This window comes from Talpa occidentalis, unplaced genomic scaffold (genome assembly GCF_014898055.3).
Source record: "Talpa occidentalis isolate TD23 unplaced genomic scaffold, MPIMG_talOcc4v2.1 talOcc4.2, whole genome shotgun sequence".
Lineage (NCBI taxonomy): Eukaryota > Metazoa > Chordata > Mammalia > Eulipotyphla > Talpidae > Talpa > Talpa occidentalis.
Window position 1 is genome coordinate 23,318,835 of NW_023602073.1, and position 142,036 is coordinate 23,460,870.

At 47.0% G+C, this 142,036-nt stretch overlaps 4 protein-coding genes, 2 long non-coding RNA genes and 1 pseudogene across 8 annotated transcripts; 1 reads left to right on the plus strand and 6 right to left on the minus strand.

Annotated features, from left to right (window-relative positions):
- Positions 1-14,603: 14,603 nt before the first annotated feature.
- Positions 14,604-17,514, plus strand: LOC119251903 (uncharacterized). Its single transcript, XR_005126645.2, has 3 exons — positions 14,604-14,860; positions 16,400-16,936; positions 17,180-17,514. It is a non-coding gene; the product is annotated as an uncharacterized LOC119251903 (long non-coding RNA).
- Positions 16,576-22,504, minus strand: LOC119251901 (leukocyte elastase inhibitor-like). Of its 2 annotated transcripts, none has more exons than XM_037519171.1 (7): positions 22,479-22,504; positions 21,962-22,136; positions 20,041-20,178; positions 19,414-19,531; positions 18,311-18,453; positions 18,043-18,210; positions 16,576-17,062 (listed from the first exon to the last, which is right to left on the minus strand). In XM_037519171.1, exons 2-7 carry the CDS (start codon positions 22,127-22,129, stop codon positions 16,658-16,660), a joined length of 1,140 nt encoding a protein of 379 aa, XP_037375068.1. In that variant the 5' UTR covers positions 22,130-22,136; positions 22,479-22,504; the 3' UTR covers positions 16,576-16,657. The 2 variants fall into 2 exon arrangements, with proteins under 2 accessions (XP_037375068.1, XP_054554396.1); XM_054698421.1 differs by having other exon boundaries at positions 21,962-22,159; positions 22,479-22,498.
- A 7,879-nt stretch (positions 22,505-30,383) lies between these two features.
- Positions 30,384-39,142, minus strand: LOC119251904 (leukocyte elastase inhibitor A-like). 2 transcript variants are annotated; one of them, XM_054698423.1, is made up of 7 exons: positions 38,853-39,142; positions 36,212-36,386; positions 34,242-34,379; positions 33,746-33,863; positions 32,384-32,526; positions 32,120-32,287; positions 30,384-30,802 (listed from the first exon to the last, which is right to left on the minus strand). In XM_054698423.1, exons 2-7 carry the CDS (start codon positions 36,377-36,379, stop codon positions 30,398-30,400), a joined length of 1,140 nt encoding a protein of 379 aa, XP_054554398.1. In that variant the 5' UTR covers positions 36,380-36,386; positions 38,853-39,142; the 3' UTR covers positions 30,384-30,397. The 2 variants fall into 2 exon arrangements, with proteins under 2 accessions (XP_054554398.1, XP_037375070.1); XM_037519173.2 differs by lacking the exon at positions 38,853-39,142 and adding an exon at positions 37,384-37,524.
- Positions 39,143-42,054: 2,912 nt separating this feature from the next.
- LOC119251058 (leukocyte elastase inhibitor-like) lies at positions 42,055-69,170 on the minus strand. The gene is made up of 4 exons (XM_037518563.1): positions 69,164-69,170; positions 67,920-68,055; positions 67,652-67,814; positions 42,055-42,438 (listed from the first exon to the last, which is right to left on the minus strand). Exons 1-4 carry the CDS (start codon positions 69,168-69,170, stop codon positions 42,055-42,057), a joined length of 690 nt encoding a protein of 229 aa, XP_037374460.1.
- LOC129146383 (uncharacterized) lies at positions 48,393-56,422 on the minus strand. Its single transcript, XR_008553034.1, has 3 exons — positions 56,106-56,422; positions 53,522-53,659; positions 48,393-50,223 (listed from the first exon to the last, which is right to left on the minus strand). It is a non-coding gene; the product is annotated as an uncharacterized LOC129146383 (long non-coding RNA).
- An 11,222-nt stretch (positions 69,171-80,392) lies between the features above and the next one.
- On the minus strand, positions 80,393-90,134 carry LOC119251059 (leukocyte elastase inhibitor-like; annotated as a pseudogene).
- A 37,263-nt stretch (positions 90,135-127,397) lies between these two features.
- On the minus strand, positions 127,398-134,420 carry LOC119253114 (leukocyte elastase inhibitor-like). Its single transcript, XM_037520766.1, has 7 exons — positions 134,360-134,420; positions 133,832-134,006; positions 131,631-131,768; positions 131,042-131,159; positions 129,646-129,788; positions 129,404-129,571; positions 127,398-127,889 (listed from the first exon to the last, which is right to left on the minus strand). Exons 2-7 carry the CDS (start codon positions 133,997-133,999, stop codon positions 127,482-127,484), a joined length of 1,143 nt encoding a protein of 380 aa, XP_037376663.1. The 5' UTR covers positions 134,000-134,006; positions 134,360-134,420; the 3' UTR covers positions 127,398-127,481.
- Positions 134,421-142,036: the final 7,616 nt, after the last annotated feature.

The following is a 142,036-nucleotide window of genomic DNA, read 5'->3' on the forward strand; positions in this document are numbered from 1 at the left end:
GAAATATCTAACAATGGCTATGTATGTGCATGTGAGTCTCCTCCTCAGCTATCACTCCTTCCACAAGCTCATGAAGATATCCTCTTACATTATCTTCTAAAAATGCTGGCTTGGGCCTCCCCGGTGGCGCAGCGGTTGAGCGCTGGGTTGCGAAGCTGCCCGCGGCCTCTGCAGCTCCGGTTCGATCTCCGGCTGCTCCCCGGCCACAGGAAGAGGGTCCCACATGGTGCTCCATGCTCTGTCTCTGGTGAATTCTCTTAACCTTCGGGGCCTCTGACCTGTACCCCAGTTTTTGTATAAATAAATAAATAAATCTTTTTTAAAAAAATTGTACAAAATAAAGTTCTATTAACTGAACCACAGTGTGTTCATGTTTCTCTGCACAGATGACAGCTTTGTCAAGAATCTACACATCTGGGAGATCTGTTTTAACTTCATTCTTTCAAAAACGGTCCTGGAGCTTCACACTGTAAAGAGAGGAAATATCACACCTGTGGCAGCAGGCTTGGATGTCAAGACCCAGCAAAGTTGCACTTACAAAAGAAATGGTTTTGGACAGTAGTTTTATTGGTGACGTTATAGCTGCATTAAAAGTCAGATGATTAAACTCTATTTGACCATATATTTCTACAGCGTCTAAGGGGAACACAGTCTGCCTAAGAACAGGATGCTGCCAGAGGGGTTGTGGCAAATCATGAAGATGAATGGATAGTTGGCAATGAAATCTTCATCTGGCTTTGCCAGTAACCTCGTGACTATGACAGCTGTGGCAGCTGCTGACTCTGTGCCCTCCTCACTCACCTCCATAAAGACTTGTGGATAATTTTTTATTCCAAAATATCTCTGGCTGCTGTCATGCCGGACAAGTCAGCACCATTTATTGAACAAACTTTCTTTGCTCCAGTGCATATTCTTTGCTCCTTTGTCAAAGATTAGTTGACCATAAATCTGTAGGTTTATTTCTGGATTTTCTATTTGGTTCCATTGGTTCGTGTGTCTGGTCTTGTTCCAATACCATGCAGTTTTGATGATTATGGCTTTGTAGTAGAGTTTGAAGTTTGGGAGAGTGATGCCTCCATTCCCTTCTTTTTTTTTTCAGGAGATCTTTGGCTGTTTGGGGTTTTTGGTTCTTCCATATTGTGTTACCTCTTAAAAGGCAAGCTAGCCAGACCTATATAGAGAATCCACACTATATATATATATATATACCAAACTCTCTCTCCCTAAGGAAATTTAGCACCTCTTTCAAAGTGGAAAGAAAGTCCTGCCAGAACAGCAAGAAACAGAATCAGCTCCAAACAGCACCCTTGATGGCACTTAGTGAAGATGTCCTTGCTACCTTTCAGGTGCCAAATGGAGTTCAGATCCCAAATCCCCCACAAGGCTGAGTGGACTCACCAAACATCTTGATGATTCACAACTGTGTGAATGAAATATTTCTTGACCATTGTCCTAAACCCTAGGCTTTCCCCATTTTTACCCCCTGTATGCTAAAATAGAATGTCTAAGCTTGAACATTAATGTAACTGGTGGGGAGATGATGTTGGCTTGCGTCATCTCGTCTGAACTGCTGGGTTTACATTTCACAGAACTCATAGGACTTGAGGTGTGAAGTAATTCTGCATCCATCAAAACTTCCTCCCTGCTCTCATGCAAGTTTCAGTTTGAAAAGGGAAAGAGAAGACCTTTATAAATGCAAAAGGGCAAAGAAAACCACAGTAATGAGGTGTACAAATGCTCTCCACAGGTAAAAAAAAGAGTTTATACCTGAGACTGTAGCTGCCTGTGAGTTTGTGGGAAGAAAGAACCAACATGTGTGGGAAGCCTGTCGTGGTTACGTGGAAGTCCCTGGAGGAAATCTGTTCCTTGTCCAGCATGTCTCACAGCACTAGAGGCCCATGTACGGGCTTCCCTAGGAGGCTAAAATGACAAAGTCAGGAGCTGCCTGGAAAACTTGTTGAATGTTGATCTGCATGAACCAAAGTCACAGTGTTCTGCGTTTTTTAAAGATTTATTTATCTATGCATACAAGAGCTGGGGTGCAGGCCAGAGGTGTGGGGGGTGAGAGGATTCACAGGAGACAGAGTGGGGAGCAGAACAGGCAGACTGATTGAAACACACGCTGAGGGGAGCAGTGGGCAAGACAGGAAGTTGTTGCACCATGTGGGTAGCTCCCTGGCAGAGAATCAACTCATTATGCGGTATCTGCAGATTTCTTCATAGGTTGCATCTTAACCTCTTGCAGCAGGGAGCCCTGTTCTGCATTTTTATTTCGCCCTGACATGAGTGTTTGTGCTCCAATGACGTAGGAATCTGGGTCCTAGGCCATTCTATTTTGTAGGACAGCTTTGCTCATTTCATTGTTGGTGACAGCAGGCCCGCTGCAGAGCTGGGAGGCAAAGATGACTCTCCTGCCCGTGGCTGGTGGAGGGAGCTACTGGAAAGGCAGTGACCATTTTCTGTCCAGCCCCAAAAGCTGTTTGCGGCAATGCAAGCATTTCACTGCCCGCCACTAGTGACCACACTGGCACTGAGGCTGCAGGCAGAGGTCAGAAGTGATTGTGGGCGACCCTGGTTCAGGGACACGGGGAGGAATATGCGGCCCCATGGGGACAGCTGCAGCACTGAGGCTCCTCCAGCTACAGGCAATGAAAGTGCCCAAGCCCCAGATTGCTACAAAAGTCTCACTCTTTTGAAGTTCTTATGTCCTCTCCTGCCCCCTACTTTCCCTGACACATTCCTGCCCCCTTCACAGTAAAGCTGGGGCTCGGCTGCCCTGGCCCAGAGAGAGGGGCTTCTTTGAAAGGAAAGGCTGGAGCCAAGTCTGCGTCTTATGTGTTACAGGATATACCTGGATCCCTGTGGATGCAGGGACATGGATTAGAGGTCCGGCAATTGTGTTCTTAAACTTATTGGAATGAGATCTAGAACAGGGCTCTTATTGGCACAATACACCATGAGAGTTAGAATGTGGACATTTTAGCACCTTAGGAGCCTGGAGATCTTCCTCTGTGATGCCCCTGCCGGTGGGGCAGACAGATCAGTCCTTTGCATGTGAATTTATCCAATTTCCCTCTTATGGAATGTGCTTTTGGGGTCAGACCTAAGAACTCTTCACCTAGTGCTGGTCCTGACCATGTTCCCTTGGGTTACTCTAAGAGTTTAGGGTTCTACATCCTTCACATAAAGCCACCATCCACTTGCAGTTTCCCTTTGTGTGAGAGGCCAGGGGATCAGTCCCAGTCCTCAGGGTGGGACTGGGGTGGAGCTGCAGGAGCTGGCAGGGCCCTCACTAGGGAGATGCAGCTGTACCCGAAATAACAGAATGAAGTGAGAATGAAGACTATAAATGAGGTCACTGGGGACTCTCTCACTGGTGTGGACTGCAGACATGAAGTTCTATCTATTAACTAAATCATAGTATCTCATGTTTCCCTGCACAGTTGACTTCTTTGTCAAGAATCTACACATGTGGGGTATTTGTTTGAACTTGATGCTTTCAGAAACAACCTCTGGAATTTTTCAATGTAAAAGGAGTAATATCAATACCCTGCCAAAGTAAATGGATGTGTAGACCCTACAGGGTTGCACTTACAAGGAAATTAAACATTTGGTTTTGGATAGTAGCTTAATTAGTTACGTTATTATCTGCATTATCAGTCAGATATAAAACTCTAAGAATGACCTTATATTTCTGCAGCCTCTAGGGGAACACAATCTGCCTGAGAAGAGAATGCTGCCAGAGGAGTTGTGATGAATCATGAAGATGAACAGACGGTCAGCAGCAAAATCTTCCTCTGGCCCCCGACTGCAGGTCTTGGAAACAAGTGCTATGGCCTCTGTGCCCTCCTCACTCACCTCCACAAAGGACTTGTGGATAATTTTTATACAAAAATATCTCTGGTTTCTGTCATGCCAGACAGATCAGCCTTGCTCCTGCTAAAGAGATCTTCCAACCCATGTGAGACAGGTGAGATCATAGGTCTCTTCCAGCTTGAATTTGGACAAGTGGACAAGGACATCCCTATGACCCATATTCTCAGGTGTTGTCCACTCACACAGGTTTTCCAGAGTCAACTGCTGCTCGATCTGGAATTAGAATGTGCAAAGAGAAAACAATTTTATATAGGCAAAATACTAAAGTATTATTTAAATAACAGACTCAGACCCTCATTGCTAATTTGTTTAGTTCATATTGTGTGCCAGTGCTTTCCAGCATTTGCGATAATGAGAGAGTGCTGTATTCCAAGTTATCAAGAGCCTAAGTAAGAGAGTTCATACATCACATCCATCAACCACCCACCCACCAGTCTCTCCATCCACTCACCTGTCCATTGATAGACGGGCACACCATTCATACATGCACCCAGCCTTACAAACACCCTCAAAACTACCCCTTCTCTACCTACTCGTCCATGACTCAATAACACCCTGCCATACTGGATCACTCTGATGGACCCTGATGGCTATAATTACCATGAATGTGATATTACATATTAGCTAATAGGTCAAGTGGTACAAGGGAAAAAAAATAAATGTTTTCTTCTACTACTTCTATAAAATTTATTCTGAACCCCACTAATTATTGTGGTGATCTGTGAACCACACAGAACTGAAATCATCTCTAATATGTTCAGCTCTGAGGTAAAAATAGAAAAGATCCTAATCCTCATCTAAAATGGGGTTCATGGAGGACGTCATCAACATGGTGGCAAGGAAATGCGCGAGTAAGACCTCCACAAAAAAAAAAGTTAATAGGCAGGAAAAGCAGCAGGTCCCTGAGAGAACTGGGACACGGAAGATAAACGGGCGACTCTGGCAAACTGCCCGAAGAAGAACGTTGCCATAAAGAGGACTAGAAGAGAGGAAAGTTCAGAACCCTGCTACCCTCCCCCACCCACAAAGTCGGCACTCTCCAACCAACAGAAAGGAAGAAAAAAAAAAAAACACTAAAACAACCAACAAGAACAAACTACACATCAAGAGGGACTGTGAGTGGAAAGGAACTACTTCGGCCACCGCACCCTGTGAACTGGAACTTTGGAGAACCATTCAGGATTCACCACGGAGGTGAGTGAACAGCTCCGGGCACCACTGGAGAAAAATAAAGACTGCCAGGAGACCTACATACAGCCCAAGGCCAGCCAGTAAGCTTGTGCGGAAAGCAGCACGCCTGAAAAGCATATGCGGATCGGGGCTGCCCAGGTCCCCTCGCCTGCGACCTAGGCCTGCGGGGAGACGCGCACGGGGGCCCTCATTGAGGTGAATGTCCCTCACTGAGTAATCAGAAACCAGGCGCCTGGACATGGGAGCGGGGTGCAAAAGGCGCCATTTCTGCGGACACTGAACTGGGCTACAGTCCGCGTCCTAAACCTGAGGGCTTTGGGAACTGAGACCCGGGGCACGAAATTCGGGGTGTGGGATCCCCACGACTGTGGGGTACAAGGCAGACACAGCACCCCCACGCTGTTGAGGCTCTCCATGCCACTCCCACTCTGTTCCCCCGGACCCACAGGATTAAAAATAGTTCCTGAAGGACACTAGGAAAGATCTCTGGCACCACCTAGCAACCAGAAAAACATCACCAACACCCTATAGTTGGAAACAAAAACACCCTCAGGCGCTGAGAGAGGGTGGGCCATGCAAACAGAGGGGGGAGGAGGGGTGTAAGGAGGGAAATAAGGCGTGGAGCAAGACCCCATCCTGGAACTGAGAGCTAGGCACAGGATCCAGGGCGTGGGACATGCCATAGCAGTGGGCACTGCCAGGGTGACAGCCAGTGTTTTGGATCTGATAACCCTGGAACTGAGACCTAGAGTACAGACTTCAGGGCATGGGATCCATACAGCTGCAGGCACAACACTTGGTGAACACAGGGCAGACACAGAATCTAAGAGCTTGAATAAGAGCCCCTGGCTTGAATAAGAGCCCCTGTGTTGACGTGCTCCCCTGTGCCCCCATTCCACTACTCAGAGAACCACTGGAAAAAAGCACAGGTCAGCAAGTACAGGTCTCTGGTGCCACCTCGTGACCAGAACTAAATCACCAACTAGCTGATTCCCTGTTGGAACTGAGTAAATACAGAGGGAGGGAACTGTAAGGGACAGAGCCCAGCAACACAGCATCAACACCCTGGTGGAGTTTTGGCTTACCAGTGCTGGTTTCAGTCTGGTAAACAGTTTCCAGCACCCCTAAAGGAGCACTCCAAAGAGATGCCCACCAACACCAGTGGCACAGCGTCCCAATGCATAAAACTAATTAGAACGCAAACAACAGGGAGAAGAAAAAATATAAATACCCAAGCAAGCCAGCAGGAGGACACACCACAAAAAGAAACACAGTCACCAGAGCTCAATGATGACATGGAAGAACTTCTCAGTCTATCAGATAGAGACTTAATAATCATCCTGATTAAAAAGCAGAAAGAAAATGAAAAGGAAAAAAATGAGTTGAGACAAATAATAACTGAACGAAGAATGAAATTGAGACCTTAAGAAAGGAAAGAAAAGAAATGTAGAGATAAAAAGATTACTAGAAGAGATAAAGAACTCTGGGAAAAGCAATGAAAACAGGATTGATGAAATGGAAGAACGGATCAGTACTATAGAAGATACAGAAATAAAAAGAGCCAAAAGAGAAAAGGAGAGAGAAGTGTAAATGAAGCAGTATGAGGCAACTCTTAGACAATTATTAGACTCCATGAAGAGAGGAAATGTAAGAGTTATAGGCATTCCAGAAGGTGAGGAGAGAGACAAAGGAACTGAGAAATTATTCAAGGAGATAATTGAAGAAAACTTCCCAAGCACAAAAAAAGGAGAAGAATATAGACATACAGGAAGCGAGAAGAACTCCCAATTACCATAATGAAAAGAAAACTACAGCAAGACACCTATTAGTAAAGCTTGCAAGAGTCCAAGACAAGGAAAAAATAATGAAACTGACAAGGGGGAAGAAACAGATAACTTATAAGGGAAAACCAATCAGGTTAACTTCTGACTTCTCTGAAGAAATATTACGGGCAAGAAGAGAATGGAGGAACATATTCAGCAGACTTCAAGACAGCAAATGCCAACCAAGAATACTTTACCCTGCAAAGCTCTCCTTCCTCTACGAAGAAAAAATATGGACCTTCTCAGACAAACAGAAACTCCAGAAATTCTTTACAACTAAACCCCCACTCCAAAAAATTCTACAGGAGGTCCTAAAGCCAAAACCAACAGAGGAATGAACAAGAAGAACAGAATAAAGTGAGGAATAAAATCACAAAAAAGACAAACAAAATGGCAAACACAGATGCCAACATATCAATATTAACTCTAAATGTAAATGGATTAAACTCATCAGTAAAAAGACACAGAGTAGCATGCTGGACTAAAAAACAAAATCCAGAGGCGGAGCAACATGGCAGTGAGGAGACGCTGTGAGTAAGATCTCCCATTAAAAAAAAAGTTAATAGGGAGGAAAAGCGGCAGGTCCCAGTGAGAACTGGGACACGGAAGATAAAAGGACAACTCCAGCAAACTACCCGAAGAAGAAAGTTGCCATAAAAGAGGACTAGAGGGAGGAAAGCGCAGATCCCTGCTCCCCTCCCCCACCCACAAAGTCGGCACTCTCCGACCAACAGAAAGGAGGAAAAAAACAAACCAAAACAACCAACAAGAACAAACTACGCATCAAGCAGGACTGTGAGTGGAAAGGAACTATTTCAGCCACCACACCCCTGAACTGGAGCTGTGGAGAACCCTGCAGGATTAGCCGCAGAGGTGAGCGAACGGCTCCGGGCGCCATTAGAGAACAACAGAGATCCCCAGAGACCTGCACACAGCCCCGGGCCGGCCGGTAAGCTTGAGCGGAAAAGCGGCGCGCTGGAAAAGCAAACACGGATCGCGGCTGCCCAGGTACCCGTGCCTGCGACTTAGGCTTGCAGGGAGACGCGCGGGGGCCCTCACTGAGGTGAAAGTCCCTCACTGAGTAATCAGGAACCAGGCACCCAGGCACGGGAGCGGGGTGCAAAAGGTGCCATTTCTGCCGTCATTGAACTGGGCTACAGCCCGCGTCCTGGACCTGAGGGCTTTGGAACTGAGACCCGGGGCACAAAATTCGGGGTGTGGGTCCTCCACGTAGGTGGGGCACAAGGCAGACACAGCACCCCAAAGCCATTGAGGTTTTCCCTACCATTCCCACTCTGTTACCCATCCCACGGGGTGAAAAAAACAGCTCCCCAAGAATAATGAGAGATCTCTGGCGCCACCTAGCTTGAAACCAGCAGAAGGCTCCTGGAGGAGCCTGTAGCCAGCTGGGAAGTTAGCCCACCCCAGGCCCCTTCAGACCAGCAGTCTGAGCCCACAGGGGGAGTGGGCACCCACGGCCGGGGCAGACCGGGCGCGCAGAAGAGTGTGCCTGAGACAGGACACGCAGGGAGTGCGTCCCGCATTGCCATTTTAGAACAGGGACATTTCTTCAGTAAAGACTGCCTGCAGAAGGCTCCCTCAGGAGCCAGAGGTGAGCTGGGAAGCTCGCCCACGCCAGGCCCCTTCTGGCCTGCAGTCCAAACCCAGAGTGGGAGCGGGAACCCACCACCAGGGCAGACCAAGCACACAGGGGAGAGTGTCCCCACATCAACGTTTTAGAACAGGGAACTTTCTTCAGTAAAGACTGCTTGAAAACGACAGATGGCTCCTGGAGGAGCCAGAGGGGAGCGGAGAAGCTCACCCAAGATGCTGGCCAGTCCCAGCAACACAGTGTCCCAATGCATACGACAAATTAGAAAATAGACAGTAGGGAGTAGAAGAACCACACACAAACTAACAACTCCTCAGGAAAAAAGCACACCACAAAAAGAAAACCACCCCCCAGATTGCAACGACAGTAACTTGGAAGAACTTCTGAGCCTTCCAGAAAGAGAATTTAAAATTGCCATGATTAAAAAAATGACAGAACTCATAAAGGAAAATATTGATCAGAAGAAGGAAATTGAGTCCCTAAAGAGGGACAACAATGGTCAGAAGAATAAAATTGAGTCCCAAAAGAGGGAAGCAAAAGAAACACAGGAGATCAAAAAATTAATGGAGGAACTAAAGAACTCTGGGAAAAGCAATGAAAGCAGAATAGATGAAATGGAAGAACGAATAAGTACTTTTAAAGACACAGAAATAAAAAGAACCAAAACAGAAAAGGAAAGAGAAGTACGAAGGAAAAAGAACGAAGAAAGACTTCGGGAACTATCTGACTCCATGAGGAAAGGAAATATAAGAGTTATAGGAATACCAGAAGGAGAGGAGAGACATGAAGGAACAGAGAAAATATTCAAAGAGATAATTGAAGAGAACTTCCCAAATGTGAAGAAGGACCTGAAAATTGATATACAAGAAGCAAGAAGAACAACAAACTTCCACGACGAAAGGAAAACTACAGCAAGACACATAATAGTAAAGCTCCCAAGAATCCAGGACAAGGAAAAAATAATGAAGCTGACAAGAGGGAAGAAACAGATAACATTCAAAGGAAAACCAATCAGGCTGACTGATCAGACTTCTCCGAAGAAACACTACGGGCAAGGAGAGAGTGGAGGGACATAGTCAACAGACTCCAAGAAAACAGATGCCAACCAAGAATACTCTATCCCGCAAAGCTCTCCTTCCTCTATGAAGAAAAAATAAGGACCTTCCCAGACAAACAGAAACTCTGGAATTTCATTACGACTAAACCCCCACTCCAAAAAATACTACAAGGAGTCCTAAAGCCAGAACCTCAGAAGGACGCATAACAACGAAAGAAGCCCCAAAAAAAAAAGTTATTCAAAGAATAAATAAATAAAATCAAACGAAAGACAAACACAATAGCAAATACAGATGCTAACATATCAATATTAACTCTAAATGTAAATGGACTAAACTCTTCAATAAAAAGACACAGAGTTGCAGCCTGGATTAAGAAACAAAACCCAACCTTTTGCTGTCTCCAGTAAACACATTTAGCTACAAAAGATAAAAATAGACTCAAAGTTAAAGGATGGAAAACAATCCTACAAGCAAATGGACCAAAAAAGAAAGCAGGAACCGCTATACTTATATCAGATAAAACAGATTTCAAACTCAAAAAAATAAAAAGAGACCCCAGTGGTCACTATATTATGATCAAGGGGACAACACTTCAAGAAGAAATAACACTCATTAACATATACTCACCAAAAGAAGGAGCACCAAAATATATCAGACAACTGTTGTCATCTCTGAAAACAGACATCAGAGAAAGCACATACGTAGTGGGAGACTTCAGCACACCACTATCAACAACGGATAGATCAACAAGACAAAAAATAAGTAAAGAAACTAAAGCTCTAAATAAGGACCTAGAGCATTTGGGTTTAACAGACATCTATAGAACACTAAACTCCAAAAAAACAGAGTACACATTTTTCTGAAGCGCACATGGATCATTCTCCAGGATCGATCACATACTGGGGCACAAGACAAACATCAACAGATACACCAAGATTGAAATCATACCAACCATCTTTTCTGACCATGAAGGCATCAAGCTAGAAATAAACCATAAAAAGAAGGCAAGGAACTTTCCTACCTCATGGAGATTAAAAACCACACTACTGGAAGACCACTGGACTAATGAGGAGATCAAAGAAGAAATTAAAAAATTCTTTGAATTGAATGACAAGGAGGACACCAATATCCTAAATGTATGGGATGCAGCAAAAGCAGTAATAAGTGGAAAATATATAGCAATAGAAGCTCACATCAAGAAACAAGAAAGAACTCAAAGAAACAACCTAATCTCGAAGCTCAAAGATCTAGAAAAAGAACAACAAAAAAAACCCAAAACCAGTAGAAGAAAAGAAATAATAAAAACCAAAGCAGAAATAAAATTTAAACTAAAAAAACATTCCAAAAGATCAATGAAACCAAGAGCTGGTTCTTCGAAAAAATAAATAAAATAGACAAACCCCTAGCCAGGCTCACAAAGGACAAAAGGGAGAAAGCACAAATAAACAGGATCATCAATGAAAGAGGAGAAATCACAACGGACACAGCAGAAATCAAAAGAATAATCAATAACTACTATGAACAGTTATATGGAAACAAGTTCAACAATCTAAAGGAGATGGACAAATTCCTACAACTCTACAATCACCCAAAGCTAGATAAAGAAGAAATAGAACACCTAAACAGACCAATTACAAGCAGCAAAATTGAAATGGTAATCAAAAACCTCCCCCAAAACAAAAGCCCAGAACCTGATGGATTTACAAATGAATTCTACCAAACATTCAGAGACGAATTAGTGCCTATCCTTCACAAACTCTTCCAAAAAATTGAGAAGGAAGGGATAATACCAAACACGTTCTATGAAGCCAACTAACACTAATACCAAAACCGAACAAGGACAACACAAAAAAGGAAAACTACAGGCCAATCTCCCTAATGAACACTGATGCAAAAATCCTCAATAAAATTTTAGCTATCAGAATCCAACAATGTATCCATAAGATAATTCACCACGACCAAGTAGGATTCATTCCAGGGACACAAGGATGGTTTAACATCCAAAAATCAATCAACGTTATCCAACACATCAACAAAAAGAAATATAAAAAACATATGATAATATCAATAGATGCCGAGAAAGCTTTTGACAAAGTGCAACACCCATTCATGATAAAAGCCCTTGAAATTCTTGGGATACAAGGAACATACCTCAACATCATAAAGGCCATATATGACAAGCCAACAGCCAGTAACATTCTCAATGGTGAAAAGCTGAAAGCATTCCCATTAAGATCTGGAACAAGACAAGGATGTCCACTCTCACCACTGCTTTTCAATATAATACTGGAAGTCCTAGCCAGAGCAATAAGACAAGAGAAAGACATACAAGGAATCCAAATAGGAAAAGAAGAAGTCAAACTATCACTATTTGCAGATGATATGATAATATACATAGAGAACCCCAAAAACTCCACAGAAAAACTAATTCAACTCATCAAGCAGTTCAGTAAAGTGGCAGGATACAAAATCAACACGCAAAAGTCAGTAGCCTTCCTATACACAAACAATAAATCTGAAGAAGAGGAAATAAAAAAACCATCCGTTTTATTATCGAAACAAAAAAATCAAATATTTGGGAATAAATCTAACAAAAGAGGTAAAGGACCTATACAAAGAAAACTATAAAACACTGTTAAAAGAAATAGAAGAAGACACAAAGAAATGGAAAGACATACCCTGCTCATGGATTGGAAGAATAAACATTATTAAAATGGCGATCCTACCAAAAGCAATATACAGATTCAATGCTATTCCAATCAAAATTTCAATGTCATTCTTCAAAGAAATAGAACAATTATTGATGAAATTCATATGGAATCACCAAAAACCCCAAATAGCCAAAGCTCTCCTGAAAAAAAAGAAAGGAATGAAGACATCACACTCCCAGACTTCAAACTATACTACAAAGCCATTATCATCAAAACTGCATGGTATTGGAACAAGAACAGACATACAGACCAATGGAATTGAATAGAAAATCCAGAAATAAACCCACAGATTTATGATCAACTAATCTTTGACAAAGGAGCAAAAACTATGCATTGGAGCAAAGAAAGTTTGTTCAACAAATGGTGCTGGGAAAACTGGGTCGCTACATGCAAAAGAATGAAGCTTGACTACTACCTCACACCATACACAAAAATCAACTCAAAATGGATTAAAGAACTAGACATAAGACCTGAAACCATAAAATACATAGAAGGAAATATAGGCGAAACACTACGTGATATTCACATCAAAGACATCTTTACAGACACATCACCCAAAGCAGTGATAGTGAAGGCAAAGATAAACAGCTGGGACTACATCAAATTAAAGAGCTTCTGCACAGCAAAAGAGACAATAACAAAAACAAAGAGAAACCCCACCAATGGGAGAACATTTTTGCACCCAACACTAATGATAAAGGACTGACCACAAAAATCTGCAAAGACCTGATGAGACTCAACAACAACAAAGAAAATAATCCAGTCCAAAAATGGGCAGAAGAGCTAAAAAGAAACTTCTCTGAAGAGGAAATGCAAATGGCCAACAGGCATATGAAAAAATGTTCAACATCACTTGTCATCAGGGAAATGCAAATCAAGACTACCATGAGATACCATCTTACACCAGTGAGAATGGCACATATTAAAAAAACTAGCAACAACAAATGTTGGCGAGGGTGTGGAGAAAAAGGATCTCTTCTGCACTGTTGGTGGGAGTGCAAACTGGTCCAACCACTATGGAGAGCTGTGTGGAGATTTCTGGACCTACTAAACATAGAGCTTCCATATGATCCAGCAATTCCACTGCTAGGTATTTACCCAAAGGACACAGAAACATCAATTCCAAAGAGCACCTGCACCCCTATGTTTATAGCAGCACTATTTACAATAGCTAAGCTTTGGAAACAACCCAAATGCCCAAAAATAGATGACTGGATCAAGAAGATGTGGTACATATATACCATGGAATATTACTCAGCATTCAAAAAAGATAAACACATGCAATTTGCAGCAACATGGATGGCGCTGGAAGGGATCATGCTCAGTGAAATAAGCCAAAAAGAAAAAGAAAAGTACTGGATGGTCTCACTCATAGCAGGAATCTAGAAAACTTAAATAAGGGACCAGGAAAATGAATAACTATAAGAAAGTGAAAATCAAAATCAACAAACAACCATGAACCAGAGACACACTTTGCCGGGGGGGGAAGGAGGGATTGGGGTCAAAATCAGGGGGTTGCAATTGTATGGGGAATATAAAAATAAAAAAATAAATTAAAAAAAAGTCTCCGCTCTTGAGCTTAAGGAATGTTTGTTTCCCTCATTTGTTAAATACACCCCATTGTTGTTGTTCCCTGAGCCTGAGTAGTCGTGCGATTGTGTGTGGGGGTGAGGAACCCACAGACACGGACCTGCTCCCTAAGGGCCCTGTCTTCTGTGCCTGCTGTAGCACCCACAGCACACCCTCCCATCAGTGAGGACTGGCCTGCCGGCTGTGGTTTAGGCTCCGGGGAGAATGTGCTAGAGGCTTGTATGGACCCCTGTGCTCCCCCCACCTAGAGGACAGCGACAGCGGTTAATGCCAGACCTTGGATACAGTCTGGAATACAATGCCAGACCTTGGGATACACCTCATCCATCGTGTCTCAGGGAGAGGCAGGTGCAGTTTTCTGACTATGAAGCAGAGTCTGCCCGGGCTCAGGGAAAGCAACGGTGCCACAGACCTGGGCTAATTTTAAATCAGCCACCAAGTGGGAGCCATGACCATGGATTTCTGCCACAGGAGCACTGGGTCCCGCTCTGGGCCACCCAGTGAGTACCAGAGTGGCCCACCAGCCATGACAACACAGTCACTGTCCTTTATTTGACAGGTGATGATGGTGACACCATCCCATAGCCCTGGGCTGCTGGGTGGGGCCTGTTGGGAGTGGTTTCGTCTGCTCCCAAATTGGGGTGCACAAGTGCTGGTAAGTCGATGATATTATATGACCCACAGGAGCCAAGTTTTCATGGAGCCTTCTCTGAGGAGGGCCCACTTCTGGGAACTGGAACCCCTTTTGTGCCTTAGAACCCCTTCTGTAAGGATTGCACCTGTGGACTGGTCCTGGCTGCAATTTGTTCAGGAAACACAGGACATTACCCCACTCAGGGTGTCTCAAGTGTAACCTGGCACCATGGGGACCCGCCACCCCACCGGGGGGCGGCAGAGGGCGCTCTTCTGTGCACCGACCTGCTGTGACTAGGACACCGCTTGCCAATGCCAGCAGAGAACAGGAGCCAAGGACAGCAAGGACCAGCTCAGAGTCTAGAGGTGAATCCATTTTCCACACCAGGGCCGATCCGGGTGACCGTCCACCCCTCTGTGTCCACACCTAAGACGAAAGAGCCAGTTCCCAAAGGGTTCACCAGCCTGAACTCAAGATCAGTAAGCACAGCCCGAGGGCGAGGGTTCCTTCCTGTTCCAGGCATACGGTGGCGCTGGCGAGCTGGGAGGGACTGTGGGCCCCACTAGACCCATCTACAGGGTAGGCATCGGGGTAACTTCCCCTGCCCCTCTCTAGGGGCACCCCAGGAATAGGGTGAAGCATTAGGAAGATGCCCACACAGGACAGGGCTCAGGAGCTCCTGATTTCTAGAAACTTGGGAGCAGGGTGCTCATTTATGCCAGGAGGCCTGATTCTTCGTGTCATGACGAACTTGCAGAGATGGGTGGAGAGAGCATCCACCCCTTGGACCCCAGGGAAGTTGTCCCCACACAGAGGCTCCACAGGGGTGAGCATGTCCTAGGGATGCTGTATGGAGCATCTCAGGTCTCTGCTCCTCCCAGAGCCCCAACAAAATCCCTGGGAAGAGGTGCTCTCCCCACCGGGTGTCTGCCACACCCATAGTCTCCACAGTCACAGACACCCCCAACTCAGAGTCTGGCCCACTAGGAGGTGCCCAGAGATGCCATCAATTTGCCCTCACAGGAGGCTGGTCCTGATCCCCGGGCCCATGGGGGCCCACCTCAGGGCGGTTTGTAAAGGAAGATGCTGTGCCAGGTGGCAATGAGTGCCCAAGCCCCAGATCCCTACAAAAGCTCTCACCCTTTCAGGTTCTTAGGCCCTCTACTGCCCCCTTCTCTCCTGGACCCTCTCCCGCCCCCACACAGTGAAGCTGGGGCTGCCCTAGCCTAGAGTGAGGGGCTTCTTTGCAAGGAAAGGATGGAGCCAAGTCTATGTCTCGTGTGTTACAAGGATAGGCCCAGGGGCCCTGTGGATGCAGGGGCAGGGCTAGGGGTTCTGGCAATTCTTTTCTTGATTTTATTGGAATTAGGTCAAAAATAGTTTCTGAGCGGGGCTCTTATTAGCAAAATTCACCGTGACAGTTAGAATGTGGACGTTTCAGCATCTTAGGGGCCTGGAGATCTTCCTCTGTGATTCCCCCTGCTGGTGGGGCAGACAGATCAGTCCTTTCCATGTGAATTTATCCAATTTCCCTCCCATGAATGTGCTTTTGGGGTCAGACCTAAGAACTCTTCACCTAGTGCTGGATCCTGACAATGTTCCTTTGGGTTACTCTAAGAGTTTATGGTTCTACATCTCCCATGTAAACCCATGATCCACTTGCAGTTTCCCTTTGTGTGAGAGGTGAGGGGGTCAGTCTCAGTCCCCAGGGTGGGGCTGGGGTGGAGCTGCAGGAGCTGGCAGGGCCCTCATTGGGGAGATGCAGCTGTACCTGAAATAACAGAATGAAATGGGGACAGCTGGAATATAAATGGGGTCATGGGGGACTCTCTCACTGGTGTGGACTGCAGACATGAAGTTCTGTCTATTAACTAATCACAGTATCTTCATGTTTCCCTGCACAGATGACTGTTCATCAAGAATCTGACTCATCTGGGATGTTTGTTTGAACCTGATGCTTTCAGAAACAACCACTGGAGTTTTTCAATAGAAAAGGAAGAAAATCAAAACCCCGCCAAGTTAATGGAAGTGAAGACCCAAAAGGGTTGCACTTACAAGGGAAATTATAAATTTAGTTTTGGATAGTAGTTTTATTAGTGAAGTTATTTCTGCACTATCAGTCAGACATAAACTCTAAGAATGACCTTGTATTTCTACAGCCTCTAAGGGGAACACAATCTGCCTAAGAACAGGATGCTGCCAGAGGAGTTGTGACGAATCATGAAGATGAATGGATGGTCGGCAACGAAATCTTCCACTGGCCCCAGACTGCTGGTCTTGGAAACAATTGCTGTGGCGGCTGCTGCCTCTGTGCCCTCCTCACTCACCTCCACAAAGGACTTGTGAATAATTTTTGATACGAAAATATCTCTGGTTTCTGTCATGCCAGACAGATCAGCCTTGCTCCTGCTAAAGAGATCTTCCACACCCATGCGAGCCAGGTGGGGCTTGAGATCATAGGTCTCTTCCAGCTTGAATTTGGGCAAGTGGATGCGGACATCCGTATGACCCATATTCTCAGGCTTGGTCCACTCACACAGTTTTTCCAGAGTCAACTGTTGCTCAATCTGGAATTAGAATGTGCAAAGAGAATACAATTTTATATAGGCAAAATACTAAAGCGTTATTTAAATAACAGACTCAGAACCTCATTGCTAATTTGTTTTGTTCATGTTTTGTGCCAGTACTTTCCAGCATTTGGGATAACGAGAGAGTGATGTGTTGCAAGTCATCAAAGGCCCAAATAAGAGGGTTTCATCACATCCATCAAACAACCATCCACCAGTCTCTCCATCCACTCACCTGTCCATTGATATATGGCACGCCATCCATACACACACCCAACCTTACATACCTACCCCCTCTCTACCTACTCGTCCATGACTTAACAACATCCTGCCATACTGGATCACTCTGATGGACCCTGAAGGCTATCATTACCATGAAGGTGATATTACATGTTAGTAATTGGTTAGTGGTGTAAGGGAAAAATATAAAAGTTTTCTTCTACTTATTCTGTTGTATTTATTCTGAACCCCATTAATCATTGTGGTGATCTGTGAACGACACAGAGGTGAAATAATCTCTAATATATTCAGCTCAGAGGTAAAAATAAATAAGGTCCTAATTCCTTATCTAAAGAGGGGTTCATTATGGCATTTACATTATAATGTGGTCATTAGCATTAAATGAGTTGGGACATAGTTAGGGCTATGTAAATGTGAGATGCCATTTAAAAAACAATTTAAAAAAACAATTTAATAATACAACCCTCAGTCTGTAAAACTCTTAAGAGAGCTTGCTGAGCTGCCACTGACCAGCATTACACTAGGGTTGGTCTTCACATGGTCCCCATCACGTTCACTGACATTCCCTGAAATTTTAAACATAGGACTCCCAGCTGGTAAATGTGATGGGCTAGATTACAAAAGATTGGGAAAGTGAGCAACATCAGTAAAGGCATAATAAGCACTGACCACTCAGCACACACAGGAGGACTCACACAGGAAAGGAAAGGAAAGAGAAGGACGAAATGCGGGAGCATCACCTTCTCCAGCCCTGTGGACTCGTCCTCCATGTCATCGGGCAGCAGGATGACCATGCTGAGCTCCTCACCCTTGTATGGCAGTTCCAGCACGCGGCTCTGGAGCTCCTGGATGTAGCCAAATGGAAGATATTTCTTCTGGTACATCATTTTCACTATCTTTGTGTCTTTCTGAAAGGTTGGAGGACAAATCGCTCATTATTATCTGCATTCTTGTAGAGCAAAGAGGACGTTTTCTCTTGTAGAGCAAAGAGACCGTGCATGGGCTCACCTTATTCAACCTGAATGGGGCATCCCTTGTTTCCTCTTTTCTGAATTCATCCTGCCAGGTGCCTTTGAAGTAGATGGCATTCACCAGCACAAGCTTAGTCATGCTATGCACCATACTTGCAGCCAACAGTTCTGGAATCTTCCCTAAAAAAGGTACAGCAATTTTTTTTTTTTCTAACTCCACATCTCCAAACTCCAACTCTGTACTGATTTTGTTCAGCACTGAAATGCAATTCAAATGTATCTTTTTCATTTCATTTCTATTTAACATGGTACTAAGGTAAGAACACCCTGGGCATGTTTGACTGCACCAACTCACTAGGGTGATAGAATGACGCAACCATCCCCCAGGGTCCACACTTCGATACGAGTCTAACGTGCTAACTGGTGGTAGACAAGAAAATGCCCCTTTTCTGGAGTGTGATCGCAAGGAGTCTTGTTAGTGAATGGCCATTCTGTTGCAGGACAAAAATATAAAGTCTTGCATGACAATGTTTTGAGTCACTAGTAAGCCAGTCCTTCTTCAAATCCGCTAGGTGGCAGCAACCTTCAAAATATGCAAAGGCAGGATGGTTCCTCCACTGAATTGCAGGCTCCATCAAGCAAACCCTCACACATGCCAGGTGTCTGTAGATGCCTGCTTTCATTCCATGACCGGGGGAGAGACAGATGCCCAGCTGGACGCCACATCCACCCGCCACGCCTACCCCTAAGCCAGAATGCAGGAAAGAGGTTCATGACCCAGAAGTGTGTGAGCCCCGATTCACAATCTCAGGTGTATTAAATCATTTGGACTTGGCTTGATTTCCCCTTCTATGCCCCCAATTTTTATTCCCTTTATTGTACAGGTAATATTAGCTTTAACTTTAAAATGTTGTGGGAGAAAATATTTAGCTGCTTTGGTAGAACCGTGTCCAAGTTTCCACTGCAAGGAATTTCTATGTTTGATATCTATTCAGCACTGGAAATGGGGGTACACCCCCTGAGTGAAGTCAGGAGCAGGAGGTAGGGAGAGGGTGTCGAGAGGGCACCCCATGCAGGTGGGAAGCTGAAGACACCGAGGCAGGACCCTGTGCTAGGACCACACTGACTCCACCCTCTTACCTTCCGTTTGTCCTTTGACCCAGGCATTGATCACCTTCCTGGCACCTTCAGAGTTGCCCTGGAAATCCACACTGGCCAGCTCAGCACCATACAGTTCCTGAGTTGACGCTAGGAACTCCTATTAAAAAAAAAAAAAGAAATGTTATGAATGACTCTTACTGTATACAGAAGTTGTTTTCTAAGATCTTTAGAAGCAATAGAAATTGACCTCAAAGGCATCCATTTCCTTATAATGTAAAGATTCTAACCATTTTTTTAATATGGGAAAAAATACATAACATGATATTATTCAACGTAACCATTTTTAAGTGTAAAGATCAGTAAGTTTAGCATTGTATAAAATACCCAATCTTTCCTAACACTCATAAATAATGAATACTGACTGCACTTGGAAGTGAATGATGGCTTGGAAGTCACTCTTGCTTTAACCAGTCAGGACTACAACTTCACCTGGAAGAACAGCATGAAATAACAGCCTTTAAAGAGAACATCGTCTGTTACCTATTTCCATTCTTTATTTTTTCTGAATATTTATAAAAATTAGAAGCGACTTCTAAGACTTCATTTTGCTGGGGGAAAACATGCATTGTCTTATGAATTTTATAACATGAGGCAGAAAGTACTTACAGGGAGGAAATTATAGGTTTTCTCTCCGTATAACCTATTAGCCAGTTTCAGCACATAGGAGGTGTCAGGCTTGTTGACAGCAGCCATCAGACTCTGAAATCTGGAATGAACCTTCTCAACCCCGTCAAAATGAAGAGTCTAAAATGAAGAAAACATTTTCTATAAACATTTACTTTGAAATTATAAAGTGATTTCCAGGTGTTTGCTTCCATCAGAGGAATGTGTTGTCATTACTAAGCACTGAGGACCCCAGGTAGCACCTTCTGAGTCTTTCATTGGAGAACAAATGATGGAGAACCCTAAACTGACAGCTTTGTGAGACCTAATCATCCCACATTAGACACTGTTTCTATATCACTTTCTTGGGTTATAATTCTAGTTCCACAAATATGAGTGTTTAGGTAAATAAATATTTCTACATGTCTTCCTTTTCCCCAAGAAAGTAATAAATGGTGTGTTCACATGTACATGCAACTCTAATTTTGCATCATTATATAATTTTATCAAATATAATTTTTCTAAAAGTTCTGAGAAATAAACAGTAAAAGCAGAAATCATCACCTCTGCAGGAACACAAAGATATTATGGGTTGAGGGGTTTTCTTTAACTACTCTTGAGCATCAGTAACTCACTTATATAAAAAACACTTCTTTAAACATGACATTTAGGAAATGTCTAATTCCCCATATATGAATTGCAAATCAAGAATTATTTTATAGTTCTATGAGGCCTGAGCTGTGCCTGGCTTTTAAGACAGAGAAGAGCAAACCCACACAGTGCACAAGCCCGGGTATTCACGGAGTGGGATGCTTGCCTAGTGCTGTGAGCCATCTGTTTTAATGGAAACGGAGCAGAAGGCTCTTAAGGCCATTTTTGCTGAGGTCAGACAGCCCCTGGGTAGCCTCAGAATTAGAGGCTGATGTGACCTTTTAAGAAGCAAATTCAAATTAGTACTAGTTCGCGCTGTGGAGTCTTGGAAACTTAAAAAGGCTTTTCTATCTGTGGTTCTGCAGATGCAGGTCTCATTCACTTAGAGATGTTTCCATTAAATGGGATCATAGAGGATACGCAAGTGGAAAGGTCCATAACCCTGACCCCAGGGCTGGCCGTCCTGGCTGCAGGTGAGTGTCAGGTGTGACTAGGGTGGCAGAAAGCCCTTCTCTGCGGCCATTCCTTTCCCTCGCTGTCAGGGCGAGCCAGAGACCCTCTCTCGGAAATAAGATACATCTGGCACAGGTGCCCCCCACACCTACAAGGGGAGCAGAAGGTAGGTATCACCCACCTTTCCTGCTGGAAGAGTCACCCAGGGCTTCTCCCTCCCCTGAAGCCACATGCCTCAGTCTCTCTGTTCTGAGGGCCTCCTGCCCACAGGGCCCAGGATATCAGAACCTACAGCCACACCTAGCACTGGGCACAGGTGGGGCCTCAGAATTCAGAATTCCCCTGTTTCCTTGTCCCCCTCAGCAAGCCAGTCCACCACTTTCACAGCAGTGCATTTCCGGTGTCATTCTGCTCAGAATTAATTTCCATGACAGGCATTCCCTGTTCCCAGCAGGTCTGCACATGCAAAACTGAACCAGGAAAGGCCGATTCCCGGAAAATAGGCTGAGGCCACAGAGCCAGGTCGGCAGCCAGAACAGCAGAAGCCTGCATTGCCCCAGGGGTCCTGGCCTGCTGCTCCCCCATCCTCAGCCAATCACACCACAGAGCTGGCACCTAGTAGGTGCTCATTAAACAGGGGACAAAGGGAAAGCCCACAGCAAATGGACTGTGCCCGGGGCTTGTCCTGAAAGTCTCCCCCACAGTGGGGATCTGAGCCCAGAAACAGATTTTACATGTGCAGGGAGAGCCCCAAGGCCGGCTCTCCACATCCTCAGCACAGACTCTGGCAGGGAAGGGGTCTCTCTCTGTGTCTGCTGACCTGGATCAGCTGGGCCGCAGTGTTGCCTCTGGTCCCCAGGAAGACCATGGCCATCGCTGAGGAGATGCTTAGGGGGGAGCAGAAGAGGTTCCCACGGGGGCTGTCTTCACTCAGGGTGCGGAACAGGTCCAGGGCGAAGGCGGAGTTGGCGGCGCTCAGCTGCTCCATGGCGAGGCTGCAACACAGACCCGAGCCTGCCTGGAAACTCGCAAGTAGTAAGGGGAAGGAGGGAGGCCCCGGGAGAAAATGAAGCAACCTGATCTCAGGCCTGCAGTCGCCAAGCCCAGCCTTCCTCCCCTCCCCACCCGCCTGGCCCAGAACTCCAGGGTGCAGAGGACCCCAGGCTGCACCGGGGTCCTGAGCTTGGTGCACAATGCAGGCAGCATGGGGAGCTCCCAGGGGAGCATCGAGTCTCCACCCAGCCAAGGCTATCCGGGCTTGGGCTGCTGGCAATCTCAGATGCTGGCCTCTGTTGCTCACCCCGACTGCATACAGCGCCTCTGTTTCCAGATCCTACCTGCTGCTGTGCTGGTTGGATCCTGAGGAAGGGCGAAATCTGTGCTGAAGATCCCCTTGCAGGGGATCTTATAGTTGTGCAAAGGGAGTGCCCTGGCAGCTGGCAGCCCTCCCCCAGGGGCATTTTTTAAATTTATGTATTTATGCATACAAGAACTGGGCTGCAGTCCAGAGGTGTGGAGGTGTGAGAGGACTCACCAGAGACAGAGTGGGGAGCAGAACAGGCGGATCTACTGAAATACACTTCTGAGGGGCCAGCGGGGAGACAGAAGAGGTCTGCTGCTCCATGCGGGTAGCTCCCTGCCCCGGGGATCAAACTCGTGCTGCAGGGGCTGCGGATAGCTTCATAGGTTGCGTTTTGTCCCCTTAAGCCACAAGGGAGGCCCTGTTCTGCATTTTTATTTCCACCTGAGATGAGTGTTTGTGCTCTAGTGACTAGGGAATCTGGGTACGAGACCATTCTGCTTTGGAGAACAGCTTTGCTCATTTCAGCGTTGGTAAAAGCGGGCCCCGCCACAGAGCTGGGAGGCAAAGACGGCTCTCCTGCCCCTGGCTGAGCAGTGGGAGCAACTGGAGAGGCAGTGACTATTTTCTGTCTGGCGCCAGAAGCTGTTTGCGGCAATGCAAGCAGCAGCGGGTGGGGGCATTTCACTGCCCGCCACTAGTGACCGCACTGGCGCTGAGGCTACAGGCTGAGGCCAGCAGTGTGGCAGGCGGCCCTGGCTCAGGGCTGCAGGGAGGAGCATGGGGCCCCATGGGGCCAGCCCCAGCGCTGAGGCTCCTCCAGCTGCAGGCAGTAGAGAGGCCCATGGAGGGTGCAGGGTGCTGGGTCAGGTGCCCGCTGTGAGCTGATTGGCAAATGGTCCAGTCAGCCAGTGGGTTGAGAAGGGTCCAATCAGCCTGGTAGGTGGGCGCCCTGACAGGAGACGAGGCGGGGCAGGCGCCAGCTTGGGACACGCACTCTGGGTCTGATGCTCTTCCTGGCCTCTCGGGAAAGAACACTACTATGCCCTCGACCTCCAAAGGGGAAGGAAAGAAAAGAAGCTAAAAAGGAAAGAAAAGAAGCTAAAAAGGTCCAGAGAAGCCAAAGAGCTTCTCAGAGGCTGGGGTGGGAGTCTGGAAGCCACTGCCCTCTGGCCTGCAGCCAGCCCGCGCCCAGTATCTCAGTGAGCTGCCTGGTGTTGGTGAGCCCACGACTCACAAACAGTTGTAGCGCTGGTGACGGGTGGTGACCGACACTCCGTCCGGGCCACCTCTGGGAGCTGGTAACTCCTCCTGCCCGTCCGGGACCACCTCTGGGTGCGGCTGCTGCATTGCTGTCTGGTCCAGCGTCGGGTATGTGGAGAGAGGCGCTGCCCACACACCGCCAGCTGGAGGCATCCCGGGGGCCCGTCTTGGGACTGGACAGAGGACTCCTTTCTCCAGGAATCCCTTTCGGTAAGGAGGACCCCTTCTGTGAGGGCTGCGTCTGGGGCCCTCGCGTGTCAACGTGGCCGCTGCTGGATGACCTTGACCTGGTTTCCACACCCTTCATGTTGACGGGGAGGCCACACTGTCTGGTGTGAAGGGAGAGTTGGGAGGGTGTTTCTGCCAGGCCAGGACCCCTATTTCATGGCCCGGCTCCACGCTAGGCTGGTGGCTTCAGCAGACCCAGCGTGCAGCAGAAGACGGGACCCTGTGCAGGTTGAGTGGTTCCCTGTTGCATCAGCTGCACAGCGCTGAAGGAGAAACGGATGTCATGGTGTGGGCAGCACAATGCAGGGGATGCTAAAAAGGCAGGAACCTGGTCTTTTTAGTGACAGAATAATCCTACAGCTTCAGTTACGTGGGGTGGGAGGACAAGCAGGAAGGGTGGGTCAAAATGGAAAATGTGAATATGTCATCTAGGGCTTCAGGGGGAGGTGAGTCTGCTGACCAGGTATTTTTTTATCAGTCTGACAATCAAGTGTTGTAATCAAAACCATCCCCAGGGCCTTCCGGTGGCGCAAGGGCTTAAGCGTCAGCACTATGAAGCAATCCTTAGCCACTGCAGCGCAACTTCAATCCCCAGCCAGGGAGCTATCCACATGGCAGAGCGGATTTCTGTCTCGCTGCTGTTGCCCTCAGCAGTGTGTTTCAGTAGATCTGCCTGTTCTGTTCCCGACTCTCTCTCTGGTCTCTACCTATACCTCTGGCCTGTACCCCAGCTCTTGTATACATAAATAAAGTAAGTCTTAAACAATAACAAAACTATCCCTCAGACTCTCACCCATGGTTCCAATCGTATCAACAAGGTGTTGCACTGATCAGTCTCTGGGATGCAAAGTCATACCTCAGTCAACAGTCCTGGCATCCCTGTCATACCTCTGATGTGTACACATTGTCTCAGGGCCATCCCTGCTCTTGTTTAATTTGAAAGGAGCCTCAAAGGGTCTGGTATTTTACATTCTGCTCTTCATATAACTGATGAACCAGGCTGTTCTGGCCTTGTATTGGAGGATGGACCACATGCAACCAGAATGGCAGCCAAGCAGGCCAGTCAAATAGTAGACCCACTAAACCTCCCACCCGGCAGTGCCAAGCAACCCCCCTAAGGGCTCATTGCCCACTGAGTAGATGACACCCCTATGTTTGGTGCTTTCATCACATGCAGTGAACCATGGAAGTGGGGGAAATGGCTATGTACCCCAAATTCATCCTTCCTAACATTGGGTATCTCCATGAGTTCCCCCTCTGGCAGGGGGGTCAGTGTAATTGTTATAGGACAGGGAGAGGGGCAGCCCAAACCCCGCAAACCTGCCTATTCTAAATGGGTTCTGCCATCCGCCACATCAACACAAAACATATGAGACTTTAATGGGAAGGAACTTTAATAAAACTGGGAAACAATACAGGTAAGGCAAAGAGTTTAGTTTCTAAATGAAGCACCCAAAGTTACCCGTCCCCTCGTGGGTAAAAGTCCATCCATATGGGATCGGCCCAGAGCAAGGCCCCAAAGCCTGCCACAAGTCTAAAGCATCTTCCAGTGGGGACCCACAGCAAAGGGTCAGAAATAACCAGACAAGCCCGGAAGGAAAAGAGCAACATCAACATCAAGATAAAAGCTGCCATTGTCACCTCCCCACGGGTCTCACCCACATCTGTGTCACCCAGTCCACGACCAAAAGACAAGCGCAGTTTCTTCACGTGTCTCTAGGCTCCACGTGCCTCCTCCAGGTCTCCTGGCTCCATCCTGCTTCCTTCCTCAGTCTCTTCTGCAGCTTCTCCTCTTCCTGCTCTGCTCCACCCTCCCTTGGGTGGGGCAGGGAACCTGGAACTTCCCCCTTTCCTGGGGACCACCCTGTTACATAATCACCCTCATTCCCCTGGTGATTATCCCGGCTACTGGTTGCTCAGAACACCCAGGACATGCTGATACCACATTACCCAAGTCAGTGTGCTTTAAGGGTGACCAGGCACCATGGGGACCCGCCATCCCACTTGGGGGCAGCAGAGGGCGCTCTTTGTGCACCGACCTGCTGTGGCTCCTGGGAGCTCACAACCAGGGCTCCCCACTGACTAGGACACCAGCTTCCAGATGCCAGGAGAGGACAGGAGCCAAGGACAACAGGGACCAGCTCAGACTCTTGCAGGTGAAACCCTTGTCCCCACCAGGACTTATCCGTGACCGTCCACCCCTCTCTGTCCACACCTCAGATAAAAGAGCCAAGTCCCAGTGCAAAGGGCTGACCAGCCAGGCCTCCATGGGCCCAGACCTGGCGAGGGCTCCTTCCTGTTCCAGCCACACGGTGGCGCTGGCGGGCAGGGGATGACTGTGAGGATCTTCCCCTCCCTGTCTCAGGGGCCACCCCAGGAATAGTGGGGAGTGTTAGGAAGATGTCCACTCTGGCAGGTAACGCGTGATTTCCAGATGCTGGGGGACAGGGTGCTCATCTGAGGGAACAGGCCTGATTCTTAGTTGTACCATCGAGCCAGCAGAGACTGGGTCTGTGAGCACCAAGCCCATATTCCTGGGGATGTGGGGAGGGCATCACCCCCCGGCATGGATTCACCTCTTATCCCCCAGGGATTTTTCCCCACGCAGAGGCTCCACCTGGGAGCCCTGAACTGGGCCAGCGACTACTGCTCTAGGGGTCATCTCGGGTCTCTGCCCTCCCAGAGTCTGGAACAAAATCCCTGGGAAGAGGTGGTCTCCCCAAGGGGCGTCTCTGCCTGTTCTGTAGCCTCCAGGGCCACATACACCCCCAACTCAGAGGCTGGCCCAGCTGGGAGTGCCCAGAGCTGCCATCGCTTCACTCCTAGATTTGCCTTCTCACAGGAGGCTGGTCCTGACTCCCGACCCATGGGAGGTTTGTACAGGGAGATGCTATACTAGGTGGGAATGAGTGCCCAAGTCCAAAATCCCTACAAAAGCTCTCACTCTTTCAGGTTCTTAGGTCGCTCCTCACCCCTGCCATCTCCTGCACCCCTGTTCTCCCTGACCCTCACCCGCCCCCTTCACAGTGAAGCTGGGGCTGCCCTGGCCTAGAGTGAGGGGCTTCTTTGAAAGGAAAGGCTGAGCCAAGTCTGTGTCTCGTGTGTTACAGGGATAGGCCCGGGGGCCCTGTGGACGCAGGAACAGGGATTAGGGGTTCTGACAATTGTGTTCTTGATCTTATTGGAATTAGGTCTAAAATAGGTTCTGAGCGGGGCTCTTACTGGCACAATACACCGTGACAGTTAGAATGTGGATGTTTCAGCGCCTCAGGGGCCTGGAGATCTTCCTCAGTTGGGGGGTGGGGGAGCAGACAGATCAGTCCTTTGCATGTGAATTTATCCAATTTCCCTCCTATGGACTGTGCTTTTGGGTCAGACCTGAGAACTCTTCATCTAGTGCTGGTCCTGACGATGTTCCCTTGGGTTACTCTAAGAGTTTATGGTTCTACATCTCCCATGTAAACCCATGATCCACTTTCAGTTCCCTTTGTGTGAGAGGCGAGGGCGTCAGTCCCAGTCCCCAGGGTGGGGCTGGGCTAGGGCTGCAGGAGCTGGCAGGGCCCTCACTTGGGGGATGCACCCTGTACCCGAAAGTAACAGAATGAAGTGGGGAGACCTGGAATATAAATCCAGTCATCGGGGACACACCTAGCTGTCACCTCTCCTTGGGACGTACCCCCCTCAACCTTCCCTCCGAGTCTCTTATAGTCTCGTTGGTGTGTGCTGCGGATGAAGTTCAACATTATTCTCTGCCACTGTCCTGGACACCCCCTTCCCTAATCCTCCCCTACAACCTCCCCCCTTGTTTATTAATGTCTCCCAGTGTTTGTTTTACTTGGTCTTATTGTCCACTAGCTAAATCCAGTATTTTTTTTTCATTGCTTTACTGTACCCTGGACTTGCTCCATTGCTCCATCACTGCCTGTCATGGCTCCTTGTGGTGAACATATTGCACAGTGTGGACCCTTGATCCGGTCCCCTACGGACAGGTATTCGGCTATTCCAGGGACCACGGGCTGCTGTTGTCATGGGGCTGGAACAAACATTGCACAACATATGGCTATTGGGACTGATATAAGGTCAGATGACCAAGAGTGGGAGGTTGGGTCATATGGTATTTCCATTGTTATTTCGTAAGGTCAGTGCAGCCCACTTTCTGTAATGAACACACCAGCTTTCATCTAGGGGAATGGGGTTCCTGGCTCTCCCCATCTTCCAACACTTCTTCTTGGGGGTCATTTTAATAGGGCCATTCTCACAGGTGTGAGATGGTATGGTTCACTGTATTTTGAACCTCAGAGAACTTAGCCCAATTTACCTTCAAAAATGTCCAAAAGACTAGAAATATTGAACAATGGCTGTGTGCATGTTAGTCTCCTGCTCAGCTGTGACTCCCTCCACAAGGTCATGAAGCTATCTATACTCATACATTATCCTTTAAAAATGGTGGCTTGGGGCCTCCCTGTGGTGCAAGGGCTTAAGTGTCAGACTGGGAAGCTGTCTGCAGCCACTGCAGCACGAGTTCCATTCCCGGCCAGAGAGCTACCGACATGGTGCAGCAGACCTCTCCTAACTCGCCCGCTGCTCCCCTCAGCAGTGTGTATCAGTCAGTCTGCCTGTTCTGTTCCCCACTCTTTCTATGTTAAACCCTCTTACCCCTAAAACCTCTGGCCTGTACCCCAGTTCTTGTATGCATAAATAAATAAATCTTTTTTAAAAGTCCTGTCTTGCTTTAGTTCTACTGTCCTTCTGATATTCATGTTTGCTTGGGTTTTAAGGCAGGAATCAACTTAATTTTTGTCCACGTATGAATCCAAAGGGCCCAGAAATATTCCTTGGGAATTTTCTCCTTTTATTCCCAGCCTTGAATAGCCACAGAGAGAGCCCCATCTTCCACCACAGCACATAAGCCAGCAACTGCCTGCCATAGCAACTGGTGTCATGATGGACATGGAGAGTCTTTATGAGAAAACACCCAAATAGTGGGGGGGAAGCTGAGATCGTTGCCCCCCAATTGCTTAACAGTCTCTCCTACTCCATTTTTCTTTTGGTCGTTTCTTGGCATCTTTATGGGAACCCCCACTTCTTGACTACCTGGGACCTCACGAGAGCAACACATGGGTCAGATAAAGGAGAACACAACATGGAGCACAGGGGATTGCCAGGCAGCTCTTTAATTAATGTTCTGAACAAAGCAAATTTCCAGTCAAAATTGGGCAGAAAGAGAAAAAGAGACTTCTCCGAAGAAGAAACGGAAATGGCCATAGACGTGTGAAAAAATGTTCAACATCACTAATAATCAGGGAAATGCAAATCAAAACCTCAAGAAGATACTACCTCACTCCAGTGAAAATTTTCCACATTAAAAAAAAAAAAACAGAAACAACAAATATGTTGCACTTCTGATGGAATAGTAAACTGCTCTAGCTTCTATGGAAAACTGAGTAGCGGGTAGAGAACCCTAAAACACTAAAACTGGATCTATCCTTTGATCCAGCAATTACGTTCCTAGGAATCTACCCAAAGGACATTAAAAAACTAAATCGAATGGAAACCTGCACTTCCATGTTTTTCCAAAACTATTTACAATAGCCCAGTTATGGAAATGCCCCAAAATAGACAAATGGAACAAGAAGATGTGGTACATTTATACAATGGAATATTACTAGGCAATCAAAAAGGCAAACTCTTACCACTTATGGTAACATGGATTGAGCTGGAGATCATTATGCCAGCCAAAGTAAGTCAGACAGAAAAAGATAAATAGTAGATCGTTTCTCTTATATGTGGAATATAGAGAAACCAAAAAAAAGGTCAAGAAAATGTCAAAACTAGCAAGCTGACCATAGCTCTGAGCCATACAGCGGAGGAGAAGGTGGGGGCAGAGCATATGAACACAAGGTAATATGATGATAGTTCATGGGTGATTTGGTAGTGGGAGAACATGGACTACAAAGATGAAAGAGAAATATATTAATAAAAAAAATTTAGTGGCCTGAAAACTAGTCCTATGGCACGTAACTCTTTAGGACAAAGATCAAGGTAAGGTTATCTTTGCTAAATGGGGGCTTAATCGGGATTCTTTCCTCTATTTCAACTGATTGTCTGATTTTAAGGTTCCCTGCAACTCCCAGAGTGTCTATGATGACATCTAAAGTTCTGCTAACTGAAGCACAGTGTGTTCATGTTTCCCTGCACAGATGACTGCTTTGTCATCATCAAGTATCTACACATCTGGGATGTCTGTTTTAACTTGACACTTTCAAAAACAGTCCTGGAGCTTCACACTGTAAAGAGAGGAAATATAACACCTGTGGCAGCAGACTTGGATGTGAAAACCCAGCAGAGCTGCACTTACAAAGGAAATTAAAGATTTGGATTTGGACAGTAGTTTTATTGATGAAGTTATATCTGCATTAAAAGTCAGATGATAAAACTCTATTTGACCGTATATTTCGATAGCCTCTAAGGGGAACACAATCTGCCTAAGAACAGGATGCTGCCAGAGGAGTTGTGACGAATCATGAAGATAAATGGATGGTCCGCAACAAAATTTTGCACTTGTATCTTCGAGCAACCCCAAGCTGTGACAGCTGTGGCGGCCGCTGCCTCTGTGCCCTCCTCACTCACCTCCACAAAGGACTTGTGGGTATATTTTGATACAAATATATCTCTGGCTTCTGTCATGCCAGACAGATCAGCCTTGCTGCTGCTAAAGAGATCTCCCACACCCATGCGAGCCAGGTTGGAGCTGAGATCATAGGTCTCCTCCAGCTTGAATTTGGGCAAGTGCACGTGGACATTCCTACGACACATATTCTCAGTCTTGGTCCACTCACGCAGCTTTTCCACAGTCAACTGCTGCTCGATCTGGAATTACAATGTGCAAAGAAATACAGTGCAGGGAGGTTGGACATCAGCTCATCAAACAACCATCCATCCATCTCTCCATCCACCCACCCAGAGTACAGCTTCATCCTACCCATCTGTCTACCCACTCTCCCAGGACACAGTAATACTCCACAGTATATACTGAATCACTGTGATGGGCCCTGAGGGTTGTTACTGTGAAGGCTACATTACATGTTAACTAATTGGTTGAGTGGTGTAAGGGAAAATGTAACAGTTTTCTTCTATCTATTCTATTCTATTTATTCTGACCACAATAATCAATATGGTGATCTGTGAACCACATAAAGTTGAAATAATCTCTAATAGATTTAGCTCCTAGGGAAAAATAGAAAAGATCCTACTTCCTCATCTGAAATGGGGTAATAACAGCACCTACCATATAACATTATCATTAGAATTAAAGGACTTGGGACACAGTAAGGACTATGTAAGTGTCCTCTGTTATCACTGCTGTTTTATTACCATGATGGGACTAGAACAGAACCATCATTATACTTGTTCTATTGCTGTGGGTCATCCCTTTCATGAGACTCTTTTTTATAATCAAAGAATAGATCAAGGTGGAAATACAATTGAAAGAAGGACATGCTGATTTTGACGTCCTGTGTATATGCAAATAGATACTACATTAGGATCTCTTCCAGAGAGCAAGTTTGATTAAGAAGAAACTGGCGATATAACACGGAAGGCTAGAGACACTGAGAAAAAAACACAATCTTCAGGTTTTGCCTGGTCCCAGTCCTGGAAAGAGATTCCATAGCCTTCAAGTCCTTATAGTAGAACTTCATACAAAGTTCACACTAGGAAGCAGGCTTAACCCTCAAGCTCATTTGTCTCAGAGCTTTCTTCTAAGATAAAGTTACTGGGAATTGAATTCACAATCTGTGTGCATTGTAAGGAGATCGGAGAGTGTCATAAAAGCAACTAAGAGCATAGGATGAAGCTATAAGCCATTTTGGGGGGCGGTTAATTTTGAAGAAATTCATTTCAATAGAACAACACTCAGTCTCTAAAGTTTAAGAGAGTTTGCATGAGCTGCCTGTGACCAGCATTACATCTAGGGTAGGTTTTTACATGGTGCCCACAACTGTTCATTGAGAGTCCCTGAAATTCTAGATGGAGGGCTCCCATGTACTAAATGCTGACGGGACAGATTATAAGAGAATTGGAACTTGCAGTGACATCAGTAAGTGCACATTGATCACTGGCCACTCAGCACACATGGGAGGACTCACACAGGAAAGGAGAGAGAAGGACAAAATGCAGGAGCATCACCTTCTCCAGCCCTGTGGACTCGTCCTCTATGTCATCGGGCAGCAGGATGACCATGCTGAGCTCCCCACCCTTGTACGGCAGTTGCAGCACGCGGCTCTGGAGCTCCTGGATGTAGCTGAATGGCAGATATTCCTTCTGGTACATCATTTTCACCATTTTTGTTTCTCGCTGAAAGGTTTAAAGGAAAATCACTATTACCTGCATTCTTATAGAGCAAAGAGGACGTTTGCTCTTGTAGAGCAAAGAGGCAGTACATGGACTCACCTTATTCAACCTGAATGGGGCATCGGTGGTTTCCTCTTTTCTGAATTTGTCCTCCCAGGTGCCTTTGAAGTAGATGGCACTCACCAGCTCAAGCACAGTCATGTGATCTCCCACATCTGCAGCCAACACTTCCAGAGTCTTCCCTAAAATGATAGAGTGAGCTGTTTTTTGTTAACCCACTTCACAGCACCCCAAATGTAAACTGACATTTGATCAACACTGAAATGCATTTCAAATGGACCTTTTCCATTTCATTTCGCTTGAACATGGTGTTGAGGTGAAAACCCCCGTGGTGTGTCTGACTGCACCAACTCACCAGGCTGATGAGTGACACCTCCACCCCCCCAGAGCCTGTACTTCAATATGAGTCTAATATGCTGAAGAGCAGAAAACAGGAAAATGCCCCTTTTATGGAGTGTGATCACAAGGAATCGTGTTTGTGATTGGCCATTCTTTTCAGGGTAACAATATATATAGTCTTGCATGACAGTGTTTTTGAGTCACTAGAGTCAGTCCTTCTTCAAATCCTCTCAGCAACCCTCAAAATATGCCAAGGCAGGATGGTTCCACCACTGAATTGTGGGCTCCCCTAAGCAAACCTGTACACACCCCAGGTGTCTGTAGAGGCCTCGTCTCATTCCAGACCGGGGGAGAGACAGATGCCCAGCTGGACAGCTGACCGTACCCGCCACACCCCAAGCCAGGATGCAGGAAAAAGGTCATAACCAGAAGTGGGTGAGCCCTGATACAAAATCTCAGGGTTTTTCCTGCCAGTGGTGTATTAAATAATTTGGACTGGCTGGATTTCTCCTCCCACTCCCCCAATTTTTATTCCTTTTATTCTACAGTCAATAGTAGCTTTAAATTTAAAATGTAGTTTGAGGGAACATGGGGGAAATATTTAGCACTTTGGATAAATCATGTCTGCTATTCCACTTGAAGGAATCTAATTTTTTTTTAAAGATTTATTTTGTTAATGCTTGCATGAGCTGGGGTGCAGGCCAGAGATTCAGCAGATGAAAAGATTCACCAGAAACAGAGTGGGGAGCAGGACAACTGTATCTACTGAAAAACACTGCTGAGGACAGCAGTGTGCAAGTCAGGAGAGGTCTGCTACGCCATGTGGGTCAGTTCCCTGGCTGGGGATAGCTTCATAGTGCTGCAACTCACTCCTTGCACCAGGAGGGATGCATGGAATTTCTATGTCTGATAGCTGTACAGCACTGTAATGGGGTACACGCCAGGGTGAAGGAGGGCAGAGGAGGTAGGGAGAGGTTGTGGAGAGGGCATCCCATGCAGATGGGAAGTGGAGATGCAGAGGCAGGATCCTTTGTGAGGACCACTCTCTGTCCACCCGCTTACCTTGCGTTTGCTCCATGACCCACTCATTGATCACCCTCCTGGCACCTTCAGAGGTGCCCTGAATATCCACACTGGCCAGCTTAGCGCCATACAGTTCCTGAGATGAATCTAAGAACTCCTATTTTAAAAAAGAAGACAATAAATGTTATGAATGACTCAGTATCCACAGAAGTCATTTTCTAAGATCTTTGAACAATAGAAATTGGGGCCTCCCTGGTGGCACAAGACAGAGTGGGGAGCAGAACAGGCAGACTGAATACCCTGCTGAGGGGAGACGCGGGCAAGACAGGAGAGGTCTGCCACGCCATGTGGGTCTTCTCCCTGGCCGGGGATCAAACTCGTGCTGCAGAGGCTGTGGACAGCTTCTCAGCGCTGTGCTTAACCCCTTTGCGCCACCAGGGAATTCCTGTCTATAAATATTTAAACTGCCTTGATTTTGCTGGGGAAAAGCACACATTGTCTAGTGAGCAATAGAACTGAAGCAGAAAGTACTTACCTGGAGAAAAACACAGGTTTTCTCTCTGAATAACCTATTAGCCAGTTTCAGCACATAGGAGGCGTCTGGCTTGGTGACAGCAGCGATCAGACTCTGAAATCTGGAATGAACCTTCTCAACCCCATCAAAATGAAGAGTCTAAAAGAAGAAAACATTTTCTAGAAACATTTACTTTGAAATTATAAAGTGATTCCCAGGCGTTTGCATCCATGAGGTGAATATGTTTTCATTCCTAAGCACTGATGACCCCAGACTATTACCTTATTAGTTTTTCTTTGGAGAACAAACAATGGAGAATCCAAACCTTACAGCTTTGTGAGACCTAATCATCCCACCTTAGAGCCAGCTTTTATGTCAGTTTTTTGAGTTATAATTCTAGTTCTGCAAATATGAGTGGTTAGTAAACTAAATATTTCTACAAGTCTTTCCTTTCCCCAAGAAAATCATAAAGGGTGTGTTTACATGAATACTCAAATCTAATTTTGTATCATCAAAAAATTTTATCCAATATTATTTGACTGAAATTTCTGGGAAATAATCCTGAAAACTAAGAATCATCATTTCTGCGGGAACAAAGATATTACAGAGAGGGTTTTTTTTTCCTAATTACACCGTGAGCAACAGTAACTCACTTATTTAAAATACTTCTTTAAACATAATATTTAGCAAAAGTTTAATTCCCCACATATCAGTTGCAAATCAAGAATGTTTTTATGGCTTTATGAGGCCTGAGCTGTTCCTGGCTTTGAAGACACAGAAGTGCAAACCCACGGAGTGCACAAGTGCAGGTTATCACAGATACAGGACATTTGCCTGGTGCTGTGATCCACCTGTTTTAATAGAAATGTCCAGAAGACTCTTAAGTTTATTCTTACTACAGTCACACAATCCCAGAAAGGCTCAGAATGGAGCTGAGGTGACCTTTTAAGAAGCAAATCCAAATTAGCACCAGTGGAATCCTGGAAACTTTAAAAGGCTTTTCTATCTGTGGTTCTGCAGATGCGGGTCTCATTCACTTAGAGATGTTTCCGTGAAGTGGAGTCATAGAGGCTTTGCAGCTGGAAGGTCCATCACCCTGACCCCAGGCCTGGCCGTCCTGGCTGCAGGTGAGTGTCAGGTATGACTGGGGTGGCAGAAAGCCCTTTTCTGCAGCCACTCCTTTCCCTCACTGTCAGGGACAGCCAAGGTCCCTCTCTCGGAAATAAGGCACACCGGCACAGGTGCCCCCCATACCTATAAGGGGAGCAGAAGGTGGGCATCACCTACCTTTCCAGTTGGAAGAGTCACCCAGGGTCTGCCCTGCAGATCCCCACATCACATCACGCTGCCTGTTCTCTGCAGGGCCTCCTGCCCGCAGCCCAGGACATTAGAACCTAGAGCCACACCCAGTATTGGGCACAGGCGGGGCCTCAGAATACAGATTCCCCTGTCTCCTTGTCCCCCTCAGCAAGCCAGTCCACCAACTTCCACAGCAGTGCATTTCCAGGAGTCCATCTGCTCAGAAGTAATTTATGTGACCAGTGTTCTCTGTTCCCAGCAGGTCTGCACATGCAAAGCTGACCCGGGAAAGGCCGATTCCCGAAAACGGGCTAAGGCCACAGAGCCAGGTCTGGCAGTCAGAACAGCAGAGGCCTGCTCTGCTCCAGGGGTCCTGGCTTGTTGTTCCCCCATTCTAGGCTAATCACACCACAGAGCTGGCACCAAGTTGGCATTCATTAAATGGGACTCAAAGGGAAAGCCCTCAGCAAATGGACTGTCCTGAAAGTCTCCCCCACAGACTTGGGTGGGGGGGCCACAGGGGATCTGAGCACAGAAAAGGATTTTACATGCGCAGGGAGAGCCCCAAGGCTGGCTCTCTGCATCCTCGGTACAGACGCTGGCAGGGAAGGAAGGATTCTCTCTCTCTCTCTCTCTCTCTCTCTCTCTCTCTCTCTCTCTCTCTCTCTCTCATTTTGTCTGTGCCTGCTGACCTGGGACAGCTGGGCTGCAGTGTTTCCTCTGGTCCCCAGAAAGACCATGGCCAGCACGAAATAGATGCTCAGCGGAGAGAAGAAGAGGTTCCCACCGGGGCTGTCTTCACTCAAGGTGCGGAACAGGGCCAGGGCGAAGGCGGAGTTGGCAGCGCTCAGCCGCTCCATGGCGAGGCTGCAACACAGACCCGAGCCCGCGTCCTCCTGTGCACCTGGGCCGTTAGGAACCGCATTTCCCCAGCCCCATCCTCAGCCCCAGCCACCCACCCTGAACCCCCCAGACCTGTCACTTCCTCTTTTCTTTTTTTCCAGCAGGGTCAGGACACTTTCCCAAGCATGCAAAGGTGGCCCCATCAATGGCCCAAGAAGCAGTGGTCCCAGTTTTTTATGGGTCTGACCCTGCAGCAGCTGAATCAGCAGGGATGTGTCCCTGAGTGTAAGGAAGTTTCTGCTCCATAACCACAGCCACCTCCTATGCATTAAAGCAAATTTCAGCAAAGCAGGTACAGTCATGTGCACCTTTGAGGCACCGGCCCTAGTGTTGGGAGAGGGTAAGCTCCCAAGGCCAGCAGCCGCTGTAGGAGTTTGAGACCCCATCTGGCAGGGCAGCCGCAAGGGCTAAGGTGAGGCGATACTCTCTGTCCCTCCTGCGGAAGGCAGAACGCCCAGGATGGTTAAGCACCAGATCACCCCATGGTGTCCCTGCTCTGAACCCCAGTTTCCCCAAGTTTAGGTCAGGATGAATACCAGGGGTGCTGGCTGCTTGGCGTGTATGGAATGTAATGGATTCTTTTGTGACTGATGCATAATCACTAGATCTCACCAGCCTCCTCCCTCGTCCTCCAGCCACAGAGAGAAGTGGCTTCAGGCCCTGGCTGCCTGGAAACTCACAAACAGCTGAGGAGCAAGTTCCAGAGAGAAAGGAAAAGCAATCTGATCTCAGGCATTCCAGCAGCCAGGCCCCAACCATCCTCTCCAGCCCACCCTCCTGGCACAACAGCCTGGCCCAGAAGCTATTTCCGAGGACCCCCAGAGTGACCTGGTCAGAGGGGCCTGTCTCTACCCCGCCAAGGCAATGCCAGGGGGTGCTGCTCCTGATCACAGCCCCTGAGCCCCCTGTTGGCCTTTCTGCTCACCCCACCTCCTTGCATCGCCCCTGCCTCTCGTCTTACCGATTTTTTGGTGGGACCGTATGCTTCGGAGTGTGAGGTCTAGGCAGAAGGTCCTGTAGCTTCCACTTTATACATGCAGACAGGGAGTGCCCTGTACACAGGTCAACCCCTTCCAAGGGGATTTCCTTCAGTCTGCAAAGCCAGGGTCAGTCTTGACTAGTGGAGCCCAACACCAACTCCACACAGCACCCTCCACAGGGGATAAGCACCTTTCTGAGTTGTAGGCAAACTGGGATGCTGACAAGGACCTCATGGACTATTTCTTACTAAGGGGTGAATGACTGAGATGACATTTGTCACCTCTTAAAAGGCAAACTAGCCAGACCTGTATAGAGAATCCAAGCTCTATAAATACTCCAAACTCTCTCTCTCCGTAAGGAAATGTAGCACCTCTTTCAAAGTGGAAAGAAAGACCCACCAGAACAACAAGAAACACAATCAGCTCCAAACAGCACCCTTGATGGCACTTGGTGAATATGTCCTTGATAACTTTCAGCAACCAAAGGGAGTTCAGACCCCACCCTCCCCTCACAAGGCAGGTGGACTCATCGAACACCATGATGATTCACAACGGTGTGAGTCAAGTATTTCTTGACCATTGTAATAAACTCTAGGCTTACCCAATTTTTACCCACTATATGGTGAAATAGAATGTCTGTGGTTGAATATTAAAGTAACTACGGGGGAGAGGATGGTGGCTTGGGTCTTCCCTTGACTGCATGGGTTTGTATTTACCAAACTGTATAGGACTTGAGGTGTGAAGTAATTCTGCATCCATCAAAACTTGCTCCCTGATCTCATGCAAGTCTCACTTTGAAAAGGGAAGGAGAAGAAACTTTATAATGCAAAAGGGCAAAGAAAACCACAGTAATGAGGTGTAAACATGCTCTCCACGTTAAAAAAAAAAAAAGGAGTTTAATAACTGAGACTGTACATGCCTGTCAGATTGTTGGAAGACAGAAACCAACATGCATGGGAAGCCTTTCATGGTTACTGGCAGTGACCATCTTCTGTCCGCCCCCAAAAGCTATTTGCAGCAATGCAAGCAGCAGCAGCAGCACGTGGAGGGCATTTCACTGCCCACCATTAGTGACCACACTAGCGCTAAGGCTGCAGACTGACGCCAGCAATGAAGGCAGCTGTTGCTGGCTCAGGGCCGCAGGGAGGATCATGGGGCCCCACGGGACCAGCCCCAGCACTGAGGCTCCTCCAGCTGCAGGCAGTAGAGAGGCCCGTGGAGGGTGCTTGGTGGTGGGTCAGGTGCTGGCTGTGAGCTGATTGGCAAATGGTCCAATCAGCCAGTGGATAGAGAATGGTCAAACAGCCTGGTAGGTGGGTGCCCTGATCGAGATGAGGCGGGGCAGGCGCCAGCTTGGGACCCACACTCTGGGCCTGATGCTCTTCCTGGCCTCCCAGGAAAGATTACTGTGTTCCAGAACTCTGAATGGGATAGGAAGACAGCAGCTGACCTCCAAGGAAAGAAGAGAAGCCAAAAAGCTTCGTAAATAAGGCAGAGTGGGCCTCCCCGGTGGCGCAGCAGGTTGAGCGCAGTGCTGTGAAGCTGTCTGCAGCCTCTGCAGCGCTGGTTCCATTCCCAGGCGGCCAGGGAGATTCCCACATGGCGGGGTAGACCTCTCCTGTTGTGCCCGCTGCTCCCCTCAGCAGTGTATTTCTGTCCTCTGACTGCTCTGTCTCTGGTGAATTCTCTCACCTTCCTGTGCCTCTGGCCTGTACCCCAGCTCTTATATAAAAATAAATAAAATCTTTAAAAAAAAAAAAAAGAATGCAAAGAGCTTCTCAGAGGCTGGGGGTGGAGTCTGGAGCCACTGCCCTCAGGCCTGCCTCTGATATCCATTGAAGGGGGCAGCAGCCTCTGGGGCCTGGTGTCTCAGTGAGCTGCTTGGTGTTGGTGAGCCCACAACTCACAAACAGCTGTAGCGCTGGTGACGGGTGGTGACCGACACTCCGTCCGGGCCACCTCTGGGAGCTGGTAACTCCTCCTGCCCGTCCGGGACCACCTCTGGGTGCGGCTTCTCCATTGCTCTCTGGTCCAGCTTCGGGTATGTGGAGAGAGGTGCTGCCCACAAACCGCCCGCTGGAGGCATCCCAGGGCCCTGTCTTGGGACTGGACAGAGGACTCCTTTCTCCACCAATCCCTTTCGGTAAGGAGGACCCCTTCTGTGAGGGCTGCATATGGGGCCCTCGCGTGTCAATGTGGCCGCTGCTGGATGACCTTGACCTGGTTTCCACACCCTCCATGTTGACAGGGAGGCCACACTGTCTGGCGTGAAGGGAGGGCTGAGAGGGTGTTTCTGCCAGGCCAGGACCCCGATTTCATGGCCTGGCTCCACGCGAAGCTGATGGCCTCAGCAGACCAGGTGTGCAGCAGGAGACAGGACCCCAGTGCTGGCTGAGTGGTTCCCTGTTGCGTCAGCCGCACAGCGCTGAAGGAGAAACAGGCATCGTAGCACAGGCAGCACAATGCAGGTGATACTGAAAAAGCAAGAACCTGGTTTTTTTAGTGACAGAATAATCATACCGCTTCAGTTACGTGGGGTGGGAGGACAAAGAGGAAGGTTGGGTAAAAATGGGAAATGTGCTTGTGTCATCTAGGGCTTCAGGGGGAGGTGAGTCTGCTGATCAGGTGTTGTAATCAAAACCATCCCCCAGGGCCTCCCTGGTGGGTCAGGGGTTAAGAGTCAGCACTGAAGCAATCCACAGCCACTGCAGCACATGTTCAATCCCCGCCAAGGGAGGTGACCCATGTGGCACAGCAGACCTCTCCTATATCTCCCCGCTGCTCCCCTCAGCAGTGTATTTCAGTAGATCTGCCTGTTCTGCTTCCCTACTCTGTCACTGGTGAATCCTCTCACCTCTCACCTTCCACACCTCTGGCCTGTACCCTAGTTCTTGTATGCATAAATAAATAAATATAAAACTGCTGGCTTGCCTTAGTTTTACAGTCCTTCTGTAATTCAGATTTGCTTGGGTTTTAAGGCAGGAATCAACTGCAATTTTTATCCACGTATGATCCCAAATATCCCAGAACTATTCCTTGGGAAGTTTCTCCTTTCATTCCACCATGAATTGCCACGCAGAGAGCCCTTCTTCCACCACAGACCACATAAGCCAGCCACTGCCATAGCAACTGGTGTCATAATGGATGTGGGGAGTCTTTATGAGAAAACACCCAAGTAGTTGGGGGAAGCTGAGATCTTTGCTTAACAGTCTCTCCTACTCCAGTTTTCTTTTGGTAGTTTCTTGGAATCTTTATGGGAACCCCCACTTCTTGACTCCATGGGCCTCACAAGAGCGACACGTGGGTCAGATAAAGGAGAACATAACAGGGAGCACAGGGGATTGCCAGGCAGCTATTTAATTAATATTCTGAACAAAGCAAATTTCCAGTCAAAATTGTACAGAAAGAGAAAAAGAGACTTCTCCAAGAAGAAATAGAAAAGGCCATAGACGTGTGAAAAAATGTTTAACATCATTAATAATCAGGGAAGTGCAAATCAAAACCTCAAGGAGATACTGCCTCACTCCAGTGAAAATTTTCCACGTTAAAAAAATCCAGAAACAACAAATATGGGAGGATGTGGAGATAAAAGAAACTTTTACACTGCTGGTGGGAACATAAACTCTCCAGTCACTATGGAAAGCTGGGTAGAGGGTAGAGAACCCTAAAAACACTAAAACTGGATCCACCCTTTGATCCAACAATTACACTCCTAGGGATCTACCCGAAGGACAGTAAAACACTAAATCGAACGGAACCTGCACTCCCATGCTTTTTACAACATTATTTACAATAACCCAGTTATGGAAATGCCCCAAAATAGACAAATGGAACAAGAAGATGTGATATATTTACACAATGGAATATGACTCGGCAGTCAAAAAAGCAAACTTGTGCTACTTGTGGCAACATGGACGGAGCTGGAGAGCATTATGCCAGCCAAAGTAAGTCAGAAGGAAAGAGATAAACACTTATATGTGGAATATAGAGAAACCAAACAAAAGTTCAAGAAAATGTCAAAACTATCAAGCTGACCATAGCTCTTAGGCACACAGCAAAGAGAGGGTTGTGGGAGGGGCCATGAACATAGGTAGTATGATGATCGTTCATGGGTGGTAGGGTAGTGGCAGAACATGGGACTAAAAAGATGGAAGTGAAATATATTAATTCATAAAAAAAATGTAATGGCCTGAAAACTAGTCCTATGGCACGTAACTCTTTAGGACAAAGACCAAAGTAAGGTTATCTTTGCTAAATGGAGGCTTAATCGGAATCCCTCCTCTGTTTCAACTGATTGTCTGCTTTTAAGGCTCCCTGCAACTCCCAGAGTGTCTATGATGATGTCTAAAGTTCTATTCACTGAACCATAGTGTGTTCATGTTTCCCTGCACAGACAACTGCTTTGTCAAGAATTTACACATCTGGGATGTCTGTTTTAACTTGACACTTTCAAAAACAGTCCTGGAGCTTCATACTGTAAAGAGAGGAAATATGACCCCTGTGGCAGCAGACTTGGATGTGAAGACCCAGCAGAGCTGCACTTACAAAGGAAATTAAATATTTGGTTTTGGACAGTAGTTTTATTAGTGACGTTATAGTTGCATTAAAAGTCAGATGATAAAACTCTATTTGACCGTATATTTCTACAGCCTCTAAGGGGAACACAATCTGTCTAAGAACAGGACAGAGGAGTTGTGACGAATCATGAAGATGAATGGATGGTTGGCAACGAAATTTTGCACTTGCATCATCCAGCAAGGCCTAGCTCTGACAACTGTGGCGGTTGCTGCCTCTGTGCTCTCCTCATTCACCTCCACAAAGGACTTGTGGATAATTTTTGATACAAATGTATCTCTGGTTTCTGTCATGCCAGACAAATCAGCCTTGCTGCTGCTTAAGAGATCTCCCACACCCATGCGAGCCAGGTGGGAGCTGAGATCATAGGTCTCCTCCAGCTTGAATTTGGGCAAGTGGACACAGACATCCCTATGACCCATATTCGCACACAGTTTTTCCAAAGTCAACTGCTGCTTGATCTGGAATTAGAATGTGCAAAGAGAAAACAATTTCATATAGGTAAGTACTAAAAAGTTATTTAAATGAACAGACCCTAATGTCAGTTGCTCTTTCGTTTCCTTCCTGTTTTCTGCCTGTTCTTTCCAGCAATTGGGATAATGAGAGAGTGACTGGGGCCAAGTCATCCAGGGCCCCAGTACAGGGAGTTTGGACATCAGCTCCAACAAACAACCATCATCCATCTCTCCATCCACCCACCTGTCCATGCATCCACACACCCCGTAGTACAGCCTCATCCTACCCATCTGTCTACCCACTCTCCCAGGACTCAATATTACTCCACCATTATACGGAATCACTGTGATGGGTTATGACCATGAAGGCTATATTACAGGTTGACTAATTGGTTGTGTGGTGAAAGGGAAAATGTAAAAGTTTTCTTCTATCCAATTCTATTTATTCCAAACCCACTAATCACTGTGATGATCTGTGAACACACAGAGCTGCAATAATGTCTAATAGATTTAGCTCCTAGGGGAAAATAGTAAAGATCCTACTTCCTCATCTGAAATGGGACTAATAACAGCACCTATCTTTATTCTAACATTGTCATCAGAATTAAATGAGTTGGTGGGCCTCCCCAGTGGCGCAGTGGTTGAGCGCTGGGTTGCGAACCTGCCTGCAGCCTCTGCGGCGCCGGTTCGATCCCTGGCTGCTCCCCAGCCACCAGAGGAGGGTCCCACATGGCGCAGACCTCTCCTGCCGCCCGCTGCTCCCCTCAGCAGTGTACTTTGGTCCTTCTGCCTGCTCTGCTCCCCGCTCTGGCTCTGGTGAATTCTCTCACCCTCCCGTGCTTCTGACTGTACCCAGTGCATGTATAAACAAAACAAACAAACAAATAAATAAATATAAACATGCCTCTATAAAATTAAAAAAAAAAGAATTAAATGAGTTGGGACACAGTAGGGACTATGTAAGTGTCCGCTGTTATCACTGCTGTTTTGTTACCATGATAGGGTTAGAACAGAACCATCATTACACTAGTTCTATTGCTGTTGGTCATCCCTTTCATGAGACTCTGCATAATCAGAGAACAGATGAAAGTGGAAATACAATTGAAAGAGGAACATGCTGATTTTGCCATCCTCTATATATGCAAATATATACTACATTAGGATCCCTTCTGGACAGCAAGCTTGGAAAGGAGAAAGTGGCGATATAACACAGAGACACTGAGAAAAAACGTAATTGATATGTGGGGAATTAAACATTTCCTAAATGTTATATTTAAAGAAGTGTTTTTTAGATAAGTGAGTTACTGATGCTCAAGGCTAATTAAAGAAAACCCCTCAACCCATAATATCTTTGTGTTCCTGCAGAGGTGATGATTTCTGCTTTTACTGTTTATTTCTCAGAAATTTCAGCAAAATTGTAGTTGATAAAATTACATAATGATGCAAAATTAGATTTGCATGTACATGTGAGCACACCATTTATTATTTTCTTGGGGAAAACGAAGACATGTAGAAATATTTATTTACCTAATCACTCATATTTGTGGAACTAGAATTATAACCCAAAAAAAGTGATATAGAAACGGTGCCTAATGTTGGATGATTAGGTCTCACAAAGCTGTAAGTTTAGGGTTACTAAATGGTGTGTTCACATGTACATGCAAATCTAATTTTGCATCATTATATAATTTTACCAAATATAATTTTGCTGAAATACTGGGTATTTTATTCAATACCAAACTTACTGATCTTTACACTTAAAAATGGTTAAGGTAAATAATATCATGTTTTGTATTTTTTTGCATATTAAAAATATGGTTGGAATCTTTTTTTTTAAGATTTATTTATTTTTATACAAGAGCTGGGGTATAGGCCAGAGGCACAGGAGGGTGAGAAATAAACAGTAAATGTAGAAATCATCACCTCTGCAGGAACACAACATAATATGGGTTGAGGGGTTTTCTTTATTTACCCTGAGCATCAGTAACTCACTTATTTAAAAAACACTTCTTTAAACATAACTTTTAAGAAATGTTTAATTCCCCACATATCAATTGCAAATCAAGAATTATTTTATAGTTCTATGAGGCCTGGGCTGTTCCTGGCTTTTAAGACACAGAAGAGCAAACCCACACAGTGCAAAAGTCCAGCTATCCACAGATGTTTGCCTAGTGCTGTGATCGATTTGTTTTAACAGAAACGCAGTGGAAGGCTCTTAAGGCTATTCTCACTGAGGTCACACAATCCCAGAAAGCCGCAGAATAGAGGCTAATGTGACCTTTTAAGAAGCAAATCCAAATGGAGTGGAGTCTTGAAAACCTTTTAAAAGGCTTTTCAATCTGTGGTTCTGCAGGTGCAGGTCTCATTCACTTAGAGATGTTTCCATTAAGTGGGGTCATAGAGGCTTTGCAGCTGGAAAGGTCCATAAGCCTGACCCCAGGGCTGGCCATCCTGGGCTGGCTGCAGGTGAGTGTCAGGTGTGACTTTATGCATACAAGACTGGTGCTGCAGTGGTTGGCGATAGCTTCACAGTGAGACTTTATACTCCTTGGCCACCATTGGCCACCATTGAGGACCCACCCACAGGGGATTTCCTGAGTCTAGACTGCCAGGGTTAGTGATGACTAGTGGAGCCCAACACCAGCTCTACACAGCGCCCTCCACAGAGAATCAGCTCCTTTCTAGGTTCAAGGTAATATGGGAAAAAATACATAACATGATATTATTCAACTTAACCATTTTTAAGTATAAAGATCAGTAAGTTTGGTATTGTATAAAATACCAAATATTTCCTAATGTTCATAAATAATGAATACTGACTGCACTTGGAAGTGAATGATGGCATCACCCTTGCCTTAAACAGTCAGGACCACACTCCTCATCGGGAAAACCTGGGTGAAATCAGGTCGTCTTAAAGAGAACATCGTCTATTACCTATTTCCATTCTTTGTTTTTTTCTGAATATTTATAAAAATTAGAAATGACCTCTAAGACTTCCTTTTGCTGGTGGGAAACATGCATTGTTTTATGAATTTTATAATATGAGGCAGAAAGTACTTACAGAGAGGAAATTATAGGTTTTCTCTCCATATAACCTATTATCCAGTTTCAGCACATAGGAGGCGTCTGGCTGGGTGACAGTGGTGATCAGACTCTGAAATCTGGAATGAACCTTTTCAACTCCGTCAAAATGAAGAGTCTAAAAGAAGAAAACATTTTCTATAAACATTTACTTGGAGGGCCTCCCCTGGTGGCGCAGGCGGTTGAGCTCCGTGCTGTGAAGCTGTCCGCAGCCTCTGCAGCACGGGTTCGATCCTGGCCGACCGGCAAGTGTCCCACATGGCGAAGCAGGCCTCTCCTGTCTCGCCAGCGGCTCCCTTCAGCAGTGTATTTCAGTCAGTCTGCCTGTTCTGTTCCCTGCTCTGTCTCTGGTGAATCCTCTCACCCTCCCACGCATCTGGCCTGTACCCCTGTTCTTGTATAAAATAAATAAATAAATCTTTAAAAAAAAAAAAACAATTAAAAACAAAAACCAAAAAACATTTACTTGGAAATTATAAAGTGATTCCCAGGTGTTTGCTCCCATCAAAGGAATGTGTTGTTATTACTCAGCACTGAGGATCCCAGGTAGTACCTTCTGAGTCTTTCACTGTAGAACAAATGATGGAGAACCCTAAACGTAATCTCCAGGTTTTGCCTGTTCCCAGTCCTGGCAAGAGATTCCAGAGACTTCAAGTCCTTATAGTAGAACATCTTACAAAGATCACACTAGGAAACGGGCTCAACCTTCAAGCTCACTTGTCTCATGAGACTTCTTCTAAGATAGTTTCTTGCCGGGAGCCAGCCTCGGCAAACTGGGTGTCAGGGGTTCCTGAAGGATGGGACAGTGTTGGCAAAATTGAGGCATGAGGCAGACACACACAATGCCTTGTGTTAGTATCTCCTCCTGAGGGTCTCAGCGGGTCTTTACTTATACACTGAGGCAAGCAGTGAGATGACATCATCATATGCATGGAAGCAAAGCAGAAACAATCAGTGCTTTCTTTTCCCATAGACTTTTTGGCTGCTACGTGCTCTTAGCAAGAAGGCAACCTTCAAGGTTAATAGATAAAAAACTAAAGCTTACACTAAAACTCATTATTTCAGCTAGACAATTACCCAAGACAGTTGATAGCGGTCAGCACACTTCTATCAGCTAAGAGCCTAAGCATCAAAAGATTCTTCTTATTCACATGGCCTTCGGCCAGAGACCAGCTGCTTTCTGGTTATCAGCTAACAGGGTTTTCTACCTAGAAACTTCTTAACAGAATTAACTTCATTTTAAAACTTTCCTAAGAAACTTCTAAAAAAAGCAAAAGAAGAACTTACTATAGTTGTTATCCTGGGTTGCTTGTTAGGCATGTTCATATATAACAAACTCTTTCCCATTGTCAGGCAGGCCAAATTTACAGTGTTTAATTTTTAAGCAGGTATTTCTGTGTGCCAATTACTTACAATATTCTATATGTATAATTTATTGCCCAAAGTACTTTTCTAGAAGCTTTTTCTTATATGACCAAGAACAAAAAACAAGGGGATGTTTGTAGGTTGCAGATTAATCTTAGGCCCCAGAGTGTGTGGGGTGCAGGAAATCTTCAGCCCCACGGTATGAGGCCCTTTCTTTTGTTTACCAGTGTCTTAGCTGGTTGGGGCAGCAAGGCCCCCTGCAGTTACTGGGAACTGAATTCACGGATCTGTGTGCATTGTAGGGAGATCTGAGAGTGTCATAAAAGGAACTAAGGGCATAGGATGAAGCTATATACATTACGGGATTTCAATTTTGAACAAATTCATTTTAATAAAACAACCCTCATTCTAAAGTTTTATTAAGAGAGTTTGCATGAGCTGCCCATAACCAGCATTACATCTAGTGTAGGTCTTTACATGGTCCCCACAACTGTTCTCTTGGAGACCCTGAAATTCTAGATGGAGGGCTCCCATGTACTAACGCTGATGGGAAAGATTATAAGAGAATTGGAACTTGCAGTGACATCAGTAAGTGCATAACGAGCACTGACCACTCAGCACACACGGGAGGACTCACACAGGAAAAGAGAGAGAAGGCTCCCCCCTGAGCAGGACACCTGCTTCCCAATGCCAGGAGAGGACAGGAACCAAGAATAGCAGGGACCAGCTCAGAGTCTTGCAGGTGAACCCCTTGTCCCCACCTTGACTTATCCGTGACCGTCCACCCCTCTGTGTCCACATCTAAGACTAAAGAGCCAAGTCCCAGTGCAAAGGGCTGACCAGCCAGGCCTCCATGGAGCAGCGGCCACTGGTGAGGGCTCCATCCTGTTCTAACCACATGGTGGCGCAGGTGGGCTGGGAATGGACTGTGAGGATTTTCCCCTCCCCATGCAGAGGCTCCACCTGGGGGCTCTGTACTAGGTCAGGGGCTTTTCTCTATGGGTCATCCCGGATCTCTGCCCTCCTAGAGCCTGAAACAAAATCCCTGGGAAGAGGTGGTCTCCCTAAGGGGCATCTCTGCCTGACCCCTAGCCTGCACAGTCGCAGACACCCCCAACTCAGAGGCTGGCCCAGCTGGGAGGTGCCCAGAGCTGCCATCGCTTCACTCCTAGTTTTGCCTTCTCACAGGAGGCCGCTCCTGACCCCCAGGCCCATAGCGGGCTCTTCCTCAGGGCGGTTTGTACAGAGAGATGCTGTGCCAGGAGGGCAATGAGTGCCCAACCCCCAAATCCCTACAAAAGCTCTCACCCTTTCAGTTTCTTAGGTCTCTCCTCACCCCTGCCATCTCCTGTACCCCTCTTCTCCCTGACCCTCTCCCTCATCCCTCCTCTCTGTGAACTCCTGGTACTGTCCTGACCTAGAGTGAGTGGCTTCTTTTCTTTTTTTTAAAGATTATTTATGTGTAGAGGCAGGACTGGCCTCAGTGCAGGTTTTCTGATCCCATGCAGACCGGGTAAAGGAGGAGTCAGAGTCCTCAGTGGTTTTGCAGGTCTTTTATTGGGGTTCACCAGGCATATGGCAGGCAGGGGTGCTAGCTGGGGGGCTGGGAGGCTGGTAGACATCCCAGCCCCCAGCAAGTCTTCACTCTATCTGGGCTCTCTGGCGTTCTCTGCTTCTGCTTCAGCTTCTCCTTCAGGTTCTGCTGCTGCTGCTGCTGCTGCTGCTGCTGCTGCTGCTGCTGCTGCTGCTGCTACTGCTGCTGCTGGCGTCCCCCCGTGACGCCGCCCTTAAAAGCCCAGTCTTAGCCCAGCTGAATCCCATCTACCTATGCCCACACCCTATTCCAGGTGCCCCCCATCAGGCATGCATTCAGGACAAGGATCCATCATCTATCCTGATGGCGGAAGGGCAGAAAAGCCTGATAATTTCTTTACCCTACATTATGTATACAAGAACTGGGGTGTAGTCCAGAGGTGCGGGGGTGACAGGATTCACCAGAGACGGAGTGGGGAACAGAACAGGCAGATTGATGGAAACGCACTGCTGAGGGGAGCAGCGGGTGAAACAGGAGAGGTCTGCTGTGCCATGTGGGTAGCTCCCTGGCCAGGGTGCAGCTGCAGATAGCTCCATAGTGCTGGGTCTTTACCCCTTGACCCACCAGGCATGCCCTGCATTGCTAATATGCGGTGTAACAAATCCCAAGGAGCAAAGACCTGTCCTGGCTGGGGGAAATCAGGCCGCTGTGCGGGGACGCGTGGCATGATGATCTATATTTGCCAGAACGCTAGGTTCCTGAGCTGGTGGGTTCCATGTCCAGCGGGGTTTACAAGACGTGTGTCATTTGTATCGGCTGGCAACCGGGGCCATTGTCATTAGAAGGTTTGTGCAGTTATGATTTTTTTGTGATTTATTTGGCGAAGTGTTTTCTAAAACTGAGTCAAAGAAGATTGTGTTATTAGTGGATGAAGAGAACTTAAGATGCTTGCGTGTTCCCTGGGCTCCCACTATTAAGGTTTGCGGCACCCGACAGGGCGTCCAGAACAGAAAAGTTTTAGCTTCCGGGTTAGGACTGAGGAGAGTTAGGTTCTGAGGTCTGTTTATACCGACTAATTTCTTTGGTCCAGAAGATACAGAGCATTCCGGTAGCTTGTACCCACGAGTGGGGGGTAGTCTGTAGATGAGTTTACCCAGAGTTTATGTTCACAGAGAGATGGGTGAAGACCTCCCCCTGGGGTGCCCCCTGTCGCGTGGGACAGGACACAGATAGGGTAGGTGGCATCAGGAGTGAGTGTAACTTTAGTGAAGACACGCTCTTCCACCGGGGCAGGATCTATGCCCACAGAGGCAGGAAAAAGAGAGTGGAGGGCTTGAAGCACCTTAGTCACAGACTCATATCCTTGTGAGATGTGCAGTGGTTGGCTCCTTAGGCGAAGGCCCACCGGAGTGGTTGCCCACAGCTTGGCAGGACCTGGAGTTGTCCGGGAGTTTATGCACATCTAGCAGTTAGTTTTATTAGGATATCGTTGTGTTGTTCCGGCTAGAGTGTGTCCTGACTGTGGAGTCTCCTGGCCAGATAGGGCAACGTGGTTAAGAAGTCCCTGAATTGTCAGGAGAAACCCCATGAGGTTATCCATACACGTAGAGAAGGAGAGAATAGGAAGAAATTAAGGAAGATATAATAAGCGTGGTGATGCAATCAGGAGCTGGATTGTCCCTCCCTCATTTCTGGTAGGTCACTGTCAGGGCCGTGGTCTCCAGTGCCCTTTTTTTGTCTTCTGAAGAAATATTTCCAGTCCTGGACTCTTTGCAGGAATATTGTAGTTCAGAGGATGCCTGTGGAGGAAACTGAGAGACCATTTTATTTTATTTTTTAAAAGATATATTTACCTATGCATACAAGAAGTGGGGTACAGACCAGAGGTGCGGGTGGGGGGGTCGGTGAGAGGATTCACCAGAGACAGAGTGGGGAGCAGAACGGGCAGACTGCAAAAAGTTCAGTGAGGGCCGGAGTCTCCAAGAAAGCAACTGGGTTCCCAGCTTTGTCATCAAATGTCTTCCTTGTAAGGGAGTTGGACAGCTGGGGGTAATAAGAAAGGAATGAGAGACTATAGAACTGGAATAAGAACAGGAACAGGGTGAGTGGATTGGTATTTTCGTGGTTTTCCATCTCCTAAGGTGCTTCAAGCCCTCCACTCTCTTTTTCCTGCCTCTGTATTTTGTGAGGAAGGGTCCAGAATGCTGAGTGAGTAGAGTAAGTGGCTCCCGTAGCAATCAGAACATTAATAATTTTACCTGCAACACCCAGGGTTACCCTAGGCTCAGCCATGGAGACGGTCAGCTGGGGAGCTGGCGACGTCATTGTGCCCCGTCTCCTCTCATCCAGGAGGTGCGGGCTGGCAGCTGAGGGACTGGTCCCTCCTTCTTATGGAGAAGGGGACAATCCCTCTTCCAGGGCCGTCCTTCTTGCACCTGGGGGCACAGCCCAGGTGGATTTCTGGGTTGTGCACGATTTGTGCTCGGTCCAGTGTCCAGACTTGCTGCACCTGTCGCATGGGGCCGTGACAGGTTCTTTGTTCCTTCTCTAAACCTTCACTTTGGTCCCTACTATTAAAGATTTTAAAAGTCACTTCTAAAAACTGATGGAATGGAGTTTGGGGTCCCATGGCTAGTTTTTGGAATTTTCTGCAAATATCTGGTGTGAACTGACTAATACAACGAGTCCCCACAATCACCTCGCCCTCTCTTGTATTAGGACTGTGGTTTGTGAACTTGCGAATGGCTTCCACTAATCGCCCTTGAAAGCTGGGGCAATTTTCACCCGGTTTTCACCCGGTTCCTGAGTGATTTCCCTGATTTTTTCATAATTTACATGCTTGGATACACACCTTTTCATTCCTTCTATGAGACAAGTGATCCTATGATCTCTCTGAGTTAGATCTGCCTGTCCCCTCTGACAGTTCCCATTACGGTCATTGTTGGGACCCGCAACATTTCCCACACCCACACCATATTGGTTTGGCTGTCTGCTCGCCAGGTCATCGGCAAATTGTTGGCTTTCAACCCAGATTCTCTGCTTTTCTTCCACAGTACAACAGGTGGAGAGAATAATATGAATATCCTGCCAGGTTAGGTCAAATGCTAAGGCAAGAGCCTGAAACGCATCTGTAAACTTTCCAGGGTCCTCAGAAAATCTGACAAATCTTTCCTTACACCCTATTAGGGCAGTCATAGAGAAGGGCACATGACTCTAATAGTCCCAGAGTCTCCATTTGCCACCTCCTGGAGTGGGCAGGGTCTAGGCAAAGTAATGGTTTGAGGATGGTAAGGAGCCCCACTTCGAGTGTGCCTGGCAGGACTTGATTCTGTCAAAGAAGGCACAGTTCTGTAGGAGGGTGGTGGCTTCAGGGAGTCTAGGGGTGCCTCGAGTTCAAGGTGAGCTGGAGGCTCAAGAGTGACGGATGGAAGAGGCCTGGCAAGTGGAGGGTCATCTAGGATATCTGTAGAATCCTCCCCTTTTTGGCTTAAGGAGTCTATTTCGGCCAGGCATATTCGGCAAACTTTGCTGAGATTTGAGTCTTGCTGAAGGCCATAAAGGCCACAACATACGGGATCTTAATCCATTTATCATATTTTCTACAAAATGCATCTAATTGCAGAAGGTGGTAAAGTTTAAGGTTCCATTAATTGGCCACGCCTCTTGGCCTTGTCGCTTGTAGAGAGACCAGGCTGAATTACATTAGCAGATTAAGTTTTGTGGTTTTTTTTAAAATCATTGAGACCCAATAATTTCTTCCACTCGTTAAAGAGAGAACCCAGAGGAGAGTCCGTGGAAATGGAGGGAGCAGATCCCATCACGGGTCAGTGCCTGAAAGATTTGAATCTGTCCCAAACAGATTACAGTGAGGGCAGCCTCGGGCATGCTCCACAGAGGAGTAGTCCTATTTTTGTGGGTGTCCTGAGGAGGAACTTCCCAGGTTGAGAACCCCCAGGCCTCAACTTACCATCTGTCCCTGCCATTATCTCTCTGGGTGGAAGGAAGGCTGTCTCAGAATTCCTATTTAAGAAGGATAGCTTGCATTTGGCCCACTTATGGCTGATCTTACTACCATTTATTATCCGAGAGGAAATCTTGTCCCCATAGCAAGGGAAGGAGGCTCTCAAAGTACCGGTGACAGGAAGGCACCTAAAAGACAACGATTCAGAGACGGGGAGCTTCCTGAGGGGGAGCTCTACCTGAGCAAGAAAAAGGCTGGCTGGGTTACTGGCTACTTAGGGTTTGTTGACTTGACAGAAATGAAGCAGTGGAAGGTTGTGCTTCAAGTTAGGAAAGAGCAGTAGTAGATGAGAGGTTGTAAAAATCAGGTCCAGGTCTCGTTGCTACAATTCTAAGAGGTGGAGAGCCATGGGGTGGGATATGCTGGTGCTTATCACGAGTTCCTGTGATGCTGCACCCTTTGTCTTGAGGTTGGTGGGACTCGAGCTAACCCGGGGTGCACACCAACTTATCCTCTCACGGCAGTCTTCTAGACAGTGGCAGCCGGCCCAAGTGGCCTCTTACATGGCTGAACTGTGCCCGCTATTTTTTCCAGCGACAGCAAGACCTGGTTTGAAAACAGAACTCAGGAGCCAGCGCTTTTCCTGAGGCAGAGAGGGAACAGCAGCTCAACTGAGATTGCCAAGGTAGTGAGGCAAAGAGAGAGGCATGAGGTGTTCACCTGGTCGGGCCTAGGGCCACTGGAAGGCCATTGCCCCAGGATTTGGGACCCGTCAAAGAGTAACCTTGGCCTGAGCCCCTCAGTCCGTGTAGGCCAGCCAGGCAGTCGCTGAACACCAACTCCTCTCAGAAAAGGAGAGTTTGGAAGAGCATGAAGATAGAGAAACTGGAGAAATCTTACTGATGCCGTGAAAAACCACGTGTTGGGCACCAAAATGATGAGGTTTTTGGAGTTTGGAGTGCGGGTTCAGTCTGGAAAGGGGTCACCAGAGCTCCCGCTTCAGCGGCACATGGCAAACTCCCAGGCGAGTTTCTCCACGAGACAGAGACAGTAGTTCTATTTAAAGGGAAGGTTTATTAGGAGAGGGACAGAAAAGCTAAGTACACTGGCATAGACACACGCGGGCAGGAGGAGCTGCTGTAACTTACAGAGAGGAATTCCCAAGACTTTTCTCCAAAGAACCGGTTGGCTGTTCTCAGCAAATCCTGGGTGCCGGGTCTGTTCACTTCAGTGAGAAGTGACTGGAGGCCCCGGTGAATGTCTTTCGCCGTGTTTAAACAAAGCGCCTGTTGAGAAAATAATGAAAGTGGGCAATAATGCGCTGTACAGCAGATTTTTACCATAAATGCTCCACAGCATTTTCTTTTTCTTTTTTTAAAGATTTATTTATTTATGCATATAAGAGCTGGGGAACAGAACAGACAGGCTGACTGAAATACACTGCTGAGGGGATCAGATGATGAGGCAGAAGAGGTCTGCGCGCCAGACCTCATGTGGGTAGCTCCCTGGCGGGGGATGGAACTCGTGCTGCAGCGGCTGTGGACATCTTCATAGTGCTGCGTCTTAACCCCTTGCACTACCAGGGCGGCCCCCCTTTTTTATCTTGAAGCTCATAAATATTTCCAGCTGGAGGAAAATAGTTCCTGTTGCTCTCCATCCAAAATAAGTCCAACTAAAACAACTAGCTAAGTGTGTTCATGGCAGCAGATCAAACCTACTGGGAGAAAGCAGTGGGCCTGGGTTGCTGGCACACACAGCACACCACCGCCTGGGAGTGCTCGGGTTCCATCCTTTCCCATAAGGAACAATCCTCCCACCTGAGCCGCTGCGCAGTGTCAGGGAAGAGGAGCAGAAAGAAATCAGGAGTGTAAAGCTTCTGGGGCTGGTCTCCATGACACAATCTCAGTTCTGCGTATGAAGGATGGGGAAATAGGTCTCCTCCCCATTCTTCCTGAGGGAAGGGTGGATAATTTCAAGTTAAGGTAGGGTTTCAGGCTTACAAGAGGTTTTTTAATTCCCTTTACTCTAGAAGAGTGGAAGTTGACGGTGATACCGGAATTGTCAGGCCTAGTCTCCCAGCCATGAACGGATCCCAGGCTGCAGGGCAGCGCTGAGCCCCAGCCACTAGACCCCCACGGGTTGGTGTCTCACGAAGCCGCAGCAGGAACTTCGCAGACGCTCAGGCAAGCAAGTGAGAAGAGGCAGGTTTGTTTTGAGAAAGAAAAAGTTTATTGAGGAGAAAAAGAGCAGAAATAAATTGGGACTCCCAGGCCTGGGAGAGGCAAGGAAGCCAAAGTGGAGCTGTGTCTCAGGGAATATAGACCTTCTTTCCCTCATTATTCTAAAGCTCCACCTGTTTCTTTGTGATTGGTTAGTTCTCTGCTGTCTCACTTAATTTGCTACTGAGTGGGGGATCTTCACATTCCTTATCTAGCAGGTCTGTCTTTCCCCATTTGTTGCATCTTTATCTTTGTGGCCCAGTCCTCTGGATGGGCATCCCTGCATTGAAGTTAAACAGCTGCCCTTCTAAGTTGTCCATAAATTAAACCACTCTCCATTTCCCCAATCTCCGCCTCCCTTTACCACCTGAAGGAAACCAGGACTAGCATTAACATGTTGTCCTTAGTCCTGGAGTGTTTGTTTTTCCCAGTGGAATGGGTTACTTTCCCTTGGTTGTCCTTATCTCTGAAGCCTCCCTAAATTCTTCAGAGGTCCCCTCCTGCACTGTCCCTAAAACTGCCTAATTTCTAGCTTGCCCTGTGTCTCATTTCCCCCTTTACAGTGGAGCACCTAACTGCTGTTAGGACAAAGGACGTAGGTCTGATCAATGACTGTTTTCTGCTGAAAGTGGGGACGCTGAAAACACCATCCCACCCCAGCCCCCACAACCCCCAGCCCATAGTTCAAGGCATTCCTTAGAAATGAGGCCTCTCTCCTTCCAAGTCCCCTCACCCCTGACCCTCGCCCCCCAGGGCCTGCCTTCTGCCCCCTGAATACCTCTTCACCCTACACCTGGCCCACCCCCACCCCCTGCAGTCCAATCTCCTAGCTGGGGAGCCTCACAACAGTGAACAGAACCAGTCTCCATGGCCCACATCTCCGCGTGCTGGAGGGAGGGAGCACAGCTGGGTCTTCCTCCTCCTCAAATGTCCAGAGCCTTTAGGATAAGCTCAAAGCCCTTTTGACCTAAATGGCTCACCCTCCACCTGTCCCTCCCGCTCCAGCCTCAGCCTGAAGCCATCCTGACCCCTTGGGGGCCCAGAGCCTTTGAAAATCAGATTCTCCCTCCTCCCATCCCGCACTGGTCTCCTTCCCACCAGGACCGCTGCCCCTCCCCGTGGTGAGCCCTTCTCTCCTCTGTGGGAAGCTGGAGGCTCCGACTGCCAGCGCCTGTTCTACCAGCCGGGAAGACGCTCAGAAAAGAAAAGAATTCCATGGTTGCATTTGCAACCACAGCGGGGTGATGTTAGCAGGACAGAGGAGGTGCTCAGATCCCCGATGGGGAGAGAGGGGAAGACCAAGGGTCTAGGGGCGAGGATCCCCGCCAGGGGGCGAGGCCCGCTGGGCACCACCCGCCCCAGGGCCAGTGACCCTTAGTCTGCGCCACTGAGCAGCGGCCACGGCCCGGGAGCGGCATTTCTGTGCATGGAGATCGCACCGCCTTCTCGGGGTGCGCGTGCCCCGAGGCGCTCCCCAGCTCCCGCCTAGCCCCCTGCCCAGCCGGGCACCCACCTGGTTCTGTCGCCCCTGCACTCCTTCCCCGTGGCCGCGTAGAAGCCGAATCTTCGGGGCTTCAGGTGCAGAAATCCAGCGAGAGCCCCAGGTGCTTTCCCCGCCCAGCGCGGGTCTCGGGTCCCCTCCCGGGGGGACTTCCTGCTGGGGCGGGGCGGCCGGAGCAGGGCAGGTCCCAGAAAAGGAGTGAGAGGTTGGGTTAGAAGGGGCTGTGGTCTTCATCCCAGGCCTCGTCTTGCACAGATGAGGTTCCCTAGAATAAAGCCTTTGTTCCAGATCTCTGTGGAGCTGGTTAGCAGTCAGCAGCCCATTGGATTGCTGAGTGACCAGCACAGAAACTGAACCGACTGGCTCCTCCTCCCTGGGGCCAGGCAGACCCGCCTAAACCTCCTGCCAGAGCGCAGAGCTGAAGCTACTGGAAGCTGGCTCGTGTTTTTTGGAGTTGTTGGGTTGGGAGTGCGGTGTCTTTGGGTTCACTCTGGGGAAGGTTTCACCAGAGCTCCCCCTTCACCAGCACCGGCGGGCTCGGAGGTGAATTTCTCCACAAGACAGAGATGTTAGTTATATCCAAAAGGGCAGGTTTATTATAAAAGAGAAGAGGAGAATAAAGGACACTTGCATAGACACAAGTTGGGGGTGGGGGGCAGAAGGAGCTCCCCTGAAAGGGATAGGTGTGCTGAGAGAGGCCTGCATGCTCTCAGTTCAGGCCGCAGGCTGGCCTTGAGGCAACCCCGAGCTGCTTCCTCTGAGGGAGGTCAGTGAAATCCTGGCAGGTTCAGGTCAGGTTCAGGTTGCCAGCAGGCAGGGAGGCTGCTGCCCTGCAGAGGGAGAGAGTTGGTAGAAAGAGGCACGTGCATAGTCACAGGTGGGCAGAGGGAGTGCTGCCCCGAGCCTGTGCAGAGACTGCACTGATACAGTCCTTTTCTCTTTGGGAGGGTCACTCCGTGGAGCCCCCTGCTTGATGCTGATGTTGGGTAACAGGCAAAACTAGAAAGGGACCAGAGATGCAAGAGTGGGGCCCAATCTCCATCTTTACCCTCAGGTCTGTGCTCCGTACAACCCTACAGCATCTGCTACCTGCTTGGGCCTTATGCCTAGGGACATGGCACTGGCTCTAAGGATCTTGATTTCTACAGCTGGGCTAATTGACACATTAATCCCCTCCGCCCGGACCTCCTTGTGTGAATCAGGTGTAGACTTGGAGGTCTCCTTTAGGGTTTCTATTCTCTCCTCCATCAGAAAAGCAGAGAACAGAGAAGGGTCAAATAGAAAGAACAGACCCGGCAGGGGAAATGGTGCAAAACCAGGCAGGTAAGAGAAAACCTGTGACCTCAGGAAGGTTGCAAGTTCAAAGGGACCAAAGTTTAATCTGAAAACACCATCCCCCATGCCCAGCCCCCACAGGCCCCAGCCCATAGTTCAAGGCATTCCTTAGAAATGAGGACTCTCTCCTTCCACCTCCCTTCACCCTGACCCTCACCCCCAGGGCCTGCCTTCTGTCTCCTGAATACCTCTTCCCCCTACACCCTGCAGTCCAGTCTCCTAGCTGGGGAGCCTCAGAACAGTGAACAGAACCAGTCTCCAAGGCCCACATCTCTGCGTGCTGGAGGGAGGGAGCACAGCTGGGTCTTTCTCCCTCCTCAAATGTCCAGAGCCTTTAGGATGAGCTCAAAGCCCTTTTGACCTAAATGGCTCACCCTCCACCTGCCCCTCCCGCTCCAGCCTCAGCTGAAGCCATCCTGACTCCTTGGGGGCCCAGAGCCTTTGAAAATCAGTTTCTCCTCCTCCCATCCCCCATTGGTTTCCTTCCCACTGGACCTGCCCCTCCCCATGGTAAGCCCTTCTCTCCTCTTTGGGAAGCTGGAGGCAAGGACTGCCGGGCACCTGTTCTACCAGCTGGGAAGACGCTCAGAAAAGAAAAGAATTCCATGGATTTGAGTGGAATTACTGAACATGTTAGGAAGCTTGGATTTGTAGCCAGAGAGTGGTGATGTTAGCAGGACAGAGGAGGTGCTCAGATCCCCCAGAGATGGGAGGACAAAGGGCCATGGGGGGAGGATCCCACCTAGGGGTCGAGGTGCGCTGGGGAAGGGCGAGCACCAGGGCGAGCGTCCCTTAACTTCTGAGCCACTGACCAGCGGCCTTGGCCCGGAGCTGGTATTTCTGTAAACATGGAGATCACACCGCCTAATGGGGTGCTCGTGCACCGAGGCGCTCCCAGGGCCCAGGGTCTCAGGTGCGGGTCGCTAGGAGACAGTCTGGGGCTTAGGGATCACGCCCCTCCAGGTCCCCAACTCCCACCCCGTGCCCTGCCCAGCTGGGCACCCACCTGGCAGTGTTACCCACATGGCACTGTCACCCCCCTGGCACTGTCATAGCCGTCGCCACCGTGTTCCTCCCTCTGTTTCACCCAGTCCAGGACCAAGAAGCAAGTGCAGCTTCTTCACATGTCTCTGCTCCACGAGCCTCCTCCAGGTCTCCTTCTGGCTCCATCCTGCTTCCTTCCTTCCTCAGTCTCCTCTCCAGCCTCTTCTCCACCCTGCTCAGCTCCAACCTCCCTTGGGTGGGGCAGGGAACCTGGAAACTCCCCCTTTCCTGGGGACCACCCTGTTACCGTGGGGAGAAGATGAGGGTGAAGCCAGTTTCAGAGATTGAAGAATTCACCAGAGACAGAGTAGAAAACAAACAGGTGGATTTATTGAAATATACTGTTAAGGGGGGCCTCCCGGGTGGTGTAGGGGTTAAGTCTCAGCACGATAACTATTGCAGCCACTGCAGCATGAGTTTGATCCCCAACCAGGAAGCTGACCCATGTGGTACCAGAGACCTCTCCTGTCTCTCCTGCTGCTCCCCTCAGCAGTGTATTTCAGTAGATCCCACTGTTCTGCACCCCACTCTGTCTCTGGTGAATCCTCTCACCCACCACACACACATACCTCTGGCCTGAACCCCAGGTCTTGTATGCATAAATAAATAAAATAAATCTTTCAAAAAAAAATCCCCCAGACCCTCACCCATGGTGCCAATCTTATCAACAAGGTGTTGCACTGATCAGTCTCCGGGATGCAAAATCATACCTCAGTCAACAGCCCCAGGGCGTCCCCATTATACCTCTGATGTGTACACAATGTCCCCGGGCCATCAAGGGGGCTGCTCTTGTTTAATTTGAAAGGAGCCTTGTAGGATCTGGTATTTTACATTCTTCTCGATCATATAACTGATTGACTGGGCCGTTCTGACCTTGTACTGCAGGACAGACCACATGCAAGAAGAATGGCAGCCAAGCAGGCCGTTCAATCTAGCAGACCCACTAATCCCCCCACCCAGGGGTGCCAACAACCACCCTGAAGGGCCCTCATTGCCCACTGCACTGGATGACACCCCCATACCCTGGGTTTGATGTGCTCGGTGCTCTCAGCGCGTGCAGTGAACCATGGAAGTTGAGGCAATGGCTGTGTCCCCCAAATTCCATCCTTCCTAGCATTGGGTATCCCCATGAGTCCCCCTTCTGGCAGGGGGGAACAGTGTAATCAACTGTGAATGCTCCTCATTCCCAGGGTGATTATCCTGGCTACTCCTTGCTCAGGACACCAAGGACATGCTGATACCACATTACCCAAGTCAGTGTGTCTCAAGGGTGACCTGGCACTGTGGGGACCCGCCATCCCACCTGGGGGCAGCAGAGGGCGCTCTTCTGTGCCCCGACCTGCTGTAGCTCCTGGGGGCTCACAGCCAGGGCTCCCCCCTGACTAGGACACCTACTTCCTGATGCAGTAGAGAACATGAGCCAAGAACAGCAGGGACCAGCTCAGAGTCTTGCAGGTGAAGCCCTTGTCCCCACCAGGGCTGATCCGTGACCATCCACACCTCTGAGTCCACACCTAAGACAAAAGAGCCAAGTCTCAGTACAAAGGGCTGACCAGCCAGGCCTCAACAGAGCAGCAGCCACTGGCGAGGGCTCCTTCTTGTTCCAGCCACACACTGTCGCTGGCGGGTTGGAGATGAACTGTGAGGACCATCCTGTCCCGGTCTACAGGGGCCACCCCAGGAAAAGGGGGGAGTGTTAGGAAGGTGTCCATACTGGCAGGGCACAGTAGTGCCTGATTTCTAGAAGCTGGGGAGAAGGGTGCCCCCAGCACCCACTCTTCACCTAATGCATGTCCAACAATGTTCCCTTGGGTTACTCTAAGAGTTGAGGGTTCTACATCCTCCATGTAAACCCATGATCCACTTTCAGTTCCCCTTTGTGTGAGAGGCGAGGGGGTCAGTCCCAGTCCCCAGGGTGGGGCTGGCCTGGGGCTGCAGGAGCTGGCAGGGCCCTCACTGGGGAGAAGCAGCTGTACCCAGAATAACAGAATGAAGTGGGGAGACCTGGAATATAAATATGGTCATTGGGGCCAATCCTAGCTGTCACCTCTCCTTGGGGCTCTGCCCCCCTCAAACTTCCGTCTGAGTCTCTTCTCACTCTCTCATTGGTGTGTGTTGTGGACATGAAGTTCAGTTGTATTCTCTGCCACTGTCCTGGACACTCTCTTCCCCAATGATCCCCTACACCCCCCCTTGTTTATTAATGTCTCCCAGTGCCTCTTTTACTTTGTCTTATTGTCCACTAGCTAAATCCAGTGTGTTTTATTTCATTGCTTTACTGCTCACATTTCCCTGGACTCACTCCATTGCTCCATGGCTGCCTGTCAAGGCAATATGTTGCAGTGAACATATTGCACAGTGTGGACTCACCCGGCCCCCTATGGACAGGCATTTGGCTGTTGCAGGGACCATGGGCTGCTGTTGTCATGGGCTGGAGTAAACACTGCACAGCATATGGCTATTTGGGCTGATACTGGATCACTCTGATGGACCCTGATGGCTATAATTAGCTAATAGGTCGAGTGGTGTAAGGGAAAAATATATAAGTTTTTTCTATTTATCAATTACTTCAAAGTGATCTAAAGTAGCTCATCAATACTGTTTAGTTCTACAGAAATCTAACCCCCCCTTTTTTTATTAATGTCTCCCAGTGTTTGTTTTACTTGGTCTTATTGCCCACTAGCTAAATCCACTATTTTTTTTTTTTCATTGCTTTACTGCACCCTGGACTCGTTCCATTGCTCCATCACTGCCTGTCATGGTTCCTTGTGATGAGCATATTTGCACAGTGTGGACCCTTGACCCGGTCCCTTGTGGACAGGCATTCGGGCTGTTCCAGGGATCACGGGCTGCTGTTGTCATGGGGCTGGAATAAACCCTGCACAGCATGTGGCTTTTGGGGTTGATAGTGTGATGAATTATGGACAGACAACCAAGAGTGGGACTTTGGGTCATATGGTATCTCCATTTTAATTTCAATGCAGCCCACTTTCCACAGTGGCCACACCAGCTTACGTCCAGGGGAATTTTGTCCTGCTTCTCCCCGTCCTCCAACACTTTTTGTCAGGGGGCATTTTAATAGGGCCATTCTCACAGATGTGAGCTGGTGTCTCACTGTGTTTTGACCCTGAAAGAACTTAGTCCAATTTACCTTCAACAATGTCCAAAAGACGAGAAATATCTAACAATGGCTGAGTGCATGTGAGTCTCCTCCTCAGCTATCACTCCCACCACAAGCTCATGAAGAAATTCTCGTACATTATCTTCTAAAAATGCTGGTTTGGGTCCTCCCTGTAGTGCAAGGGGTCATGTCAGCACTGGGAAGCTGTCTGCAGCCTCTGCAGCATGAGTTCTATCCCTGGCCGGCCAGAGAGCTACCCACATGGCACAGCAGACCTCTCCTGTCTTGCCCACTGCTCCCCTCAGCAGTGTAATTCAATCTGCCTGTTCAGATCCCTGCTCTGTCTCTGGTGAATCCTCTCACCCCCTGCACCTCTGGCCAGTACCCCAGTTCCTGTATGCATAAATAAATAAATCCTAAAAAAAAAAAAATGCTGGCTTTTCTTAGTTCTACAGTCCTTCTGTTATTCATGTTTGCTTGAGTTTTAAGGCAGGAATCAATGTGAATTTTTGTCCACGTATGATCCCAAAGGACCCAGAACTATCCTTGGGAAGTTTCTCCTTTCATTCCACCATGAATTGCCACGCAGAGAGCCCCATCTTCCAACAAGACCACATAAGCCAGCCACTGCCATAGCAACCAGTGTCATAATGGATGTGGGGAGTCTTTATGAGAAAACACCCGAGTAGTGGGGGGGAAGCTAAGATCTTTGCCTCCCAGTTGCTTAACAGTCTTTCCTACTCCATTTTTCTTTTGGTAGTTTCTTGGCATCTTTATGGGAACCCCCACTTCTTGACTCCATGGGACCTCATGAGAGCTACACAAGGGTCAGATAAAGGAGAACACAACAGGGAGCACAGGGGATTGCCAGGCAGCTCTTCAAGTAATGTTCTGAACTAAGCAAATTTCCAGTCAAAATTGGACAGAAAGAGAAAAAGAGACTTCTCCAAAGAAGAAATGGAAATGGTCATAGACATGTGAAAAAATGTTCAACATCACTAATTATTTGGGAAATGCAAATCAAAACCTCGAGGAGCTACTACCTCACTCCAGTGAAAATTGCCCACATTAAAAAAAAAACAGAAACAACAAATATGGGAGTGTGTGGAGATAAAGGAAGCTTCTTACACTGCTGGTGGGAAGTAAACTCTCCAGCCACTATGGAAAGCTGGGTAGAAGAACCCTAAAAACACTAATACTGGATCTACCCTTTGATCCAGCAATTACACTCCTAGGGATCTACCCAAAGGACATTAAAAAACTAAATCGAATGGAAACTGCACTCTCATGTTTTTTACAACACTATTTACAAAAGCCCAGTCATGGAAATGCCCCAAAATAGATAAATGGAACAAGAAGATATGGTACATTTATATAATAGAATATTACTCAGCAATCAAAAAGGTTAGTTGTGACAACATGGACGGAGCTGGAGAGCATTATGCCAGCCAAAGTAAGTCAGAAGGAAAAAGATAAACACTTTATATGTGGAATACAGAGAAATCAAACATAAGGTCAAGAAAATGTCGAAACAGGCAAGCTGACCATAGCTCTGAGGCACACAGCGAAGGAAAGGGTGGGGAGGAGGAACCAGGAACAAAAGTAATGTGAAGATAGTTCATGGGAGATATGGTGGTGGGAGAACATGTGATTACAAAGAAGGAAGAGAAATATATTAATTAAAAAAATTTCATGGCCTGAAAACTAGTCCTATGGCATGTAACTCTTTAGGACAAAGATCAAGGTAAGGTTATCCTTGCTAATTGGAGGCTTCATTGGGATTCTCTCCTCTATTTCAACTGATTGTCTGCTTTTAAGGCTAAAGTTCTATTAACTGGGGCTTCCATGGTGGTGCAAGGAGTTAAGCCGCAACCTATGAAGCTGTTTGCAGCCTCTGCAGCACAAGTTCGATCCCTGGCCAGGGAGCAACCCACATAGCACAGCAGACCTCTCCTGACTCTCCTGCTCACTCGCTGCTCCCCGAGGCAGTGTATTTCAGTCAGTCTGCCTGTTCTGTTCCCTGCTCTGTGTCTGGTGAATCCTCTCACCCCCCACACCTCTGACCTGTACGCCAGTTCTTGTATGCATAAAATAAATAAATCTTTTTTAAAAAAGTATGCGCCTCCCCTGTGACGCAGTGAGTTGAGCATAGCGCTGTGAAGCTGTGCTCAGGCTCCGCAGTGAGGGTTTGATTCCCGGCTGGTCAAGGAGATACCCACATGGCACAGCAGACCTCTCCTGCCTCACCTGCTGCTCCCGTCAGCAGTATCTTCAGTCCCTCTGCCTATTTTGCTCCGTGCTCTGTCTCTGGTGAACTCTCTTAAATTCCCGCACCTCTGACCTATGCCCCATTTTTTGTATAAGTAAATCTTTTTTTAAAAATTGTATAAAATAAAATTCTGATAACTGAAGCACAGTGTGTTCATGTTTCCCTGCACAGATGACTGCTTTGTCAAGAATCTACACATCTGGGATGTCTGTTTTAACTTGGCACTTTCAAAAACAGTCCTGGAGTTTCATACTGTAAAGAGAGGAAATATGACACCTGTGGCAGCAGACTTGTATGTCAAGACCCAGCAGAGCTGCACTTACAAAGGAAATTAAACATTTGGTTTTGGACAGTGGTTTTATTGGTGACGTTATAGCTGCATTAAAAGTCTGATGATTAAACTCTATTTGACCGTATATTTCTACAGCCTCTAAGGGGAACACAATCTGCCTAAGAACAGGATGCTGCCAGAGGGGTTGTGACAAATCATGAATACAAATGGATGGTCGGCAACCAAATCTTTATCTGCTTCACCAGGAACCTCGTGACTATGACAGCTGTGGCGGCCGCTGCCTCTGTGCCCTCCTCACTCACCTCCACAAAGACTTGTGGATAACTTTTGATATGAAAATATCTCTGGCTTCTGTCATGCCAGACAGATCAGCCTTGCTCTGGCTAAAGAGATCTGCCATGCTGCACCTCCCCCTGCAGTGACCCTTAGGGCTAATGGCTTGCGCCACGGTCCCTAGGTCCGGCTGGGCAACCAGCGCGCAGGCGGAGAACAGCAAAACCCCCTGAAGATATACTTGCTGCACCTCCTCCTGCAGTGACCTCTAGGAATCCCTAGGTCCGGCTGGGCAACCAGAGCGCAGGAGGAGAACAGCAAAAACCGCCTGAAGACATAGATAAGACGGAAGCCTGACCACCAGGAGCCACTACAGGAATGCTGTCCGCTCGGAAACTTATCTCACCTTCTCAAGGCCCACAAACTTTATTCTAATACAACTGTCTCTCTAAAATCTTTTCTCGGGCCTCCCCGGTGGCGCAGCGGTTGAGCGCTCGGTAGCGAAGCTGCCCGCGGCCTCTGCGGCGCCGGTTCGATCCCCGGCTGCTCCCCGGCCACCGGAGGAGGGTCCCACATGGCGCGCAGACCTCTCCTGCCGCCCGCTGCTCCCCTCAGCAGTGTACTTCGGTCCTTCTGCCTGCTCTGCTCCCCACTCTGGCTCTGGTGAATTCTCTCACCCTCCCGCGCTTCTGACTGTACCCAGTGCATGTATAAACAAAAAACAAACAAACAAATAAATAAATAAATAAAAACATGCCTCTGTAAAAAAAAAAAATTAAAAAAAAAAAAAAATAAAAAATAAAATCTTTTCTCTTTCTCTGTTTAAAAGGTCATTGGTTTGCCGATTAAAAAAGAACATACGAAATCTAATAACTAGGCTGATTCAAATGAAACGTTACTAAACTCTGTGTATTAATAGAACTGCTAGCTTAATAATTTCTCTGTTGTATACTTAGCCTAGTTTGTATTAATCTAAATGATAAAAATATTACATTGTGAAAAGTAAAATTCACCCGTGTTAATTAATAGTAATAGTGAGTAGTTAAAACAAAAAGTAATCATATAAAACAAAAAGAAAAATTAATAGCCTAACTACTTAGGAATGCGCCTGGGTCCAGATGTAAATCACTGCCCTGTCAATGATAAGCTAAACCTATAAGCAAGCTGATTTCTTCACTGATGTTCGCCATTCCTATGCTTTTAGAAAACATATATATACTGGTCACCAACTCAAATAAAATTACACTCAGATTTTCACTCTTGAAGTGTGTCTGTTTGTCATTTCTTTAACCGAATCCCTGACCACCCTGCGCAGTCTCTCAACCCTGAGACGGCCTCATCGCTCACTGCTGTGCTGGTCCGCGGCACTGCCACACCTATGTGAGCCAGGTGGGAGCTGAGATCATAGGTCTCCTCCAGCTTGAATTTGGGCAAGTGGACACAGACATCCCTATGACCCATATTCGCACACAGTTTTCCAAAGTCAACTGCTGCTTGATCTGGAATTAGAATGTGCAAAGAGAAAACAATTTCATATAGGTAAGTACTAAAGGGTTATTTAAATGAACAGACCCTAATGTCAGTTGCTCTTTTGTTTCCTTCCTGTTTTCTGCCAGTTCTTTCCAGCAATTGGAATAATGAGAGAGTGTGTGTTCCAGGCCATCCAGGGCACCAGTACAGGAGGCTGGACATCAGATCCAACAAACAACCATCATCCATCTCTCCATCCACCCACCTGTCCATGCATCCACCCACCCCGTAGTACAGCCTCATCCTACCCATCTGTCTACCCACTCTCCCAGGACTCAATATTACTCCACCATTATACGGAATCACTGTGATGGGTTATGACCATGAAGGCTATATTACATGTTGACTAATTGGTTGCATGGAGAAAGGGAAAGGTAAACGTTTTCACCTATCAATTCTATTTATTCTGAACCCACTAATCACTGTGGTGATCTGTGAACCACACAAAGCTGAAATCATCTCTAATAGATTTAGCTCCTAGGGAAAAATAGAAAAGATCCTACTTCCTCATCTGAAATGGGGTAATAACAGCACCTACCTTTAGTCTAACCTTGTCATTAGAATTAAATGAGTTGGACACAGTAAGGACTATGTAAGTGTCCGCTGTTATCACTGCTGTTTTATTACCATGATAGGACTAGAGCAGAACCATCATTACACTAGCTCTATTGCTCTAGCTCTATCCCTTTCGTGAGACTCTTTATAATCAGAGAACAGATCAAGGTGGAAATACAACTGAAAGAGGGACATGCTGATTTTGCCATCCTCCATATATGTAAATAGATACTACATTAGATCCCTTCTGGACAGCAAATTTGGTGAGGAGAAAGTGGCGATATAACACAGAAGGCTAGAGACACTGAGAAAAAATTGTAATCTTCAGGTTTTGCCTGTTCCCAGTCCTGGCAACAGATTCCATAGCTTTCAAGTCCTTATAGTAGAACCTCATATAAAGTTCACACTAGGAAACAGGCTTAACCCTCAAGTTCACTTGTCTCAGGAGCCTTCTTCTATGATAGAGTTACTGGGAATTGATTTCACGATCAGTGTGCATTGTAAGGAGATCGGAGAGTGTCATAAAAGGAACTAAGAGCATAGGATGAAGCATATGCCATAGGATGGGGGTTTCAATTTTGAACAAATTCATTTTAATAAAACAACCCTCAGTCTCTAAAGTTTAATTACAAGAGTTTGCATGAGCTGCCCGTGACCAGCATTACATCTAATGTAGGTCTGTTCATGGTTCCCACAAGTGTTCACTGAGAGTCCCTGAAATTTTATTTTTTTAAAAAAAAGATTTATTTATTTATACAAGAGCTGGGATACAGACCAGAGATGCTGAACGCTGAGAGAGTTCACCAGTCAGAGCAAGGAGCAGAACAGGCAGACAGAGCAGTGGGAACGACAGGAGAAGTCTGCCACACCATGTGGGGATCTCCCTGGCCAGCTGGGAATCAAACCTGCACTTCAGGGGTGTGGACAGCTTCACAGCACTGCGCTCAACCTGCTGCGCCACCGGGGAGGACCCCCCTGAAATGTTAAATGAAGGATACCCAGGTAAATATGATGGGCTAGATTACAAAAGAAAGGGAAGTGGAGTGACATCAGTAAACATAACATGTACTGACTGCTCAGCACACACGGGAGGACTCACACAGGAAAGGAGGGAGGAGGACAAAGTACAGGAGCATCACCTTCTCCAGCCCCTTGGACTCGTCCTCTAGGTCATCGGGCAGCAGGATGACCATGCTGAGAGCCCCGCCCTTGTATGGCAGTTCCGGCACGCGGCACTGGAGCTCCAGGATGTAGCCGAATGGAAGGTAATTCTCCTGGTACATCATTTTCACCATTTTTTTCCTCACTGAAAGGATAGAAGAAAAATCAGTATTATCTGCATTCATGTAGAGCAAAGAGTATGTCTGCTCTTGCAGAGCAAAGAGACCGTGCATGGGCTCATCTTACTCAACCTGAGTGGAGCGTCCTGGTTTCTTCTTTTCTGATTCATCCTGCCAGGAGCCTTTGAAGCAGATGGCATTCACCAGCACAAGCACGGTCATGCGATCCACCACACCTGCAGCCAACAGTTCTGGAATCTTCCCTAAAATGATAGAGTTCTTTTTTTGTTAATCCACTTCTCAGCACTCCAAATCTAAACTGACATTTGATCAGCACAGAAATGCACTTCAAATGCACATTTTCCATTTCAGTTCCCTTGAACATGGTGTCAAGTGAAATCCCCGCAGTGTGTCTGACTGCACCAACTCACCAGGCTGATGAATGACACAATCACCCCAGAAAGCCTGTACTTCAATACGAGTCTAATGTGCCGAAGAGCAGGAAACAGGAAAATACCCCTTTTCTGGAGTGTGATCACATGGAGTCTTGTTTGTGAATGGCCATACTTTTCAGGATAACGATATATATAGTCTTGCATGACAGGATTTTTGAGTCACTAGTAAGTGAGTCCGTCGTCAAATGCGCTGGGTGGCAGCAACCCTCAAATGCAAAGGCAGGATGGTTCCTCCACTGAATCCCAGGCCCCACTAAGCAAACCCTCACACACTTCCAGTTTCTGTAGATGCCTTTTCTCATACTAGACCGGGGGAGAGACAGATGCCCAGCTGGACACATAACCCACCGCCACACCCCGAGCCAGGATGCAGGAAAACATTCATGACCAGTAGTGGGTAATTCAAAATCTCAGGGGTTTCCCACCAGTGGTGTATTAAATAATTTGGACTGGCTGGATTTCCTCTCCCAATCCCCCAATTTTTATTCCTTTTATTCTACAGTCAGTAGTAGCTAAAATTTAAAGTGTAGTTTAAGGAACATGGGGGAAATATTTAGCTGCTTTGGTTAAATCATGTTTGCTTTTCCACTTGAAGGAATCTAATTTTTTTTAAAGATTTTTTTTGTTTATGCTTGCATGAGCTGAGGGGCAGGCCAGAGGTTCAGCAGATGAAAGGATTCACCAGAATCAGAGTGGGAAGCAGGAGAACTGTATCTAATGAAATACAGTGCTCAGGGCAGCAGCAGGGAGACAGGAGAGGTCTGCTGCGCCACATGGGTAGCTCCGTGGCGAAGGATCGAACTAGTGCTGCAGAGGCTGGGAAGAGCTTCACAATGCTGAGACTCAGCAACTTGCGCCGCCATAAAATGCCTGGAATTTATGTCTGATAGCTGTACAGCACTGGAAATGGGGTTACATGCCATGGCGAAGTAGGGCAGAGGAGGTAGGTGGAAAGAAGGGCCTGCCAGAAAACAACACAATTAGCTCCAAACAGCACCCTTGATGGCACTTGGGGAAGATGTCCTTGATACCTTTCAGGAACCAAGGGGAGTTCAGACCCCACCCCCCCTCATAAGGCTGGATGGACTCACCGGACACATTGATGATTCACAACGGTGTGAATGAAGTATTTCTTGACCATTGTACCAAACTCTAGGCTTCCCCAATTTTTACCCACTGTATGTTTAAATAGAATGTCCATGTTTGAATATTAAAGTAACTACTGGGGAGAGGATGTTGGTTTGGGTCTTCCCTTGAACTTCGTGGGTTTGTACTTCACCAAACTGTATATATAGCACTTGAGGTGTGAAGTAATTCTGCATCCATCCAAACTTGCTCCTGCGCTCATGCAAGTCTCGGTTTGAAAAGGGAAGGAGAAGACCCTTTATAATGCAAAAGGACAAAGAAAACCACAGTAATGAGGTGCACAAATGGTCTCCACAGTTAAAAAAATAAAACGAATGGTTTATAACTGAGACTGTAGCTGCCTGTGAGTTTGTGGGAAGAAAGAACCAACATGTGTGGGAAGCCTGTCATGGTTATGGTGAAGTCCCTGGAGGAAATCTGTTCCTTGTCCAGCATGTCTCACAGCACTAGAGACCCACGTACGGGCTTCCCTAGGAGGCTAAAATGAGAAAGTCAGGAGGAGGAGCTGCCTGGAAAACTTGTTGAATGTTGATCTGCATGAACCAAAGACACAGGGTTCTACATTTTTTTTATTTTTTTAATTTAAATATTTTATTTTATGTAATTCTTACATCTTTTTCATCTTTGCACAATGTATGCATTTTCATGTTGGTTATATTCCCATACAATTGCACCCCCTGCTTATTTTGACTCTAGAACTTCCTTTCCCCGCCCCTCCCTCACCCCCCACCCCCCCACCCCCTGCCCCGTAGTGCGTCTCTGGTTTATAGTTGCTTGTTGCTTTTGATTTTTACTTTGTATTGATTACTCTTTATCCTGGTCTCTTATTTAGGTTTTCTAAATTCCTGCTATGAGTGAGACCATATGGTATTTTTCTTTTTCTTTCTGACTTATTTCACTGAGCATGATCCCTTCCAGCGCCATCCATGTTGCTGCAAACTGCATGTGTTTATCTTTTTTGATTGCTGAGTAATATTCCATGCTGTATATGTACCACATCTTCTTGATCCAGTCATCTATTTTTGGGCATTTGGGTTGTTTCCAAAGCTTAGCTATTGTAAACAGTGCTGTTATAAACATAGGGGAGCAGGTGCTCTTTGGAGTTGATGTTTCTGTGTCCTTTGGGTAAATACCTAGGAGTGGAATTGCTGGATCATATGGAAGCTCTATGTTTAGTAGGTCCAGAAATCTCCACACAGCTCTCCACAGTGGTTGGACCAGTTTGCACTCCCACCAACAGTGCACAAGAGTTCCTTTTTCTCCACACCCTCGCCAGCATTTGTTGTTGCTAGTTTTTTTAATATGTGCCATTCTCACTGGTGTAAGATGGTATCTCATGGGAGTTTTGATTTGCATTTCCCTGATGACAAGTGATGTTGAACATTTTTTCATATGCCTGTTGGCCATTTGCATTTCCTCTTTGGAGAAGTTTCTTTTTAGCACTTCTGCCCATTTTTTGACTGGATTATTTTCTTTGTTTTTGTTGAGTTTCATCAGCTCTTTGTAGATTTTTGTGATCAGTCCTTTATCATTAGTGTTGGGTGCAAAAATGTTCTCCCAGTTGGTGGGGTTTCTCTTTGTTTTGGTTATTGTCTCTTTTGCTGTGCAGAAGCTCTTTAATTTGATGTAGTCCCAGCTGTTTATCTTTGCCTTCACTATCACTGCTTTGGGTGATGTGTCTGTAAAGATGTCTTTGATGTGCATGTCATGTAGTGTTTCGCCTATATTTTCTTCTATGTATTTTATGGTTTCAGGTCTTATGTCAAGTTCTTTAATCCATTTTGAGTTGGTTTTTGTGCATGGTGTGAGGTAGTGGTCAAGCTTCATTCTTTTGCATTTGGTGACCCAGTTTTCCCAGCACCATTTATTGAACAAGCTTTCTTTGCTCCAGTGCATATTCTTTGCTCCTTTGTCAAAGATTAGTTGACCATAAATCTGTGGGTTTATTTGTGGATTTTCTATTCAGTTCCATTGGTCTGTGTGTCTGTTCTTGTTCCAATACCATGCAGTTTTGATAATTATGGCTTTGTAGTATAGTTTGAACTCTGGGAGTGTGATGCCTCCATTCCCTTCTTTTTTTTTTTTTTTCAGATCTTTGGCTATTTGGGGGCTTTTTGGTGATTCCATATGAATTTCATCAATAATTCTTCTATTTCTTTGAAGAATGTCATTGAAATTTTTATTGGAATAGCATGAATCTGTATATTGCTTTTGGTAGGATGGCCATTTTGATAATGTTAATTCTTCCAATCCATGAGCAGGGGATGTCTTTCCATTTCTTTGTGTCTTCTTTGATTTCTTTTAACAGTGTTTTATAGTTTTCTTTGTATAGGTCCTTTACCTCTTTTGTTAGATTTATTTCCAAGTATTTGATTTTTTTTGTTTCAATAATAAAAGGGATGGAATTTTTTATTTCTTCTTCTTCAGATTTATTGTTTGTGTATAGGAAGGCTACTGATTTTTGCGTGTTGATTTTGTATCCTGCCACTTTAATAAACTGATTGATTAGTTGAATTAGTTTTTCTGTGGAGTTTTTGGGGTTCTCTATGTATAGTAACATATCATCTGCAAATAGTGATAGTTTAACCTCTTCTTTTCCTATTGGATTCCTTGTATGTCTTTCTCTTGTCTTATTGCTCTGGCTAGGACTTCCAGTATTATATTGAAAAGCAGTGGTGAGAGTGGACATCCTTGTCTTGTTCCAGATCTTAATAAAAATGCTTTCAGCTTTTCGCCATTGATAATGACACTGACTGTTGGCTTGTCATATATGGCTTTATGATGTTGAGGTATGTTCCTTGTATCCCAAGAATTTCAAGGACCTTTATCATAAATGAGTGATGTACTTTGTCAAAAGCTTTCTCAGCATCTATTGATATTATCACATGGTTTTTATATTTCTTTTTGTTGATGTGTTGGATGATGTTGATTGATTTTCGGATGTTGAACCATCCTTGTGTCCCTGGAATGAATCCTACTTGGTCATGGTGAATTATCTTATGGATACACTGTGGGATTCTGATAGCTAAAATTTTATTGAGGATTTTTGCATCAGTGTTCATTAGGGAGATTGGCCTGTAGTTTTCTTTTTAGTGTGTTGTCCTTGTTCGGTTTTGGTATTAGTGTAATGTTGGCTTCATAGAACGTGTCTGGTATTTTTCCTTCTTTCTCATTTTTTTGGAAGAGTTTGTGAAGGATAGGCACTAATTCGTTTCAGAATGTTTGGTAGAATTCATTTGTAAATCCATCAGGTCCTGGGATTTTGTTATTGGGGAGGTTTTTGATTACCATTTCAATTTTGCTGCTTGTAATTGGTCTGTTTAGGTGTTCTATTTCTTCTTTATCTAGCTTTGGGTGATTGTAGAGTTGTAGGAATTTGTCCATCTCTTCTATATTGTTGAACTTGTTTCCATATAACTGTTCATAGTAATTTCTCATTATTCTTTTGATTTCTGCTGTGTCCATTGTGATTTCTCCTCTTTCATTTGTGATCCTGTTTATTTGTGCTTTCTCCCGTTTTTCCTTTGTGAGCCTGGCTAGGGGTTTGTCAATTTTATTTATTTTTTCAAAGAACCAGCTTTTGGTTTCATTGATCTTTTGGATTGTTTTTTTAGTTTCTATTTCATTTATTTCTTCTTTAGTTTTTATTATTTCTTTTCTTCTACTGGTTTTGGGGTTTTCTTGTTGTTCTTTTTCTAGTTCTTTGAGCTTTGAGATTAGGTTGTTTCTTTGAGTTCTTTCTTGTATCTTGATGTGAGCCTCTATTGCTATATATTTTCCTCTTATTACTGCTTTTGCTGCATCCCATACATTTAGGAAATTGGTGTCCTCCTTGTCATTCAATTCAAAGAATTTTTTAATTTCTTCTTTGATCTCCTCATTAGTCCAATTGTCTTCCAGTAGTGTGGGTTTCAATCTCCATGAGGTAGTAGAATTCCTTGCCTTCTTTTTATGGTTTATTTCTAGTTTAATACCTTCAAGGTCAGAAAAGATGGTTGGTATGATTTCAATCTTGGTGTATCTCTTGATGTTTGTCTTGTGTCCCAGTATGTGATCAATCCTGGAGAATGACCCATGTGTGCTTGAGAAAAATGTGTACTCCATTTTTTTTAGTGTTCCATAGATGTCTATTAAGCCCAAATCCTTTATGGAGGTTTAGTGTTTTTACTTATTTTTTTGTCTCGTTGATCTATCCATTGTTGATAGTGGTGTGCTAAAGTCTCCTACTACATATATGTTTTCTCTGATGTCTGTTTTCAAAGATGATAATAGTTGTCTGATATATTTTGGTGCTCCTTCATTTGGTGAGTATATGTTAATGAGTGTTATTTCTTCTTGAAGTATTGTCCTCTTGATCATAATGTAGTGAGCAGTGCGGTCTCTTTTTACCTTTTTGAGTTTGAAATCTGTTTTATCTGATATAAGTATAGTGGTTCCTACTTTCTTTTTTGGTCCATTTGCTTGTATGATTGTTTTCTATCCTTTAACTTTGAGTCTATTTTCATCTTTTGTAGTTAAATTTGTTTCCTGGAGACAGCAAAAGGTTGGGTTTTGTTTCTTAATCCAGCCTGCGACTCTGTGTCTTTTTATTGAAGAGTTTAGTCCATTTACATTTAGAGTTAATATTGATATGTTAGCATCTGTATTTGCCATTGTGTTTGTCTTTCCTTCGATTTGACTTATTTATTGTTTTAATAACTTTTTTTTTTGGCCTTCTTCCATTGTTATTCGTCCCTCTGAGGTTCTGGCTTTAGGACTCCTTGTAGTATTTTTTGGTGTGGGGGTTTAATCGTAAAGAAATTTCAGAGTTTCTGTTTGTCTGGGAAGATCCTTATTCTTTCTTCATAGAGGAAGGAAACTTTGCAGGAAAGAATATTCTTGGTTGGCATTTGTTGTCTTGGAGTCTATTGACTATGTCCTTCCACTCTCTCCTTGACCGTAGTGTTTCTTCAGAGAAGTCTGATGTCAGTCTGATTGGTTTTCCTTTGAATGTTATCTGTTTCTTCCCTTTTGTCAGCTTCATTATTTTTTTCCTTGCCTTGGATTCTTGGGAGCTTTACTATTACGTGTCTTGCTGTATTTTTCCTTTCATCATGGAAGTTTGGTGTTCTTCTTGCTTCTTGTATATCAATTTTCAGCTCCTTCTTCATGTTTGGGGAGTTCTCTTCAATTATTTCCTTGAATATTTTCTCTGTTCCTACATCTCTCTCCTCCCTTTCTGGGACTCCTATAACTCTTATATTTCCTTTCGTCATGGAGTCAGATAGTTCCCGAGTCTTTCATCAATCTTTTTCATTCATACTTCTCTTTCCTTTTCTGTTTTTGTTCTTTTTATCTCTGTGTCTTCGAGAGTACTTATTCGTTCTTCCATTTCCTCTATTCTGTTATCACTGCTTTTCCCAGCATTCTTTAGCTCTTCTGTTAATTCTTTGATCTCCTGTATTTCCTTCATTTCCCTCCTTAGGGTCTCAATTTCATTCTTCTGAGCGTTGTTTTCCTTAATGACTTCCATCAGTTTTTTCATCACAACAATTTTAAGTTCCTTTTCTGGAAGGCTCAGAAGTTCTTCCAAGTCACTGTTGTTGCAAGGTGGTGGGTGATTTTCTTTTTGTGGTGTGTCTTTTTCCTGAGGAGTTGCTATGTTGCACGTAGTTTTTCTTTTCCCAGCTGCCTGTCTTCTAATTTGCCGTATGTGTTGGGACACTGAGCTGCTGGTACTGGTCAGCATCATTTTGGTGTGCTCTTTCGGGGGTTTCAGAAACTGGCAGTCGAACGAGTCAAATACTGTTATGCCAGAAGTCTAGTGAGGCAGTGGTACTTTGAGTATGTTAATGGTCACTGTCACAGAGTATCTCCTCCTTCTGTGTTTAATTACAAAGATGTGTCTTGAAGTCCCACAGACTTCCCTGGAGGTGGGGCAGCTGGATTGCACTCTGGGTTCCAAATGGCTCGATCCCCCTCTGGGCTCAGACTTCCTGCCAGATGGGACCAGGTTTGTGGGGGCCTTCAGCTCACATCTGACTGCACAGGACCTTCTCTCTCTGGCTCCATGGGGAGCCTCCTGCCAGTTTCAAGCAGTCTTTATTGAAGAAAGTCCCTGTTCTAAAAAGGCAAGTTGGAGATGCACTCCCCTGTGCACCCGGTCTGCCCCAGCCTTGGGTGCCCGCTCCCACTCTGGGCTCGGACTGCTGGCCAGAAGGGGCCTGGTGTGGGCGAACTTCCTCTACATTTTTTTTAAAGATTTATTTATTTATGCATATAAGAGTTAGCATGTAGGCCAGAGGTGTGGGGGGCGAGAGGATTCACCAGAGACAGAGTGGGGAACAGAACAGGCAGACTGACCGAAGTACACTGCTGAGGGGAACAGCAGGCGAGACAGGAGAGGTCTGTTGCACCATGTGGGTAGCTCCCTGTCAGGGGATTGAACTCATGCTGTGGTGTCTGGGACAGTTTCATAGGTTGCGTCTTAACCCTTGTGCCACCAGGGTACCCTGTTCTGCATTTTTATTTCCCCTTGACATGAGTATTTGTGCTCTGGTGACTTAGGAATCTGGGTCTGAGGCCATTCTACTTTGGAGGACAGCTTTGCTCATTTCAGTTTGGTGACAGTGGGCCCCGCCACAGAGCTGGGAGGCAAAGACGGCTCTCCTGCCTCTGGCTGAATAATGGGAGCTACTGGAAAGGCAGTGACCATTTTCTGTCCGGCCCCAGAAGCTGTTTGCAGCAATGCAAGCAGCAGCAGGTGGGGGCATTTCACTGCCCACTACCAGTGACCACACTGGCGCTGAGGCTGCAGGCCGAGGCCAGCCGTGATGGCAGGCAGCTGTGGTTCCCAAGCACACAGCCCCTGGTTCAGTGCTGCAGGGAGGAGCATGGGACCCCACGGGGCCAGCCCCAGCATGGTGGCTCCTCCAGCGACAGGCAATGGAAGTGCCCAAGCCCCAAATCCTACACAGTCTCTCACCCCTTTTGGGTTCTTAGGACTCTCCTCACCCCTGCCATCTCCAGCCCCTCCTCTCCCGGGCCCTCTCCTGCCCCCTTCACAGTGAAGCTGGGGCTGCCCTGGCCTAGGGTGAGGGGCTTCTTTGAAAGGAAAGGCTGGAGCCAAGTCCGTGTCTTGTGTGTTACAGGGATGAGTCTGGGGTCCCTGTGGACACAAGGGCAGGCTTTAGGGGTTACAGCAATGTGTTCTTGATCTTATTGGAATTTGGTCTAAAAGAGGTTCTGTCCGAGTCTCTTATTGGCACAATACACCGTGACAGTGAGAATGTGGACGTTTCAGTGCCTCAGGGGCCTGGAGATCTTCCTCTGTGATCCCCCTGCTTGTGGGGCAGACAGATCAGTCCTTTGCATGTGAATTTATCCTATTTCCCTCCATGAATGTGCTTTTGCATCAGACCTAAGAACTCTTGACCTAGTGCTGATGATTTCCCTTTGGGTTACTCTAAGAGTTTAGGGATCTACATCTCCCATGTAAACCCACGACCCACTTGCAGTTCCCCTTTGTGTGAGGGGTGAGGGGGTCAGTCTCAGTCCCCAGGGTGGGGCTGGCCTGGGGCTGCAGGAGCTGGCAGGGCCCTCACTGGGGAAAGGCAGCTGTACCCGGAATAACAGAATGAAGTGGGGAGACCTGGAATATAAATCCAGTCATCGGGGCCGCTCCTAGCTGTCACCTCTCCTTGGGACTCTGCCCCCCTCAACCTTCCCTCTGTGTCTCTTCTCACACTCTCGTTGATGTGTGTTGTGGACATGAAGTTCAATTTTATTCTCTGCCACTGTCCTGGACACTCCCTTCCCCAATGATCCCCTACACCCCCCTTGTTTATTAATGTCTCCCAGTGCCTGCTTTACTTGGCCTTATTGTCCACTAGCTAAATCCAGTATTTTTTTTTTCATTGCTTTACTGCTCGCATTTCCCTGGACTCGCTCCATTGCTCCATCGCTGCCTGTCAAGGCTCCTTGCAGTGAACATATTGCACAGCGTGGACCCTTAATCCGGTCCCCTATGGACAGCATTCAGGCTGTTCAGGGACCACAGGCTGCTGTTGTCATGGGGCTATTGTCATGGGGCTGATGTAAGGACAGATGACCAAGAGTGGGAGGTTGGGTCATATGGTATTTCCACTGTTAGGTAAGATCAGTGCAGACAAATTCCTGTAATGAACACACCAGCTTTTGTCTAGGGTAATGGGGTTACTGGCTCTCCCGTCCTCCAGCACTTCTTCTTGTGGGTCGTTTTATTAGGGCCATTCGCGCAGGTGTGAGATGGTGTCTCACTGTGTTTCAAACCTCAGAGAACTTAGCCCAATTTACCTTCAAAAATGTGCAAAAGGCTAGAAATATCAGCTCTCCCTCCCTCCACAAGATCATGAAGCTATACTCGTACATTATCTTCTAAAAATGCTGGCTTGGGGCCTCCCTGTGGTGCAAGGGATTAAGTGTCAGCACTGGGAAGCTGTCTGCAGCCACTGCAGCATGAATTCGAGTCTTGGCCAGGGAGTTACCCTCATGGTGCGGCAGACTTCTCCCGCCTCTCCTGCTGCTCCCCTCAGCAATGTATTTCAGTCAGTTTGTCTGTTCTGCTCCCCACTCTGTCTCTGGTGAATCCTCTCACACCCTGCACCTCTGACCTGTTCCCCAGCTCTTGTATGCATACATAAATAAATCTTTTATTTATTTTTTTTAAAGATTTATTTATTATTATTTATACATACAAGCACTGGGTACAGTCAGAAGCGCGGGAGGGTGAGAGAATTCACCAGAGCCAGAGCGGGGAGCAGAGCAGGCAGAAGGACCGAAGTACACTGCTGAGGGGAGCAGCGGGCGGCAGGAGAGGTCTGCGTGCCATGTGGGACCCTCCTCCGATGGCCGGGGAGCAACCGGGAATCGAACCAGAGCTGCAGAGGCTGCGGGCAGCTTCGCAGCCCAGCACTCAACCGCTGCGCCACCGGGGAGGCCCTAAATAAATCTTTTAAAAAAGTGCTCTCTTGCCTTAGATCTTAGTCCTTCTGATATTCATGTTCGCTTGAGTTTTAAGGCAGGAATCAACTTGGATTTTTGTCCATGTATGAACCCAAATGATCCAGAACTATTCCTTGGGGTGTTTCTCCTTTCGTTAAACCATGAATTGCCACGCGGAGAGCCCCGTCTTCCACCACAGCCCACATAAACCAGCCACTGCCATAGCAACTGGTGTCATAATGGACGTGGAGAGTTTTTATGAGAAAACACCCGAGCAGTGGGGAAGCTGAGATCTTTGCCCCCCTCTTGGTTTAACAGTCTCTCCTACTCCATATTTCTTTTGGTCATTTCTTAGCATTTTTATGGGAACCCCCACTTCTTGACTCCATGGGACCTCACGAGACCTACACACGGGGTCAGATAAAGGAGATCACAACAGGGAACACAGGGGATCCCCAGGCAGTTCTTAAATTTAGTGTTCTCCACAAAGCAAAATTTCCAGTCAAAATTGGGCAGAAAACATAAGGGTACTTCTCCAAAGAAGAAACGCAAATGGCTATCAGGGAAATGCAAATCACAACTTCAAGGAGATACTACCTCACTCTAGTGAAAATTGCCCGCATTAAAAAAGTAGAAACAACAAATACTGGGAGGATGTGGAGATCAAGGAACCTTCTAACACTGCTGGTAGGAACGTAAACTTCTACAGCCACTATGGAAAGCTGGGTAGAGGACCCTAAAAACACTAAAACTGAATCTACCGTAGATCTAGTGATTACACTCCTAGAGATCTCCCCAAAGGACATTAAAAAAACTAAATCGAATGGAAACCTGAACGCTCATGTTTTTTACAACTCAGTTAACAATAGCCCAGTTATGGAAATACCCCAAAATAGACGAATGGAATAAAATGACGTGGTATATTTACACAATGGAATATTACTCAGCAATCAAAAAAGACAAACACAGGCCTCCCCTGGTGGCACAGGCGGTTGAGCACCGTGCTCTGAAGCTGTCCACAGCCTCTGCAGCACAGGATCGATCCCAGCCAGCCAGCAAGGGTCCCACATGGCAGAGCAGACCTCTCCTGTCGTGCCCACTGCTCCCCTCAGCAGTGTATTTTGTCAGTCTGCCTGTTCTGTTCCCCACTCTGTCTCCAGTGAATGCTCTCACCCTCCCACAAATCTGGCCTGTACCCTGGTTCTTGTATAAATAAATAAATAAATAAATAAATCTTTAAAAAAAAAAAAAAAGACAAACTCGTGCCACATGTGGCCACATGGACAGAGCTGGAAAGCATTATGCCAGCAAGTAAATGAGAAGGAAAAAGATAAACAGTAGATGGTCTCACTTATATGTGGAATAATCAGAAACCAAACAAAAGGTCAAGAAAATGTCAAGACTAGCAAGAGGACCATAGCTCTGAGACGTACAGCAGAGGAGGAGGTGAGTGGAGAGTGTATGAACACAAGGTAATATGATGATACTTCATGGGTGATATGGTGGTGGGAGAACAATGGAAGCTATAAAGATGGAAGAGAACTATATTAATAAAAAAAAAAAATGTGATGGCCTGAAAACTAGTCCTATGGCATGTAACTCTTTAGGACAAAGATCAAGGTAAGGTTATCTTTGCCAAATGGAGGTTTCATCGGGATTCTCTCCTCTATTTCAACTGATTGTCTGCTTTTAAGGTTCCCTGCAACTCCCAGAGTGTCTATGATGACGTCTAAAGTTCTATTCACTGAACCACAGTGTGTTCATGTTTCCCTGCCCAGATGACAGCTTTGTCAAGAATCAACACATCTGGGAGATCTGTTTTAACTTGATGCTTTCAAAAACAGTCCTGGAGATTTACAACGCAAAGAAAGGAAATATGACACCCTTGGCATTGTACTTGGATATCAAGACCCAGCAGAGTTGCACTTACAAAGGAAATTAAATATTTGGTTTTGGACAGCAGTTTTATTGGTGACATTATATCTGCATTAAATGTCAGATGACTGAACTCTAACTTGACCGTTTATTTCTACAGCATCTAAGAGAAACACAATCTGCCTAAGAACAGGATGCTGCCAGAGGAGTTGTGACGAATCATGAAGATGACTGGATGGTCAGCAATGAAATTTTGCACTCGCTTCCCCGATTTACGCATGAATATGACAGTTGTGGCGGCCGCTGCCTCTGTGCCCTCCTCACTCACCTCCACAAAGCACTTGTGGATAATTTTGATATGAAAATATCTCTGGTTTCTGCCATGCCAGACAGATCAGCCTTGCTGTGGCTAAAGAGATCTTCCATACCCATGCGAGCCAGGTGGGAGCTGAGATCGTAGGTCTCCTCCAGCTTGAATTTGGGCAAGTGGACACAGACATCCCTGTGGCCCATATTCTCAGGCTTGGTCCCCTCATGCGGCTTTTCCACAGTCAACTGCTGCTCATTCTGGAATTAAAATGTGCAAAGAAAAACAATTTTATATAGGTAAGCACCTAGCTTATTTGAATTAACAGAGCCTAATGTCATTGCTCCTTTGTTTCCTTCCTGTTTTCTGCCAGTTCTTTCCAGCAATTGGGATGATGAGAGAGTGTGTGTTCCAAGTCATCCAGGGCCCCAGGACAAGGAGGCTGGACATCAGCTCCAACAAACAACCATCATCCATCTCTCCATCCACCCACTTGTCCATGAATCCACGCACCCTCGTAGTACAGCCTCATCCTACCCATCTGTCTACCCACTCTCCCAGGACTCAATATTATTCCACGTATGTATGGAATCACTGATAGGTTATTCCCATGAAAGCTATATTACATGTGGACTAATTGGTTGAGTGTGAAGGGAAAATGTAAAAGTTTTCACTTATCTATTTTATTCTATTTATTCCAAACCCACTAATCTCTTTGGTGATCCATGAACCACACAGAGCTGAAATAATCTCTAATAGATTTAGCTCCTAGGGAAAAATAGAAAAGATCCCACTTCCTCATCTGAAATGGGGTAATAACAGCACCGACTTTTAGTCTAACATTGTCATTAGAATTAAAAGAGTTGGACACAGTAGGGACTATGTAAGTGTCTGCTGTTATCACTGCTGTTTTATTACCATGATGGGACTAGAGCAGAACCATCATTACCGTTCTTCTATTGCTGTTGGTCATCCCTTTCATGAGACTCTTCTTATAATCAGAGAACAGGTGAAGGTGGAAATACAATTGAAAGAAACACATGCTGATTTTGCCATCCTCTATATATGCAAATAGATACGACATTAGGATCACTTCAGGACAGCAAATTTGGTGAGGAGAAAGTGGTGATATAGCACAGAAGGCTAGAGACACTGAGAAAAAAAAATGTAATCTTCATGTTTTGCCTGGTCCATGCCCTGGCAAGATATTCCATAGCCTTCAAGTCCTTATAGTAGAACTTCATACAAAGTTCACACTCGGAAACGGGCTTAACCCTCAAGCTCACTTGTCTCAGGAGACTTCTTCTAAGATAGAGTTACTGGGAATTGAATTCACAATCTGTGTGCCTTGTAGGGAGATCAGAGTGTGTCATAAAAGGAACTAAGAGTATAGGTTGAAGCTATAAGCCATACGTTAGGGGGTTTTAATTATGAACTGATTCATTTTAATAAACCAACCCTCAGTCTCTAAAGTTTAATTAACAGTTTGCATGAGCTGCCCGTGACCAGCATTACACCTAGTGTAGGTCTTTACATGGTCCCCACAACTATTCTCTTAGAGTCCCTGAAAATCTAGATGGAGGGCTTTCATGTGCTAAATGCCGACGGAAATTATAAGAGAATTGGAACTTGCAGTGACATCAGTAAGTGCATAACGAGCACTGACCACTCAGCACACACAGGAGGACTCACACAGGAAAGGAGAGAGAAGGACGAAATGCAGGAGCATCACCTTCTCCAGCCCTGTGGACTCGTCTTCCATGTCATCAGGCAGCAGGATGACCATGCTGAGCTCCCCGCCCTTGTACGGCAGTTCCAGCACACGACACTGGAGCTCCTGGATGTAGCCGAATGGAAGTTTCTTTTCCTGCTACCTCATTTTTGCTGTCTTTGTGTCTTTCTGAAAGGTTGAAAGACAAATCACTCATTATTGTCTGCATTCTTGTAGAGCAAAGAGACCGTGCATGGGCTCACCTTTTTCAACCTGAATGGGGCGTCCCTGGTTTCCTCTTTTCTGAATTCGTCCTGCCAGGAGCCTTTGAAGCAGATGGCATTCACCAGCACAAGCACAGTCATGCTATGCACCATACCTGCAGCCAACAGTTCCGGAATCTAAATGATAAAGTGAGTTGTTCTTTTGTTAACCCACTTCTCAGCACTCCAAATCTAAACTGACATTTGATCAGCACTGAAATGCATTTCAAATGCATCTTTTCCGTTCCATTTCCCTTGAACATGGTGTTGAGGTGAAAACCTCATGGTGTGTCTAACTGCACCAACTCACCAGGCTGATGAATGACACACCCACCCCAGCAGAACCTATCCTTCAAAATGAATCTAATGTACTGAAGAGCAGACAACAGGAAAGTGCCCCTTTCTTGGAGTGTGATCGCAAGGAGTCTTGTTTCTGTATAGCCATTCTTTTCAAGATAACAATATACAATCTTGCATGACAGTGTTTTTGAGTTACTATAAGTCAGTCCCCCTTCAATCCTCTCAGCAACCCTCAAAATATGCAAAGGTAGGATGGTTCCTCCACTGAATTGCGGGCTCCACTAAACTTACCCTCCCACATGCCTGGTGTCTGTGTGGCCTCATTTCATGACGGTGGAGAGAAGATAGTCAACTGGACAGCACATCCCACCCGCCATGCCTCACCTGGAGCCAGCATACAAGAAAAAGATTCATGAGCCAGAAGTGTGTGAGCCCTAATTCATAATCTCAGGTGTATTAAATAATTTGGACTGGCTGGATTTCCCCTCTATGCCCCCAATTTTTATTACCTTTATTCTACAGATAATATTAGCTTTAACTTTAATTTTTTTAAAGATTTATTTATTTATGCATACAAGCACTGGGATACAGGCCAGAGGTGTGGGGGTGGGGGGTGAGAGGATTCACCAGAGACAGAGTGGGGAACAGAACAGGCAGACTGAAATACACTGCTGAGGGGAGCTGCGGGAGAGACAGGAGAGGTCTGCTGCGCCATGTGGGTTGCTCCCTGGCTGGCCGAGAATCGAACTCGTGCTGCAGTGGCTGCAGATTGCTTCATAGGTTGCGTCTGAATCCCTGGGCCACCAGGGAGGCCCTAGCTTTAACTTTAAAATGTAGTTTGAAAGATCTTGTGGGAGAAAATATTTAGCTGCTTTGATAGAATCATGTCCAAGATTCCACTGCAAGAAATTTCTGTTTGATAGCTATTCAGCACTGGAAATGGGGTACAACCCCAGAAGGATGTCATGAACAGGAGGTAGGAAGTGGGTGTGGAGAGGGCATCCCACGCAGGTGGGAAGCTGGAGATGCAGACTCAGGACCCTGTGCTAGGACCACACTGTCCACACTCTTACCTTCCATTTGCCCTTTAACCCAGGTGTTGATCACCTTCTTGGCACCTTCATAGGAGCCCTGGAAATCCACACTGGGCAGCTCAGTGCCATACAGTTCCTGAGCTGATGCTAAGAATTCCTATAAAAAAAAGTTATGAATGACTCTTACTGTATATGGAAATTGTTTTCTAAGATGTTGAAAAGCAATAGAAATTGACCTCAAAGGCATCCATCTCCTTATAACGTAAATGATGGAGAACCCTAAACTTACAGTTTTGTGAGACCTAATTATCCCACATTAGACACTGTTTCTATATCACTTTTTTCAGTTATAATTCTAGTTCCACAAATATGAGTGATTAGGTAAATAAATATTTCTACATGTCTTCCTTTTCCCCAAGAAAATAATAAATGGTGTGTTCACATGTACATGCAACTCTAATTTTGCATCATTATGTAATTTTATCAACTACAATTTTGCTGAAAGTTCTGAGAAATAAGCAGTAAAAGCAGAAATCATCACCTCTGCAGGAACACAAAGATATTATGGGTTGAGGGGTTTTCTTTTTCTTGAGCATCAGTAACTCACTTATATAAAAAGCACTTCTTTAAACATAACATTTAAGAAATGCTTAATTCCCCACATATCAATTGCAAATCAAGAATTATTTTAGGGCCTCCCCAGTGGTGCAGCAGTTGAACGCTGGGCTGTGAAGCTGCCCGCAGCCTCTGCAGAGCCGGTTTGATCCCGGCCACCAGTGAGGGTCCCAAATGGCGCACAGACCTCTCCTGCTGCCCGCTGTTCCCCTCAGCAGTGTATTTCATCAGTCTGCCTGTTCTGCTCCCCGCTCTGGCTCTGGTGAATTCTCTCAACCTCCTACACTTCTGACTATACCTAGTGCTTGTATAAATAAATAAATAAATAAATCTTTAAAAACAAATATTTTATAGTTCTGTGAGGCCTGGGCTGTGCCTGGATTTTAAGACACAGAAGAGCACACTCACACAGTGCACAAGTCCAGGTATTTACAGAATGGAATGTTTGCCTAGTGCTGTGATCAGTCTGTTTTAATGGAAACACAGTGGAAGGCTCTTAAGGCTATTCTCGCTGAGGTCAGACAGCCCCTGGATAGCCTCAGAATTACAGGCTGATGTGACCTTTTAAGAAGCAAATCCAGGATGAAATAAGCCATAAGGAAAAAGATAAATATCGGATGGTTTCACTTATAACAGGAATAGAGGGGAACCAAATAAGACATCAGTGTAAAAAAAAATGATAACACTACAAAACACAACAAAGCAAAAACAGACAATTATAAATCAGAGACATCCTGCAGGGGAGGAGGAGGGAGAGGGATGAGAGGGAGGGAGGGAGGAGCACAGGGGCTGTGGTGATGGTGCACGGGTGCCTTGGGGAAGGAAGTTCTATGGGGACTCAATCTGAGGGGGTGGGGGGGAGAAGATATTGTCTAAAAAATTTTTTAAAATGATAAATGTTAAAATAAAAAAAGAAATAAAAAATGGGCAAAGAATGTGATTCAACTCTTAAAATATAATTCATGAGCGAATTCAAATTGTTAATAAATAATAAATGAAACAAAAAAAAGAAGAAGCAAATCCAAATGGAGTGGAGTCTTGAAAACCTTTTAAAAGGCTTTTCTATCCGTGGTTCTGCAAATGCGAGTGTCATTCGCCTAGAGATGTTTCCGTGAAGTGGGGTCATAGAGGTTTTGCAGCTGGAAAGGTCCATAACCCTGACCCCAGGGCTGGCCGTCCTGGCTGCAGGTGAGTGTCAGGTGTGACTGGGGTGGCAGAAAGCCCTTCTCTGCAGCCACTCCTTTCCCTCGCTGTCAGGGAGAGACAGAGTCCCTCTCTCGGAAATAGGCACACCTAGCACAGGTGCGCCCCACACCTATAAGGGCAGCAGAAGGTGGCATCACCCATGTTCCTGCTGGAAGTGTCACCCGGGGCTTATACCTGCCCTGCAGCCGCATGCCTCCGGCTTCCTTTCTCCACCAGGCCTCCTGCCTAAAGGACCCAGGACATGGCCTAGGGCCATGCTCAGCCCTGGGCACAGGAGGGGCCTCAGAATACAGGATCCCCTGTCTCCTTGTCCCCCTCAGCAAGACAGTCCTCCGACTTCCACAGCAGTGCATTTCCCAGTTTCTGTCTGCTCAGAAGTAATTTACATGACAGACATTCTCTATCCCCCCGCTGGTCTGCACGTGCAAAGCTGAGCCAAGAAAGGCCAATTCCTGGAGCACAGGCTGAGGCCACAGAGCCAGGTCTGCAGCCAGAACAGCAGAGGCCTGCCCCGCCCCAGGGGTCCTGGCCTGCTGCTCCCCCATCCTCAGCCAATCACACCACAGTGCCTGGCACTGTGCTCATTAAACAAGTGCTCATTAAACAGGGGACAAAGGGAAAGCCTGCAGCAAATGGACTGTGCCTGGGGCTTTCCTGAAAGTCTCCCCCACAATGGGGATCTGAGCCCAGAAACAGATTTTACATGTGCCGGGAGAGCCCCAAGGCTGGCTCTCTGCATCCTCGGCACAGACACTGGCAGGGAAGGGGTCTCTGTCTGTGTCTACTGACTTGGATCAGCTGGGCCGCAGTGTTGCCTCTGGTCCCCAGGAAGACCATGGCCAGTGCTGAGGACATGCTCAGGGGGGAGAAGAAGAGGTTCCCACGGGGGCTGTCTTCACTCAGGGTGTGGAACAGGGCCAGGGCGAAGGTGGACTTGGCGGCGCTCAGCTGCTCCGCGGTGAGGCTGCAACACACCCAAGCCGGCCTGGAAACTCGCAAGTAGTAGGGGGAGGGAGGGAGGTCCTGGAAGAAAATGAAGCAATCTGATCTCAGGCCTCCAGTTGCCACGCCGGCCTTAGTCCCCTGCCCAACCGCCTGTCGAACCCCAAGGTGTGGAGGACTGCACCTGAGCTTGGTGCACAGTGCAGTGGGCATATGGAGCTGTGCCCGGGGGACCACCACATCTCCATCCAGCCAAGGCAATCCTGGCTGGGGCTGCTGGCAATCTCAGCAGCTCACCCCACCTCCATGCAGCGCCCCTGTTTGCCGATCCTACCTGCTGCTGTGCTGGTTTGGATACTGAGGAAGTGCAAAATCTGCTGAATATCCTCTTGCAGAACATAGTTATGGAAAGGAGTGCCCAGGCAGCTGGGCAGCCCTTCCCTAGGGGCATTTTTAAAATTAATTTATTTATGCATTCAAGAATTGGGCTGCAGTCCAGAGATGTGGGGGGTGAAAGGATTCATCTGAGACAGAGTGGGGAGCAGAACAGGCAGATTGATTGAAATACACAGCTGAGGGGAGCAGCAGGTGAGGCAAGAGAGGTCTGCTGTGCCAAGGGGGTACCTCCCTGGCTGGGATTGACTGATGCTGCAGTGGTTGGCGATAGCTTCACAGTGCTAAGACTTTATACCCCTTGTGCCACCAGGGAGACCCCACCCCCAAAGAATTTCTATGAGTCTGGACTGCCTGAGTTAGTGATGACTAGCGGAGCCCAACACCAGCTCCACAGTGCCCGCCACAGGGAATCAGCTCCTTTCTGGGTTCTAGGTAAAGTAGGATCTCTGAAAAGGACCTGATGGACTATTTCTTACTAAGGGGTGAATGACTGAGATGACATGTGTCACCTCTTAAAAGGCAAGCTAGCCAGACCTATATAGGGAATCCACACTCTATATATACTCCAAACTCTCTCTCCCTGAAGTAAATTTAGCACCTCTTTCAAAGTGGAAAGAAGGGCTCGCCAGAAAAATAGGCAGAATCAGATCCCAACAGCACTCTTGATGGTATTTGGTGAAGATGGCTGTCGGGTCTGGACTAGACACAGTGCAGGTTTTCTGATCCAGCAGACCGGGTAAAGGAGGATCAGAGTCCTCCGTGGTTTTGCAGGTTTTTATTGGGATTTACCAGATACACGGCAGGCAGGGGTGCTGGGGGGCCGCTAGGCTGGCAGTCCTCCCAGCCCCCAGCAAGTCTTCACTCTATCTGGGATCTCCGGCTTCTCTCGGCTTTTGCTTCTCTCTCAGCTTCTGCTGGCGTCCCCGTGACGCCGCCCTTAAAAGCCCAGTCTTAGCCCAGGTGAATCCCATCTACCTCTGCCCACACCCTACTCCAGGTGCCCGCCATCAGGCATGCATTCAGGACCGCAGGGTTCCGTCATCTATCCTAATGGCAGAAGGGCAGAAAAGCCTGATACCTTTTACCTTACCCTACAATGCCCTTGATACATTTCATGTACCAAAGGGAGTTCAGAACCCACCCTTCCCTCACAAGGCTGGGTGGACTCACCGAACATCTTGATGATTCACTCCTGTGTGAATTATTTCTTGACCATGGTCCTATCTCTAGACTTACCCAATTTTTATCCACTGTGTGTTAAAATAGTGTCTAATGTTGAATATTAAAGTAACTACTGGAAAGGATGTTGGCTTGGGTCTTCCCTTGAATTGCATGGGTTTGTATTTCACCAACTGTATAGCACTTGAGGTGTGAAGTAATTCAAAACTTCCTCCCTGTGCTTGCAAGTTTCAGGGTGAAAAGGGAAAGAGAAGGCCCTTTATAATGCAAAAGGGCAATGAAAACCAAGTAATGAGTTGTAAACATGCTCTCCCCAGTTAAAAAAATAAAATGAATGGTTTAATGACTGAGACTATAGCTGCCTGTGAGTTTGTGGGAAGAAAGAACCAACATGTATGGGAAGCCTGTCATGGGCGCCCACCTACCGGCTGATTGGACTGTTCTCAATCCATTGGCTGATTGGGCCATTTGCCAATCAGCCCACGGCCGGCCCCTGACCCACCACCCTGCACCCTCCATGTTGAAGGTTATGTTGAAGTCCCTGGAGAAAATTTGTTCCTTCTCCAGCATGTCTCACAGCACTAGAGACCCACGTACGGGCTCCCTAAGAGGCTAAAATGAGAAGATCAGGAGGAAGAGCTGCCTGCAGTGTTGAAAGTGGAACGGCATGAACCAAAGACACAGTGCTCTGCATTTTAAAAGATTTATTAATTTATGCATGCAAGAGCTGGGGTGCAGGCCAGAGGTGTGGGGCAAGAGGATTCACCAGAGACAGAGTGGGGAACAGAACAGGCAGAGGGACAGAAAGCACTGCTGAGGGGAGCAGTGGGCAAGACAGGAGAGGTCGCTGTGCCATGTAGGTAGCTCCCTGGCTAGGGATGAAGTTGTGCTGCAATGACTGTGGACAATTCATAGGTTTGTATTAACCTGTTGTGCCAACATGGAGGCCCTATTCGATATTTTTATTTTGCCCTGACATGAGTGTTTGTGCTCCCGTGAGTTAGGAATCTGGGTCCGAGTCCATTCTACTTTGGAGGACAGCTTTGCTCTTTTCAGTGTTGGTGACAGCGGGCCCCGCTATAGAGCTGGGAGGCACAGACGGCTCTCCTGCCCCTGGCTAGCAGAGGGAGCTACTGGAAAGGCAGTGACATTTTCTGTCCAGCCCCAGAAGCTGTGTGTGGCAATGCAAGCAGCAGCAGGTGGGGGCATTTCACTGCCTGCCACCAGTGACGGCACTGGTGCTGAGGCTGCAGGCAGAGGCCAGCAGTGTGGCAGGTGGCCCTGGCTCAGGGCTGCAGGGAGGAGCATGGGGCCCCACAGGGCCAGCCCCAGCGCTGAGGCTCCTCCAGCTGCAGGCAGTAGAGAGGTCCATGGAGGGTGCTGGGTGGTGGGTCAGGTACCGGCCATGGGCTGATTGGCAAATGGCCCAATCAGCCAATGGATTGAGTCCAATCAGCCGGTAGGTGGCGCCCAGACAGGCGATAAGGGGGGGCAGTTCCAGCTTAGGATGGACACTCTGGGCCTGATGCTCTTCCTGGCCTTGCAGGAAAGAAGACTGTTGTGTTCCCGACCTCCAAAGGGGAAAGATAGACAGCAGCTGACCTCCGAGAAAGAAGAGAAGTCAAAAAGCTTCGTAAAGAAACCAAAGAGCTTCTCAGAGGCCGGGGGTGGGACGCCGGGGGCGGGAGTCTGGAGGCCACTGCCCTCTGGCCTGCAGCTGGCCCAGGCCTGTGTCTCAGTGAGCTGCTTGGTGTTGGTGAGCCCACGACTCACAAACAGCTGTAGCGCTGGTGACGGGTGGTGACCGACACTCCGTCCGGGCCACCTCTGGGAGCTGGTAACTCCTCCTGCCCGTCTGGGACCACCTCTGGGTGCGGCTGCTGCATTGCTGTCTGGTCCAGCGTCGGGTATGTGGAGAGAGGCGCTGCCCACACACCGCCAGCTGGAGGCATCCCTGGGGCCCATCTTGGGACTGGACAGAGGACTCCTTTCTCCACGAATCCCTTTCGGTAAGGAGGACCCCTTCTGTGAGGGCTGCATGTGGGGCCCGGCCCTCGCGTGTCAATATGGCCGCTGCTTTGTGACTTGACCTGGTTTCCACACCCTCCGTGTTGACGGGGAGGCCACACAGTCTGGCGTGAAGGGAAGGGGTGGGGGGCAGGTTCTGCCAGGCCAGGACCCCTATTCATGGTCTGGTTCCTCACTAGGCTGGTGGCTTCAGCAGACCCAGCATGGAGCAGGATGAGGGGACGCCAGTGCGAGTTGAGTGGTTCCCTGCTGTGTCAGCTGCACAGTGCTGAAGGAGAAATGGTCGTCGTGGGGCAGGTAGCACAATGCAGGTGATGCTGAAAAAGCAAGAACCTGGTCTTTTTAGTGACAGAATAATCCTACAGCTTCAGTTACGTGGGGCGGGAGGACAGGAGGAAGGGTGGGTCAAAAGGGAAAATGTGCTTATGCCATCTAGGGCTTCAGGGGGAGGTGAGTCTGCTGAGCAGGTGTGTAATCAAAACCATCCCCCAGGGCCTCCCTGGTGGTGCAAGGGGTTAAGCATCAGGACTATGAAGCTATCTGCAGCCGTTGCAGCACGAGTTCAATCCCCAGCCAGGGAGCTACCCACATGGCGCAGCAGACCTCTCCTGTCTCACACACTGCTCCATCACCAGTGTGTTTGAGTCAACCTGCCTTTTCTGCTCCTCACTGTCTCTGGCCTCTGCCAGCACCTCCAGCCTGTACCCCAGCTCTTGTATATGCATAAGTGAATAATAAAATAATAATAAAAAACAGACCCTCACTCATGGTTCCAATCATATAAACAAGGTGTTGCACTGATCAGCCTCTGGGATGCAAAGTCATACCTCAGTCAATGGCCCCCGGCATCCCTGTCATACCTCTGATGTGTACCCATTGTCCCAGGGCCATCAAGGGGGCTGCTCTTGTTTAATTTGAAAGGAGCCTGGTAAGGTCTGGCATTTTACATTCTGCTAGGTCATATAATGATGAACCGGGCTGTTATGGCCTTGTATTGGAGGACAGACCACATGCAACCAGAATGGCAGCCAAGCAAGCCGTTCAAATAGCAGGCCCAGAAATCTCCCCACTGAGGGGTGCCAAGCAACCACCCTGAAGGGCCCTCATTGCCCACTGCACTGGATGACACCCCCACACCCTAGGTGTGATGTGCTTGGTGCTCCCAGCACATGCAGTGAGCCATGGAAGTCAGGACAATGCTGAGTCCCCCAAATGCCATCCTTCTTAGCATTGGGTATCCCCATGAGTCCCCCCTCTGGCAGGGGGGCCAGTGTAATCAACTGTGAAAGCTCCTCATTCCCGGGGTGATTATCCTGGCTACTGCTTGCTCAGGACAACCAGGACATGCTGATACCACGTTACCCAAGTCAGTGTGTCTCAAGGGCGACCTGGCACCGTGGGGACCCGCCATCCCACCTGGGGGCAGCAGAGGGCACCCTTCTGTGCCCTGACCTGCTGTAGCTCTCAGGGGCTCACAGCCAGGGCTCCCCCCTGACTAGGACACCCTCTTCCAGGAGAGGACAGGAGCCAAGGATGGCAGGGACCAGCTCAGAGTCTTACAGGTGAAGCCCTTGTCCCCACCATAACGTATCCATGACCGTCCACCCCTCTGTGTCCACATCTAAGACTAAAGAGCCAAATCCTAGTACAAAGGGCTGACCAGCCAGGCCTCCATGGGGCAATGGCCACTGTTGAGGGCTCCTTCCTGTTTCAGCCACATGGTGGCACTGGCGGGCTGGGGATGGACTGTGAAGACCTTCCCCTCCCCATCTCTAGGGGCCACCCCAGGAATAGCGGGGAGTGTTAGGAAGATGTCCACTCTGGCAGGGCTCAGTAGTCCCTGATTTCTAGAGGCTGGGGGCAGGGTGTTCATCTGAGGGAACAGGCCTGATTCTTAGTGTCACCATCCACCCAGCAGAGACTGTCCATGAATCATTACTTGTGCTGAGAGCACCAAGCCCATGTTCCTGGGGTGCAGGGAGGGCATCATCCCCTGGCGTGGGTTCACTCCTTAACCCCCAGGGATTTTCTCCCCATGCAGAGGCTCCACCTGGGGGCTCTGAAGTAGGCCAGGGGCTTTTCTCTATGGGTCGTCCCGGGTCTCCCAGAGACCCTCCCAGAGCCTGGAACAAAATCCCTGGGAAGAGGTGGTCTCCCCAAGGGGTGTCTCTGCCTGACCCCTAGCCTCCACAGTCACAGACACCCCAACTCAGAGGCTGGCCCAGCTGGGAGTGCCCAGAGCTGCCATCGCTTCACTCCTAGATTTGCCTTCTCACAGGAGGCTGGTCCTGACCCCTGAGCCCACGGGAGGCCCTTCCTCAGGGCGGATTGTACAGGGAGATGCTGTACTAGGTGGGCAGTGGGAGTGCCCAGCCCCCAAATCCCTACAAAAGCTCTCACTCTTTCAGTTTCTTAGGTCTCTCCTCACCCCTGCCCTCTCCTGTACCCCTGTTCTCCCTGACCCTCTCCCTCACCCCTCCTCTCCGTGAACTCCTGGTACTGTCCTGACCTAGAGTGAGTGACTTCTTTTCTTTTTTTTTTTTAAAAAGATTATTTATGTATACAAGAACTGGGGTGTATTCCAGAGGTGTGTGGGTGACAGGATTCACCAGAGACAGAGTGGGGAACAGAACAGGCAGACTGACTGAAGTACACTGCTGAGGGGAGCAGCGGGCGAGACAGGAGAGGTCTGCTGTGCCATGTGGGTAGCTCCCTGGCTGGGGTGCGGCTGCAGATAGCTCCATAGTGCTGGGTCTTAACCCCTTGACCCACCAGGCATGCCCTGCATTGCTAATATGTGGTGTAACAAATCCCAAGCAGCAAAGACCTGTCCTGGCTGGGGGAAGTATCCGATACGCTGTGGAGTTCCATGGGAAATCAGGCCGCTGTGCGGGGACGCGTGGCATGATGATCTATATTTGCCAGAACGCTAGGTTCCTGAGCTGGTGGGTTCCATGTCCAGCGGGGTTTACAAGACGTGTGTCATTTGTATCGGCTGGCAACCGGGGCCATTGTCCTTAGAGGGTTTGTGCAGTTATGATTTTTTTGTGATTTATTTGGCGAAGTGTTTTCTAAAACTGAGTCAAAGAAGATTGTGTTATTAGTGGATGAAGAGAACTTAAGATGCTTGCGTGTTCCCTGGGCTCCCACTATTAAGGTTTGCGGCACCCGACAGGGCGTCCAGAACAGAAAAGTTTTAGCTTCCGGGTTAGGACTGAGGAGAGTTAGGTTCTGAGGTCTGTTTATACCGACTAATTTCTTTGGTCCAGAAGATACAGAGCATTCCGGTAGCTTGTACCCACGAGTGGGGGGTAGTCTGTAGATGAGTTTACCCAGAGTATATGTTCACAGAGAGATGGGTGAAGACCTCCCCCTGGGGTGCCCCCTGTCGCGTGGGACAGGACACAGTTAGGGTAGGTGGCATCAGGAGTGAGTGTAACTTTAGTGAAGACAGGTTTTTCCACCGGGGCAGGATCTATGCCCAGGGAGGCAGGAAAAAGAGAGTGGAGGGCTTGAAGCACCTTAGTCACAGACTCATATCCCTTTGAGCTGTGCAGTGGTTGGCTCCTTAGGCGAAGGCCCACCAACCACTTTGGGAGTGGTTGCCCAAAGCTTGGCAGGGGCTGGAGTTGCCCACTGCTCTGTGGAGGCCTGGCTGGTCAGCCCTTTGCACTGGGACTTGGCTCTTAGTCTTGGGTGTGGACCCTGAGGGGTGGACGGTCACGGATCAGCCCTGGTGTGGACAATGGCTTCACCTGCAGACTCTGAGCTGGTCCCTGCTATGCTTGGTTCCTGTCCTCTCCTGGGAGCAGGTGTCCCAAGAGATGTTCTGCGCATCCAGCAGTTGGTTTTATTAGGATATTGTTGTGTTGTTCCGGCTAGAGTGTGTCCTGACTGTGGAGTCTCCCGGCCAGACAGGGCAATGTGGTTAAGAAGTCCCTGAATTATCAGGAGAAACCCCATTAGGTTATCCATACGCGTAGAGAAGGAAAGAATAGGAAGAAATTAAGGAAGATATAGTAAGTGTGGCGATCCCTCGCTCGTTTTTGATAGGTCGCTGTCAGGGCTGTGGGCTCCAGTCCCCATTTTTTATCTTCTGAAGCAGTGTTTTCGGGTCCTGGATTGCTTCACAGGAATATTGTTGTGATTCAGACGATGCATGTGGAGGAATCTGAGAGACCATTTTATTTTATTTTTTTAAAGATTTATTTCCTTATGCATACAAGAACTGGGCTACAGGCCAGAGGTGCAGGGGTGAGAGGATTCACCACAGAGTGGGGAGCTGAGCAGGCAGACCTACTGAAATACACTGTTGAGGGGAGCAGCAGGGAAACAGGAGAGGTCTGCTGCGCCATGTGGGTAGCTCCTTGGTCAGCCGGGAATTGAACTCGTGCTGCAGAGGCTGCGGACAGCTTCATAGTGCTGTGCTTAACCCCTTCTGCCACCAGGGAGGCCCTGTGAAAGACCATTTTAATTCAAGATAGATGAGTCCAGCTGGGAAGTCCAGCGAGCTTTATATCTGTGGGAGGACTAAAGATGACTCTAAATGGTCCCGTCTACTTCAGGCTTAACAGTTCCCCCCTATCATCCTTCCATGTTGTAAGGAGGACCCAGTCACCCAGATTTGCAATTATCAGAAGACTGGAGTCTTCTAAGTCAGGCTGAGGGAGACTATTTCCATACTCGAACATCGACCTGTGGACCAGTCCTACGTTAATGGAGTGAGTTAAAAGAGAGTTGTATTGAGGTTCACACACCCAATCAGAGGTTAAGAAAGGCCTCCCATGTCATTTCAAAAGGGCTGAGCTGTAGACCCTTTTGGGAAGCTATGCATGTCTTCAGAAGGCTGCAGGGTGCTGTTAACTAGTTTTCCTTTGTTTCTTGACAAAGTTTAGCTAAATTTCTTTTTATAGTGTGATTTGCCTTTTTAACTTTTCCAGAAGATTGAGGGTGCCAGGCTGAGTGTAGATGGTACTCTATGTTTAAAGCCTTGGCCACTTGTTGAGTAATTGGAGCAGTACATGATGGCCCGTTGTCACTCTGGAGAGAACGAGGAAGCCCAAATAGGGGAATTATTTCCCTCAATAGGGCCTTTGTGACCTCAGAGGCTCTCTCTGACCTGGCAGGGAAGGCTTCGATCCATCTGGTGAAGGTGTCTATGAATCCTAGGAGGTACTTACAGCCCCAGCAGGGAGGCATCTGAGTAAAGTCTAATTGCCAGTCTTCTGGATATGTTTCCCTTCTCTGCACTGGTTGTAGCAAATGGGGTGCGTGCTGCGACCCTTCAAGTTTATTTCTGGCACATAATTCACACGCCCTGGTGGCTTCCTTTACTGCCTTCTGGAGCCCTGTTCCTGTGGACTTAGACTTTTTTAAAGATTTATTTATTTATGCATACAAGAACTGGGGTACAGGCCAGAGGTGTGGGGGGTGAGAGGATTCACCAGAGACAGAGTGGGGAACAGAACAGGCACACGGACTGAAAACAATGCTGAGGGGAGCAGTGAGCAAGACAAGAGAGGTCTGCTGCACCATGTGGGTATCTCCCTGGCTGGCTGGGGATCAAACATGCACTGCAGAGGTTACGGACAGCTTCACAATGCTGCACTCAACCCCTTATGCCACCAGAGGGGCCCTCAAATTTGAGTCTTGCTGTAAGGCCATAATGGCCAAAACATACAGGATCTCACTCCATTTATCATATTTCCTACAAAATGAATCTAATTGTTGAAGGGTGGTATAGTTTAAGATTCCATTAATGGCCACGCTTCTTGGCCTTGTAGCTTGTAAAGAGGACAGGCTAAATGACAATAGTGGATTAAATTCCCTTTTTTTTAATCATCGAGACCTAGTAATTTCTTCTACTTCTTCAAGAGACAAGCCAGAGGAGAGTCCACGGGAATGGTGGGAGCAGACCCCAGCACGTATGAGTGCCTGAAAGAGTTGAACCTGTCCTGGACAGATTACAGTTGGGGCAGCCACAGGCGTACCCCCACAGGATGGAGAGCAGCCACAGGCATGCTCCTCAGGGGAGTAGTCCTATTTTTATGGGTGTCCCCACTTCCAGGAGGAACTCCCCAGGCCTGAGCATCCCCAGGCCTCGACTTAGCATCTGTCCCTGCCATTCTCTCTCCTCTGGGTGGAAGGAAGGCTGTCTCAGAATTCCTATTTAAGAAGGATAGCTTGCATTTGGCCCACTTATGGCTGATCTTACTACCATTTATTATCCAAGGAGAGGAAATCTTGTCCCCATAGCAAGGGAAGGAGGCTCTCAAAGTACCGGTGACATAGGAAGGCACCTAAAAGATAAGGATTCAGAGAGGGGCAGCTCCCTGAGGGGGAGCTCTACCTGAGCAAGAAAAAGGCTGGCTGGGTTACTGGCTATTTATGGTTTGTAGACTTGATGAAAATGAAGCAGTGGAAGGTTGTGCTTTGAGGTTAGGAAAGTGCAGTAGTAGATGAGAGGTTGTAAAAATCAGGTCCAGGTCTCGTTTCTACAATCCTAAGAGGTGGAGAGCCGCAGGGTGGGACATGTGGGTGCTTATTACGAGTTCCTGCATTGCTGCACCCTTTGTCTTGAGGTTGGTGGGACTCGAGCTAACCCGGGGTGCACATCAACTTATCCTTTCATGGGAGTCTTCTAGACAGTGGCAGCTGGCCCTAGAGTCTTCTTACATGGCTGAACTATGCCCACTATTTTTTTTTTAGTTTTTTTTTTATTTTTTTACATCATTGTTCATTTTTAAGCAATATTTGCTACCCCCCACCCCCTCAGGTGTGGTACCCATAGAGTTTCCTGCCCCAATGCACCCATGCACCATCACCTCAGTCCTCTGTGCCTCTCCCTCCCTCCCTCTGATCCCTCTCCCTCCTCCTTCCCTGCAGGATGTCTCTGATTTATAATTGTTCTTTTTTACTTTGTTGTGTATTTCTTTGGTGTTCTGTTTCTTCTTTATCTAGCTTTTGGGTGATTATAGAGTTGTAGGAATTTGTCCCTCTCTTCTAGATTGTTGAACTTGTTTGCATATGCCTGTTCATAGTAGTTTCTGATTATTCTTTTGATTTCTGCTGTGTCTGCTGTTATTTCTCCTCTTTCATTTGTGATCCTATATTTATTGGTGCTTTCTCCCATTTTTCCTTTAAGAGCCTGGCCTGGGGTTTGTCTATTTTATTTATTTTTTTGAAGAACCAACTTTTAGTTTCATTGATCTTTTGGATTGTTTTTTTTAGTTTCTATTTCATTTATTTCTGCTTTGATTATTATTTCCTTTCTTCTACTGGTTTTAGGGGTTTTTGTTCTTGTTCTTGTTCTAGTTCTTTGAGATGTGAGATTAGGTTGTTTCTTTGAGTTCTTTCTTGTTTCTTGATGTGAGCCTGTATTGCTATATATTTTTATCTATTACTGCTTTTGCTGCATCCCATACATTGTGAAGAGTGGTATCCTCCTTGTCGTTCAACTCAAAGTATTTTTTAATTTCTTCTTTGATCTGCTTGTTAGTCCAGTGGTCTTCCAGTAGTGTGGGTTTCAATCTCCATGAGGTGGGAGCATTCCCTGCCTTCTTTTTATGGTTTATTTCTAGTTTGATGCCTTCATGGTCAGAGAAGATGGTTGGTATGATTTCAATCTTAGTGTATCTATTGAGGTTTGTCTTGTGTCCCAGTATGTGATCGATCCTGGAGAATGATCCATGTTTGCTTGAGAAAAATGTGTACTCAGATTTTTTTTGGATTTAGTGTTCTATAGATGTCTGTTAAGCCCATGAGGTCTAGATCCTTATTTAGAGCTTTAATGTCCTTACTTATTTTTTGCCTCATTGATCTATCCGTTGTTGATAGTGGTGTGTTGAAGTCTCCTACTACATATGTATTTTCTCTGATGTCTCTTTTCAGAGATGATAATAGCCCATGAGTTCTATGTCTTTATTTAGGACTCTAATGTCTTTGTTTATTTTTTGTCTTGTTGATCTGTGCATTGGTGAGAGTGGAGTGTTGAATTCTCCCACTATATATGAATTTTCTTTAATGTCCCTTTTCAGAGTTCATAATAACTGTCTAATGTATTTTGGTGCCCCTTTATTTGGTGAGTATATGTTGATGAGTGTAAGAACTTCCTGATGTATTGTCCCCTAGATCGTAATGTAGTGTCCATCTATGTATCTTTTTGCTTTTTTTAATTTGTAGTCCATTTCATCTGATATAAGTATAGCTGGTCCTGCCTTCTTTTTTGGTCCATTTGCTTGTAGGATTGTTTTCCAATCTTTTACTTTTAGTCTGTGTTTATCTTTTGTGGTTAAATGTGTTTCCTGGAGACAGCAGAAGGATGGCTAGTGCTCACACTGGGTGCTGTGTCTGCCCCGTGTTCACCCGGTGCTGTGCCCATGTCTGTGTGGATCCTGTGCCCTGAATTCTGTGCTCTAGTTCTCAATCTCAGGGTCTCAGATCCAATCTAGTTCTCAATCTCAGGGTCTCAGATGGCTATCACTCTGTGCAGTGCCCGCTGTTACGCTGCATCCCACGTCCCATATCCTGTGGCTATCTCTTAGCTCCAGAGTGGGGTCTTGCTCCACGCCTTGCTTCCCTTCTTACCCACGTTTGAGTGATCCATGCCTTCTCAGAACCTCGGGTGGTTTGGAAAGCCTGGCTTCCAACTATCAGGAACTGGGTGAATTTGTCCTCATCACTAGGTGGCGCCAGAGATCTTTCCTAGTATCCTTCCAAAGCTGTGCTTACCCCCCACCCCCTTCTCTGGGGAACTGAATGGGGGTGGCATGGAATTGTTAGGGGGAAAGGATGTCCTGAGCTAATTCCATGCAGGCTTTGTGGACTCCACCCCCACCCCAGGCCAAAGCCATCAGGACATTGGGAAAGACAAATCCCATCACCACCAAAGGGAAGGTGGCTGGGACCTGAGGGTGGAGTTAAGCAGCCAGGTTGGGTATAAAAACCAAACATGTGGGCCTTGGGAGGACTCGTTCTCTCGCTCGCCTCCTGGCTTCACGGCTCCTGGCTCGTGGCCAGCTCTCAGAGCGCCCTTTGGGATTCCAGATCGGCGGATTGGGTAGGACGCATTTAAAACTTTGTCTCCCACTTTTCTCCCTGAGCTGTATATTTCCTCATTTCCCCTTCCCTTGTAAATAAACCTTTTGTTAACCTTTCACGTGTGCCTGCAGTAGAGTATAGATAAGTCCTTTTAAGCGCACGGGTGAGGACCCACAGTCAGGCAGCCCATTTTGTATCGGGGCTGCCCTATAACAGAATGGCTCAAGGGCATGGGGTGCTGTGTCTGCCCCCTGTGCTACACATCATGGGGACCAGGCCCTGAATTTTGTGCCGCAGGTCTCAGTTCCAAAGTTCTCAGATCCAGGACACAGGCAGTAACCCAGTTCAGTGTCCACAGAAATGGTGCCTTTTGCACCCCATTCTCTTGCCCAAGTGCCTATTTTTGATTACTTGTGAGGGTCATTCACCTCAGTGACTGCTCCTGTGAGTCTCCCCACGAACCTAGGTCTCGGGTGCGGGGACCTGGTCAGCTGTGACCGCGTATGCTTTTAGAGCACGCACTGCTTTTCCCACAAGCTTACTGGCTGGCCTTGGGCTATTTGCAGGTCTCTACGTGGAGTCCTTGTTTTCCTCTAATGGTGAGCCATCGCTCACCTGCTTGGCGATTCCTGCACGGTTCTCCACAGTTCCTGTTCACGGGGTGCGGTGCCAAATAGTTCTTTGTACTCAGTGTCCCACTTGATCTGTAGTTTGTTCTTGTTGGGTTTTTTGTTTTTTTTTTCCTCCTTGCTGTTGGTCAGAGAGTGCCGACTTTGTGGGTGGGGGAGGGTAGCAGGGTTCTGAGCTTTCCTCTCTTCTCGTCCTCTTTTATGGCAACTTTTCTCTTAGGTCAGTTTGCCAGAGTCGCCCATTTATCTTCCATGTCCCAGTTCTCACAGGGACTTGCTGCTTTTCTTCCCTATTAACTTGTTTTTTATGGGAGGACTTCCTCACAGCGTTTCCCCACCGCCATGTTGATCCCTGTGTCATTTTCTAACCAAGCTCATGTGCTAGCACCAAATTTTGGTAGTTCTCAGCCAGGTTATAAATTGCAGAAACTTCACCCAAAAAGCTTCAGGGAAAAAGGGTCTCTGCCTTGTCTTTGGCATCTTGCTCCCACAGCAGCCCCACTGCCCTGAATGAGCACCTGTGGGTGGGTGCACTCCCTTCATCGACAGCCTTAGAGCAGATGGCATAAAGCTGAGAGACAGGACTTAGTAGCCAAACAGCCAGTCCCTCTGTTACAGGGCAACCCCTATATGAAATGAGTTGCCTGGCTGTGGGTCCTCACCCATGTGCTGAAAAGGGACTTATCAATACTCAACTGCAGGCACACACAAAAAGTTAATAAAAGGTTTATTTACAAAATAAATGGAAATGAATATTTCAGGAAGAAAAAGAGAGAGATAAATTCGTGAATGTGTCCTACCAGGTCTGCTGACCTGGAATCTCAATGGCACGCTAAGAGCTGGCCAAAAGCCAAGAGCCATGAGGCCAAGAGACAGACCCAAGGCTCACATGTCTGGTTTTATACCCAACCTGGCTTCTTAACTCCACCCTCAGGTCCCAGCCACCCTCCCTTCGGTGATGATGGGATTTGTAATTCCCAGTATCTTGATGACTTTGGTCTGAAGTGGGGGTGGAGTCCACAAAACCTGTATGAAGTTTGCTCAGGACATCCTTTCCCCCTAACAATTCCCCCCTTTCACTTTTTGTCACCATATCCATGATGATGAAGTTCAAATGTATGGATGCTGGGGTGCAGCCTCAGATGAAAATTTTTTCAGGGTTCCAGTTTGAAAGAGAAACCATTCAGTCTCTCCAGGTACTATCCATTGTGGGAAACAAAAGTCCTCCATTCCTGGAAAACAGTTCATCAGTCCAAGCCAGAAGATTAAAACATCTGGAGGCTTAGCCAAAACAAGACAGCAAATATATCAAAAATCACAGGAAGAAAAAAAATCTTAAAATTAGTTCAACTTATCTAAAAACAAGTTCTCTCCACCTTGATCCCAATTTTTATTAACAGCATAGCAAAAAATTTGCATACTAAATCTACTTTATACCATTTTACCTATTTTTGCAAAAATCACAGGGCAGAATAACCACACAGCAATTTTAGCTGGCTTTGTTGGACACTCCATATAGGATCAGAGCGAACTCTTGACATCCAGTCCATGTAGGCTTCAAGAACAAAGTTGGTCTCACCAGACTCCACCTGGGCTTCCTCTTCTTGAGGGCACCAGGAGTTTTTTGTTTGCCGGGTTGTCCAGTCCTGCCAATGGAGGCAAGCTTCTTCACCTTCTTTGGAGGTCTCTGGAACCCTACGAACAAAGCAGCAGGTTCTCCTCTTCTTGGTTCAGCTCTGTTTGACCTTCCTGGAAGAACTCCACGCAAAGCCACACAATGAAACTCCTCATTTCCAATTTATCATTTAAACAGACAAAATTCCCTATTGAAGTTATGCAAAAATAGACTCTGATATGAGTAGTAAAAATTACTGCCACTATTTTCATGCTGTGTTGGTATCAAGGGGAGAGAAAATGCAAATACAAGTTGGCTCCGCTGGGGAAAAAAAAATGCAGGATTGCTGCAGATCCTGGTCAGTCAAAACAAGAAAACTTTCTTTGAATCAAAACAAAAATTTTTAAAAATTACCAATATTATGTCAAACAAAACTTAGTAAAAATCAGGTTAATCTCCAACAGTCTATTCAGTCCTTTGCAGGAAATTTTTACATCAAAAGTTCCATCAATCGGGCCTCCCCGGTGGCGCAGCGGTTGAGCGCTGGGTTGCGAAGCTGCCTGCAGCCTCTGCAGCCGGTTCAATCCCCGGCTGCTCCCGGCCACCAGAGGAGGGTCCCACATGGTGCGCAGACCTCTCCTGCCGCCCGCTGCTCCCCTCAGCAGTGTACTTCGGTCCTTCTGCCTGTTCTGCTCCCCGCTCTGGCTCTGGTGAATTCTCTCACCCTCCCGCGCTTCTGACTGTACCCAGTGCATGTATAAACCAAACAAACAAACAAATAATAAATAAATAAATAAGACATGCCTCTAGAAAATTTAAAAAAAAAAAAAATAAAAAAAAAAAAAAGTTCCATCAATAGGAATCTGTTGAGGCCTTTTCCCCTATTTTCTCCAGAAATAATTTCTGTGGATATCAAACCATTGAAGTACACAATATTGCAAGGCAACAATCACCATTTGTCCGGGCCTGCCGGGCAAATCAACGTAGTACCCGGGGGAGGAAGCAGGGGCTAGGTAGGACAGGGGTACGCAAGGAGTGGAGACAAAGCCAGGATCATTGCTAGCCTCGTTTATTCAGGATGTGTACAGTGTTATATAGGTACAGAAGAGAGGGTCTCTCATCATCTCTGATAAGGAGAGACAGCCAATGCAAACGAGCCACAACAAGCAGGCAGAGGGTAGGGTTTAATTGTCATAACAGGAAACTTGAAACTTAACTCGGGTTAGCATTCAGTATCTGCTTCAGGCAAGAACCCGGATGTTCAGGTCGGGGCCTCTACAGATCCCCCTTTTCTATTATTTCCAATGGGAGAGCGAAAAGACAAAACCCCTCGGGGACTGCGCCTGTCTTAGGTCGTCAGGAGTCACAGACGTGTGGTGATTTAGGACCTCAAGCCATTTTGAGTCTGTCCCCGATCTTACCTGTCATTGGCTGACCAGTCCATCGCACAGGGGAAGGGGGTCTTATTTCTTCAGACTGAGCATACGTCTGAGTAAAAGCCTCCCTTATCTCGCATCTCCAACCTATGGTAATGTACCTGAATGGGTTTTGCCTGAAGGGCCTGAATCTGTTGTCTTATAAAGGAGATTATCCTGTTAAAAATGCAAGGACCCATGACAACCAATATCAAAAAGGATAACAGGGAGCCCATGAGGGGAAGAAGGTAGGGTAAGAGTCCATTGAGACCAGTCCAGAGTGGGTTTTCAGCTAGCTCCTGGCGTCTTTTTCCAGGTCATCTTGTAACTGTCGGATTTTATTGCGGATGATTCCTGATTTGTTGGCGTAGAAACAGCATTTCTCCTGCAGGACCAAGCAAATACCCCCCTTTTCCGCTGTTAGCAAATCAAGGCCCCATCGATTTTGAAGGACTACCTCAGCTAAGGAATCAACCTGATCCTGAAGATCCTGAATAGTGCTAGAAAGAGCATGAACATCATTAATAAGTTGTTGAGACAGTTTAGTATATTGTGAGAGAGATATGCCCAATGCAGCTGTCCCTGAGGCCACGGCAGCAGTTATACCCAGGCCTGCAAATAAGGGAATAAGGTGTACTGCTCTCTTACTTCAACTGAAAAAATGGTCAACGATTGGAATGGGCATGGGCTCACTTCCAGAACGCTGGAGGAGCCTCTGTGCTCCAAACGGTACTGACCTGGGCCGGCCGGTTTACACAGGCTGCCTGGTGTGGTACCCCCGCCCCCGGAGAGGTCACCACATCTGAGGAGGTGAACGTGCGGACACATGGGTGCAGCACACTGTGGCCCAGATCTGCCGATCAAGCGATCCTCCTGCCTCAGCCTCCTAGGTAGCATAGGATTACAGGCACGTGCCACTGTGCCCGGCGCATCCCAGGTAGCATAGGATTACAGGCGCGGTGCAAATTGTTTTAAGACTGTACTGACAAAATGATCTCTGGCTTTGTCTTGAGGACCTCCTCCATCGGTGACATGTACTGGGGCAGTAGTTGCCCAGCACACTGTGTCACCCACCTTTTTGTTAGTACCACAGGTGGCCGACTCGCAGGGGATGTCCTGATAAGAACAGCAGTATAATAAGTCTTATTATTATTGGCCGTGCATTGAGAAAAAGTCTTGTAACATGAGGAGTGTATTGACTCGGCAAAAGAAGTGCAGGTACACTGCCCTCCGTGTGAGGGGCCACCTATAGCTGTCTGGAGGCATTTATAGCCGTACTTACAGCTGGGGCCTGCAACAGCGACCAAATATGCAGTGTGGCCAGGACAAGTAATGTAAGAGACATACCCACTAGGAGCGGTAGAGAAATAGCCCCACCCGCACTCACAAGGTTTATCATGAAGATGTTGAGTCAAAGACACAATCTTGCCTGGATCCTCGAAGCCGGCAAAGGCCGAAGAGAAAAGTAACACCTCAGCATAGAGGATGAGCCAGGAAGCAGTCACCATGCTATAGCAAATCTGACAAGCCGTTCAGGCAACCATCGGGCCGCATCATGAGTCTGTGAAAAGACACATACTGATCCCCTTCCCCAGATCAGAACTGGGTCAGGGCCATACAGAGATCCTGAAATTTGGTCCTCCAAAGTAAATGGTCTCTGCCGTCAAGGACAGCCTTTACTAAGGTTTGCCAATCTAGGGGAGTGAGCCACCCTTCTGCGATAGAATCAAGAATTGTGAGAGTGAAAGGGGCACTAGCACCATATTGGGTAACAGCGGTTTTTAATTCCTTTAAATGTTGGAAATTATCTGGTTGGTGATAACGGCGGGGGTGGCCTTGAACATCTGGAGCTTCAATAACAGGAAAGACATAAGCCGCGGAAGAGGGCCTCTTGGTGGGGGGGAAAGCAGACAAACTGGCAGGAGCCGTGGGGAGAGGAGGTAAAATGGCGTTGGCTTCAAGTCCGCCCCATAATGGCGGCTTTAAGGTGACATCAGTGTCAACCCTTCCCCTGTCATGGCGGAGCGGGAACTGAGCTGGATGAGGAAGTTAATTGGATCTGTTGAAGCTGAAGGGAAAGATTATGACAACGAGCCTGTAGGCGCATGTGCTCCTCAAGGTGGGTGATTTTGGTTTTAAGGTCGAGATTAGGGTCAGCGAGTTGTGAGGGCGCAGAGGCAACAGCGGCCGTGTAATAAGGAGGAGAGTGGGGATTGTAGCGTGCAGCCTCCTCCTCGAGGTTGCCCCAATCTACTTTGCCCGCCTCAGTTTCCTCCACTTTTGCAAGAGGGGAGAGAGGTTGCGAAGAGAGTTTGATTTTGTTTTTGGACTTAAGCGGTGGAACAACTCCGCCCTCCTCGTCAGGCGAGCAAGGAGGGTTCTAGCCACAGAAGTAAACTTGCTCAAAGAGGGATAAATTCTGTTTATCTTTTCTATTTTGGGCAGGTCGGGAGAGGCCCTTCCATTTTTCCCTAAGGGTTCTTTTTGTTCTTCTTTGGATGGATTGTCCTCTGTATCACTGTGAAACGAAATTAAGTCCTCACAGTGACCGTTGGGGGAAGGGGCCCCAGCTTTACTGGGGGAGGCACTCCTTAGCAGCTGTTCTGTTTGGCAAATGGTGTCTTTAATATCAGGGTAGGCGTCCCTTTTTGAAATTAGATCATTAATTAGATTCCAGTATGAGAATGCTGTCACCGGAATTTTTTCGGGGCCAAAAACCCTATAGAAGTTGTTCAAAGCATCCCCCACACTTTTCCACCTTTTTTGATCTATTGTGCCCTCTTGAGGGAACCAAGAACACTGGTCTTGAACAAAATCAAAAAAGTGGAGTAGATCCTTAGTTTTGACCCTGACTCCTCGTGTCCTGAGAGCTTCTTTTAATTGATTAACGTATATTTCCTGCTGGCTTAATGCCTGTTCCATGTTTCAGACGCTATACGTGAGCTTACCTTATCCACGACGCGGCAGGGTCCCGCGTCGGCAAGGCTTCCTCCTGAGCTATAGCTTCTTTTTGGGTGTCTTCTCCCTCTGGAGTTCTTCCTCGTACCCGTGCCCCATGCTGGGCACCAAATGTCCGGGCCTGCTGGGCAAATCAACCTAGTACCCGGGGGAGTAATAAGGGGCTAGGTAGGACAGGGGTACGCAAGGAGTGGAGACAAAGCCAGGATCATTCCTAGTCTCTTTTATTCCAGATGTGTACAGTGTTATGTAGGTACAGAAGAGAGGGTCTCTCGTCATCTCTGATAAGGAGAGACAACCAATGCAAACGAGCCACAACGAGCAGGCAGAGGGCAGGGTTTAATTGTCATAACAGGAAACTTGAAACTTAACTCGGGCTAGCATTCAGTATCTGCTTCAGGCAAGAACCCGGATGTTCAGGTCGGGGCCTCTACAACCATTGACAATTTACATCTATATCAGGTACTGAGAGGTTATAACACGTTTTAGAAAACCAATATTAACATTTCTGTACATGCCAATGTTTTACCATTTTTCCAAGTGACAATGATTTCCTTGTAGTTTTAATTTACTAGGTAAACCAAATGGGACAGATTCATCTAATGCCTTTCCCAGGAGGAAAGGGAGAAATTTTCTGGAGAGTCTCAGGAGCTCTACTGAGGTTCCACAAAATTTCCTTTGATCAACCAAATGACAGGCTACCAAATTTTACTTCCATTTAGATTTCTGGGAAGCTTTGCCATAAATATTAGAAAACAGCAGCAACAAAAATATTCAATCTCTATGGACACACTGGCTCAGTCCAGTAGGACAATGTTGACAATCAAACCATAACCTTTAGTTTTTCCTCATAACTGGAGAGTCTGTTTTTTTCCAAAGTCTATAGGCGCCATGTACACCAATTTTTACAACCTCTGGAGGCTAAGACAAGGACACAAGGAAAGGACATACAGACATACAACATATAGATACAGGGAGCTCTTTTACCACGTGTGGAATATCTTATACAACTGCAGTTTCACCCATAGGTCAAAATAACAAAAACAAGCAGAAAAAAACCCTCAAAGTTAAAAAAAAAAAGTTAAAAGGAAATACCAAAATCAAGATTGAAGATCTTTCTATGTAATCAAAATTAAATTATTAAAACTGTATCTAGAAGGGGCATGGTGCTGGGAAAACTGGGTCACTACATGCAAAAGAATGAAGCTTGACTACTACCTAACACCCTGCACAAAAACCAACTCAAAATGGATTAAAGAACTAAACATAAGACCTAAAACCATAAAATACATAGAAGGAAATATAGGCGAAACACTACATGACATGCACCTCAAAGACATCTTTACAGACACATCACCCAAAGCAGTGATAGTGAAGGCAAAGATCAACAGCTGGGACTACATCAAATTAAAGAGCTTCTGCACAGCAAAAGAGACAATAACAAAAACAAAGAGAAACCCCACCAACTGGGAGAACATTTTTGCACACAACACTAATGATAAAGGACTGATCACAAAAATCTGCAAAGAGCTGATGAGACTCAGCACAAAGAAAGAAAATAATCCAGTCAAAAAATGGGCAGAAGAGCTAAAAAGAAACTTCTCCAAAGAGGAAATGCAAATGGCCACCAGGCATATGAAAAAATGTTCAACATCACTTGTAATCAGGGAAATGCAAATCAAAACTACCATGAGATAAAAAAAAAAAAAAAAAAAAAAAAAACTACCATGAGATACCATCTTACACCAGTGAGAATGGCACATATTAAAAAAACTAGCAACAACAAATGTTGGCGAGGGTGTAGAGAAAAAGGAACTCTCCTGCACTGTTGGTGGGAGTGCAAACTGGTCCAACCACTATGGAGAGCTGTATGGAGATTTCTGGACCTACTAAACATAGAGCTTCCATATGATCCAGCAATTCCACTCCTAGGTATTTACCCAAAGGACACAGAAACATCAATTCCAAAGAGCACCTGTACCCCTATGTTTATAGCAGCACTGTTTACAATAGCTAAGCTTTGGAAACAACCCAAATGCCCAAAAATAGATGACTGGATCAAGAAGAAGAGGTACATATACAGCATGGAATATTACTCAGCATTCAAAAAAGATAAACACATGCAATTTGCAGCAATATGGATGGCGCTGGAAGGGATCATGCTCAGCGAAATCAGCCAGAAAGAAAAAGAAAAATACCAGATGGTCTCATTCATAGAGGAATTTAGAAAATCTAAATAAGGGACCAGGAAAAAGACTAATTATAATGAAGTAAAAATCAAAATCAACAAGCAACTATAAACCAGAGACTCACTATGGGGGCTGGGGGGACAAGGGAGTAGGATCAAAACAAGGGTGGTGGGAATTGTATGGGGACTATAACCAAGATGAAAATGCATACATTGTGCAAAAAAAGAAAAATGATGTAAAAATATATAAAATTTTTTAAATAATTTAAAATTACTGCCAGAATAATTGCACAATTCTAGATGTTATTTCATGTCTCCTAAGCTTTGAAAAGAAAAAAATTGGTTAGAGTATATTTGTCATCTCAGGGTTTCTTCTGAAAAGTGAACCCATGAGGTATCCTGGTACAATAGCTAGAAAAGAAGAGTCAGTAGCATTTCAGTTTTTGTCTTTCTTAAATATCTCAGGTCCTCGATGGGTTCACAAGACCAATGATGGGATTTTTGTCTCTGGGTGAGTTCCTTCTGGGGCTTTCTTAATTCTGTAATGATATACCCAGGGTTTTATGCCTGCAAGTTTTAAAGAAGTATGTGTGTTTAGTGAAATGCCATATGGACCAGTCCATTTTTCTGACAGCTGGTTTTGGGCAGCGCCACTTTGCCAAGTTGCCGCAGGCCGGCACAGTGGTAGATTAGCAAGGCTGACCCAGGGATGAGAGACTGAGCAGGGTGGTCAAGGATTCGGTAAAAAATGACAGACAGACACACTTCAAGAGTGAAGATCTGACTGTAATGTGCTCAAAATCATCATATATTTTTATACATTTTTGAACAATGGATGATTTCATGCTAGTTAATTTTTTCTCAACGTAAGATAATTACTAATACATAAGACATCATGCTCTCTATCACTGTAGACATGATCAGTGTTGCATAGTAAAGTACAAAAAACAATCTCAAGGTAATGATTACAGGAATCTAAATCTACACAATTATTTATGATTACAGAACAACATTCTTTAAGCTAGTTTTTCTTGTTCCGTTTCCAAGGCTACAACTAGTTTTAGTTTTGTTTTAGGAAATCACAAGCAATTTTTATGTATGTAAGAAATTTATTATCTTATGATATTGCCTCATGTGAGAAGTATTGTGATTACTTAAAAACTAATATTAATACAAATCATTTTCCTTGTCATGCACTTCCTAGAAACTGATTTCACAAGTGTATAGAAAAAGTAAAGTAGGTAAGAAAACAGTATAATTATAGAGTGGTTGCTATATTGCTTCTTATGCAGGAACAATGACCAGCTGGTTAATAGTTAAACTGCTTTGTCGGTAACTCCATCAGGCTTGTTTCTTGACGACACTCTGCAGCAGCCATGTTCTCAAGCAAAGGAGGGGTTTTTTACTGCGGGCTTATTGCCTAGATTGGGCTTACAGGCATTTAGGCATTTGACTGAATTGAACGCCAAAGATTTTCATGATGAAGCCCCTCGGGGACTACGCCTGTCTTAGGTCGTCAGGAGTCACAGACATGCGGCTGGCCAGTGCCTTCTTTAGTCTGCCCCCGATCTTACCTGTCATTGACTGTCCAGTCCAGTGCACAGGGGACGGGGGTCTTATTTACTCTGACTTACTATGTGTCTGAGTAAAAGCCTCCCTTTTTCCAGTAAGTTCACATGCGTTCAGCGGCAGAGGCTGCCGCACCAAGTCTTGAGTATGACCTGATCCCCAAGTCTGAAGGGATATAATGGTTGATCAGGAGGTCTAGAGATCCTCAAGGTTGCAAAGCTGTGGGTTACTGCCAGAACCTCCTGGGTATGTTTCACATATTTTATGATCCTGCAATCTTGTTCTGTTTCTGGGCTGGCTTTCAGAACTGAGGCCTGGAAGGGTCTTCTGAACACAATTTCAAAGGGCCTTAAATGTAGCCTACTTCTAGGTGCCACTCTTATCTGGAGGAGGGCAAGGGATAGTAAGGACCCGGCCCCAACACGGTTGTGTGTGTGTGTGTGTGTGTGTGTGTGTGTGTGTGTGTGTTTCAAAGTTTTATTTATGTATGCATACAAGAGCTGGAGTGCAGGCCAGAGATGCAAGGGAAGTGAGAGGATTCACCAGAGACAGAATGGGGAGAACAACAGGCAGATCTATTGAAATACACTGCTGAGGGGAATAGCGGGAGAGTCAGGAAAGTTCTGCTGCACTATGTGGGTCAGCTCCCTGGCCAGGGATCAAACTTCTGCTGTAGTGGCTGTGGATAGCTTCATAGTGCTGCGTCTTAACCTCTTGAGCCACCAGGGAGGCCCAAGATGCTCTGGTTTATTGAACTTTCCTGAGATCCCTGGCTAGTATTTCCCCAAAAATAGTTGGGGAGTTCTTAAACCCCTGGTGAAGCACAGTCCAGCAATACTGGAAAGTGCTCTTGGACTTAGGGTCTTGCCATTCAAGGCAAAAGGTAGTTGATCCTGGACATCTATTGGGATACAGAAAAAGGCATCCTTAAGTTCTAGTACCAAAAACCACCAAAGTCACCAGGTATGGCAGTTAATAAGGTGTAGGGATTAGGCACAGTGGGATGTAAATCCTGAACAATGTCACTAATGGCCCTTAAATCTTGAATGAAACAGTACTCGCCTGTATGGGGTTTCTTCACTGGCAAAATCAGAGTGTTGTACAGTGAGCAGCAGGGCCAAATGAGTGCCAGTTGAAGGAAACTTTTTAATATTGGCTCAGTCTCCTCAAGGCCTCTTCCTTTAAGGGGTATTGTTTCCTCCTCGGAGATTTGCTCTCCTGTATCACTTCTATCTTTACACGCTCTGCATTTTTTGCATGTCCTGGGGTCCCATCAGCCCATACTCATATACTTACACTTTCAACAATTTCTGGAGGTAAAACTTCACCTTTCAGTGGAACATTCTGAGTAAGTAACATCTAGAACTGCAGAGCATGTTCTGGAGGAAACTGTAGGTGAAGCCTCTAATTTGAGGGTGAGAATGTAATATGTGCATTTAGCCTACGTAAAAGGTCACGACCAAGTAGAGAGACTGGACACTCTTCCATGTACAGGAAGCTATGCTGGAGCTGTGTGGTGCCCAGCTGGCACTCCAGTGGTTCTAAGAAGGCTATCCGTTGTGGCCTTCCTGTAATCCCAGTGACTAGGATGGTCTTTTTGCTCACTTTAGTCAATTTAGAATTCAAAACAGAGTATGTCGCTCCAGTGTCCACCAAGAAATCAATCAGACGATTCCCCACAGTGAATGTTACCCGGGGCTCAAAGCGGGTTATTCTAATGGGCTTCTTTAGTTCTAGTGGAGCCCCTCGGTGCCCCTGTTCTTCATCTGAACCTTCCCCATGTACTATCCTTTGTCTCCCTTCCTCTTTCCTTGGTTCGGGGTTCCATGTCCTCCAACTACATTCCCTCCTGTAACCCCTGCGTGAATTGTCCTGCCGTGGTGTCCTCAGTCTTCTGTCCTGTCTTCTGTCATTATTCCGTCTCCTGTTTCCCTGTGACCTGGGACAACTGTACTTCCAATGCCCCTCTTCCCTGCAGTGAGCACACTGATTTCTCCCTAGGGGTTCACGTCTCCTGGGTTCTCTCCCCATTCTGTTACCGTTTCCCGGAAACTCTGTCCTCTGCTCCCTCTGTACAAAAACAGTCGCATGTTTTGGTCTCCTGTCCTCTCTGTTGTTATAAACCCAAAATGCCAAGTCCACTTCCTGGTCTGGACTCATCATGGCGCCGTCCATCTTTGGCTTACTTCCTTATGTCTGGCGCACTATGCCTAGTAGCTGCCAGAGTGGTTATATTACAGAGCAACCCCAGTATAAAACGGGTTGCCTGACTGTGGGTCCTCACCCACGTGCTTAAAGGGGACTTATTAATGCTAAACTGCAGACACACACACAAAAGGTTGCTAAAAGGTTTCTTTACAAGGGAAGGAGAAATGGGGAAATGAATAACTCAGGGAGAAAAAGAGAAAGAGAAGTTCGTAAATGCGTCCTACCCGTTCCACTGACCTGGAATCCCGATGACCCTCCGAACTGGCGTAAAACCGAGCACACCGTGTGGCCAAAAGAGAGACCGCCGGCCACACAGCCAGTTAAATACTCAAACAGAAAACCTAGTTGATTAACTCTGTCGTCAGTTTGTCGCAACTTTCCTTTGGCCAGTCAGGGGATTCGTAGTTCCCAATGTCTTGATGGAGTACGGGTGGAGTCCACAAAGCCTGTATGGAGTGTGCTCAGGACATCCTTTCCCCCTAACAGTCAGACAAGTATTTTCTGGGGCATCTGGATTTATGTCTGTGTGGCTGGTATATGTCTGGATAATTCTTTTAAGAAACTCTGATGGATCCTCGTTAGCTCTCTGTTCAACCTGTAAGATTTTGTTGAAATTTCTTTGTTTGGGGATTCCCTGCTGCAGTCGTATCAGTAAACATTTTTTATAGAACTCTAACATTTCCAGTCCCCCATAGTTGGGGTCCCAGTTGGGATCTACCACTGGGACAGCCTCCTCTGATTCTGGGGATTCTCCATCCTGTTGGTGGAGATGGTCAGCCTCCTCCCTGGCTTTCCTGAAAACCATCCTCTGCTTGTCTGAAGTCAGTAAAGTTTGTAGCATGGACCGTATATCTGCCCAGTTAGGGCGATGGGAGAGGAAGATAGAGGCAAACAAGTTCATCATCCTCTTAGGAGCCTGCCAGTATGAGGGGACAAAAGCACACACTGCAAAGCAGGGTTGGCTTGCAAACCACTCACGTATGTATACAACAGCAAAATCATGTGCCATGTTCCAGGTTTTATCAAATTGTTTACATTTATAAAACTGATGGTAATATTTAATGGAAGAAGGCTCCTGAAAGTCAAGGCTGGAAAAAAAACTGAAAGAAATCAAGCTAGGGATAAAACTGCTTAAGGTCATGGTTGAAACACACCCACAATAGATAGCTGTACGCAAGGAAAAAAAAAATTTTCAAGACCTGAGACAAAGATTTTCACTAGTGTCTTGCAGACCTAGTGCACATACGGTGATCAATGCGAGGAAAGCTACTTGGTGCTGGGCAACCACCCGTGTAACTTGTTGGGCGCCAATCTGTTACAGGGAAGCCCCGATATAAAACAGGTTACCTGACTGTGGGTCCTCACCTGCATGCTTAAAAGGGACTTATTAATACTCAACTGCACGCACACACAAAAGATTAGTGAAGGGTTTATTTACAAGAGAAGGGGAAGTGTAAAATGAATACCTCAGAGAGAAAGAGAGGGAGATAGGGCCTCCCCGGTGGCACAGCGGTAGAGCGCTGGGTTGCGAAGCTGCCCGCGGCCTCTTCAGCGCCGGTTCGATCCCCGGCTGCTCCCCGGCCACCAGAGGAGGGTCCCACATGGCGCGCAGACCTCTCCTGCCGCCCGCTGCTCCCCTCAGCAGTGTGCTTCGGTCCCTCTGCCTGCTCTGCTCCCCGCTCTGGCTCTGGTGAATTCTCTCACCCTCCCGTGCTCTGACTGTACCCAGTGCATGTATAAACAAAAACAAACAAATAAATAAATAAATAAAAACATGCCTCTAAAAAATAAAAGTTAAAAAAAAAGTATACTGTTAAAAGAAAGAGAGGGAGATAAAGTTGTGAATTTGTCCTACTCGTTCTGTGGACCTGGAATCCCAACTGCATGCTGAGAGCTGGTGAAAAGCCAAGAGTAAAGTTGTGAAGCCAAGAGGCAAGAGGACCCCAAAGACCCACATGTCTGGTTTTATACCCAACCTGGCTGCTTAACTACACCCTCAGTTTCCAGGCACCCTCCCTTTGGTGATCTTGGGATTTGTAGTTCCAAGTGTCTTGACACCTTTGGTCTAGAGTGGGGGTGGAGTCCTCAAAACCTGTGTGGAGTTTTCTCAGGACATCCTTTCCCCCTAACAGTTTCTCCCCTCACCTTGCACAGATGAGATACCCTAGAATAAAGCTTTTATCCTAGATCCTAGATTCAGAATTCTGGCCCTTGAGGGCCGCGTCCCCACCCCTTCTTCCTTTTTGGAGCTGGTTAGCAGTAAGCAGCTCACCCACTAGGCTGTGGGTGAGAGAACAGATACTAAACAGACTAGCTCCCCCCATCCTGGGGCCAGGAAGACCCTCTTAAAACTCCTGCCAGAGCCCAGAACTGAAGCAACTGGAAGGTAGCTGATGTCAAGTTTTGGAGTTGTTGGGTTGAGAGTGCAGGGTCCTTGGGCTCACTCTGGGAGAGTTTTCACCAGAGCTCCCCTTTCACCAGCACCAGAGAGTTCCCAGGTGAGTTTCTCCATAAGACAGAGATGTTAGTTAGATCCAAAAGGGCAGGTTTGTTATAAAAGGGACAGAGGAGTAAAAGACACTTGCACAGACACAAGAATGCAGGAAGAGCTGCCCCCAAAGGGACAGATTTGCTGAGAGAGGCCTACAGGGTTGCAGGCAGGCGGCCTTGAGGAGAGCGGCCTCTGTTGAGGGAAGTCAGTGAAGAGAAGCCCCAGCAGGTGCAGGTCCTGGTCATGAGCAGACAGGAAGGCTGCTGTCCTGAGGAGGGACAGAGAATTGGCAAAAAGAAGCACCTGCATAGTCACAGGTGGGCAGAGGATTGCTGCCCATTGCCAGGGCAGACTGCACTGATAGAGACTTCTCTGTGGGAGGGGCTCACTCCTTCATGGGGTGGTTTGTTTGTTGTTGACTTTGAATAAACTATGTAGAATGTTAAAGGAGCCAAATTTCCACAATGAGCTCAATCTCCATATCTTCACCCTCAGGTCTGCGCTCCTGTCACCCCCTACAGCAGTCTGATACCTGCTTGGGTCTTGTGCTTCTTAATGTAGGCATTGGCGCCTAAGGATCTGGGTTACTACAGCTGGGTTAATGGCTATGCTGATCCCTCTACCCCCACCTCCAGCTCTTGGCATTGTGCGCCAGGTTTCTGATCTTGGGGTGCCTGCTTTTTCATTTTTTTTTTTCTATCCTTATCCTCCATTATAACAGATGACCTCCGGAAAACAAATGTGTGTGTGTGATTAGATTTTTCCAGGAGGTTTTTAGCTCAGTAGATTTCCCTACCTCTTCAGACTAACCTGAATTGGCACAGTCTCCCGAGGGCCTGCATATGAAAACAAAAACATCAAGACTGAAAGAGGATAAATGGAAGTATTTTGTTATAAAGTTCTTATACTATAAAGTGATAAAATATCATTTGAAAGTAAGGGACAAGTTAAAAATGTATACTGTAAACCCAACCACTATTATAACAAAACAGAGATAAGGCTACAAAGTAGATTAAAAAAAAAAAACAACAAAAAGTGGTCAATTAAACAAGGAAAGAAGTAAAGATATATAACACACAAAAAAAATAGAAAACAAACAATAGGATGATAAACTTAAAAATAAACTTAAAAATAACACACTTACAGTTATTTTCCTGGGGAGACCAGGGTGAGGTCAGTTTCGAGACTGAAGACTTCACCAGAGACAGAGTAGAGAACAGAACAGATGGATTTATTGAAATACACTGTTAGGGGGACCTCCCTGATGGTACAGGGGTTAAGTCTCAGCACTATGAAGGTATCTGCAGACACTACAACGTGAGTTCGATCCCCAAGAGGTGACCCACATGGCACAACAGACCTCTCCTGACTTGCCCACTGTGCCCCTCAGCAGCGTAGTTCACTAGATCTGCCTGTTCCACTCCCCACTGTCTCTGGTGAATCCACTCACACACCCTCTACCTCTGGCCTGTACCCCAGCTCTTATATGCATAAATAAATAAAATAAATCTTAAAAAAAATCCTCAGACTCTTACCCATGGTTCCAATCGTATCAACAAAGTGTTGCACTGATCAGTCTCTGGGATGCAAAGTCATACCTCAGTCAACCGTCTCCGGCATCCCTGTCATACCTCATTGTCCCAGTCATTGTCCCAGGCCATCAAGGGGGCTGCTTTTGTTTAATTTGAAAGGAGCCTTATAGGGTCTGGTATTTTACATTCTGCTTGGTCATATAACTGGTTATTCAGGGCTGTTCTGGCCATTCAATCTAAGACTCACAGATAACCCCACCCAGGGGTGCCAAGAAACCACCCTAAGGGCCCTCATTGCCCACTGTACTGGATTACACCCCCACACCCCAGATGTGATGTGCTTGATTCTTTCAGCAGATACAATGAGCCATGGAAGTTGGGACAGTGGCTGTGTTGCCCAAATTACATCCTTCCTAGCATTGGGTATCGCCATGAGTCCCCCCTCTGGCAGGGGAGCCAGTGTAATCAACGGTGAATGCTCCTCATTCCCCGGGTGATTATCCCGGCTACTGGTTTCTCAGCACTCTCAGGACATGCTGATACCACGTTACCCAAGTCAGTGTGTCTCAAGGGCGACCTGGCACCGTGGTGACCCGCCATCCCACCTGGAGGCAGCAGAGGGTGTGCTTCTATGCACCCACCTGCTGTGACTCCTGGGGAGCTCACAGCCAGGGCTCCCCCCTGAATAGGATACCCACTTCCCAATGCCAGGAGAGGACAGGAGCCAAGGACAGCAGGGACCAGCTCAGAGTCTTGCAGGTGAACCCCTTGTCCACACCAGGGTTGATCTGTGACCGTCCACCACTCTGTGTCCACACCCAAGACTAAAGAGCCAAGTGCCAGTGAAAAGGGCTGACCAGCCAGGCCTCCATGGAGCAGTGGCCACTGGGGAGGCCTCCTTCCTGTTCCAGCCACACGCTGTTGCTGGCAGGCTGGGGAGGAACTGCGGGGACCTTCCCCTTCCCCACTCTAGGGACCACCCCAGAAATAGCGTGAGTGTTAGGAAGATGTCCACTGTGGCAGGGCTCAGTAGTGCCTCATTTCCAGAAGCTGGGGACAGGGTGCTCATCTGAAGGAACAGGCCTGATTCTTAGTGTCACCATCAACCCAACAGAGTCTTTCCATGAATCATTACTTGTGTTGAGAGCACCAAGACATCATCCCCTGGGGTGGGTTCACCCCGTAGCCCCCAGGAAAGTTCTCCCCATGCAGAGGCTCCACCTGGGGGCCTTGTAGTAGGCCAGGGGACTTTCTCTATGGAGCATCTCGGGTCTCTGCATTCCCAGAGCCTGGAACAAAACCCCCGGAAGAAGTGGTCTCCCCAACAGGTGTCTCTGCCTGACCCACAGCCTCCACAGTCACAGACACCCCCAACTCAGAGGCTGGCCCACTGGTTGGTGCCCAGAGCTGCTATTGCTTCACTCCTGGTTTTGCCTTCTCACAGGAGGCTGGTCCTGACCCCTGGGCCCACGGGAGGCCCTTCCTCAGGGTGGTTTGTACAAGGAGATGCTGTACCAGGAGGGCAATGAGTGCCCAGCCCCCAAATCCCTACAAAAGCTCTCACTCTTTTTAAGTTCTTAGGCCCTCTCCTGCCCAATCCTCTCCCAGTCCCCCTTCTTCCCCCTTCACAGTGAAGCTGGGGCTGCCCTGGCCTAGAGTGAGGGGCTTCTTTGAAAGGAAAGGCCGAAGCCAAGTCTGTGTCTCTTGTGTTACAGGGATAAACCCGGGGTCCCTGTTGATGCAGGAACAGGGACTAGGGGTTCCAGGAATTGTGTTCTTGATCTTATTGGAATTAGGTCTAAAATAGGTTCTGAGCAGGACTCTTATTGGCACAATACACCATGACAGAATGTGGACGATTCAGCACCTCAGGGGCCTGGAGATCTTCCTCTGTGATCCCCCAGATGGTGGGGCAGACAGATCAGTACTTTGCATGTGAATTTATCCAATTTCCCTCCTAAGGAATGTGCTTTTGGGTCAGACCTGAGAACTCTTCACCTAGTGCTGGTCCTGACGATGTTCCCTTTGGGTTACTCTGAGAGTTTAGGGATCTACATCCTTCATGTAAACCCATGATCCACTTGCAGTTCCCCTTTGTGTGAGAGGCGAGGGTGGGGCTGGGCTGGGGCTGCAGGAGCTGGCAGGGCCCTCACTGGGGAGAGGCAGCTGTACCCGGAATAACAGAATGAAGTAGGGAGACCTGGAATATAATTCCGGTCATTGGGGCCACTCATTAGCTGTCACCTCTCCCTGGGGCTTGGCCCTCAACCTTCCCTCCATGTCTCTTCTCACTCTCTCGTTGGTGTTGTAGACATGAAGTTCAATTTTATTCTCTGCTACTTTCTGAAACACCCCTTTCCACAAAGTCCCCTACACATTCCCCCCTTGTTTATTAATCTCCCAGTGCTTGTTTTATTTTGTCTGGTTGTCCACTAGTGTTTGTCTTTATCGTTGCTTTAATGCCCGCATTTTCCTGGACTCCCTCCATGGCTCCCTCGCTGCCTGTCATCACTCCTTGTGGTGAAACATATTCCACAGTGTGGACCCTTGACCCAGTCCCCTATGGACAGGCATTCAGGCTATTCCAGAGCCCCGCTCTTTTGTCATGGGACTGGAATAAACACTGCACAGCATAAGGCTTTTGGGCTGATAGTTTGATGATTTAAGGAGAGATGAACAAGAGTGGGAGTGTTGGGGCATATGATATTTCTGAAATGGATGGAGAGTGGCCTCTTTCACCTGAAGGGGGGCAGAGTGGGCCCCAAGAGAGGCCCCAGGGTCTCTGAGGCCAGAGCGCCACCCAAAAGCCCCAAAAGCCCAAAAAGGCCAAAAAAGCAAAAGCTAAAGGCCAGCGCCCGATGAGAGGATGGGTCACTGCCTGTGTGTCTCCCCACACGCACAGTGCAAGAGACCTGAGACTCCGGGAACCACCACCGCGTGGTCGGTTGCCCACGGTTACCCACTGTACCACACTTGGCGCCGCCTCGTCCGGGTACCAACAACAAGCAGCTCTTTGAGGCACCAGGCCCAGGGCCTCCGGGGCTCCTTTCAGGCCGCGTCAGAGACAGGCCGGAGGTCCGGCCCATGAGCGAGTCCTTCTGCTTCTCTCCCTCCTCGGAGGGCGGCCACTGGTGCTTCTTTTCCTCTTTCTTCAGAGCCTGGAACCGGCTTCTTTTCTTCAGGGGCTGGCGTCGTCTCTCCTTTTTCTTCAGGGGCTCTGGTCTGTGTCTCCTTCAGGGACCCCTATTTCCGGGGGCTCCCTTAACTCCCTCCAAGCCTGGCGTAGCTCCTCTTTCACCCCCAGTCTGACTGGACCATTTCGCACCAGCCAGCTCACATCTCACACCTGACTGGTCCAGTACAAAGGCAGTTGCTGGGCTCTGAGGAGCAGACGCCTCAGCTGACTTGTGGTTGGCAGCCGGTGAGAGGACACCCACACTCCTGCAGGCTCCCCCACTAAGCCGGCTGGTACCGGCAACATTTCTGTTTTTATTTCGTAAAGGTCAGTGCAGCCCACCTTGTGTAGTGGCCACACCAGCTTTCTTCCAGGGAATTCCTGGTTCTCCCCGTCCTCCAACACTTCTTTTGGGGGTCATTTTAATAGGGCCTTTCTCACAGGTGTGAGCTGGTGTCTCACTGTATTTTGAACCTCAGAGAATTTAACCAATTTACCTTCAGCAATGTCCAAAAGACGAGAAATATCTAACAATCGCTATCAAAAAAACATGTCATTTGTGGCAACATGGGCGGAGCTGGAGAGCATTATGCCAGCCAAAGTAAGTCAGAAGGAAAGAGATAAACACTTACATGTGGAATACAGAGAAACCAAACAAAAGGTCAAGAAAATATCAAAACTAGCAAGCTGACCATAGCTCTGAGGTGCAGAGCAAAGGAAGGGGTGGGGAGGAGGGGCCTTGAACAAAGGTCATAGGAAGATAGTTCATGGGAGATATGGTGGTGGGAGAACATGGGACTACAAAGATGGAAGAGAAATATATTAATAAAAAAAATTTAGTGGCCTGAAAACTAGTCCTAAGGCACATAACTCTTTAGGGCAAAGATCAAGATAAGGTTATCTTTGCTAAATGGAGGCTTAGTCGGGATTCTCTCCTCTATTTCAACTGATTGTCTGCTTTTAAGGCTTCCTGCAACTCCCAGAGTGTCTATGATGACGTCTAAAGTTCTATTCACTGGACCACAGTGTGTTCATGTTTCCCTGCCCAGATGACAGCTTTGTCAAGAATCTACACATCTGGGAGATCTGTTTTAACTTCATGCTTTCAAAAACAGTCCTGCAGCTTTACAATGCAAAGAGAAGAAATACCACACCTGTGGCATGGATTTTGATGTCAAGACCAGACAGAGTTGCACTTACAAAGGAGATTAAAGATGTGGTTTTGGAAAAGCTGTGTGGAACTGATAAAGGACCAACCTCACAGTCAGAAGTGAGCTGAAATCCTGCACAAGCCAGGACTGACCACTGGCAGCTGGTTGGAGCCCAGAGGGGGATCCAGCCTCCACTGGGGCAGACAGGGAGCACAGGAAGTGCCTCTAGACTCACCGTATTTAAAGACAAGGAGCTCTGCCTCCAGACCTCACCAAAGCTGTGTGGAACTGAGAAAGGGCAGACTCCACAGTCAGAGGTGAGCTGAAATCCCACACAAACCAGGCCCGCTACTGGCTGCCACTTGGAACCGAGAGGAGGATCCAGGGAATGGGAACCCAGAGGGCAATCCAGCCACTGCAGTGGCTGACCAAGGGCACAGGGAAGTGCCCTCCCACTAGCGCTATATCTAAGACAGGGAGCTATGCGTCTGGACCTCACCAAAACTGTGTGGAACTGAGAAAGGGCTGTCCCTACAGTCAGAGGTAAGCTGAACACCCGCACAAACCAGGCCCTGCAACTGGCTGCCTCTTGGAGCCCAGAAGGTCATCCAGCCACCACCAGGGCAGTGAGAGGGAGCAGGGAAGTGCCTCCCAGACAAACTATCCTTAAGACTGGGAGCTTTGAGTCTGGACCCCACCAAAATTGTGTGGAACTGAGAAGGGGCTGTCCCCACAGTCAGAGGAGAGCCAAAAAGCATGCACAACCAGGCCCAACGTCTGGCCTTGAGTCGGAACTCAGATGGGGATACAGTGATTAGGTGCCCAGGGGTGATCCAGCCACCACCAGGGCAGTCTGAGGGACCTCAAGACCCACCTCTGCTATTAAATAAAAACAGAGGGAGTGAATTTCCAGGAACAGTGCCCATCAACATATCCATAGTACCACGCCCTACTGGAATTCTGGCATAACAGTATTGGACTTGATTGGGTCACCAGTTTCTGACATCCCAGAAGGAGCACACCAAAGAGATGCCAGCTAGTACCAACGACAGAGTGTCCCAACAAATAGGACAAATTAGAAAACAAGCAGCAGGGAGAAGAAAAACTACAAGTACGAAACAAGTCCTCAGGGAAAAGACACACCACAAAAAGAAATTCACCCACCAGAATGCAACAACAGTGATTTGGAAGAACTTCTGAGCCTTCCAGGTAGAGAATTTAAAATTGCCATGATTAAAAAACTGAGAGAAGTCATAAAGGAAAACAATGATAAGGAGAAAATAATCAGTGATCAGAAGAATGAAATTGAGTCCCTAAAGAGGAAAGTGAAAGAAATGCAGGAGGGGCTCCCTGGTGGCTCAAGGGGTTAAGATACAACCTATGAAGCTATCATAACAAACACAGCAGAAATCAAAAGAATAATCAGAAACTACTATGAACATTTATATGCAAGCAAGTTCAACAATCTAGAAGAGATGGACAAATTCCTACAACTCTACAATCACCCACAGCTAGATAAAGAAGAAATAGAACACATAAACAGACCAAAAACATAAGCAGTGATATTGAAATGGTAATCAAAAATGTCCCCAAAAACAAAAGCCCAGGACCAGCTGGATTTACAAATGAATTCTACCAAACATTCAGAAACAAACTAGAGCCTATCCTTCACAAACTCTTTCAAAAAATTGAGAAGGAAGGTATAATAACAAATATGTTCTATGAAGCCAGCATTGCACTAGTACCAAAACCAAACAAGGACAACACAAAAAAAGAAAACTACAGGCCAATCTCTCTAATGAACACTGATGCAAAAATCCTCCATAAAATTTTAGCTATCAGAATCCAACAATGTATCCATAAATCCATAATATAATTCACCACAACCAAGTAGGATTTATTCCTGGGACACAAGGATGGTTCAACATCCAAAAATCAATCAATGTAATCCAACACATCAACAAAAAGAAATATAAAAACCATATGATAATATCAATAGATGCTGAGAAAGCTTTTCACAAAGTACAACACCCATTTATGATAAAGGCCCTTGAAAGTCTCGGGATACAAGGAACATACCTCAACATCATAAAGGCCATATATGACAAGCCCATAGCCAGTATCATTCTCAATGGCAAAAAGCTGAAAGCATTTCCATTAAGATCTGGAACAAGACAAGGACGTCCACTCTCACTACTGCTTTTCAATATAATACTGGAAGTCCTAGCCAGAGCAATAAGACAAGAGAAAGACATCCAAGGAATCCGAATAGGCAAGAAAGAAGTCAAACTATCACTATTCACAGATGATATGATAATATACACAGAGAACCCAAAAAAACTCCACAGAAAAACTAATCAAACTAGTCAATCAGCTTAGTAAAGTGGCAGGATACAAAATCAACACACAAAAATCAGTAGTCTTCCTATACACAATCAATCTGAAGAAGAAGAAATCAAAAAAACCATCCCTTTTATTATTGAAACAAAAAAAAAATCAAATACTAGGGAATAAACCTAACAAAAGCGGTAAAGGACCTATACAAAGAAAAGTATAAAACAATGTTAAAAGAAATAGAAGAAGACACAAAGAAATGGAAAGACATCCCCTGCTCATGGACTGGAAGAATTAACATTATCAAAATGGCCATCCTACTAAAAGCAATTTACAGATCCAATGCTATTCCAATAAAAATTTCAATGACATTCTTCAAAGAAATAGAACAAATATTGATGAAATTCATATGGATCCACCGAAAACCCCAAATAGCCAAAGCTTTCCTGAAAAAAGAAAAAAAAGAAGGGAATGGAGGCATCACACGCCCAGACTTCAAACTATATTTCAAAGCCATAATAATCCAAACTGCATGGTACTGGAACAAGAACAGACATATGGACTAATGGAACTGAATAGAAAATCCAGATATAAACCCACAGATTTACAGTCAACTAATCTTTGACAAAGGAGCAAAGAATATGCACTGGAGCAAAGAAAGTTTGTTCAAAAAATGGTGCTGGGAAAACTGGGTTGCTACATGCAAAAGAATGAAGCTTGACTACTACCTCACACCATGCACAAAAACCAACTAAAAATGGATTAAAGAACTAGACATAAGACCTGAAACCATAAAATATATAGAAGGAAATATAAGTGAAACACTACATGACATACACCTCAGTAACATCTTTACAGACACATCACCCAAAGCAGTGATAGTGAAGGCAAAGATAAACAGCTGGGACTACATCAAATTAAAGAGCTTCTGTACAGCAAAAGAGACAGTAACCAAAACAAAGAGACACCCCACCGACTGGGAGAAACTTTCTGCACACACAAAAAAATTGTTCCTGGCTTTTAAGACAGAAGAGCAAACCCAAACAGTGCATAAGTCCAAGTATTCACAGAATGGAATGTTTTCCTAGTGCTGTGATTGGTCTGTTTTAATGGAAACACAGTGGAAGTCTCTTAAGGCTATTCTCGCTGAGGTCAGACAGTCCCTGATTAACCTCAGAATTCCAGGCTGATGTGACCTTGTAAGAAGCAAATCCAAATGGAGTGGAGTCTTGAAAACTTTTTAAAAGGCTTTTCTATCTTGGTTCTGCAGATGCAGGTCTCATTCACTTAGAGATGTTTCCATTGCGTGTGATCATAGAGGCTTTGCAGCTGGAAAGGTCCATAAACCTGACCCCAGGGCTGAGCAACCTGGCTGCAGGTGAGTGTCAGGTGTGACTTTATGCATACAAGAATTGGGCTACAGTCCAGAGGTGTGGGGTGTAAGAGGATTCACCAGAGACAGAGTGGGCAACACAACAGGCAGATTGACTGAAATACACTGCTGAAGGGATCAGCGGGTGAGGCAGGAGAGGTCTGCCGCACCATGTGGGTAGCTCCCTGGCCGGGATCAACTGGTGCTGCAGTGGTTGGCAATAGCTTCACAGTGCTAAGACTTTATACCCCTTGTGCCACCAGGGAGGCCCCCACTAAGGGAATTTCTGTGAGTCTGGACTGCCAGGGTTAATGATGACTAGTGGAGCCCAGCACTAGCTCCACACAGCGCCCTCCGCAGGGATTCAGCTCCTTTCTGGGGTCAAGGTAAAGTGGGATCTCTGACAAGGACTTGATGGACTATTTCTTACTAAGGGGTGAATGACTGAGATGACATTTGTCACCTCTTAAAAGACAAGCTATCCATGGGGTCTTGCTGGTGGCGCAAGTGGTTGAGCACCACACTGTGAAGCTGCCCTCAGCCCCTGCAGCGCGGGTTCGATCCCGGCCATCTGGCGAGAATCCCACATGGTGCAGCAGACCTCTCCTGTTTTGCCCGCTGCTCCCCTCAGCAATATATTTTGTCAGTCTGCCCATTCTGTTCCCAACTCTGTCTCCGGTGAATCCTCTCACCCTCTCGTGCATCTGGTCTGTAGCTCAGTTCTTGTATAAAAACAAATAAATCTTAAAAAAAAAAAAAGGCAAGCTAGCTAGACTCTATATAGGGAATCCACGCTCTACATATACTCCAAACTCTCTCTCCCTGAAGTAAATTTAGCACCTCTTTCAAAGTGGAAAGAAAGACCCGCCAGTACAACAAGAAACAGAGTCAGCTCCAAACAGCACCCTTGATGGTACTTGGTGAAAATATCCTCGATACCTCAGGTACCAAAGGGAGTTCAGACCCCACCCTCCCCTCATAAGGCTGGGTGGACTTGCCGAACACCTTGATGATTCACAACTCTGTGAATGAAGTATTTCTTGACCATTGTCCTAAATTTTTACCCTATTTTTACCCACTGTATATTGAAATAGAATGTCTATGGTTGAATATTAAAGTGACTACTGGGGAGAGGATGCTGGCTTGGGTCTTCTCTTGAACTACATGGGTTTGTATTTACCAAACAGTGTAGGACTTGAGGTGTGAAGTAATCCATCAAAACTTCTTCCCTGCTCTTGCAAGTCTCGGTTTGAAAAGGGAAGGAGAAGATCCTTTATAATGCAAAAGGGCAGAGAAAACTACATAATGAGGTGCACAAATGGTCTCCACAGTTAAAAAAAAAAAAAAAAGAGTTTAAAACTGAGACTGTAGCTGCCTGTGAGTTTGTGGGAAGAAAGAGCCAAGATGTATGGGAAGCCTGTCATGGTTATGTTGAAGTCCCCAGAGGAAATCTGTTCCTTCTCCGCATGTCTCACAGCACTAGAGACCCACGTACGAACTTCCCCAGGAGGCTAAAATGAGAATGTCGAGAGGAGGAGCTGCCTGCAAAAGTTGAAAGTTGAGCTGCATGAACCAAAGACACATTGTTCTGCATTACTTTTAAAGATTCATTTACTTATGCATACAAGAACTGGGGTACAGGCCAGAGGTGTGGGGGGTATGATCCCAAATGACCCAGAACTATTCCTTGGGAAGTTTCTCCTGTCATCCCTGCCCTTGAATTGCCACTTAGAGAGCCCCATCTTCCACCACAGCCCACATAAGCCAGCACTGCCATAGCACAAGTACCATAATAGACGTGGAGAGATTTATGAGAAAACACCCATGTTGTTGGGGGAAATGAGACCTTTGCCCTCCCTCCCCCTTTGCATAACAGTCTCTCCTACTCCATTTTTCTTTTGGTCATTTCTTGGCATTTTTACATGAGACCCCCGCTTCTTGACGCCATGGCACCTCACAAGAGCTACACATGGGGTCAGATAAGTAGAACAGAATAGAGAATGCAAGGGATCCCCAGTCAGCTCTTCATTAATGTTCTGAACAAATTAAAATTTCCAGTCAAAAATGGGCAGAAAAACTAAGAAGATATTTCTCCAAAGAAAAAATGCAAATGGCCATTAGGCATATGAAAAATTTTCAACATGGGCCTCTTTGCTGGTGCAAGGGGTTAAGACTCAGTACTATGAAGCTATCAGCAGCCTCTGCAGCATGAATTCAATCCCCAGCCAGGGAGTTACCCACATGGTGCAGCAGATCTCTCCTATCTTGCCCGCTGCTCCCCTCAGCAGTGTATTTCAGTAGATCTGCCTGTTCTGCTCCCCATTCTGTCTCTGGTGAATCCTCTCACCCCCACACCTCTGGCCTGTACCCCAGCTATTGTATGCACAAATAAATAAAAAATAAATCTTAAAAAATTTTATTTCAACATGACTAGTTAGCAGGAAAATGCAAATCAGAAACACCCAGAGATACCACTTCACTCTTTTGTGAATAGCCCACATTAAAAAAAAAACATTATGGTGGAGAGGATGTGGAGACATAGAACCCTCTTCCACTACTGTTGGGAATGGAAACTGGTCCAGCCACAATGGAAAGATGTGTAGATCCTCAGAACCCTAAAAATGGATTTAACATATGATCCAGAGATTCCACTCCTAGGAATCTACCCAAGGGGTGCAAAAACACTAAATCAAAAGGAAACCCACACTCTACTGCAGCACTATTTACAATAGTCAAGATATGGAAACAACCCAAATGTCCCAACATAGAGGAATGCATCACAAAGTTGTGGAATATTTATATCATGGGATATTACTCAGCGATCAAAAAAGATAAACTCATGCCATTTATGACAATGTGGAAGGAGAGGGAAGAGCCAGAAGAGTCAGAAGGAACAAGACAACTAATGGATGGTCTTAATTCTATGTGGCATATAGAGAAATCAAGCAAATAGTCAAGAAAAAGTCAAAATTAGCAAGCTGACCTACCCTTGATGCACACAGCAAAAGAAAGAGAAGGGGTAGGGGCAAGACAGGGAAAGGAAGAACACAAGGGAATATGGTGATGGTTCACAGGTGATATGGTGGTGGGAAAACCATGGGGACTACAATAATACAAGAAAAATTTCATTAAAAATAAAAAAATTTAATGGTCTTAAAAGTCTATAGGACAAAGTTCCAAGCATATTGTCTTTATGAAACAGACCCTTAATTGGGGTGCTCTCCTCTTTCAACTGATTGTTTATTAGGCTCCCTGCATCTCCAAGAGTGTCTATGATGACTTCTAAAGTTTTATATATTAACAGAACCACAGTATGTTCATGTTTCCCTGCACAGATTACTGCTTTGTCAAGAGTCTACATGTGTGGGGTATTTGTTTGAATTTGATGTTTTCAGAAACGACCACTGGAGTTTTTCAGTGTAAAGGAGGAAAATCAATCCCCCACCAAAGTAAATGGATGTGAAGACCCAACAGGGTTGCACTTACAAAGGAAATTAAAAATTTGGTTTTCAATAGTAGTTTTATTGGTGAAGTTACAGCTGTATTATAAGTCAGATGATAAAACTTTAAGTTTGACCTTGTATTTCTACAGCCTCTAAGGGGAACACAATCTGCCTAAGAACAGGATGCTGCCAGAGGAGTTGTGACGAATCATGAAGATAAATGGATGGTCCGCAACAAAATCGAAATCTTCACCTGGCATCGCCAGTAACATGGCTATGACAGCTGTGGCAGCCGCTGCCTCTGTGCCCTCCTCGCTCACCTCCACAAAGGACTTGTGGATAACTTTTGATACGACAATATCACAGGCTTCTGTCATGCCAGACAGATCAGCCTTGCTGCCGCTGAAGAGATCTTCCACACCCATGAGAACCAGGTGGGACCTGAGATCGTAGGTCTCCTCCAGCTTGAATTTGGGCAAGTGGACATTGACATTCCTATGACACATATTCTCAGGTTTGGTCCACTCACTCAGTTTTTCCAGAGTCAACTGCTGCTCAATCTGGAATTACAATGTGCAAAGGAATACAATTTTATATAGTTAAGTACTAAAGCCTTATTTAAAGGAACAGACCATCATGTCTGTTGCTACTTTGTTTCCTTCCTGTTTTGTGCCAGTTCTTTCCAGCAATTGGGATAATGAGAGAGTGTGTGTTCCAAGTCATCCAGGGCCCCAGTGCAGGGAGGTTGGACATCAGTCCAACAAACAACCATCCATCCATCTCTCCATCCACCCACTTGTCCATGCATCCACCCACACACCATCTATATACCCACTCACCCAACATACACCCACATACTTACCCATGTATCTATCCATTCATCCGGGACTCAATAATGCTCTGCCATACTGTATCACTGTGAGGGACCCTGATGGTTATAATTACTGTGAAGGCTATATTACATATTAGCTAAATTTGGTTGAGTGGTGTAAAGGAAAATGTAAAAGTTTTCTTCTATTTATTCTATTACATTTATTCTGAACCCACTAATCACTGTGGTGATCTGTGACTCCACACAGCTGAAATAATACCTAATAGATTTAGCTCCTAGGGAAAAATAGAAAAGCTTCTAGTTCCTCATCTGAAATGGGGGTAATAACAGCACCTACCTTATAATACTGCCATGAGCATTAAATGAGTTGGCATATCATAAGTGGTTTGTAATCATCCACTGTTATCACTGCTGTTTTAATACACTGACTGGACTAGACAAGAACCATGGTTTCACTTGTTCTGTGGATGGTGGTCATCCCTTTCATGAGACTCTCTTTTTATAATCAGAGAACAGATGAAGAGGAAATACAACTGAAATCAGAAACACATTAATTTTAAGAGATCCCTATACAAATGCCATCCCTTGCAAATGGCTAATATATTAGAACCCCTTCCTGACAGAAAGTCTGGTGAAGAAAGGGGTAGAGAAAACATATAGCAGGCTGGAGACACTGAAGAACAAACACAATCCTCACTGTTTTGCCTGGTCCGAGCCCTGGCAAGAGATACCATCAAGAGCTTGTGGTAGAAACTTCATACAAATTCACAATAGGAAACGGGCTTAACCCTCAAGCTAACATCTGAGGAGTCTATTTCTATCAGGTAGTTTTGGAAATTTAATTCACATACTGTATGAATTGTAGGGCAAGAGCGTGTATAGAAGGACTTTAGAGTGTGTGATGAAGCTATAAGCCATAGATCTGGGGGTTTTAATAAAAAACAATTCATTATAATAAAAACACCCCTCCATCTCAAAAGCTTACTTAAGAGAGCTTGCCTGAGTTGCCACTGACCAGCATTACACCTAGGGTTGGTCTTTACACGGTCCCCACCATGTTCACTGACATTCCCTGAAATTCTAAACATAGGACTCCCAGCTAGTAAAGGTGATGCGCTAGATTACAAAAGAATGGGGAAGTGAAGTGACATCAGTAAAGGTATAACGAGCACTGACCACTCAGCACACACAGGAGGACTCACACAGGAAAAGAGAGAGAAAGACGAAAGGCAGGAGCATCACCTTCTCCAGCCCTGTGGACTCGTCCTCTATGTCATCGGGCAGCAGGATGACCATGCTGAGCTCCCCGCCCTTGTATGGCAGTTCCAGCACGTGGCACTGGAGCTCCTGGATGTAGCCAAATGGCAGTTTCTTCTCCTGGTACATCATTTTCACCGTTTTTGTTTCTTTCTGAAAAGATGACAAATAATTTTAGCTGCATTCTTATAGAGCAAACAATATTTTTAGGCAGTGCATGGGCTCACCTTATTCAACTTAAATGGGGCATCCCTGGTTTCCTCTTTTCTGAATTCATCCTGCCAGGTGCCTTTGAAGTAGATGGCATTCACCAGCACAAGCTTAGTCATGGGATTCACCACACGCGCAGCCAGCAGTTCTGGAATTTTCCCTTAAAAAGATAAAGTTTTTTCTTGTTGTTATTAATCCACACTACAGCACAGAAATGCACTTCAAACACACCTTTTCCATTTCATTTCCCTTGAACATGGTGTCGAGTGAAACCCCCATGGTGTGTCTAACTGCACCAACTCACCAGGCTGATGAATGACACACCCACCCACCCACCCCCAGGGCCTCTACTTCAAAATGAGTCTAATATGCTAAAGAGCAGAAAACAGGAAAATGCCCCTTTTCTGGAGTGTGATCACAAGGAGTCTTGTTTGTGAATGGCCATTTTTTGCAGGAAAAAATATACAGTCTTGCATGATAATGTTTTGAGTCACTAGTAAGTCAGTCCTGCCAATCCGCTAGGTGGCAGCAACCCTCAAAATATGCAAAGGCAGGATGATTCCTCCACTGAATTGCGGGCTCCACTAAGCAAACCCTCACACATGCCGGGTGTCTGTAGATGCCTTGTCTCATTCCATGACCTGGAGTTGAGGTGGGAGGAGAGACAGATGCCCAGCTCAACAGCACATCCCACCGCCATGCCAGACCCTGAGCCAGGATGCAGGAAAAGGTTCATGACCCAGAAGTGTGTGAGCCCCGATTCACACTCTCAGGGTATTTCCTGCCAATGGTGGATTAAATAATTTGGACTGGCTGGATTCCCCTCCCACACCCCCAATTTTTATCCCTTGTAATCTATAGTCAATATTAGCCTTAACTTTAAAATGTAAAGTTACTGGCCTCCCTGGTGGCTCAAGGGGTTAAGCACCACACTATGAAGCTATCCGCAGCCTCTGCAGCCTGAGTTTGAACCCCAGCCAGACAGGGAGCTACCCACGTGGCGCAGCAGACCTCTCCTGTCTGGCCTGCTGCTCCCCTCAGCAGTGTATTTCAGTCAATCTGCCTGTTCTGTTCCCCACTCTGTCTCTGGTGAGTCCTCTCACCCCCTGCACCTCTGGCCTGTCCCCGGTTCTTTTATGTATAAATAAATAAATCTTGAAAAAAACAGGTAAAGTTACATTTGAGGGAATTTTGGGGGGGGAATATTTAGCTGCTTTGGTTAAATCATTTCTAAGATTCCACTGCAAGAATCTGTTGAAAGCTGTTCAGCACTGGACAGGAGGTGTACCCCAATGGTGAAGTAGGGGTGAGGAGATAGGGAGAGGGTGTAGAGAGGGCATCCCATGCAGGTGGGAAGCTGGAGACGCAGATGCAGGACCCTCTGCTAGGACCACACTCTGTCCACCCTCTTACCTTCCGTTTGTCCTTTGACCCACTCGTTGATCACCTTCCTGGCATCTTCACAGGAGCCCTGGAAATCCACACTGGCCAGCTCAGTGCCATATAGTTCCTGAATTGACGCTAGGAACTCCTATTTAAAAAGAGGGAGAAGACATTTTCTATGATCTTTAGAAGCAATAGAAATTGACCTCAAAGGCATGCATTTCCTTATAATGCAAAGATTCTAACCATTTTTTTTTAATATGGGAAAAAATACATAACATGACATTATTCAACTTAACCATTTTTAAGTGTAAAGATCAGTAAGTTTAGCATTGTATAAAATACCCAATCTTTCCTAACGCTCATAAATAATGAATACTGACTGCACTTGGAAGTGAATGATGGCGTCACTCTTGCCTTAACCAGTCAGGACCACGCTCTTCATTGGGAAGACGAGAGTGAAATCACAGCACTTCAAGAGAACATCGTCTATTACCTATTTCCGTTCCTTTTTTTCTGAATATATATAAAAATTAGAAGTGACTTCTAAGACTTCATTTGCTGGAGGAAAACATGCATTGTCTTATGAATTTTATAACATGAGGCAGAAAGTACTTACAGGGAGGAAATTATAGGTTTTCTCTCCAAATAACCTATTAGCCAGTTTCAGCACATAGGAGGCGTCACGTTTTTTGACAGCAGCGATCAGACTCTGAAATCTGGAATGAACCTTCTCAACCCCGTCAAAATGAAGAGTCTAAAATGAAGAAAACATTTTCTATAAACATTTACTTTGAAATTATAAAGTGATTCCCAGGCATTTGCTCCCATCAAAGGAATGTGTTGTCATTACTAAGCACGGAGGACCGCACGTAGGACCTTCTGAGTCTTTCATTGGATATCAAATGATGGAGAACCCCAAACTGACAGCTTTGTAAGACCTAATCATCCCACATTAGACACTGTTTCTATATCACTTTTTTGGTTATAATTCTAGTTCTGCAAATATTTCTACATGTCTTCCTTTTCCCCGAGAAAATAATACATGGTCTCTTCACATGTATGTACAAATCTATTTTTGCATTATATAATTTTATCAAATACAATTTTGCTGAAAGTTCTGAGAAATCAACAGTAAAAGTAGAAATCATCACTTCTTCAGGGACAAATATATTATGGGTTGAGGGGTTTTCTTTAATTACCATTGGGCATCAGTAACTCACTTATTTAAAAAACACTTTTTTTTTAAACTTAACATTTAAGAAATGTTTAATTCCCCACCTATCAATTGCAAATCAAGAATTATTTTAGGGGCCTCTGTGGTGGCTCAAGGGGTTGGGACACAACCTATGAAGCTATCTGCAGCCTCTGCAGCACAAGTTTGATCCCCAGTCCACCAGGGAGCAACCCACATGGTGCAGCAGATCTATCCTGTCTCACCTGCTGCTCCCCTCCGCAGTGTACCTCGGTCAGTCTGCCTGTTCTGTTCCCCACTCTGTCTCTGGTGGATCCTCTCACCCCCCAGACCTCTGGCATGTGCCCCAGCTCTTGTATGCATAAATAAAGATATAATCTTTTAAAAAATATTTTATAGGTATGTGAGGACTGGGCTGTTCCTGGCTTTGAAGACACAGAAGAGAAATCTCTACAGTGCACAAGTCCAGGTATTCACAGAATGGGATGTTTGCCTAGTGCTGTGATGATTCTGTTTTAATGGAAACGGAGCGGAAGGCTCTTAAGACTATTCTCACTGAGGTCACCCAATCCCAGAAAGCCACAGAATAGAGGCTGATGTGACATTTTAAGAAGCAAAGACAAATTAGTACCGTGTAATCTTGAATATTTTAAAAGGCTTTTCTGTCTATGGTTTTGCAGATGCGGGTCTCATTCACTTAGAGATGTTTCTGTGAAGCGGGGTCATAGAGGCTTTGCAGCTGCAAAGGCACATAACCCTGACCCCAGGGCTGGCCATACCGGCTGCAGGTGAGTGTCAGGTGTGAATGGGGTGGCAGAAAGCCCTTCTCTGCAGCTACTCTTTTCCCTCACTGTCAGGAAAAGCCAGAGTCCCTCTCTCGGAAATAGGCACACCTGGCACAGGTGTCCCCCACTCCTATAAGGGGAGCAGAAGGTGGCATCACCCGCCTTTCCTGCCGGGAGAGTGACCTGCAGTAAGTCACCCAGGGCTTGTCCCTGCCCTGCAGCCCCCTCCAGGATCAGGCTCCCAGTTCTCTGCAGCCCTCATGCCCACAGAGCCCAGGACATCAGAACTTAGAGCCACACCCAGCACTGGGCACAGGAGGGACCTCAGAATACAGAGTCCCCTGTCTCCTTGTGCCCCTCAAGCCAGTCCACCAAGTTCCACAGCAGTGCATTTCCGGGTGTCCGTCTGCTCAGAAGTAATTTATGTGACAGGCGTTCTCTGTTCCTAGCAGGTCTGCACATGCAAAGCTACCCAGGAATATGGAAAGGGCTATTCCTGGAGGAGAGGCTGAGGCCACAGATCCAGGTCTGGCAGCTAGAACAGCAGAGGCCTGCCCTGCCCCAGGGGTCCTACACTGCTGCTCCCCCATCCTGGGCTAATCACACCACAGAGCTGGCACCTAGTAGGTGCTCATTAAACAAGGTATTCAAAGGGAAAACCTGCAGCCAATGGACTGTGCCTAGGGCTTTTCCTGAAAGTCTCCCCCACAGTGGGGATCTGAGCACAGAAACAGATTTTACATGCGCAGGAAGAGCCCCAAGGCCGGCTCTCCCCATCCTCGGCACAGACACTGCCAGGGAAGAAGGGGTCGTTCACTCGCTCTCTTTGTTTCTGCTGACCTTGGACAGCTGGGCCGCTGTGTTGCCTCTGGTCCCCAGGAAGACCATGGCCAGCGCCGAGGAGATGCTCAGGGGAGAGAAGAAGAGGTTCCCACGGGGGCGGTCTTCACTCAGGGTGCGGAACAGGTCCAGGGCAAAGGCAGAGTTGGCGGCGCTCAGCTGCTCCATGGCGAGGCTGCAACACAGACCCGAGCTGGCCTGGAAACTCGCAAGTAGTAAGGGGAGGAAGGGAGGCCCCGGGAGAAAATGAAGCAACCTGATCTCAGGCCTGCAGTCGCCAAGCCTGGCCTTCCTCCCCTCCCCACCCGCCTGGCCCAGAACTCCAGGGTGCAGAGGACCCCAGGCTGCACCGGGGTCCTGAGCTTGGTGCACAGTGCAGGCAGCATGGGGAGCTCCCACGGGAGCACCGAGTCTCCACCCAGCCAAGGCGATCCAGGCTTGGGCTGCTGGCAATCTCAGCATGGAAGCCCCTGCTGGCCTCTGTTGCTCACCCCACCTCCATGCAGCGCCCGTGTTTCCAGATCCTACCTGCTGGTCTGCTGGACTGGATTCTGAGGAAGGGTGAATCTATGCTGAAGATCCTCTTGCAGAAGATCTTATATAGTTGTGGAAGGGAGTGCCCTGGCAGCTGGCAGCTCTCCCCGGGGGCATTTTATTTATTTATTTATGCATAAAAGAACTTGGCTGTAGTCCAGAGGTGCAGGGGTGTGAAAGGATTCACCAGAGACAGAGTGGGGAAAAGACAGGTGGATCTACTGAAATACACTGCTGAGGGGAGCAGCGGGGAGACAGGAGAGGTCTGCTGCGCCATGTGGGTAGCTCCCTGTCCAAGGATCGAACTCGTGCTGCAGTGGCTGCAGATAGCTTCATAGGTTGTGTCTTGCCCACTTATGCCACCAGGGAGGTCCTGTTCTGCATTTTTATTTCCCCCTGACATGAGTGTTTATGCTCTGGTGAGTTAGGAATCTGGGTCCGAGGCCATTCTACTTTGGGCGACAGCTTTGCTCATTTCAGTGTTGGTGACAGTGGACCCCGCTGCAGAGCTGGGAGGCACAGACGGCTCTCCTGCCCCTGGCTGAGCAGTGGGAGCTACTGGAAAGGCAGTGACCATTTTCTGTCCTGCCCCAGAAGCTGTTTGCGGCAATGCAAGCAGCAGTGGGTGGGGGCATTTCACTGCCCACCACTAGTGACCGCACAGGCGCTGAGGCTGCAGGCCGAGGCCAGCAGTGTGGCAGGCGGCCCTGGCTCAGGGCTGCAGGGAGGAGCATGGGGCCCCACGGGGCCAGCCCCAGCGCTGAGGCTCCTCCAGCTGCAGGCAGTAGAGAGGCCCATGGAGGGTGCTGGGTGCTGGGTCAGGGGCCGGCTGTGAGCTGATTGGCAAATGGTCCCATCAGCCAGTGGCCAATCAGCCTAGTAGGTGGGCGCCCTGACAGGAGATGAGTCGGGTCAGGCGCCAGCTTGGGACACACACTCTGGGCCTGATGCTCTTCCTGGCCTCCCAGGAAAGAACACTACTATGTTCTCAACCTCCAAAGGGGAAGGAAAGACAGCAGCTGACTCTGAGGAAAGAAAAGCTAAAAAGGTTTGTAGAAACGCCTAAGAGCTTCTCAGAGGCTGGGGTGGGAGTCTGGAGGCCACTGCCCTCAGGCCTGCAGCCGGCCCGCGCCCAGTATCTCAGTGAGCTGCCTGGTGTTGGTGAGCCCACGACTCACAAACAGCTGTAACGCTGGTGACGGGTGGTGACCAACACTCTGTCCAGGCCACCTCTGAGAGCTGGTAACTCCTCCTGCCCGTCTGGGACCACCTCTGGGTGCAGCTGCTCCATTGCTGTCTGGTCCAGCGTGATGCATCCCAGGGGCCCGTCCTGGGCCAGGTCAGAGGACTCCTTACTCCACGAATCCCTTCGGTAAGGAGGACCCCTTCTGTGAGGGCTGCGTCTGGGGCCCTCGCGTGTCAAAAGGCCGCTGCTGCATGACCTTGACCTGGTTTCCACACCCTCCATGTTGATGGGGAGGCCACACTGTCTGGCATGAAGGGAGGGCTGGGAGGGTGGTTCTGCCAGACCATGGCCTGGCTCCATGCTAGGCTGGTGGCTTCAGCAGACCCAGCGTGCAGCAGGAGGCGGGACCCCAGTGTGGCTTGAGTTGCATCAGTTGCACAGCGCTGAAGGAGAAATGGGCATTGTGCCACAGGCAGCACAATGCAGGTGATGCTGAAAAAGCAAGAACCTGGTCTTTTTAGCGACAGAATAATCATACAGCTTCAGTTAGGTGGTGTGGGAGGACAAGCAGGAAGGGTGGGTAAAAGTGGGAAACTTGCTTATGTCAACTAGGGCTTCAGGGGGAGGTGAGTCTGCTGACCAGGTATTTTTTTATCTGCTTGGTGATCGGGTGTTGTAATCAAAACCATCCCCCAGGGCCTCCCTGGTGGGGCAAGGGCTTAAGCGTCAGCACTATGAAGCAATACACAGCCACTGCAGCACAAGTTCGATCCCAAGGCAGGAAGCGACCCGCATGGCGCAGCAGACCTCTCCTGTCTCACCACTGTTCCCCTCAGCAGTGCATTTCAGTCAATCTGCCTGTTCTGCTCCCCACTCTGTCTCTGGTCTCTACCTGCACCTCTGGCCTGTACCCAGTCTTGTATACGTAAATAAAATTAGTCGTAAAGAATAGCAAAACTATCCCCCAGACTCTCACCCATGGTTCCAATCTTATCAACATGGTGTTGCACTCTAGAGTCTCTGGGATGCAAAGTCACACCTCAGTCAACAGCCCCTGGCATCCCTGTCATACCTCTGATGTCCCAGGCCATCAAGGGGGCTGCTCTTGTTTAATTTGAAAGGAGCCTTGTAGGGTCTGATATTTTACATTCTTCTCAGTCATACAACTGATGAACGGGGCTGTTCTGGCCTTGTATTGGAGGACAGACCACATGCAACCAGAATGGCAGCCAAGCATGTCATTCAATCTAGCAAATCCACAAATCTCCCCACCAAGGGGTGCCAAGCAACCACCCTAAGGGCCCTCATTGCCCACTGCACTGGATGACACCCCCACACCCTAGGTGTGATGTGCTTGCTGTTTTCAGCACATGCATTGAACCATGGAAGTCAGGGCAATGGTTGTGTCCCCCAAATGCCATCCTTCCTAGCATTGGGTATCTCCATGAGTCCCCCCTCTGGAAGGGGGGCCAGTGTAATCAACTTTGAATGCTCCTCATTCCCGGGGTGATTATCCCGGCTACTGGTTGCTCAGGACACCCAGGACATACTGATACCACATTACCCAAGTCAGTGTGTCTCAAGGGAGACCTGGCACTGTGGGGACCCGCCATCCCACCAGGGGGCGGCAGAGGGCGCTCTTCTGTGCACCGACCTGCTGTGGCTCCTGGGGGCTCACAGCCAGGGCTCCACGCTGACTAGGACACCAGCTTCCCGATACCAGGAGAGGACAGAAACCAAGGACAGCAAGGACCAGCTCAGACTCTTGCAGGTGAAGCCCTTTTCCCCACCAGGGCTGATCCATGACCGTCCACCCCTCTGTGTCCACACCCAAGACTAAAGAGCCAAGTCCCGCTGCAAAAGGCTGACCAGCCAGGCCTCCATGGGCCGCGTCCACTGGGGAGGGCTCCTTCCTGTTCCAGCCACATGGTGGCGCTGGCAGACCTTCCCCCTCCCAGTCTAGAAGGGCCACCCCAGGAATAGGTGGGAGTGTTAGGAAGATGTCCACTCTGGCAGGGCTCCTTAGTGCCTGATTTCTAGAAGCTGGGGGGCAGGGTGCTCATCTGTGGGAACAGGCCTGATTCTCAGTGTCACAGTCGACCCAGCAGAGACTGTCCATGAATCATTACTTCTGTTGAGAGCACCAAGCCCACATTCCTGGGGGCACAGGGAGGGCATCATCTCCCGGTGTTTGTTCACCCCTTGCCCCCTGGGAAGTTCTCCCTACACAGAGGCTCCACCTGGGGGCTCTCTACTAGGGCAAAGGCTTTTCTCTAGGGGTTATCTTGGGTCTCTGTCCCAAGGGGCGTCTCTGTCTGACCCATAGCCTCCACAGGCACAGGAACCCCCAACTCAAAAGTTGGCCCAGCTGGGAGGTGCCCAGCTAGGAGGTGCCATCACTTCACTCCTAGATTTGCCTACTCACAGGAGGCTGGTCCTGATCTGCTGCACCTCCCCCTGCAGTGATCTTCAGGGCTAATGGCTGTTGCCATGGTCCCTGAGGTCCGGCGTGGGCAAGGAACCATGCGCGCAGGGGGAGAACAGCAAACTCCCTAAAGCTTAGATAGGCCGGATGCCTGTTAAGAGATAACGACCACCAGAAGCCGCCACGTAGATTGTTTAAAGGAAAGCTGAACACACGAAACCTTATCTCGCTTTCTCAAGGCCCACAAACTTTATTCTGCTACAACTGTCTTTCTAAAATCTCTCCTTTTTCTGGTCATTGATTGCTGATTAAAAAACATATGTAATTTAATAACTAGGCTAATTCAAATGAAACATGACTAAACTCTGTGTAATAATAGAATTGTTAGTTTTATGATTTCTCTGCTGTGTCCTTGGCTTTGTTAGCTTTGATCTTAATGAAAAAATATTACTTTGTGAAAAGTATATTCACCCATGCTAATTAATAAATAAGTTAGTGGTAGTGAGTAGTTATTAAAACAAAAAAGTAATTACATAGAACAAAAGAAAAATGATTAGCCTGACTACTTAAGAAAATGACTAGGTCCAGATGTAGCTGCGGACATAGATCACTGCCCTGTCGATGATAAGCTAAACCTATGAGCCAGCTGGTTTAGTTCACTGATAACCGATCCTATGCCTTTAGAAAAACATATATATACTGACCACTGACTCAAAATCAAGAGATTTTCACTCTCTTGAAGGGTGTCTGTGTGTCATTTATTCGCCGTCTCCCTGACCACCCCGCGCAGTCTCTCAACCCTGAGACGGCCTCATCGTCCACTGCTGTGCTGGTCCGCGGCACTGATCCCCAGGCCCACGGGAGGCCCTTCCTCAGGGCAGTTTGTACAGGGAGATGCTGTACTAGGTGGACAATGAGTGCCCAACGCCCAAATCCCTACAAAAGCTCTCACCCCTTTCAGGTTCTTAGGTCTCTCCTCACCACTGCCATCTCCTGTACCCCTGTTCTCCCTGACCCGCTCCCTCACGCCCCTACTCCGTGAACTCCCAGTTCTGTCCTGACCTGGAGATAGTGGCTTCTTTTTTTTTTTTTTAAGATTTATTTATTTATTCATGCAAGAACGGGGTGTAGTTCAGAGGTGTGGGGAGTGAGAGGCTTCACCAGAGACAGAGTGGGGAGCAGAACAGGCAGATCAACTGAAATGCACGGCTGGGGGAGCAGCAGGTGAGACAGGAGAGGTCTGCTGTGGTCATATATGTGTCAGCTCCCTGCAGGGACCCCTCTTGTCCTGCAGAGGCTGCCTATAGCTTCATAGAGCTGTGACTTCACCCCTTGTGCCACCTGGGAGGCCCCGAGTGGCTTCTTTGAAAGGAAAGGCTGGAGCCAAGTCTGCATCTCGTGTGTTACAGGGATAGGCCCGGGGTTCCTGTGGACCCAGGAACAGGGATTGGGGCTTCTGGTAATTATATTCTTGAGCTTACCAGAATTAGGTGTAAAATAAGTTCTAAGTGGGACTCTTATTGGCAAAATATACCGTGAGAGTTATCATGTGGGATGTTATCAGCACTGCAGTGACTCAGGAAACATTCTTCTCAGTGCTTCTAGTGCTGACAGAGCAAACTGATTAACATCAGACTGATCAGTGGTTTGCAATGTAAATGTATCTGTTTTTTCCCCTTTTTGGTGTGTGCTTTTGGGATCAGATCTAAGAACTCGTATCTGGTCCTAGGTGTTCATAATTCTTTTGCTTTTTTCTAAGTTTCATGGTTCTACATTTTACATTAGATCCATGATCATTCGCAGTTAGTACTTTCTGTTGTTTGTTGTTGTTGTTTTCAAGATTTATTTATTTACGCATACAAAAGCTGGGGTGCAGGCCAGAGGTGCAAGGGAGATGAGAAGATTCACCAGAGACAGAGCGGGGAACAGAACAGGTGGATCCACTGAAATACACTGCTGAGGGGACCAGCGGGCGAGACAGGAGAGGTCTGCCACACCAAGTGGGTCACCTCCCTGGTCAGGGATCCAGCTCCTGCTGTGGTGATTGGCAATAGCTTGACAGCACTGTCTTTAACCCCTGCGCCACCAGGGAGACTCCCACAATTACTTTTTATATAAGATGTTGACTGTTTGTCCAAGTTCTTTTTTTAATAGTGGATGTCAATGGATCTAATGCCATTTGTTGAAAAGACCATTCTTCCCTGAGATGGCTTTTGCACATTGGTCAAAAATCTGCTGGGCCCATTGAGTCTATTCAGAGTTCAGTTCTGATCCCTTGAGCCTGTGTCTATCCCTCCACTGACACCACGCTGGCCTGCTGGGCGCCAGGGAGACCAGCTCTATGCTTCTTTTTCAAACATGTTTTTGCTTTGCTGTGTGCTTTGCTTTTCCATATAATTAAAAAAAAAAAAAACTTGTCTGTGTCTATGACACAAAAACCTTAACCTTGCTGGCATCTTAATAGGAATTGTGCTAAATCTATAAATAATTGGGGGAAAATGGGCTCTTGTCTATGTCAAGTTTTCCAATTATAAATGTACTATATATCAATATATCTCCGTTTATTTAGATTTTCTTCACTGTCTTTCATCAGCATTTGGCAATTTTCTTTTTTTCTCTTTTTTAAAGATTTATTTTTATTTCTTTATGCATATAGGAACTGGGGTACAGGCCAGAGGTGTGGGGGGGTGAGAGGATTCACCAGAGACAGAGTAGGGAGCAAAAGAGGCAGATTGACAGAAATACACTGCTGAGGGGAGCAGCAGGTGAGACAGGAGAGGTCTGCTGCGTCAGGAGGGTAACTCCCTGGCTGGGAATTGAACTCATGCTGTGGGGCTGCTGATAGCTTTATAGTGCTGAGACTGAACCCTTTGAGCCACCAGGGTGAGCCCTCTTTATCTTCTTCTCCAGCCTGACATCTTACATAACCTGCTACACTGGCCACAACTGTCGATGCACACTGATATATCCTCATACACTAGGGCATCCTGCGGGCAGGAGTTTAAATGAACATGTGGCTAGAACACAGGAGAATGAATTTGTTACAAATGGGGGAGGGGAGAATCCCCTAATGAAATCCCTCACACCAGCCCCCACCCAGACTTAATAATTCCTAGAGCAGATTCAGCCTCTTCCAAAAGTGGGGTCTCAGGCATCTAGAGTTTCCTGATCAGCACCTCTGAGGTCACCTGCATGGGACAATCCCCCTGCCTTCCCCTGCCCCCCAGGGCAGGAGGTAACTTTACCTGAAATCATCTTTCCTTTTTGCTAATGACCTTGTCCCACTCTCCTTTTGCCTATAAATACCCTCCATTTTGTGTCAGCTCTTACAGTATCTGCACAGGATGCTGCCTGCTTCATGAATCATTGAGTTAAAACAATTAGATCTCTGGAATTGTGTTTTGTTCCTTAGCAAGTGGAAGGGCTGGGAGTTACAGGAAAACAAAACCAGAGATCCAGTTTACGCAGGATCCTGCTGAGACTGCCTGCAGGACAGGTATTTGAGTTGAGACAGGGAACTACAGATGTAAATAAGTGGTTATGAACTATAAACTCTTTTCTGTTTTCATGAGAGGTGGAGTAAAAACAGTCTGAAATCAAATTCCTCATGTGGGTGGAAGAGGGAGAAAGGAATATGAAAAATTCCTCTCTAGTTAGGGATCAGCTGTGTTCTGGTGAATACACAAGAAAGATGGGTGATGGTCCTTAAGAATTCCTACTTAGGGGAGCCTCCTGGGGGCCTAGGGGTTGGGTCTCAGCACTGTCACCACAGTAGCCTGAGTTCAGTCCAGGCCAGGCAGCTGGCCCACATGCATATGGCCCAGCAGACCTCTCCTGTGTCCCCACTGCTCCCCACTGATTGATTTTAATCAATCTGCCTGTTCTGCTCCCCACTCTCTCTCTGGTGAATCCTCTTACCCCCCATACTTCTGGCCTATACCCCAATTCTTCTACAAAAAATAAAAAGACTGGGTGAGGACCCAAAATGAGAGAATCCATTTTGGTCCTCTTTTTCCAATTTTTTCCTTTTATTTATTTAGTATTATTATTTTATTACATC

Excerpts from the sequence above, each read along its gene's own strand:
- LOC119253114 (XM_037520766.1), bottom strand. The coding sequence starts at position 133,999 with ATGGAGCAGCTGAGCGCCGCCAACTCTGCCTTTGCCCTGGACCTGTTC. Across the intron at positions 131,160-131,630 it reads AAACCTATAATTTCCTCCCT|GAGTTCCTAGCGTCAATTCA; the intron begins GTAAGTACTTTC and ends CTTTTTAAATAG. Across the intron at positions 129,789-131,041 it reads GGTCAAAGGACAAACGGAAG|GGAAAATTCCAGAACTGCTG; the intron begins GTAAGAGGGTGG and ends TATCTTTTTAAG.
- LOC119251904 (XM_054698423.1), bottom strand. The coding sequence starts at position 36,379 with ATGGAGCGGCTGAGCGCTGCCAACTCCGCCTTCGCCCTGGCCCTGTTC. Across the intron at positions 34,380-36,211 it reads CTGCAGCCCAGCTGTCCCAG|ACTCTTCATTTTGATGGGGT; the intron begins GTCAGCAGGCAC and ends TTCTTCTTTTAG. Across the intron at positions 33,864-34,241 it reads AAACCTGTGTTTTTCTCCAG|GAGTTCTTAGATTCATCTCA; the intron begins GTAAGTACTTTC and ends TTTTTAAAATAG.
- LOC119251058 (XM_037518563.1), bottom strand. Across the intron at positions 67,815-67,919 it reads GGACGCTCCACTCAGGTTGA|GAAAAAAATGGTGAAAATGA; the intron begins GTAAGATGAGCC and ends CCTTTCAGTGAG. Across the intron at positions 42,439-67,651 it reads AGTCCAAGGGGCTGGAGAAG|ATCAAGCAGCAGTTGACTTT; the intron begins GTGATGCTCCTG and ends TTCTAATTCCAG.
- LOC119251901 (XM_037519171.1), bottom strand. The coding sequence starts at position 22,129 with ATGGAGCAGCTGAGCGCCGCCAACTCCGCCTTCGCCCTGGACCTGTTC. Across the intron at positions 20,179-21,961 it reads CTGCGGCCCAGCTGATCCAG|ACTCTTCATTTTGACGGGGT; the intron begins GTCAGCAGACAC and ends TCTTCATTTTAG. Across the intron at positions 18,211-18,310 it reads CCCCATTCAGGTTGAATAAG|AAAGACACAAAGATAGTGAA; the intron begins GTGAGCCCATGC and ends CCAACCTTTCAG.